The sequence below is a fragment of the Schistocerca cancellata genome, chromosome 2, assembly GCF_023864275.1.
Source record: "Schistocerca cancellata isolate TAMUIC-IGC-003103 chromosome 2, iqSchCanc2.1, whole genome shotgun sequence".
NCBI lineage: Eukaryota > Metazoa > Arthropoda > Insecta > Orthoptera > Acrididae > Schistocerca > Schistocerca cancellata.
In genome coordinates, this window is record NC_064627.1 from 1,140,423,106 (window position 1) to 1,140,567,284 (window position 144,179).

At 44.2% G+C, this 144,179-nt stretch overlaps 1 protein-coding gene across 1 annotated transcript; it reads left to right on the forward strand.

Annotated features, from left to right (window-relative positions):
* The first annotated feature begins 8,087 nt into the window (after positions 1-8,087).
* Positions 8,088-110,889, forward strand: LOC126161279 (UDP-glucosyltransferase 2-like). The gene is made up of 7 exons (XM_049917018.1): positions 8,088-8,210; positions 9,364-9,542; positions 19,417-19,595; positions 67,924-68,383; positions 97,049-97,271; positions 98,458-98,677; positions 110,610-110,889. Exons 1-7 carry the CDS (start codon positions 8,204-8,206, stop codon positions 110,887-110,889), a joined length of 1,548 nt encoding a protein of 515 aa, XP_049772975.1. The 5' UTR covers positions 8,088-8,203.
* Positions 110,890-144,179: the final 33,290 nt, after the last annotated feature.

Here is a 144,179-nt window from a genome sequence, read left to right on the forward strand (position 1 = left end):
GGCGCACTCCACGCCCTGATATACTCAGACATATTCTAAGCCTTATAATCTATGTATCCCAACATACGTTGAATTCTATAAGGGTCTCAAAATGGACGAAGTAACAGAAATGACCAATGGCAGTAATGAAGAAGATGAGTAATACAGAACCAATATGGGTTGTAGAGAAGTACAGGCATCACCTTAAGTATATTGCAATGTTATTTCCTAATTCCAAAAATTGTTTAACAACATTGTATTACATAGATACTTAAATTATTTCTGTGTGTTTCAGTTGCCAAATATATGTATGCACGAATATGATACTAAAACCAAAAAATTACTTTACATTTTGTATCTGAAGTGCATTAATGTGGTGTGGAAACAAAATAACGTGACCTATAGGGATGTTTTTATGTTGCAGCATTAAGTTTCATACTGTAATTTAATAATGTGCTGCAAGGCTCAAAATGTTTGTAAAGTTTTTCACACCCATTATGCACCATACCACATCTATAGCCATAAATATCTTTGAATAAATAAGTTTCTGCAAACTCATAACTTCAGTCCATTGTTTCTCAAAACTAATTAAATGTAACTTAGTTCATTCTGGCAAAAGACCACTCATTTTTTAGCATAGCGTTGTATGTTAGTCAATCAAGGACTGTGTCAAAACTGTATCAAAAGAAATTGGAAGCATTTGAGATTTATTGCTATTGAAGCATGTTGAAAATCACGTGGAATATTAAGACAAAGAATGAGGATATTCTCCACAGAATCAGCGAAAAAAGGGACATTTAGAAATTTCTAGAGGCTGAGGTTGCGGCCTGTAACACGAGTTGGGACATCAGTGAATAACTTCTATGGTACTAGAGGGAGCTGTAGATGGTAAAAGCTGTAGAGAAATCAAAGATGGGAACGGATACAACAAATAATTGAAGACATAGGTTGCAAGTGCTGCTCTAAGATGAGGAGGCTGGTCCAAGAGAGGAATTCGACAGAAGAATTAAAAAAAATAAAATAAAGGGCGAGTCTGAGGAGTTGAACTGACTTGGTGCAGTGTAGGTGTACACACGCCTTTGATTCAACGAACTGCAGTTCAGCGCTTCCTTAGTAAATGTACCACGAACAAAACCAATTCTTATGTGGGGTCAAGGCGTGTGATTCACTACACAATAATCAAGAACATTCTTTATGAACCCTCACGAAAAGAACAAAACTTGAGATGCAGATCAATGTTAATGATACCAAAAAACAGCCGAATAAATTTACATTTGCAGCATTTGCCACACAACCCATAACTGCGCCCTAGTTTGCAATGCTCAAAAGCCTCACAGGGACAAAATAAATGAATGAAATGGTAACTTAAACCAATAACACAGCCATTACTACCTTAGTTGTCAGTGAAACGAAGTTATCTTGCAGATGCAAGTACTTATTACACACATACGGAGAATTTGGTACGATGACTGCACGTAATAATACTAACCAGAAGAATCATAACCAACTGCATGTACCATCAAAGGCAGTGTAAGAATATGGACAACTCTGTACACAACCTGTAATGCCTGGCACAGTACTCGTTAAAGCCTGTGCTATGGTAAGTGAGCGGGATTCACCTTATGAGAAAGGATTTTCGCATAGATATCGACCGCGTGTACCTGAATGGTGGCAAATCAGACTTACATCCACTCTGGAATAACAATGATACGTCAAGCATGTTTGAAATGCAATCGCACGTCAGGATCGATCAAAAGCAAACCAGACGATGCTACCAATGTAACAATAATACGGTCGCCACCCTAATTAGGCATTAACTTAGTTTCTTCCCTGGACAAGTTGGTATACATTCTTGCAAAACAACAAGTTGTAACACTGCATAATATAGCAGAATTTTAGAACCAGAAAATCTATTGAACAGGAAGTTTCACGTTCTGTACTGATATGGCAAATCATGAATACATAACACTACACTATAATGTTTACTACAAAACTTTATACTGTCTATTAATCTGATTAAAATCAGGCATAGGTTACCCTAGAAATTGTACTTTCATGCCACACAAAAAAAATGTTTTGGTAAAGATAAAACACTGATAAATTTTGACTTTTATATTGACTTTAACTTTTGCTGGTCAAACCAATTTAGAACACTTCAGAATTCAAATGAATGAAGGGGGGACCCTGAAACTGTTACGATCGCTGTATTAAAAAAAAAAGATTACTGAATTTATTATTCATTCAAGATTTGCTGTATATAAGTTACTACTCTTTTCATCTTATTTACAGCTCATTTAAATGCCTTTAAATCTGTCTCGAAATAATAAACTTCAATACTATATCAATACTAAAGTTATCTTCCAACTTTGTTAGACCTTCGCTATTCATTTACTGGTTCATTAACAAAACATTTCTTTAAACACCATTCTAATATAACTAGTTCTGCAAATAATTATTATTAACACAATTTTTTATTTTCATTTCGGGACACTCGGATTGCACAACGTTTGGAAAGGACCCTGTCTATGTTAGTCGTGAGGATAATTAAATGATGGGAAAGTTCTGGTAAAATTTAGGTTATTATTGCACCAAATAAGCACAGTTCACTCTCTGATCCATACGAATACAGTACTACAACCAGAATTCTGGAAACATCCCCCAGGCTGTGGCTAAGCCATGTCTCCGCAATATCCTTTCTTTCAGGAGTGCTAATTCTGCAAGGTTCGCAGGAGAGCTTCTGTCAAGTTTGGAAGGTAGGAGTCGACATACTGGCAGAAGTAAAGCTGTGAGACCGGGCGTGAGTCGTGCTTCGGTAGCTCAGATGGTAGAGCACTTGCCCACGAAAGGCAAAGGTCCCGAGTTCGAGTCTCGGTCGGGCACACTGTTTTAATCTGCCAGGAAGTTCCAGTACTACAAGTTTCAGCCTGCTAGTATCGATGCGGCGGTTGGCGAGCGGCGAGATGGCGAGGCACAGAGCACACATAAAACCACAGCTATGGCTCTTGACGTATCGGCACTTTAATTCTTTTTAGCGTCGCAATACTTTTCCATTTAGTGCCTATGGAATTTTGCCATGCTGTGTGGGCGTTGGAACGGCATACCCGAGGCTCAGTGAAGCTATGTCTTCCAGGAGAGCGTCCTCGCTCCAGAAGGTGTTGCTGAAGCCAGTGCCAAACTCCAACTACTACTGTGCCCGTTGTGTCGTGCAGCGCTCGCCTGCCATCCACCTTTTACCGCTCCCTGACAGACCGGGTATTCACCCGAGGTTTTGCATTCTACACATCCTAACACATTGCCTACGTATGGACCAGACGCACAGTTACAATTTTAAACATCTTACAACAGTTTCAACATTTGTTACATTTCAGTTCTATTACAATATTACTTGACATTTGACATAAACATTAATATTATCATTGAAACTCATTTACAGTTTTCTTAACATAATGGCATGGCACAAAAAGAAATGAAATCAGAACATCAGTTATACAAGTTTACCGTAAAATCAGATGAAAAGAATTACTTATATGTACAGTAGTACAGAGTCGTTGTTGTTAGAAAACCCTGCTCATGTATACTGCGAAGCCCTAGCGCCTGTTCTGTTTGCTTTAAGGACACAATCTGTCATATACACTCCTGGAAATTGAAATAAGAACACCGTGAATTCATTGTCCCAGGAAGGGGAAACTTTATTGACACATTCCTGGGGTCAGATACATCACATGATCACACTGACAGAACCACAGGCACATAGACACAGGCAACAGAGCATGCACAATGTCGGCACTAGTACAGTGTATATCCACCTTTCGCAGCAATGCAGGCTGCTATTCTCCCATGGAGACGATCGTAGAGATGCTGGATGTAGTCCTGTGGAACGGCTTGCCATGCCATTTCCACCTGGCGCCTCAGTTGGACCAGCGTTCGTGCTGGACGTGCAGGCCGCGTGAGACGACGCTTCATCCAGTCCCAAACATGCTCAATGGGGGACAGATCCGGAGATCTTGCTGGCCAGGGTAGTTGACTTACACCTTCTAGAGCACGTTGGGTGGCACGGGATACATGCGGACGTGCATTGTCCTGTTGGAACAGCAAGTTCCCTTGCCGGTCTAGGAATGGTAGAACGATGGGTTCGATGACGGTTTGGATGTACCGTGCACTATTCAGTGTCCCCTCGACGATCACCAGTGGTGTACGGCCAGTGTAGGAGATCGCTCCCCACACCATGATGCCGGGTGTTGGCCCTGTGTGCCTCGGTCGTATGCAGTCCTGATTGTGGCGCTCACCTGCACGGCGCCAAACACGCATACGACCATCAGTTGCTCAGGCAGAAGCGACTCTCATCGCTGAAGACGACACGTCTCCATTCGTCCCTCCATTCACGCCTGTCGCGACACCACTGGAGGCGGGCTGCACGATGTTGGGGCGTGAGCGGAAGACGGCCTAACGGTGTGCGGGACCGTAGCCCAGCTTCATGGAGACGGTTGCGAATGGTGCTCGCCGATACCCCAGGAGCAACAGTGTCCCTAATTTGCTGGGAAGTGGCGGTGCGGTCCCCTACGGCACTGCGTAGGATCCTACGGTCTTGGCGTGCATCCGTGCGTCGCTGCGGTCCGGTCCCAGGTCGACGGGCACGTGCACCTTCCGCCGACCACTGGCGACAACATCGATGTACTGTGGAGACCTCACGCCCCACGTGTTGAGCAATTCGGCGGTACGTCCACCCGGCCTCCCGCATGCCCACCATACGCCCTCGCTCAAAGTCCGTCAACTGCACATACGGTTCACGTCCACGCTGTCGCGGCATGCTACCAGTGTTAAAGACTGCGATGGAGCTCCGTATGCCACGGCAAACTGGCTGACACTGACGGCGGCGGTGCACAAATGCTGCGCAGCTAGCGCCATTCGACGGCCAACACCGCGGTTCCTGGTGTGTCCGCTGTGCCGTGCGTGTGATCATTGCTTGTACAGCCCTCTCGCAGTGTCCGGAGCAAGTATGGTGGGTCTGACACACCGGTGTCAATGTGTTCTTTTTTCCATTTCCAGGAGTGTAGAATGCAGACGCTGCCCTAGATGAGGCTCCCTTGTACGACACACAGCACAAGACGCCGTTAATGTCTTCTCTCTCTAGGAAAAAGAGACTTCTCGAACACCAAGTCGATAGCAGGTAGCCGTTCTCCTGTTGTTCGTGGCTGCCACCATAAGTAGTCAGCCGACAACCGCCACTCGACAGGCTGTTCCGCTGCCCTCCGACAGAGTGACTCTGGTAACCGCTGCCACTTGCTTGTTGCTCACTTGGCTCCACCCTCGAGAGCAGGCAGCCCCTCCCTCCCTAGCAAGGTGACGAACTTGCTGCAGTCGTGGTACTACTCGGTGTGACGGAGCCTGCTCTGTGCCGAGGAATCGCGGCACAATATTCTCATATTCTCCTTGTGGCGTCGGCATGTATTCCTGATTTATTGTTGTTTGCTGTTGCTTCTGATGGGAACAACCCTATCACTGAACTATTCACAGTAACTCCCTATACATGACGACCCTTCTCCTGTTACATCATTTTAGTCCCCTGTTCTCCCACCCTACGTTCAAGTGACCAGAAATCTCCATCTTGTTTCCTTTGCATTCACCGCACCCCCACCACCTTCTCCTCTACGCTATCTAGACTGCGTCTTTGCATTTACCTAGCTCGGTCACACTTCTGATTCACACTTCTGACAGTACACGCTGAAGATTCGTAGAATAGTGCCCTCTCGTTGGCTGTTCAGTCTTCTTCTCGTGGCAGACCTCTCTGGGATTTCCCAGTGGGCGAATAAAAAGGAATCTTTTGCCAGTATAGAGGTCGTCACGAAATTATCTTCAATTACATGCCGCATGCGTGGATACACGCATCCCCAAGCCATTGGTCACTGCAGATTCTTTCGCCTTTTAGGTGCAGTTTGCTACCCGAGCGGCAAGAAGCTGCTCCGAAACTATGTATGTTCCTCCGCCCACTTTGAAAAGGCCGTTGGCAGAATGAGGGTGACTTTTTACACCTGAAGTCTTCATTACTTAAGCACTTGCTGTATTCGAACGCAGGACCCAGGACATTTTGATCTTTAGTCAAAGACGCTGTCCGTAGACCACAGATGCAAATAATCATGGACTAAAACCTTTTAAATAACTCATCATTTACTGTTTGGCGCCGGCCGGTGTGGCCGTACGGTTCTAGGCACTACAGACTGGAACCGCGAGACCGCTACGGTCGCAGGTTCGAATCCTGCCTCGGGCATGGATGTGTGTGATGTCCATAGGTTAGTTAGGTTTAAGTAGTTCTAAATTCTAGAGGACTGATGACCACAGATGTTAAGTCCCATAGTGCTCAGGGCTATTTGAACCAACTTTTTGGCCATCTTTTACTAAGATACACACTAAGACATATAGATACTCGTTTTTATGATACAAACGGCATCTAACGTTCAGAAATATAAACGTGCGTACGAGAGGAAATTCATGTAACCCCATGTTGGAGAAGAGCAGAGTGTAAATGCGGAACTCCAAAATGGGGAAGAAAACGAATGCGACGATTAGAAACCTTGAAAAGTAATGTTACAAGAAGGTGTTGAAAAACATGTGAATCGATCGGGTATGGAATGATGGCGTCCTGTAACGAGTTAACGGGAAGAAATGCTTAATAAAGAAAATAGAGAATCGGACGGATAGAATATTTGGGCACATTAAAGAGGTTTTCCCGCCTTGAAATTTCAAAAAATTGTTTTCTTACATATTTTGACTCCTGGTGGTCTTGAGCGTATGTGATCAAAAGGATCATGTCGGGAAAGTAATCTTTATACCTGAAAATCAATCCTTCAGACCAAAGCAGCATCGATGCTAGAACTGCGGCTAGAGAGACTCGCTTTTTAGAAAATAAGATCTTAAAATAGTAGCAACGTAGTTAACGTGTAAGCAAAAAAATTTTAAAATTATATGCACAGAAGTCGAATTCAAAACTTTAAGTGCTTACTTCTCGACACATAGGTTTTAAAATTGTTCACATAAAAAAACTGATAGGTAAAATTTGATTCCATTTTCTATTTAATACAACGTAATTCTGATGTGAACCTCAAAACGAAAATACTTTTTCACAGTGCTCGTTATTTATTAACATTTAAAAGCAACAAAATACGTAGGTTGCGTTTCAGTACCTAAGTTTCAAGCGCCCATCATTTTCAAATGCACTTCAGGAATTTTGATTTTCGAGGGTCACGCCATCGAGAGTTTAATTATGATAATGTAAATATGTTTATTTTTTATTGTAGACGTATTTTTCACCCTCAATTGTGCGAACTGTTTGACTGATCAATTCCCCATTTTGTGATGCATAGGCTCATAAATTTATCGTCCAAATATTAACAAACAGTTTCTAGGATATCTACTTTTGCTTGTTAATAAAGATTTGTATGGAAAAACAATTTTTTCATAAAAATTAGGCTAAAAGACCGGAAAGTCCCTTAACGGCATGACTTGTTGTTCGGAAATGTAGCTCAGGGACGGTGAAAGGAATGGGTGGCAGCGGCAAGACTAGATACGAATACGTAGAGTAAATATTTGGCGATGTCGCATTGCTGCAGTTATGCTATTACGAGGAAGACAGCTGACAAGCAACAGGAATGGAGAAACAACCACAGACATCGAAACAACAACGTCCAACGCGCCACATTACAACACTTACACTGTCACTTTAGGCGCAAATACAGTGCGACATCTATCTCTCTCAAAGAGATCTCGTCTATGCACAACTTTACAAGTTACGGTCGAAATATGTATCCTAAAATTTGCTTCTCATCTCTGTCCCGTATCTTAATGACAATACTGCTAGATCATGTGACATTTGATGACATCTAAAAGGAAGTACTGCCACTGAGCGTGAGCAGATGAACGTACACTTTATCAATTGCGTTATCTATGGCTGGCAATACTGCTACATCATGTGACATTTGACGATATCTGAAAGAGAGTATTACTACTCACCATGAGCAGCAGAATACACACTTTATCAGTTGCGTTATCCATGGTACACTTACTCTACAAGATAAGAACACCTGCACACAAAAGCAGATACCTCAGTTGCAAGACAGGATCCCGCTCTATGCTACACAGGCAGTTCTGAGATTACGACACGGGGCTGTAAAGCAAAACCAGGGCAGCTCTGCGAAATCTGAGCGCTTCTTACAGGCGCCGTCCAGCCAAAATGAACAGTAAGAATCTCATATAAAATTTAAATTCACTTTTATCAGTGAATGGCGAAAGATCTCAGTAATAGCAGAATTTTAATATTTTTTAAAATTTTGTATTTTTTAAATATTGTAGTACTTACTGGTTTTCTGAAAGTATTGAAATGAGTGAGACGTAATGGCTAAGCCGATTTTTTTGACATTAGTAGCTTGTTTGCGGTTGAGCGACAACTGCAACTGACAGTACAGATATTCATTTGATGCCTAGTTATTTGAACAATTTCAAGTGTAGTCCTTGGTATGAAAGAAATCCAACATATATATAGTTGTAAGTAGGCTGTTTAGGTTTTTTTATTGGTAACGCCACGTAGCTCTCTGTATGAAAATCACTGGCTGTGCTGTGTGCAGTCTGTGGCTAGTTTGCATTGTTGTCTGCTATTGTAGTGTTGGGCAGCTGGATGCGAACAGCGCGTAGCGTTGCGCAGTTGAAGGTGAGCCGCTAGCAGTGGATGTGGGGAGAGAAATGGCGGAGTTTTGAAATTTGTAAGACTGGATGTCATGAACTGCTATGTATATTGTGACTTTTCGACACTATTGAGGTAAATACATTGTTTGTTCTCTATTAAAATCTTTCATTTGCTAACTATGCCTATCAGTAGTCAGTGTCTTCAGTAGTTAGAATCTTTTATTTAGCTGGCAGTAGTGGCGCTCGCTGTATTGCAGTAGTTCGAGTAACGAAGACTTTTGGTGAGGTAAGTGATTTGTGAAACGTATAGGTTAATGTTAGTCAGGGCCATTCTTTTGTAGCGATTTTTGGAAGTCAGATTGCGTTGCGCTAAAAATATTGTGTGTCAGTTTAAGCACAGTCATGTATAATTGTTCTAAGGGGACGTTTCATAGTCATTGTGCACATGTCTGACTGCACTTCCCATTTGTGAGTAACTATGCCTATAAATTCAAATGTTTGTCAAGAGGATAGAAAGATGAGACCACCAGGCAAAGCAGATAGTTAATACAAATTTAAGCATAGTCAGAGACGTCGGTACTTGTAATGATCATGAGCTGCCCTGGAATCGCATCTGTAGTCTCAAATTAGCCATTTTTATTTTTGTACGTTGCTTTCTATCCAGAAGTTTGGACTGCAATCTAAAGCCGTATTTTTAAATCGTTGTTCCAGGGTGGTTGCTCAACGTAGTTCTACTGATGGTGGTGCTGGTACGCGATGCGTCCGCCTCCAAGATATTGATCGTAGCACCAACGGCATCCATCAGCCACCAAAAGCCATTTCAAATTTTAACGAAGGCTTTGCTTCAACGCGGCCACGAGGTTACGTTTTTCACAACCGATCCCCTCACGGTGAGTTGTCTTTCAAAATTCTTCTGCATAATCGTTATCTGTAAATGTATACATTTTAGGATAGGTTTCATCGTGACCGTTATGAATATCAATTGAAATAACAAATTACTCTATTCGGCCATATCCATTGTTTTTCCACTAAACTTTTCGGAGGCTTATACTTCCATCTCTAAATATATAAAGCGAAATAATGTCATGAACGGTTTCTGTCTACGACTCTTGAGGAACCTGTGGCGCTGTCTTTCAGTGGTCACTCGCAGTTTTTAAAGGAGTGTTTTCATTATCCACTTTCCGTAAACTCCACTAAACACATATGGCGTATTCTTCTAGAAAATAATCTTGTTACACTGATCACTTTGGTTTGCAAAAACATAATGCAGTTCCCCACTGGTCAGCGAGCCAGTGTATCTAAACACTATCTTCGCAGTACCCCAGGGGGTCTTGCACGAAATAAGAAAGAAAATTGGGCTTTAATTAATAAAACTCCAATGAAAACGGGAAATTAATGGTGTTGTTCGGTTTATCCTGTCTTTTATCATGCTGTTACTCATCGGAAAGCATTACTGAACACGTTGCCGAAATTTTTAGAGCCACTGAAGACACATTCTTCCTCTATGAAGCTAGATCCTTATTTGTCGATAATTTAGCCCTCGTAGTCTACATCTACATCTACATCTATACTCCGCGAGCCACCTTACGGTGTGTGGCGGAGGGTACTTATTGTACCACTATCTGATCCCCCCTTCCCTGTTCCATTCACGAATTGTGCGTGGGAAGAACGACTGCTTGTAAGTCTCCGTATTTGCTCTAATTTCTCGGATCTTTTCGTTGTGATCATTACGCGAGATATATGTGGGCGGTAGTAATATGTTGCCCATCTCTTCCCGGAATGTGCTCTCTCGTAATTTCGATAATAAACCTCTCCGTATTGCGTAACGCCTTTCTTGAAGTGTCCGCCACTGGAGCTTGTTCAGCATCTCCGTAACGCTCTCGCGCTGACTAAATGTCCCCATGACGAATCGCGCTGCTTTTCGCTGGATCATGCCTATCTCTTCTATTAATCCAACCTGGTAAGGGTCCCATACTGATGAGTAATACTCAAGAATCGGACGAACAAGAGTTTTGTAAGCTACTTCTTTCGTCGATGAGTCACATTTTCTTAGAATTCTTCCTATGAATCTCAACCTGGCGCCTGCTTTTCCCACTATTTGTTTTATGTGATCATTCCACTTCAGATCGCTCCGGATAGTAACTCCTAAGTATTTTACGGTCGTTACCGCTTCCAATGATTTACCACCTATGGCATAATCGTACTGGAATGGATTTCTGCCCCTATGTATGCGCATTATATTACATTTATCTACGTTTAGGGAAAGCTGCCAGCTGTCGCACCATGCATTAATCCTCTGCAGGTCTTCCTAGAGTACGTACGAGTCTTCTGATGTTGCTACTTTCTTGTAGACAACCGTGTCATCTGCAAATAGCCTCACGGAGCTACCGATGTTGTCAACTAAGTCATTTATGTATATTGTAAACAATAAAGGTCCTATCACGCTTCCTTGCGGTACTCCCGAAATTACCTCTACATCTGCAGATTTTGAACCGTTAAGAATGACATGTTGTGTTCTTTCTTCTAGGAAATCCTGAATCCAATCACAAACCTGGTCCGATATTCCGTAAGCTCGTATTTTTTTCACTAAACGTAAGTGCGGAACCGTATCAAATGCCTTCCTGAAGTCCAGGAATACGGCATCAATCTGCTCGCCAGTGTCTACGGCACTGTGAATTTCTTGGGCAAATAGGGCGAGCTGAGTTTCACATGATCTCTGTTTGCGGAATCCATGTTGGTTATGATGAAGGAGATTTGTATTATCTAAGAACGTCATAATACGAGAACACAAAACATGTTCCATTATTCTACAACAGATTGACGTAAGCGAAATAGGCCTATAATTATTCGCATCTGATTTATGACCCTTCTTGAAAATGGGAACGACCTGCGCTTTCTTCCAGTCGCTAGGTACTTTACGTTCTTCCAGCGATCTACGATAAATTGCTGATAGAAAGGGGGCAAGTTCTTTAGCATAATCACTGTAGAATCTTAAGGGTATCTCGTCTGGTCCGGATGCTTTTCCGCTACTAAGTGATAGCAGTTGTTTTTCAATTCCGATATCGTTTATTTCAATATTTTCCATTTTGGCGTCCGTGCGACGGCTGAAGTCAGGGACCGTGTTACGATTTTCCGCAGTGAAACAGTTTCGGAACACTGAATTCAGTATTTCTGCCTTTCTTCGGTCGTCCTCTGTTTCGGTGCCATCGTGGTCAACGAGTGACTGAATAGGGGATTTAGATCCGCTTACCGATTTTACATATGACCAAAACTTTTTAGGGTTCTTGTTTAGATTGTTTGCCAATGTTTTATGTTCGAATTCGTTGAATGCTTCTCTCATTGCTCTCTTTACGCTCTTTTTCGCTTCATTCAGCTTTTCCTTATCAGCTATGATTCGACTACTCTTAAACCTATGATGAAGCTTTCTTTGTTTCCGTAGTACCTTTCGTACATGATTGTTATACCACGGTGGATCTTTCCCCTCGCTTTGGACCTTAGTCGGTACGAACTTATCTAAGGCGTACTGGACGATGTTTCTGAATTTTTTCCATTTTTGTTCCACATCCTCTTCCTCAGAAATGAACGTTTGATGGTGGTCACTCAGATATTCTACGATTTGTGCCCTATCACTCTTGTTAAGCAAATATATTTTCCTTCTTTTCTTGGCATTTCTTATTACACTTGTAGTCATTGATGCAACCACTGACTTATGATCACTGATACCCTCTTCTACATTCACGGAGTCGAAAAGTTCCGGTCTATTTGTTGCTATGAGGTCTAAAACGTTAGCTTCACGAGTTGGTTCTCTCTGAGCCAGAACGCGGGACGAAACTCTTCTAAGATCGGCTGGAACAGCCCACGGCCAATGAGATTTGTTGCTGGCCAATGTAAGTAAGTACCTCACCAATTTGAGCAACCACAGGCTTCCATTAACTGGCGTATTGTCTCAAAAGTCCAGACAAACTTTAACATTCAATATCTTTACGTTAAGAGAATATAATGAAAAAAAAATTTCCGTATAAATACTGCCTGTTTCATATAATCTCTGCCATAGAGCGGACATGATGCACTAATAGATTACACAACATTAGGTACAAGCTGATACAAAATTACACAAACAGCAGTTGACCGGCGTTGCCTGGTGAAACGTTGTTGTGATGCATCGTGTAAGGAGGAGAAATGCCTACCATCACGTTTCCGACTTTGATAAAGGTCGGATTGTAGCCTATCGCGATTGCGGTTTATCGTAGCGCGACATTGCTGCTCGCGTTGGTCGAGATCCAATGACTGCTGGCAGAATATGGAATCGGTGGGTTCAGGAGGGTAATACGGAACGCCGAGCTGGATCCAAAAGGCCTCGTATCACTAGCAGTCGAGATGACAGGCATCTTATCCCCATGGCTGTAACGGATCGTGCAGCCAAGTCTCGATCCCTGAGTCAACACATGGGGACGTTTGCAAGACAACAACCATCTATGCAAACAGATCGACGACGTTTGCAGCTGCAAGGACTATCAGCTCGGAGACCATGGCTGCGGTTACCCTTGACGCTGCATCACAGACAGGTGCGCCTGCGATGGTGTACTCAACGACGAACCTAGGTGCACGAATGGCAAAACGTCATTTTTTCGGATGAATCCAGGTTCTGTTTACAGCATCATGATGGTCGCATCCGTGTTTGGCGATATCGCGGTGGACGCACATTGGAAGCGTGTATTCGTCATCGCCATACTGGCGTATCACCCGGCGTCATGGTATAGGGTGCCATTGTAACCAATGGCACCATTGGTTACACGTCTTGGTCACCTCTTGTTCGCATTGACAGCACTTTGAACAGTGGACGTTACATTTCAGATCTGTTACGACCCGTGGCTCTGCCCTTCATTCGATCCCTGCGAAACCCTACATTTCAGCAGGATAATGCACGACCGCATATTGCAGGTCCTGTACGAGCCTTTCTGGACTCAGAAAATGTTCGACTGCTGCTCTGGCCAGGAGATTCTCCAGATCTTTCACCAATTAAAAACGTCTGGTCAATGGTGGCCGAGCAACTGGCTCGTCACAATACGCCAGTCACTACTCTTGATGAACTGTGGTATCGTGTTGAAGCTGCATGGACAGCTGTACCTGTACACGCCATGCAAGCTCTGTTTGACTCAATGCCCAGGCGTATCAAGACCTTTATTACGGCCAGATGTGGTTGTTGTGGGTACTGATTTCTCAGGATCTGTGCATCCAAATTGCGTGAAAATGTAATCACAGTCAGTTCTAGTATAATATATTTTTCCAATGAATACCCGTTTATCATCTGCATTTCTCATTGGTGTATGTCGCCGTTTATTCCCTAGGGTGGTGCAGAATTGTCCTACTAAATTTACTCGCTAATAACAGTATTTTGTTATTTCGATAAACATCCCGAATGATTGTCACATAACCGGTAACATAAAGGTAGAAAATTCTTGTTTTTTAGTCCAGAAAGCTCTATGCAACAGAAACTGCAGATCACTTTGCCATTTTCATTGCGGCATATTCATGTCTGCGGCAATAACAGAGGGCTGCTGGCCTGGGTTGTCTGCTAGCGTAGTGAAAGGCGTTTGCTACTGCAAAGGAGGTCTGGTTTGTTTTCGGTTCTAATCTCGATGGAAGCAGATAGAATATCACTGAAGCAATTTTAAGAAATTCTCGCGCCTCCAATACGTTTTATTGCACCTTTATTCTGTACCGGCGCCCGTGGTTGTCAATATAAAACTCTTGTAGAATTTCATACTGATTACTGCCTACTTTTTCGGCTTCTGTCAATAAGTGAATTGACGTAAATGTAGCACTGAATGATTTTTAACTGAATTTCGTTACGAATCTTCACGAATTGCTAAATTTGCAAACTTTCATGGTAGGTCAGCAACAGTAATCCAGTATGACTGGTCTGAACGTTGACACCGACCGTTTCGCGGCCGAATGCGCATAATATGTTGCTAATTCGTAACGATCTGGGGTACTTTGTCTTACTAAAACAATTATCTTATCTCGATAAGCTAAAATACATTTTTATTAGTACAGTTCATACTAATTAGCGTTTCTTCTTTCATTTATATCCTATATTTACGTGTTGTGTTTAACACATTAATCTGCATTAATAAAGCGTTACACATATGTGGTGTGCGTACTGTAAGACCTTCGGTACACACACCATCAGATTGTTTGACTTGTCGCACTAACGAAGTAGGCGAGTGTCAGCAATATGTCTCGTGGTCTTATCGTGGCGTGTTTATCTTCTGCCGTTAGGTCAGACGACAGAAATGCCACTTGCACGCTTAGAGTAGCAGATTGACGGTGACCAACTTTAAACAGAACTTGATTAATTTTCACACACATTTATTAAAATAATAACAACCATAAACCTTACTTAACTTGATTCTGGATGCTGTTTACAGTTGACAATCTGAAGTTCCCTTGGTCTTGGTACGTTGATCTTATTCTCACATATCTCTGATACTTGACAAAGTGTCTATTCATTTCTCCTCATGGCTATGTACAGGGATATGATAATCTCATTAGGTGCAGACTGAAACTTGACTACAGACTAATGCAGACTGACTAATCAGAGGTCTGTACACTCGTTGTAATACCTCGCGGGTTCAGGTATCGCTGCGCGAGGTTGATCTGCGAGGGGAAAAGTTTCTACGTTAGCAGCAATCCCATTGGCTGCGTTACATATTAATACGCGGATCGGCGGAAGCAGAATTTGGTCCGTCTCTAAGACAGTGCCATCTCGTAGTGCGGAGACGGACGAGCGCTGCGCGTGCGCTGTTGTGCTTAGCGGGGCGCGCTCTAGTTGGAAAGTTGTGTACGTGCTGACTACGCGGAACTATGTACACAACAACATGATTGAAAACAGTGTGACAAAGTTCGGATAGATTTTCAATTTCAGGCCTGTATGTTGGCAGCACTTCGTCGCCTTGCCTGTTTTGCTGTGTAGCAGACTTTAAAGCTGTGTGGGTCAGCATAACGAAAAGGCGAGGGGTCTCGCTTGTTTTGTCCACGACTGTACATGACTGCTGGCAGTTGTGGTCACTGGAATGTACGGTCGCAAGAAGACCGTACTCTGGACTGCCACGTGGCGCTCCTGAGAGGGAAGACCATCATAGTGTTCAGCGTATGGCTGTGACGCACCGTACTGCATCTGAAGAAGCAGTTTGTGTTGTGACTTGGCAAGACAGCCAAGTCACTATGCGAGGATCTACATCTACATCTACATCCATACTCCGCAAGCCACCTGACGGTGTGTGGCGGAGGGTACCTTGTGTACCGCTATCGGTTCTCCCTTCTATTCCAGTCTCGTATTGTTCGTGGAAAGAAGGATTGTCGGTATGCCCCTGTGTGGGCTCTAATATCTCTGATTTTATCCTCATGGTCTCTTCGCGAGATATACGTAGGAGGGAGCAATATACTGCTTGACTCTTCGGTGCAGATATGTTCTCGAAACTCTGACAAAAGCCCGTACCGATCTACTGAGCGTCTCTCCTGCAGAGTCTTCCACTGGAGTTTATCTATCATCTCCGTAACGCTTTCGCGATTACTAAATGATCCTGTAACGAAGCGCGCTGCTCTCCGTTGGATCTTCTCTATATCTTCTATCAACCCAATCTGGTACGGATCCCACACTGCTGAGCAGTATTCAAGCAGTGGGCGAACAAGCGTACTGTAACCTACTTCCTTTGTTTTCGGATTGCGTTTCCTTAAGATTCTTCCAATGAATCTCAGTCTGGCATCTGCTTTACCGACGATCAACATTATATGATCATTCCATTTTAAATCACTCCTAATTCGTATTCCCAGATAATTTATGGTATTAACTGCTTCCAGTTGCTCACCTGCTATTTTGTAGCTAGATGATAAAGGATCTATCTTTCTGTGTATTCTCAGCACATTACACTTGTCTACATTGAGATTCAATTGCCATTCCCTGCACCATGCGTCAATTTGCTGCAGATCCTCCTGCATTTTAGTACACTTTTCCATTGTTACAACCTCTCGATACACCACAGCATCATCTGCAAAAAGCCTCAGTGAACTTCCGATGCAATCGACCAGGTCAGGATGCCGAAAGGCACGCGTTTAAGCTCACGCAGGCTGGCGTGAGGTCTGGAAAATGACAAGGAATTATAGTAGCCAAAAATAGTACATAGCTTCTGGAATACTCAACTTTAATCCATAATTGGAGAACATCGCTCTTGATGATACATAATTACAATCTCAATATAAACTGGTAATGGCGCCTTGCTAGGTCGTAGCAAATGACGTAGCTGAAGGCTATGCTAACTATCGTCTCCGCAAATGAGAGCGTATTTGTGAGTTATCCATCTCTGGCTAAGTCTGCAGTACAACTGGGGCGAGTGCTAGGACGTCTCTCTAGACCTGCCGTGTGGTGGCGCTCGGTCTGCAATCACTGACAGTGGCGACACGCGGGTCCGACTTATACTACCGGACCGCGGCCGATTTAAAGACTACCACCTAGCAAGTGTGGTGTCTGGCGGTGACACCACAATTTGAGCATCGCTTGGCACCGCTGTTACGAATCGGTTACTCCGAGGACGTCTCCGAACCAGACGCCCTGTTGCCTGCGTTCCGCTGGCCGCAAACCACTGACGTTTACGTCTTTAGTGGTGTCACGCGAGAGCTCATTGGATGGCAGTGTGGCAGGCTGTTGTGTTTTGGTGAAAGCTGGTCGTGCCTCTCGAACTGGTCAAAGATAAGGAGGGGAACTGAGCACTTCGTCTTGAAACAAACCACATTCGTATTTGTCTTAAGCGGGGGAACTCAATGTCGATGGGCAGACGAGGAGCTGAAGGGCCATTCTCTTGATTACCAGTCTACAACTACATCTACATCTACATGATTACTCTGCAATTCACATTTAAGTGCTTGGCAGAGGGTTCATAAAACCACAATCATTCTATCTCTCTACCATTCCACTCCCGAATACCGCGCGGGAAAAACGAAAACCTAAACCTTTCTGTTCGACCTCTGATTTCTCTTATTTTATTTTGATGATCATTCCTACCTATGTAAGTTGGGCTCAACAAAATATTTTCGCATTCGGAAGAGAAACTGGTGACTGATATTTCGTAAATAGATTTCGCCGCGACGAAAAACGTCTTTGCTTTAGTGACTTCCATCCCAACTTGCGTATCATATCTGCCACACTCTCTCCCCTATTACGTGATAATACAAAACGAGCTGCCCTTTTTTGCACCATTTCGATGTCCTCCGTCAATCCCACCTGGTAAGGATCCCACACCGCGCAGCAATATTCTAACAGAGGACGAACGAGTGTAGTGTAAGCTGTCGCTTTAGTGCACTTGTTGCATCTTCTAAGTGTCCTGCCAATGAAACGCAACTTTTGCCTCGCCTTCCCCACAATATTATCTATGTAGTCTTTACAGCTGAAGTTGTTGGTAATTTTTACACCCAGGTACTTAGTTGAATTGACAGCCTTGAGAATTGTACTATTTATCAAGTAATCGAATTCCAACGGATTTCTTTTCGAACTCATGTGGATAACCTCACACTTTTCGTTATTTAGCGTCAACTGCAACCTGCCACACCATACAGCAATATTTTCTAAATCGCTTTGCAACTGATACTGGTCTTCGGATGACCTTACTAGACGGTAAATTACAGCATCATCTGCGAACAGCCTAAGAGAACTGCTCAGATTGTCGAACAGGTCATTTATATAGATCAGGAACAGCAGAGGTCCCAGGACGCTTCCTTGGGGAACACCTGATATCACTTCAGTTTTACTCGATGAATTGCTGTCTATTACTACGAACTGCGACCTTCCTGAGAGGAAATCACAAATCCAGTCGCACAACTGAGACGATACCCCATAGGCATGCAGCTTGATTAGAAGTCGTTTGTGAGGGACGGTGTCAACAACTTTCCGGAAATCTAGAAATACGGAATCAGCTTGAGATCCCCTGTCGATAGCGGCCATTACTTCGTGCGAATAAAGAGCTAGCTGCGTTGCACAAGAACGATGTTTTCTGAAACCATACTCATTACGTATCAATAGATCGTACCCTTCGAGGTGATTCATAATGTTTGAATACAGTATATGCTCCAAACCCTACTGCAAACCGACGTCAATGATATAGGTCTGTATTTCGATGCATTACTCCTACTACCCTTCTTAAACACTGGTGCGACCTGCGCAATTTTCCAATCTGTAGGTACAGATCTATCGGTGAGCGAGCGGTTGTACATGATTGCTAAGTAAGGAGCTATTGTATCAGCGTAATCTGAAAGGAACATAATCGGTATACAATCTGGACCTGAAGACTTGTCCGTATCAAGCGATTGGAGTTTTCGCAACCCGTAAGGTATCTACTTCTAAGAAACTCATGCTAGCAGCTGTTCGTGTTTCAAATTCTGGAATATTCCATTCGTCTTCCCTGGTGAAGGAGTTCCGGAAAACTGCGTTCAATAACTCCGCTTTAGCGGCACAGTCGTCGGTAACAGTACCATCGGCACTGCGCAGCGAAGGTATTGACTGCGTCTTGCCGCTTGTGTACTTTACATACGACCAGAATTTTTTCGGATTTCCCAATGTCTTAATCACTCCGCCATTTCGTCCGTGCTTCTGCACCTTTGGCAGGACCGTCTATTGAACCTTAGCATTAGAGGGCAAAGATACACTGATTTACTATGTAATATGCACATAGTTATGATCTACTCTAATATTTATGCTTTCTTTTTCCTCAGATATCCCACGAGAATCTTACACAGATCGATATATCTGTGACATACAAACTGATAAGGCAAATGGATTTTGTAGCTATGACTGATATGTCACCTGTACTGTCTGTTGCGATTTTCTCAGACATGAGTGTTAACGTGGTTAGGGCTCAGCTGAGTGAGCCGGCGGTACAGGATTTCATTAGGTGAGTACGTTTCTCATATTACTCATGTCATTTATTTCGTGGAATGATGTACCAGGCAGGCCGGAGTGGCCGAGCGGTTAAAGGCGCTGCAGTCTGGAACCGCACGACCGCTGCGGTCGCAGGTTCGAATCCTGCCTCGGGCAAGGATGTGTGTGATGTCCTTAGGTTAGTTAGGTTTAAGTAGTTCTAAGTCCTAGGGGACTTATGACCACAGCAGTTGAGTCTCATACTGCTCAGAGCCATTTTTTTGGTGTACCAGATATTGGCTTTGCCAGGGATTTTCGGCCGACGTTTGTTTAACGATTTTCCTGACGATTCGCCAGCGCGTATGGCTGTCATTCTGATAGGTCCCTCCGCAAATACCGGTGGTGGACAATGCCAGTCATTCGTGCAAATGGTGAACTCCAGGAAAATCGTTTAGTAGACATCGGCCGAAGATCCCGTCACAGATGCTTATGGGCAGTTCGTCAGAAAGTGGCTACAGAAGTCTCAACGGTTTTGTATCTCACGGAACGGCCAGTTAGCGAGCATATGCTTTCGTAATACTATAAAGATATTCCCTGTAGTTGATCCTATCGTCACGCTGTAATAATGAACAGCGTTTAGTCCGTTGTTGCAAGTGACTTTCATTAAGTAAGTGAATTTACTAGACACCGCCATAACTTACAACAGCGTCAGGTAATAATTCTTCAGATCATGCACTATAGAACAGCTATCAATGTTTCGTTAGTTGTTACAAGTTGCCCCTTTCACACCATCTGTACTAAGATAGTCAAAGATTTCTCGGCTGCCCTACAAAAATCCGTGTTTCCACTGATCTTGTCATAGTTCAGACGAAGCTCTTCAACTTCACTTACGAGAAATTGGCAAATATTGGCGTTGAGCTCTTCTGATTCTTTTTTTTTTTAACACTGTGTTTCTGTACATGCTGTCTTCTTTTTTTTTGCCTCTTATTTCTCGCAGTGGCACGTACACAAGTTATAAATGTTAACTGCCATTTTTAACAACTGTAATAAAAACCTTATCAACACTAGACGCGTTTCGCTTTATTTTAATGCATCTTCTTGTTGTTTATTTTATTCTTCTTCATATTCAACGTGTGCGTGTCGAGGATTTGCGTTTACACACAGCAGTTTCATTGCACTTAACACATTTACACTTCTGTGCACTGTCCTTTCATTTTGCTTGTTTTGTTTTGCTATTGTACGATGATTACACCCGTTCGTTTCTCTCTTTCGTGAGGCTCGAATAATTTCTAGTCATCAAGCTACATTAAAATTGTAGGATAGTAAAATAAACAATGAGCATCGCCCCCTCTGCTGCCCCTCATAGGCATCACTAATGTGGTATCAAATATTTGTTTGAATCGGTGGCTCCATTGAAGGCAGTCGCAGCACATACCACACTTCCTCTTACTTCGTATGACAACCCGTAACTTTATCATGTCCAATTTTCTCTTTTCCCTTCATACCTCCCGTGAACTCTTTCACCGTGTCGTAGTGAAGAGTTGTCGGTCCGTGCACGCTATAAATTTTTATTTACGTCGCTGTTAGTATTCGTAAACCGGCCGTCGAAACTTCGAACTGCCGCAGCCTCGATTCGGGTCACGCTGACTTAAGTTTTGTGGACACTAGTGCCCCTTCTCCTCGAAACTGGCTGTACGCAATTCCCGTTGGCTCGAGTGATTTCGGATTACCAAGCTACATTAAAATTCAGATACCTCACGATTCTTCACTCAAATGACGATGAGGTTTTCAAAAAGCCGACTCAAATAAAACTGATCGCTATCTGACCTCAAGGACAGTTCATGTGCGTAATATCCATCAGATACGAATTTACAGATAATATTGCTTCGATCTAGAGGCACTCTTGTTCTTTCTAAAGTAATTCCTTGTTCCAGACCTCTCGCTTGCAGTTGGGAAATTATTTTACCTCTAGATTCTACACTACTGGCCATGAAAATTGCTACACCACGAAGATGACGTGCTACAGTCGCGAAATTTAACCGATAGGAAGAAGATGCTGTGATATGCAAATGATTAGCTTTTCAGAGCAATCACACAAGGTTGGCGCCGGTGGCGACACCTACAACGTCCTGACATGAAGAAAGTTTCCAACCAATTTCTCATACACAAAGAGCAGTTCACCGGCGTTGTCTGGTGAAACGTTGTTGTCATGCCTCGTGTAAGGAGGAGAAACGCGTACCATCACGTTTCCGACTTCGATACAGGTCGGATTGTAGCCTTGCGCGATTGCGGTTTATCGTATCGCGACATTGCTGCTCGCGTTGGTCGAGATCCAATGACTGTTAGCAGAATATGGTATCGGTGGGTTCAGGTGAGTAATATGGAACGCCGTGCTGGATCCCAACGGCCTCGTATCACTAGCAGTCGAGATGACAGGCATCGTATCCGCATCGCTGTAACGGATCGTGCAGCCACGTCTCGATCGCTGACTCAACAGATGGGGACGTTTGCAAGACCACAACCATCTGCGCGAACAGTTCGACGACGTTTGCAGCAGCATGGACTATCAGCTCGGAGACCATGGCTGCGGTTACCCTCGACGCTGCATCAGAGACAAGAGCGCCTGCGATGGCGTACTCAACGACGAACCTGGGTGCACGAATGGCAAAACGTCCTTTTTCGGATGAATCCAGGTTCTGTTTACAACATCACGATGGTCGCATCCGTGTTTGGCGACATCGCGGTGAATGCATATTGGAAGCGTGTATTCGTCATCGCCATACTGGCGTATCACCCGGCGTGATGGTATGGGGTGCCATTGGTTACACGTCTTGGTCACTTCTTGTTCGCATTGACGGCAGTTTGAACAGTGGACGTCACATTTCAGATGTGTTGCGACCCGTGGCTCTACCCTTCATTCGATCCCTGCGAAACCCTACATTTCAAGAGGATAATGCACGAATGCATGTTGCAGGTCCTGTACGGGCCTTTCTGGATACAGAAAATATTCGACTGCTATCCTGGCCAGCACATTCTCCAGACCTCTCACCAACTGAAAACGTCTGGTCAGTAGTGGCCGAGCAACTGGCTCGTCACAATACGCCAGTCACTACTCTTGATGAACTGTGGTATAGTGTTGAAGCTGCTTGGGCAGCTGTACCTGTACAGTCCATCCAAGCTGTGTTTCACTCAATGCCCAGGCGTATCAAGGCCGTTATCAAGGCCAGAAGTGGTTGTTCTGGGTACTGATTTTTCAGGATCTATGCACCGAAATTGCATGAAAATGTAATCACCCGTCAGTTCTAGTATAATATATATGTCCAATGAATACCCGTTTAACATCTGCATTTCTTCTTGGTGTAGCAAATTTTGTGGACAGTGGTGTATATTGTGTTGGAGCCCAAGTTCCCACACCTGCCAGCTCACTGAAAAGTTACTTCCATGCTTCAGTTCCAATCGATTCCTGTTCGGCAAACAGTCATGGAATCCTGAATGTTCGGTGGTGTAATGAATTTCGTCAGATGTATCACGATGCTTTTAACTATTGCTGTAAAGATCATGCCACTCTGTAAGTATTCTTGGCACTGTTTGGATGCCTCTCTCACATTCCTCATGTCTACTAATATCCCCACACCTACCAAAGTCCACAGAGTACCCAATCCACTGTTTTTCTAAGCTGGTCTGCAGACCTGCTTCAGTCACTGAATGCCCATCCCTCCCCTCCCCTAAGGTTCCCCCCCTCACCATCACCCCCCCCCCCCAATGCCGCCAAAACCAACTTTGACTAGCTGGCTGGGCATTGTTTATAGTCATTGTCTGAATACTGTCTGCCAGTTTTCTACACAACATTGAGACCTAAGATCTAATCATCTATGGACGTTTACGCATTGACACAAAGTTTATTTTAATGGGTTATGTGGGATATGCTCACTGTCGTCACAGTGGCAGCTTCTCTGTTGCCTGTGGCATGCGGTATTCACTTGGTTCTGACCATTCAAAAGACGCATGGCATCTGCGCCATATCCCCACTCCTACCAAAGTCCCTAGGGTACCCAATCCACTGCCTTTCTAAGCTGGTCTGCAGACCTGCTTCAGTCACTGAATGCCCATCCCTCCCCTCCCCGTAAGCTTCCCCCCCTCACCATCTTCCCCCCCAATGCCGCCAAAACCAACTTTGACTAGCTGGCTGGGCATTGTTTATAGTCATTGTCTGAATAATGTCTGCCAGTTTTCTACACAACATTGAGACCTATGATCTATTCATCTATGGACGTTTACGCATTGAGACAAAGTTTATTTTAATGGGTTATGTGGGATATGCTCACTGTCGTCACAGTGGCAGCTTCTCTGTTGCCTGTGGCATGCGGTCTTCACGTGGTTCTTACCATTTAAAAGACGCATGGCATCTGCGCCATATCCCCACTCCTACCAAAGTCCCTAGAGTACCCAATCCACTGTTCTTCTAAGCTGGTCTGCAGACCTGCTTCAGTCACTGAATGCCCATCCCTCCCCTCCCCTAAGCTTCCCCCCCCCCCACCATACCCCCCCACAATGCCGCCAAAACCAACTTCGACTAGCTGGCTGGGCATTGTTTATAGTCTTTGTCTGAATACTGTCTGCCAGTTTTCTACACAACATTGAGACCTAAGATCTAATCATCTATGGACGTTTACGCATTGAGACAAAGTTTATTTTAATGGGTTATGTGGGATATGCTCACTGTCGCCACAGTGGCAGCTTCTCTGTTGCCTGTGGCATGCGGTCTTCACGTGGTTCTGACCATTCAAAAGACGCATGGCATCTGCGCCATATCCCCACTCCTACCAAAGTCCCTAGAGTACCCAATCCACTGCCTTTCTAAGCTGGTCTGCAGACCTGCTTCAGTCACTGAATGCCCATCCCTCCCCTCCCCTAAGCATCCCCCCTCACCATCCTCCCCCCCCCCAATGCCGCCATAACCAACTTTGACTAGCTGGCTGGGCATTGTTTATAGTCATTGTCTGAATACTGTCTGCCATTTTTCTACACAACATTGAGACCTAAGATCTAATCATCTATGGACGTTTACGCATTGAGACAAAGTTTATTTTAATGGGTTATGTGGGATATGCTCACTGTCGTCACAGTGGCAGCTTCTCTGTTGCCTGTGGCATTTGGTCTTCACGTGGTTCTGACCATTCAAATGACGCATGGCATCTGTGCCATATCCCAACTCCCACCAAAGTCCCTACAGTACCCAATCCACTGCTCTTCTAAGCTGGTCTGCAAACCTGCTTCACTCATTAAATGCCCATCCCTCCCATCCCCTAAGCATCCCCCCCACCCCCCCCAATTCCACCAAAACCAACTTTGACTAGCTGGCTGGGCATTGTTTATAGTCATTGTCTGAATACTGTCTGCCAGTTTTCTACACAACATTGAGACCTATGATCTATTCATCTATGGACGTTTACGCATTGAGACAAAGTTTATTTTAATGGGTTATGTGGGATATGCTCACTGTCGTCACAGTGGCAGCTTCTCTGTTGCCTGTGGCATGCGGTCTTCACGTGGTTCTTACCATTTAAAAGACGCATGGCATCTGCGCCATATCCCCACTCCTACCAAAGTCCCTAGAGTACCCAATCCACTGTTCTTCTAAGCTGGTCTGCAGACCTGCTTCCCTCACTATATGCCCATCCCTCCCCTCCCCTAAGCATCCCCCCTCGCTCTCCCCACCACCCCAATGCAGCCAAAACCAACTTTGACTAGCTGGCTGGGCATTGTTTATAGTCATTGTCTGAATACTGTCTGCCATTTTTCTACACAACATTGAGACCTAAGATCTAATCATCTATGGACGTATACGCATTGAGGCAACGTTTATTTTAATGGGTTATGTGGGATATGCTCACTGTCGTCACAGTGGCAGCTTCTCTGTTTCCTGTGGCATGCGGTCTTCACGTGGTTCTTACCATTTAAAAGACGCATGGCATCTGCGCCATATCCCCACTCCTACCAAACTCCCTAGAGTACCCAATCCACTGTTCTTGTAAGCTGGTCTGCAAACCTGCTTCCCTCACTAAATGCCCATCACTCCCCTCCCCTAAGCATCCCCCCTCCCCCTCCCCCCGCCAATGCCACCAAAACCAACTTTGACTACCTGGCTGGGCATTGTTTATAGTCATTGTCTGAATACTGTCTGCCAGTTTTCTACACAACATGGAGACCTAAGATCTAATCATCTATGGACGTTTATGCATTGAGACAAAGCTTACTTTAATGGGTTATGTGGGATATGCTCACTGTCGTCACAGTGGCAGCTTCTCTGTTGCCTGTGGCATACGGTCTTCACGTGGTTCTGACCATTCAAAAGACGCATGGCATCTGCGCCATATCACCACTCCTACCAAAGTCCCTAGAATACCCAATCCACTGTTCTTCTAATCTGGTCTGCAGAAATGCTTCCCTCACTGAATGCCCATCCCTCCCCTCCCCTAAGCATCCCCCCTCCCCCTCCCCCTCCCCACCCAATGCCTCCAAAACCAACTTTGACTAGCTGCTGGGCATTGTTTATAGTCATTGTCTGAATACTGTCTGCCAGTTTTCTACACAACATTGAGACCTAAGATCTAATCATCTATGGACGTTTACGCATTGAGACAAAGTTTATTTTAATGGGTTATGTGGGATATGCTCACTGTCGTCACAGTGGCAGCTTCTCTGTTGCCTGTGGCATGCGGTCTTCACGTGGTTCTGACCATTCAATTGACGCATGGCATCTGCGACATATCCCCATCCTTCCAAAGTCCCTATAGCACCCAATCCACTGCCTTTCTAAGCTGGTCTGCAGACCTGCTTCCCTCGCTGAATGCACATCCCTCCCCTCTCCTAAGCTTCCCCCCCTCCCCATCACCCCCCAATGCCGCCAAAACCAACTTTGACTAGCTGGCTGGGCATTGTTTATAGTCATTGTCTGAATACTGTCTGCCATTTTTCTACACAACATTGAGACCTAAGATCTAATCATCTATGGACGTTTACGCATTGAGACAAAGTTTATTTTAATGGGTTATGTGGGATATGCTCACTGTCGTCACAGTGGCAGCTTCTCTGTTGCCTGTGGCATTTGGTCTTCACGTGGTTCTGACCATTCCAATGACGCATGGCATCTGTGCCATATCCCAACTCCCACCAAAGTCCCTACAGTACCCAATCCACTGCTCTTCTAAGCTGGTCTGCAAACCTGCTTCACTCATTAAATGCCCATCCTTCCCCTCCCCTAAGCATCCCCCCCTCCCCCTCCCCCCCCAATTCAACCAAAACCAACTTTGACTAGCTGGCTGGGCATTGTTTATAGTCATTGTCTGAATACTGTCTGCCAGTTTTCTACACAACATTGAGACCTATGATCTATTCATCTATGGATGTTTACGCATTGAGACAAAGTTTATTTTAATGGGTTATGTGGGATATGCTCACTGTCGTCACAGTGGCAGCTTCTCTGTTGCCTGTGGCATGCGGTCTTCACGTGGTTCTGGCCATTCAAAAGACGCATGGCATCGGCGCCATATCCCCACTCCTACCAAAGTCCCTAGAGTACCCAATCCACTGTTCTTCTAAGCTGGTCTGCAGACCGGCTTCCCTCACTAAATGCCCATCCCTCCCATCCCGTAAGCATCCCCCCTCCCCCTCCCTCCCCACCCAATGCAGCCAAAACCGACTTTGACTAACTGCCTGGGCATTGTTTGTAGTCATTGTCTGAATACTGTCTGCCAGTTTTCTACACAACATTGAGACCAAAGATCTAATCATCTATGGACGTTTACGCATTGAGACAAAGTTTATTTTAATGGGTTATGTGGGATATGCTCACTGTCGTCACAATGGCAGCTTCTCTGTTGCCTGTGGCATGCGGTCTTCACGTGGTTCTGACCATTCAAAAGATGCATGGCATCTGCGCCATATGCCCACTCCTACCAAAGTCCCTAGAGTACCCAATTCACGGTTTTTCTAAGCTGGTCTGCAGACCTGCTTCCCTCACTGAATGCCCATCCCTCCCCTCCCCTAAGCATTCCACCCTCCCCCCCAATGCCGCCAAAACCAACTTTGACTAGCTGGCTGGGCATTGTTTATAGTCATTGTCTGAATACTGTCTGCCAGTTTTCTACACAACATTGGGACCTAAGATCTAATCATCTATGGACGTTTACTCATTGAGACAAAATTTATTTTAATGGGTTATGTGGGATATGCTCACTGTCGTCACACTGGCAGCTTCTCTGTTGCCTGTGGCATGCGGTCTTCATGTGGTTCTGACCATCCAAAAGACGCATGGCATCTGCGCCATATCCCCACTCCTACCAAAGTCCCTAGAGTACCCAATCCACTGTTTTTCTAAGCTGGGTTGCAGACCTGCTTCCCTCACTGAATGCCCATCCCTCCCCTCCACTAAGCATCCCCCCCTCCCCGTCATCCCCCAATGCCGCCAAAACCAACTTTGACTAGCTGGCTGGACATTGTTTATAGTCATTGTCTAAATACTGTCTGCCAGTTTCCTACACAACATTGAGACCTTAGATCTAATCACCTATGAACGTTTACACATTGAGACAAAGTTTATTTTAATGGGTTATGTGGGATATGCTCACTGTCGTCACAGTGGCAGCTTCTCTGTTGCCTGTGGCATGAGGTCTTCACGTGGTTCTCACCATTCAAAAGACGCATGGCATCTGCGCCATATCCCCACTCCTACGAAAGTCCCTAGAGTACCCAATCCACTGTTTTTCTAAGCTGGTCTGCAGACCTGCTTTCCTCACTGAATGCCCATTCCTCCCTTATCCTAAGCATGCCCCCCTCCCCCTCCCCCCCAATGCCGCCAAAACCAACTTTGACTAGCTGGCTGGGCATTGTTTATAGTCATTGTCTGAATACTGTCTGCCAGTTTTCTACACAACAGTGAGACCTAAGATCTAATCATCTTTGGACGTTTACGCATTGAGACAAAGTTTATTTTAATGGGTTATGTGGGATATGCTCACTGTCGTCACTGTGGCAGCTTCTCTGTTGCCTGTGGCACACGGTCTTCACGTGTTTCTGACCATTCAAAAGACGCATGGCATCTGCGCCATATCCCCACTCCTACCAAAGTCCCTAGAGTACCCAATCCAGTGTTTTTCTAAGCTGGTCTGCAGATCTGCTTCCCTCACTGAATGCCCATCCCTCCCCTCCCCTGAGCTTCATCCCATCCACTTCCCACCACCAATGCCGCCAAAACCAACTTTGACTAGCTGGCTGGGCATTGTTTATAGTTATTGTCTGAATACTGTCTGCCAGTTTCTACACAACATTGAGACCTAAGATCTAATCATCTATGGACGTTTACGCATTGAGACAAAGTTTATTTTAATGGGTTATGTGGGATATGCTCACTTTCGTCACAGTGGCAGCTTCTCTGTTGCCTGTGGCATGCGGTCTTCACGTGGTTCTGACCATTCATAAGACGCATGGCATCTGCGCCATATCCCAACTCCTACTAAAGTCCACAGAGTACACAATCCACTGCCTTTCTAAGCTGGTCTGCAGACCTGCTTCCCTCAATGAATGCCCATCCCTCCCCTCCCCTAAGCAGCCCCCCCGCCCCCTCCCCGTCAATGCCGCCAAAACCAACTTTGACTAGCTGGCTGGGCATTGTTTATAGTCATTGTCTGAATACTGTCTGCCAGTTTGCTACACAACATTGAGACCTAAGATCTAATCATCTATGGACGTTCACGCATTGAGACAAAGTTTATTTTAATAGGTTATGTGGGATTTGCTCACTGTCTTCACAGTGGCAGCTTCTCTGTTGCCTGTGGCATGCGGTCTTCACGTGGTTCTGACCATTCAAAAGACGCATGGCATCTGCGCCATATCCCCACTCCTACCAAAGTCCCTAGAGTACCCAATCCAGTGTTTTCCTAGGCTGGTCTGCAGATCTGCTTCCCTCACTGAATGCCCATCCCTCCCCTCCCCTGAGCTTCATCCCATCCACTTCCCACCACCAATGCCGCCAAAACCAACTTTGACTAGCTGGCTGGGCATTGTTTATAGTTATTGTCTGAATACTGTCTGCCAGTTTCTACACAACATTGAGACCTAAGATCTAATCCTCTATGGACGTTTACGCATTGAGACAAAGTTTATTTTAATGGGTTATGTGGGATATGCTCACTTTCGTCACAGTGGCAGCTTCTCTGTTGCCTGTGGCATGCGGTCTTCACGTGGTTCTGACCATTCAAGAGACGCATGGCATCTGCGCCATATCCCCACTCCTACCAAAGACCCAGGAGTACCCAATTCACTGTTTTTCTAAGCTGGTCTGCAGACCTGCTTCCCTCACTGAATGCCCATCCCACCCCTTTCCTAAGCATCCCCCACTCCCCCTCCCCCCCCCAATGCCACCAATACCAACTATGACTAGCTGGCTGGGCATTGTTTATTGTCATTGTCTGAATACTGTCTGCCAGTTTTCTACACAACATTGAGACCTAAGATCTAATCATCTATGGACGTTTACGCATTGAGACAAAGTTTATTTTAATGGGTTATGTGGGATATTCTCACTGTCGTCACAGTGGCAGCTTCTCTGTTGCCTGTGGCATGCGGTCTTCACGTGGTTCTGACCATTCAAAAGACGCATGGCATCTGCGCCATATCCCCACTCCTACCAAAGTCCCTAGAGTACCCAATCCACTGTTTTTCTAAGCTGGTCTGCAGACCCGCTTCAGTCACTGAATGCCCATCCCTCCCCTCCCCTAAGCTTCAACCCGTCGCCATCCCCCCCCCCGCCACCCAATGCAGCCAAAACCAACTTTGACTAGCTGGCTGGGCATTGTTTATAGTCATTGTCTGAATACTGTCTGCCAGTTTTCTACACAACATTGAGACCTAAGATCTAGTCATCTATGGCCGTTTACCCATTGAGACAAAGTTATTTTAAAGGGTTAGGTGAGATATGCTCACTGTCGTCACAGTGGCAGCTTCTCTGTTGCCTGTGGCATACGGTCTTCACGTGGTTCTGACCATTCAAAAGACGCATGGCATCTGCGCCATATCCCCACTCCTACCAAAGTCCCTAGAGTACCCAATCCACTGTTTTTCTAAGCTGGTCTGCAGACCTGCTTCAGTCACTGAATGCCCATCCCTCCCCTCCCCTAAGGTTCCCCCCCTCACCATCATCCCCCCCCCAAATGCCGCCAAAACCAACTTTGACTAGCTGGCTGGGCATTGTTTATAGTCATTGTCTGAATACTGTCTGCCAGTTTTCTACACAACATTGAGACCTAAGATCTAATCATCTATGGACGTTTACGCATTGAGACAAAGTTTATTTTAATGGGTTATGTGGGATATGCTCACTGTCGCCACAGTGGCAGCTTCTCTGTTGCCTGTGCCATGCGGTCTTCACGTGGTTCTGACCATTCAAAAGACGCATGGCATCTGCGCCATATCCCCACTCCTACCAAAGTCCCTAGAGTACCCAATCCACTGCCTTTCTAAGCTGGTCTGCAGACCTGCTTCAGTCACTGAATGCCCATCCCTCCCCTCCCCTAAGCATCCCCCCTCACCATCCTCCCCCCCCCCAATGCCGCCAAAACCAACTTTGACTAGCTGGCTGGGCATTGTTTATAGTCATTGTCTGAATACTGTCTGCCATTTTTCTACACAACATTGAGACCTAAGATCTAATCATCTATGGACGTTTACGCATTGAGACAAAGTTTATTTTAATGGGTTATGTGGGATATGCTCACTGTCGTCACCGTGGCAGCTTCTCTGTTGCCTGTGGCATGCGTTCTTCACGTGATTCCTACCATTTAAAAGACGCATGGCATCAGCGCCATATCCCCACTCCTACCAAAGTCCCTAGAGTACCCAATCCACTGTTCTTCTAAGCTGGTATGCAGACCTGCTTCCCTCACTAAATGCCCATCCTCCCCTCCCATAAGCATCCCCCCCTCCCCATCCCCACCCCCCATGTAGCCAAAACCAACTTTGAGTAGCTGGCTGGGCATTGTTTATAGTCATTGTCCTGAATGCTGTCTGCCTTTCTCTACACAACATTGAGACCTAAGATCTAATCATCTATGGACGTTTACGCATTGAGACAAAGTTTATTTTAATGGGTTATGTGGGATATGCTCACCGTCGTCACAGTGGCAGCTTCTCTGTTGCCTGTGGAATGCGGTCCTTCACGTGGTTCTGACCATTTAAAAGACACATGGCATCTGTGCCATATCCCCACTCCTACCAACGTCCCTAGATTACCCAATCCACTGTTCTTCTAATCTGGTCTGCAGAAATGCTTCCCTCACTAAATGCACATCCCTCCCCTCCCCTAAGCATCCCCCCTCCCCCTCCCCCGCCAATGCCTCCAAAACCAACTTTCACTAGCTGGCTGGGCATTGTTTATAGTCATTGTCTGAATACTGTCTGCCATTTTTCTACACAACATTGAGACCTAAGATCTAATCATCTATGGACGTTTACGCATTGAGGCAACGTTTATTTTAATGGGTTATGTGGGATATGCTCACTGTCGTCACAGTGGCAGCTTCTCTGTTGCCTGTGGCATGCGGTCTTCACGTGGTTCTTACCATTTAAAAGACGCATGGCATTTGCGCCATATCCCCACTCCTACCAAAGTCCCTAGAGTACCCAATCCACTGTTCTTCTAAGCTGGTCTGCAGACCTGCTTCCCTCTGTAAATGCCCATCACTCCCCTCCCCTAAGCATCCCCCCTCTCCCTCTCCCCCCGCCAATGCCACCAAAACCAACTTTGACTAGCTGGCTGGGCATTGTTTATAGTCATTGTCTGAATACTGTCTGCCAGTTTTCTACACAACATGGAGACCTAAGATCTAATCATCTATGGACGTTTACGCATTGAGACAAAGTTTACTTTAATGGGTTATGTGGGATATGCTCACTGTCGTCACAGTGGCAGCTTCTCTGTTGCCTGTGCCATGCGGTCTTCACGTGGTTCTGACCATTCAAAAGACGCATGGCATCTGCGCCATATCCCCACTCCTACCAAAGTCCCTAGAATACCCAATCCACTGTTCTTCTAATCTGGTCTGCAGAAATGCTTCCCTCACTGAATGCCCATCCCTCCCCTCCCCTAAGCATCCCCCCTCCCCTCCCCCTCCCCACCCAATGCCTCCAAAACCAACTTTGACTAGCTGGCTGGGCATTGTTTATAGTCATTGTCTGAATACTGTCTGCCAGTTTTCTACACAACATTGAGACCTAAGATCTAATCATCTATGGACGTTTACGCATTGAGACAAAGTTTATTTTAATGGGTTATGTGGGATATGCTCACTGTCGTCACAGTGGCAGCTTCTCTGTTGCCTGTGGCATGCGTTCTTCACGTGATTCCTACCATTTAAAAGACGCATGGCATCTGCGCCATATCCCCACTCCTACCAAAGTCCCTAGAGTACCCAATCCACTGTTCTTCTAAGCTGGTATGCAGACCAGCTTCCCTCACTAAATGCCCATCCCTCCCCTCCCATAAGCATCCCCCCTCGCCATCCCCCCCCCCCCCAATGTAGCCAAAACCAACTTTGAGTAGCTGGCTGGGCATTGTTTATAGTCATTGTCTGAATACTGTCTGCCTTTATCTACACAACATTGAGACCTAAGATCTAATCATCTATGGACGTTTACGCATTGAGACAAAGTTTATTTTAATGGGTTATGTGGGATATGCTCACCGTCGTCACAGTGGCAGCTTCTCTGTTGCCTGTGGAATGCGGTCTTCACGTGGTTCTGACCATTTAAAAGACACATGGCATCTGTGCCATATCCCCACTCCTACCAACGTCCCTAGAGTACCCAATCCACTGTTCTCCTAATCTGGTCTGCAGAAATGCTTCCCTCACTAAATGCACATCCCTCCCCTCCCCTAAGCATCCCCCCTCCCCACCCAATGCCTCCAAAACCAACTTTCACTAGCTGGCTGGGCATTGTTTATAGTCATTGTCTGAATACTGTCTGCCAGTTTTCTACACAACATTGAGACCTAAGATCTAATCATCTATGGACGTTTACGCATTGAGACAAAGTTTATTTTAATGGGTTATGTGGGATATGCTCACTGTCGTCACAGTGGCAGCTTCTCTGTTGCCTGTGGCATGCGTTCTTCACGTGGTTCTTACCATTTAAAAGACGCATGGCATCTGCGCCATATCCCCACTCCTACCAAAGTCCCTAGAGTACCCAATCCACTGTTCTTCTAAGCTGGTATGCAGACCAGCTTCCCTCACTAAATGCCCATCCCTCCCATCCCATAAGCATCCCCCCCTCGCCATCCCCCCCCCCCCCCAATGTAGCCAAAACCAACTTTGAGTAGCTGGCTGGGCATTGTTTATAGTCATTGTCTGAATACTGTCTGCCTTTATCTACACAACATTGAGACCTAAGATCTAATCATCTATGGACGTTTACGCATTGAGACAAAGTTTATTTTAATGGGTTATGTGGGATATGCTCACCGTCGTCACAGTGGCAGCTTCTCTGTTGCCTGTGGAATGCGGTCTTCACGTGGTTCTGACCATTTAAAAGACACATGGCATCTGTGCCATATCCCCACTCCTACCAACGTCCCTAGAGTACCCAATCCACTGTTCTCCTAATCTGGTCTGCAGATATGCTTCCCTCACTAAATGCACATCCCTCCCCTCCCCTAAGCATCCCCCCTCCCCACCCAATGCCTCCAAAACCAACTTTCACTAGCTGGCTGGGCATTGTTTATAGTCATTGTCTGAATACTGTCTGCCAGTTTTCTACACAACATTGAGACCTAAGATCTAATCTTCTATGGACGTTTACGCATTGAGACAAAGTTTATTTTAATTGGTTATGTGGGATATGCTCACTGTCGTCACAGTGGCAGCTTCTATGTTGCCTGTGGCATGCAGTCTTCACGTGGTTCTGACCATTCAAAAGACGCATGGCATCTGCGCCATATCCCCACTCCTACCAAAGTCCCTAGAGTACCCAATCCACTGTTTTTATAAGCTGGTCTGCAGAGATGCTTCAGTCACTGAATGCCTATCCCTCCCGTCCCCTAAGCTTCCCCCCTCACCATCCCCCTCCCCCCAATGCCGCCAAAACCAACTTTGACTAGCTGGCTGGGCATTGTTTATAGTCATTGTCTGAATACTGTCTGCCAGTTTTCTACACAACATTGAGACCTAAGATCTAATCTTCTATGGACGTTTACGCATTGAGACAAAGTTTATTTTAATTGGTTATGTGGGATATGCTCACTGTCGTCACAGTGGCAGCTTCTATGTTGCCTGTGGCATGCAGTCTTCACGTGGTTCTGACCATTCAAAAGACGCATGGCATCTGCGCCATATCCCCACTCCTACCAAAGTCCCTAGGGTACCCAATCCACTGTTTTTCTAAGCTGGTCTGCAGACCTGCTTCCCTCACTGAATGCCCATCCCTCCCCTTCGCTAAGCACCCCCCTCCCCCCCCCCCCCCCAATGCCACCAAAACCAACTTTGAGTAGCTGGCTGGGCATTGTTTATAGTCATTGTCTGATAACTGTCTGCCAGTTTTCTACACAACATTGAGACCTAAGATCTAATCATCTATGGACGTTTACGCATTGAGACAAAGTTTATTTTAATGGGTTATGTGAGATATGCTCACTGTCGTCACAGTGGCAGCTTCTCTGTTGCCTGTGGCATGCGGTCTTCACGTGGTTCTGACCATTCAAAAGACGCATGGCTTCTGCGCCATATCCCCACTCCTACCAAAGTCCACAGAGTACCCAATCCACTGCCTTTCTAAGCTGGTCTGCAGACCTGCTTCCCTCAATGAATGCCCATCCCTCCCCTCCCCTAAGCAGCCCCCCCGCCCCCTCCCCGTCAATGCCGCCAAAACCAACTTTGACTAGCTGGCTGGGCATTGTTTATAGTCATTGTCTGAATACTGTCTGCCAGTTTTCTACACAACATTGAGACCTAAGATCTAATCATCTATGGACGTTCACGCATTGAGACAACGTTTATTTTAATAGGTTATGTGGGATTTGCTCACTGTCGTCACAGTGGCAGCTTCTCTGTTGCCTGTGGCATGCGGTCTTCACGTGGTTCTGACCATTCAAAAGACGCATGGCATCTGCGCCATATCCCCACTCCTACCAAAGTCCCTAGAGTACCCAATCCAGTGTTTTTCTAAGCTGGTCTGCAGATCTGCTTCCCTCACTGAATGCCCATCCCTCCCCTCCCCTGAGCTTCATCCCATCCACTTCCCACCACCAATGCCGCCAAAACCAACTTTGACTAGCTGGCTGGGCATTGTTTATAGTCATTGTCTGAATACTGTCTGCCAGTTTCTACACAACATTGAGACCTAAGATCTAATCATCTATGGACGTTTACGCATTGAGACAAACTTTATTTTAATGGGTTATGTGGGATATGCTCACTGTCGTCACAGTGGCAGCTTCTCTGTTGCCTGTGGCATGCGGTCTTCACGTGGTTCTGACCATTCAAGAGACGCATGGCATCTGCGCCATATCCCCACTCCTACCAAAGACCCAAGAGTACCCAATTCACTGTTTTTCTAAGCTGGTCTGCAGACCTGCTTCCCTCACCGAATGCCCATCCCTCCCCTTTCCTAAGCATCCCCCACTCCCCCTCCCCACCCCCCAATGCCACCAATACCAACTATGACTAGCTGGCTGGGCATTGTTTATAGTCATTGTCTGAATACTGTCTGCCAGTTTTCTACACAACATTGAGACCTAAGATCTAGTCATCTATGGACGTTTACCCATTGAGAGAAAGTTTATTTTAAAGGGTTAGGTGAGATATGCTCACTGTCGTCACAGTGGCAGCTTCTCTGTTGCCTGTGGCATACGGTCTTCACGTGGTTCTGACCATTCAAAAGACGCATGGCATCTGCGCCATATCCCCACTCCTACCAAAGTCCCTAGAGTACCCAATCCACTGTTTTTCAAAGCTGGTCTGCAGACCTGCTTCAGTCACTGAATGCCCATCCCTCCCCTCCCCTAAGGTTCCCCTCCTCACCATCATCCCCGCCCCAATGCCGCCAAAACCAACTTTGACTAGCTGGCTGGGCATTGTTTATAGTCATTGTCTGAATACTGTCTGCCAGTTTTCTACACAACATTGAGACCTAAGATCTAATCATCTATGGACGTTTATGCATTGAGACAAAGTTTATTTTAATGGGTTATGTGGGATATGCTCACTGTCGCCACAGTGGCAGCTTCTCTGTTGCCTGTGGCATGCGGTCTTCACGTGGTTCTGACCATTCAAAAGACGCATGGCATCTGCGCCATATCCCCACTCCTACCAAAGTCCCTAAGTGTCCAGTCCACTGTTTTTCTAAGCTGGTCTGCAGACCTGTTTCCCTCACTAAATGCCCATCCCTCCCCTCCCCTAAGCAGCCCCTCCTCCCCCTCCCCCCCAATGCTGCCAAAACCAACTTTGACTACATGGCTGGGCATTGTTTATAGTCATTGTCTGAATACTGCCTGCCAGTTTTCTACACAACATTGAGACCTAAGATCTAATCATCTATGGACGTTTACGCATTGAGACAAAGTTTATTTTAATGGGTTATGTGGGATATGCTCACTGTCGTCACAGTGGCAGCTTCTCTGTTGCCTGTGGCATGCGTTCTTCACGTGATTCCTACCATTTAAAAGACGCATGGCATCAGCGCCATATCCCCACTCCTACGAAAGTCCCTAGAGTACCCAATCCACTGTTCTTCTAAGCTGGTATGCAGACCTGCTTCCCTCACTAAATGCCCATCCCTCCCCTCCCATAAGTATCCCCCCCTCCCCATCCCCCCCCCAATGTAGCCAAAACCAACTTTGAGTAGCTGGCTGGGCATTGTTTATAGTCATTGTCTGAATACTGTCTGCCTTTTTCTACACAACATTGAGACCTAAGATCTAATCATCTATGGACGTTTACGCATTTAGACAAAGTTTATTTTAATGGGTTATGTGGGATATGCTCACCGTCGTCACAGTGGCAGCTTCTCTGTTGCCTTTGGAATGCGGTCTTCACGTGGTTCTGACCATTTAATAGACACATGGCATCTGTGCCATATCCCCACTCCTACCAACGTCCCTAAATTACCCAATCCACTGTTCTTCTAATCTGGTCTGCAGAAATGCTTCCCTCACTAAATGCACATCCCTCCCCTCCCCTAAGAATCCCCCCTCCCCCTCCTCCGCCAATGCCTCCAAAACCAACTTTCACTAGCTGGCTGGGCATTGTTTATAGTCATTGAATACTGACTGCCATTTTTCTACACAACATTGAGACCTAAGATCTAATCATCTATGGACGTTTACGCATTGAGGCAACGTTTATTTTAATGGGTTATGTGGGATATGCTCACTGTCGTCACAGTGGCAGATTCTCTGTTGCCTGTGGCATGCGGTCTTCACGTGGTTCTGACCATTCAAAAGACGCATGGCATCTGCGCCATATCCCCACTCCTACCAAAGTCCCTAGAATACCCAATCCACTGTTCTTCTAATCTGGTCTGCAGAAATGCTTCCCTCACTGAATGCCCATCGCTCCCCTCCCCTAAGCATCCCCCCTCCCCCTCCCCCTCCCCACCCAATGCCTCCAAAACCAACTTACCCTAGCTGGCTGGGCATTGTTTATAGTCATTGTCTGAATACTGTCTGCCAGTTTTCTACACAACATTGAGACCTAAGATCTAATCATCTATGGACGTTTACGCATTGAGACAAAGTTTATTTTAATGGGTTATGTGGGATATGCTCACTGTCGTCACAGTGGCAGCTTCTCTGTTGCCTGTGGCATGCGTTCTTCACGTGATTCCTACCATTTAAAAGACGCATGGCATCTGCGCCATATCCCCACTCCTACCAAAGTCCCTAGAGTACCCAATCCACTGTTCTTCTAAGCTGGTATGCAGACCTGCTTCCCTCACTAAATGCCCATCCCTCCCCTCCCATAAGCATCCCCCCCTCGCCATCCCCCCCCCAATGTAGCCAAAACCAACTTTGAGTAGCTGGCTGGGCATTGTTTATAGTCATTGTCTGAATACTGTCTGCCTTTTTCTACACAACATTGAGACCTAAGATCTAATCATCTATGGACGTTTACGCATTGAGACAAAGTTTATTTTAATAGGTTATGTGGGATATGCTCACCGTCGCCACAGTGGCAGCTTCTCTGTTGCCTGTGGAATGCGGTCTTCACGTGGTTCTGACCATTTAAAAGGCACATGGCATCTGTGCCATATCCCCACTCCTACCAACGTCCCTAGAGTACCCAATCCAATGTTCTTCTAATCTGGTCTGCAGAAATGCTTCCCTCACTAAATGCACATCCCTCCCCTCCCCTAAGCATCCCCCCTCCCCCTCCCCACCCAATGCCTCCAAAACCAACTTTCACTAGCTGGCTGGGCATTGTTTATAGTCATTGTCTGAATACTGTCTGCCAGTTTTCTACACAACATTGAGACCTAAGATCTAATCTTCTATGAACGTTTACGCATTGAGACAAAGTTTATTTTAATTGGTTATGTGGGATATGCTCACTGTCGTCACAGTGGCAGCTTCTATGTTGCCTGTGGCATGCAGTCTTCACGTGGTTCTGACCATTCAAAAGACGCATGGCATCTGCGCCATATCCCCACTCCTACCAAAGTCCCTAGAGTACCGAATCCACTGTTTTTCTAAGCTGGCCTGCAGACCTGCTTCAGTCACTGAATGCCTATCCCTCCCGTCCCCTAAGCTTCCCCCCTCACCATCCCCCCCCCCCAATGCCGCCAAAACCAACTTTGACTAGCTGGCTGGGCATTGTTTATAGTCATTGTCTGAATACTGTCTGCCAGTTTTCTACACAACATTGAGACCTAAGATCTAAATATCTATGGACGTTTACGCATTGAGACAAAGTTTATTTTAATGGGTTATGTGGGATATGCTCACTGTCGTCACAGTGGCAGCTTCTCTGTTGCCTGTGGCATGCGGTCTTCACGTGGTTCTGGCCATTCAAAAGACGCATGGCATCTGCGCCATATCCCCACTCCTACCAAAGTCCCTAGAGTACCCAATCCACTGTTCTTCTAAGCTGGTCTGCAGACCTGCTTCCCTCACTAACTGCCCATCCCTCCCATCCCGTAAGCATCCCCCCTCCCCCTCCCTCCCCCCCCCCCAACAATGCAGCCAAAACCGACTTTGACTAACTGGCTGGGCATTGTTTGTAGTCATTGTCTGAATACTGTCTGCCAGTTTTCTACACAACATTGAGACCTAAGATCTAATCATCTATGGACGTTTACGCATTGAGACAAAGTTTATTTTAATGGGTTATGTGAGTAATGCTCACTGTCGTCACAATGGCAGCTTCTCTGTTGCCTGTGGCATGCGGTCTTCACGTGGTTCTGACCATTCAAAAGACGCATGGCATCTGCGCCATATCCCCACTCCTACCAAAGTCCCTAGAGTACCCAATCCACTGTTTTTCTAAGCTGGGTTGCAGACCTGCTTCCCTCACTGAATGCCCATCCCTCCCCTCCCCTAAGCATCCCAACCTCCCCCCCAATGCCGCCAAAACCAACTTTGACTAGCTGGCTGGACATTGTATATAGTCATTGTCTGAATACTGTCTGCCAGTTTTCTACACAACATTGGGACCTAAGATCTAATCATCTATGGACGTTTACTCATTGAGACAAAGTTTATTTTAATGGGTTATGTGGGATATGCTCACTGTCGTCACACTGGCAGCTTCTCTGTTGCCCGGGGGGTGCGGTCTTCATGTGGTTCTGACCATCCAAAAGACGCATGGCATCTGCGCCATATCCCCACTCCTACCAAAGTCCCTAGAGTACCCAATCCACTGTTTTTCTAAGCTGGGTTGCAGACCTGCGTCCCTCACTGAATGCCCATCCCTCCCCTCCACTTAGCATCCCCCCCTCCCCGTCATGCCCCAATGCCGCCAAAACCAACTTTGACTAGCTGGCTGGACATTGTTTATAGTCATTGTCTGAATACTGTCTGCCAGTTTCCTACACAACATTGAGACCTTAGATCTAATCATCTATGAACGTTTAAACATTGAGACAAAGTTTATTTTAATGGGTTATGTGGGATATGCTCACTGTCGTCACAGTGGCACCTTCTCTGTTGCCTGTGGCATGAGGTCTTCACGTGGTTCTCACCATTCAAAACACGCATGGCATCTGCGCCATATCCCCACTCCTACCAAAGTCCCTAGAGTACCCAATCCACTGTTTTTCTAAGCTGGTCTGCAGACCTGCTTCCCTCACTGAATGCCCATTCCTCCCTTATCCTAAGCATGACCCCCTCCCCCTCCCCCACAATGCCGCCAAAACCAACTTTGACTAGCTGGCTGGGCATTGTTTATAGTCATTGTCTGAATACTGTCTGCCAGTTTTCTACACAACATTGAGACCTAAGATCTAATCATCTTTGGACGTTTACGCATTGAGACAAAGTTTATTTTAATGGGTTATGTGGGATATGCTCACTGTCGTCACAGTGGCAGCTTCTCTGTTGCCTCTGGCACACGGTCTTCGCGTGTTTCTGACCGTTCAAAAGACGCATGGTATCTGCGCCATATCCCCACTCCAACCAAAGTCCCTAGGGTACCCAATCCACTGTTTTTCTAAGCTGGTCTGCAGACCTGCTTCCCTCACTGATTGCCCATCCCTCCTCTCCCCTAAGCAGCCCCCCCTCCCCCTCCCCCTCAATGCCGCCAAAACCAACTTTGACTAGCTGGCTGGGCATTGTTTATAGTTATTGTCTGAATACTGTCTGCCAGTTTTCTACACAACATTGAGACCTAAGATCTAATCATCTATGGACGTTCACACATTGAGACAAAGTTTATTTTAATAGGTTATGTGGGATTTGCTCACTGTCGTCACAGTGGCAGCTTCTCTGTTGCCTGTGGCATGCGGTCTTCACGTGGTTCTGACCATTCAGAAGACGCATGGCATCTGCGCCATAACCCCACTCCTACCAAAGTCCCTAAAGTACCCAATCCACTGTTTTTCTAAGCTGGTCTGCAGATCTGCTTCCCTCACTGAATGCCCATCCCTCCCCTCCGCTAAGCTTCATCCCATCCACTTCCCACCACCAATGCCGCCAAAACCAACTTTGACTAGCTGGCTGGGCATTGTTTATAGTCATTGTCTGAATACTGTCTGCCAGTTTCTACACAACATTGAGACCTAAGATCTAATCATCTATGGACGTTTACGCATTGAGACAAAGTTTATTTTAATGGGTTATGTGGTATATGCTCACTTTCGTCACAGTGGCAGCTTCTCTGTTGCCTGTGGCATGCGGTCTTCACGTGGTTCTGACCATTCAAAAGACGCATGGCATCTGCGCCATATCCCCACTCCTACCAAAGACCCTAGAGTACCCAATCCACTGTTTTTCTAAGCTGGTCTGCAGACCTGCTTCCCTCACTGAATGCCCATCCCTCCCCTTTCCTAAGCATCCCCCACTCCCCCTCACCCCCCCCCAATGCCGCCAATACCAACTTTGACTAGCTGGCTGGGCATTGTTTATAGTCATTGTCTGAATACTGTCTGCCAGTTTTCTACACAACATTGAGACCTAAGATCTAATGATCTATGGATGTTTACGCATTGAGACAAAGTTTATTTTAATGGGTTATGTGGGATATGCTCACTGTCGTCACAATGGCAGCTTCTCTGTTGCCTGTGGCATGCGTTCTTCACGTGGTTCTGACCATTCAAAAGACGCATGGCATTTGCGCCATATCCCCACTCCTACCAAAGTCCCTAGAGTACCCAATCCACTGTTTTTCTAAGCTGGTCTGCAGACCTGCTTCCCTCACTGAATGCCCATCCCCCCCCCCTTCCCTAAGCATTACCCCCTCCCCCTCCAATGCCGCCAAAACCAACATTGACTAGCTGGCTGGGCATTGTTTATAGTCATTGTCTGAATACTTTCTGCCAGTTTTCTACACAACATTGAGAACTAAGATTTAATCATCTATGGACGTTACGCATTGAGACAAAGTTTATTTTAATGGGTTATGTGGGATATGCTCACTTTCGTCACAGTGGCAGCTTCTCTGTTGCCTGTGGCATGCGGTCTTCATGTGGTTCGGACCATTCAAAAGACACATGGCATCTGCGCCATATATCCACTCCTACCAAAGTCCCTAGAGTACCCAATCCACTGTTTTTCTAAGCTGGTCTGGAGACATGCTTCCCTCACTGAATGCCCATCCCTCCCCTCCCCTAAGCATCCCCCCCTCCCCCTCCCCCCCCCAATGCCGCCAAACCAACTTTGACTAGCTGGCTGGGCATTGTTTATAGTCATTGTCTGAATACTGTCTGCCAGTGTTCTACACAACATTGAGACCTAAGATCTAATCATCCATGGACGTTTACGCATTGAGACAAAGTTTATTTTAATGGGTTATGTGGGATATGCTCACTGTCGTCACAGTGGCAGCTTCTCTGTTGCCTGTGGCATGCGGTCTTCACGTGGTTCTGACCATTCAAAAGACGCATGGCATCTGCGCCATATATCACTCCTACCAAAGTCCCTAGAGTTTCCAATCCACTGTTTTTCTAAGCTGGGTTGCAGACCTGCTTCTATCACAGGATGCCCATCCCGCCCCCTTCCCTATAAATCACCCCCTCCCACTCCAATGCCGACAAAACCAACTTTGACTAGCTGGCTGGGCATTGTTTAAAGTCATTGACTGAATACTGTCTGCCAGTTTTCTACACAACATTGAGACCTAAGATCTAATCGTCTATGGACGTTTACGCATTGAGACAAAGTTTATTTTAATGGGTTATGTGGGATATGCTCACTGTCGTCACAGTGGCAGCTTCTCTGTTGCCTGTGGCATGCGGTCTTCACATGGTTCTGACCATTCAAAAGAGGCATGGCATCTGCGCCACATCCCCACTCCTACCAAAGTCCCTAGAGTACCCAATCCACTGTTTTTCTAAGCTGGTCTGCAGATCTGCTTCCCTCACTGAATGCCCATCCCTCCCCTCCCCTAAGCTTCCCCCCTCCACTTCCCACCACCAATGCCGCCAAAACCAACTTTGACTAGCTGGCTGGGCATTGTTTATAGTCGTTGTCTGAATACTGTCTGCCAGTTTCTACACAACATTGAGACCTAAGATCTAATCGTCTATGGTCGTTTACGCATTGAGAGAAAGTTTATTTCAATGGGTTATGTGGGATATGCTCACTGTCGTCACAGTGGCAGCTTCTATGTTGCCTGTGGCATGCAGTCTTCACATGGTTCTGACCATTCAAAAGACGCATGGCATCTGCGCCATATCCCCACTCCTACCAAAGTCCCTAGAGTACCGAATCCACTGTTTTTCTAAGCTTGCCTGCTGACCTGCTTCAGTCACTGAATGCCTATCCCTCCCGTCCCCTAAGCTTCCCCCCTCACCATCCCCCCCCCCCAATGCCGCCTAAACCAACTTTGACTAGCTGGCTGGGCATTGTTTATAGTCATTGTCTGAATACTGTCTGCCAGTTTTCTACACAACATTGAGACCTAAGATCTAAATATCTATGGACGTTTACGCATTGAGACAAAGTTTATTTTAATGGGTTATGTGGGATATGCTCACTGTCGTCACAGTGGCAGCTTCTCTGTTGCCTGTGGCATGCGGTCTTCACGTGGTTCTGGCCATTCAAAAGACGCATGGCATCGGCGCCATATCCCCACTCCTACCAAAGTCCCTAGAGTACCCAATCCACTGTTCTTCTAAGCTGGTCTGCAGACCTGCTTCCCTCACTAAATGCCCATCCCTCCCATCCCGTAAGCATCCCCCCTCCCCCTCCCTCCCCCCCCCAACAATGCAGCCAAAACCGACTTTGACTAACTGGCTGGGCATTTTTTTAGTCATTGTCTGAATACTGTCTGCCAGTTTTCTACACAACATTGAGACCTAAGATCTAATCATCTATGGACGTTTACGCATTGAGACAAAGTTTATTTTAATGGGTTATGTGAGTTATGCTCACTGTCGTCACAATGGCAGCTTCTCTGTTGCCTGTGGCATGCGGTCTTCACGTGGTTCTGACCATTCAAAAGACGCATTTCATCTGCGCCATATGCCCACTCCTACCAAAGTCCCTAGAGTACCCAATTCACGGTTTTTCTAAGCTGGTCTGCAGACCTGCTTCCCTCACTGAATGCCCATCCCTCCCCTCCCCTAAGCATCCCAACCTCCCCCCCAATGCCGCCAAAACCAACTTTGGCTAGCTGGCTGGGCATTGTATATAGTCATTGTCTGTATACTGTCTGCCAGTTTTCTACACAACATTGGGACCTAAGATCTAATCATCTATGGACGTTTACTCATTCAGACAAAGTTTATTTTAATGGGTTATGTGGGATATGCTCACTGTCGTCACACTGGCAGCTTCTCTGTTGCCTGTGGGATGCGGTCTTCATGTGGTTCTGACCATCCAAAAGACGCATGGCATCTGCGCCATATCCCCACTCCTACCAAAGTCCCTAGAGTACCCAATCCACTGTTTTTCTAAGCTGGGTTGCAGACCTGCTTCCCTCACTGAATGCCCATCCCTCCCCTCCACTTAGCATCCCCCCCTCCCAGTCATCCCCCAATGCCGCCAAAACCAACTTTGACTAGCTGGCTGGACATTGTTTATAGTCATTGTCTGAATACTGTCTGCCAGTTTCCTACACAACATTGAGACCTTAGATCTAATCATCTATGAACGTTTAAACATTGAGACAAAGTTTATTTTAATGGGTTATGTGGGATATGCTCACTGTCGTCACAGTGGCACCTTCTCTGTTGCCTGTGGCATGAGGTCTTCACGTGGTTCTCACCATTCAAAACACGCATGGCATCTGCGCCATATCCCCACTCCTACGAAAGTCCCTAGAGTACCCAATCCACTGTTTTTCTAAGCTGGTCTGCAGACCTGCTTCCCTCACTGAATGCCCATTCCTCCCTTATCCTAAGCATGCCCCCCTCCCCCTCCCCCCCAATGCCGCCAAAACCAACTTTGACTAGCTGGCTGGGCATTGTTTATAGTCATTGTCTGAATACTGTCTGCCAGTTTTCTACACAACATTGAGACCTAAGATCTAATCATCTTTGGACGTTTACGCATTGAGACAAAGTTTATTTTAATGGGTTATGTGGGATATGCTCACTGTCGTCACAGTGGCAGCTTCTCTGTTGCCTGTGGCACACGGTCTTCGCGTGTTTCTGACCGTTCAAAAGACGCATGGCATCTGCGCCATATCCCCACTCCAACCAAAGTCCCTAGGGTACCCAATCCACTGTTTTTATAAGCTGGTCTGCAGACCTGCTTCCCTCACTGAATGCCCATCCCCCCCCCTTCCCTAAGCATTACCCCCTCCCCCTCCAATGCCGCCAAAACCAACATTGACTAGCTGGCTGGGCATTGTTTATAGTCATTGTCTGAATACTTTCTGCCAGTTTTCTACACAACATTGAGAACTAAGATTTAATCATCTATGGACGTTACGCATTGAGACAAAGTTTATTTTAATGGGTTATGTGGGATATGCTCACTTTCGTCACAGTGGCAGCTTCTCTGTTGCCTGTGGCATGCGGTCTTCATGTGGTTCGGACCATTCAAAAGACACATGGCATCTGCGCCATATATCCACTCCTACCAAAGTCCCTAGAGTACCCAATCCACTGTTTTTCTAAGCTGGTCTGGAGACATGCTTCCCTCACTGAATGCCCATCCCTCCCCTCCCCTAAGCATCCCCCCTCCCCCTCCCCCCCCCCCAATGCCGCCAAACCAACTTTGACTAGCTGGCTGGGCATTGTTTATAGTCATTGTCTGAATACTGTCTGCCAGTGTTCTACACAACATTGAGACCTAAGATCTAATCATCCATGGACGTTTACGCATTGAGACAAAGTTTATTTTAATGGGTTATGTGGGATATGCTCACTGTCGTCACAGTGGCAGCTTCTCTGTTGCCTGTGGCATGCGGTCTTCACGTGGTTCTGACCATTCAAAAGATGCATGGCATCTGCGCCGTATCCCCACTCCTACCAAAGTCCCTACAGTACCCAATCCACTGTTCTTCTAAGCTGGTCTGCAGACCTGCTTCCCTCACTCAATGCCCAACCCTCCCCTTCCCTAAGCATCCCCCCCTCCCCCTCCCCCCCCCTCCCATCGCCGCCAAAACGAACTTTGACTAGCTGGCTGGGCATTTTTTATAGTCATTGTCTGAATACTGTCTGCCAGTTTTCTACACAACATTGAGACCTAATATCTAATCATCTATGGACGTTTACGCATTGAGACAAAGTTTATTTTAATGGGTTATGTGGGATATGCTCACTGTCGTCACAGTGGCAGCTTCTCTGTTGCCTGTGGCATGCGGTCTTCTCGTGGTTCTGACCATTCAAAAGACGCATGGCATCTGCGCCATATATCACTCCTACCAAAGTCCCTAGAGTTTCCAATCCACTGTTTTTCTAAGCTGGGTTGCAGACCTGCTTCTATCACAGGATGCCCATCCCGCCCCCTTCCCTATAAATCACCCCCTCCCACTCCAATGCCGACAAAACCAACTTTGTCTAGCTGGCTGGGCATTGTTTAAAGTCATTGACTGAATACTGTCTGCCAGTTTTCTACACAACATTGAGACCTAAGATCTAATCGTCTATGGACGTTTACGCATTGAGACAAAGTTTATTTTAATGGGTTATGTGGGATATGCTCACTGTCGTCACAGTGGCAGCTTCTCTGTTGCCTGTGGCACACGGTCTTCGCGTGTTTCTGACCGTTCAAAAGACGCATGGCATCTGCGCCATATCCCCACTCCAACCAAAGTCCCTAGAGTACCCAATCCACTGTTTTTCTAAGCTGGTCTGCAGACCTGCTTCCCTCACTGAATGCCCATCCCTCCCCTTCGCTAAGCACCCCCCTCCCCCCCCCCCAATGCCACCAAAACCAACTTTGACTAGCTGGCTGGGCATTGTTTATAGTCATTGTCTGAATACTGTCTGCCAGTTTTCTACACAACATTGAGACCTAAGATCTAATCATCTATGGACGTTTACGCATTGAGACGAAGTTTATTTTAATGGGTTATGTGGGATATGCTCACTGTCGTCACAGTGGCAGCTTCTCTGTTGCCTGTGGCACACGGTCTTCGCGTGTTTCTGACCGTTCAAAAGACGCATGGCATCTGCGCCATATCCCCACTTCAACCAAAGTCCCTAGGGTACCCAATCCACTGTTTTTCTAAGCTGGTCTGCAGACCTGCTTCCCTCACTGAATGCCCATCCCCCCCCTTCCCTAAGCATTACCCCCTCCCCCTCCAATGCCGCCAAAACCAACATTGACTAGCTGGCTGGGCATTGTTTATAGTCATTGTCTGAATACTTTCTGCCAGTTTTCTACACAACATTGAGAACTAAGATTTAATCATCTATGGACGTTACGCATTGAGACAAAGTTTATTTTAATGGGTTATGTGGGATATGCTCACTTTCGTCACAGTGGCAGCTTCTCTGTTGCCTGTGGCATGCGGTCTTCATGTGGTTCGGACCATTCAAAAGACACATGGCATCTGCGCCATATATCCACTCCTACCAAAGTCCCTAGAGTACCCAATCCACTGTTTTTCTAAGCTGGTCTGGAGACATGCTTCCCTCACTGAATGCCCATCCCTCCCCTCCCCTAAGCATCCCCCCTCCCCCTCCCCCCCCCAATGCCGCCAAACCAACTTTGACTAGCTGGCTGGGCATTGTTTATAGTCATTGTCTGAATACTGTCTGCCAGTGTTCTACACAACATTGAGACCTAAGATCTAATCATCCATGGACGTTTACGCATTGAGACAAAGTTTATTTTAATGGGTTATGTGGGATATGCTCACTGTCGTCACAGTGGCAGCTTCTCTGTTGCCTGTGGCATGCGGTCTTCACGTGGTTCTGACCATTCAAAAGATGCATGGCATCTGCGCCGTATCCCCACTCCTACCAAAGTCCCTACAGTACCCAATCCACTGTTCTTCTAAGCTGGTCTGCAGACCTGCTTCCCTCACTCAATGCCCAACCCTCCCCTTCCCTAAGCATCCCCCCCTCCCCCTCCCCCCCCTCCCATCGCCGCCAAAACGAACTTTGACTAGCTGGCTGGGCATTTTTTATAGTCATTGTCTGAATACTGTCTGCCAGTTTTCTACACAACATTGAGACCTAATATCTAATCATCTATGGACGTTTACGCATGGAGACAAAGTTTATTTTAATGGGTTATGTGGGATATGCTCACTGTCGTCACAGTGGCAGCTTCTCTGTTGCCTGTGGCATGCGGTCTTCACGTGGTTCTGACCATTCAAAAGAGGCATGGCATCTGCGCCACATCCCCACTCCTACCAAAGTCCCTAGAGTACCCAATCCACTGTTTTTCTAAGCTGGTCTGCAGATCTGCTTCCCTCACTGAATGCCCATCCCTCCCCTCCCCTAAGCTTCCCCCCTCCACTTCCCACCACCAATGCCGCCAAAACCAACTTTGACTAGCTGGCTGGGCATTGTTTATAGTCGTTGTCTGAATACTGTCTGCCAGTTTCTACACAACATTGAGACCTAAGATCTAATCGTCTATGGTCGTTTACGCATTGAGAGAAAGTTTATTTCAATGGGTTATGTGGGATATGCTCACTGTCGTCACAGTGGCAGCTTCTATGTTGCCTGTGGCATGCAGTCTTCACATGGTTCTGACCATTCAAAAGACGCATGGCATCTGCGCCATATCCCCACTCCTACCAAAGTCCCTAGAGTACCGAATCCACTGTTTTTCTAAGCTTGCCTGCTGACCTGCTTCAGTCACTGAATGCCTATCCCTCCCATCCCCTAAGCTTCCCCCCTCACCATCCCCCCCCCCAATGCCGCCTAAACCAACTTTGACTAGCTGGCTGGGCATTGTTTATAGTCATTGTCTGAATACTGTCTGCCAGTTTTCTACACAACATTGAGACCTAAGATCTAAATATCTATGGACGTTTACGCATTGAGACAAAGTTTATTTTAATGGGTTATGTGGGATATGCTCACTGTCGTCACAGTGGCAGCTTCTCTGTTGCCTGTGGCATGCGGTCTTCACGTGGTTCTGGCCATTCAAAAGACGCATGGCATCGGCGCCATATCCCCACTCCTACCAAAGTCCCTAGAGTACCCAATCCACTGTTCTTCTAAGCTGGTCTGCAGACCTGCTTCCCTCACTAAATGCCCATCCCTCCCATCCCGTAAGCATCCCCCCTCCCCCTCCCTCCCCCCCCCCAACAATGCAGCCAAAACCGACTTTGACTAACTGGCTGGGCATTGTTTGTAGTCAGTGTCTGAATACTGTCTGCCAGTTTTCTACACAACATTGAGACCTAAGATCTAATCATCTATGGACGTTTACGCATTGAGACAAAGTTTATTTTAATGGGTTATGTGAGTTATGCTCACTGTCGTCACAATGGCAGCTTCTCTGTTGCCTGTGGCATGCGGTCTTCACGTGGTTCTGACCATTCAAAAGACGCATTTCATCTGCGCCATATGCCCACTCCTACCAAAGTCCCTAGAGTACCCAATTCACGGTTTTTCTAAGCTGGTCTGCAGACCTGCTTCCCTCACTGAATGCCCATCCCTCCCCTCCCCTAAGCATCCCAACCTTCCCCCCAATGCCGCCAAAACCAACTTTGGCTAGCTGGCTGGGCATTGTATATAGTCATTGTCTGAATACTGTCTGCCAGTTTTCTACACAACATTGGGACCTAAGATCTAATCATCTATGGACGTTTACTCATTGAGACAAAGTTTATTTTAATGGGTTATGTGGGATATGCTCACTGTCGTCACACTGGCAGCTTCTCTGTTGCCTGTGGGATGCGGTCTTCATGTGGTTCTGACCATCCAAAAGACGCATGGCATCTGCGCCATATCCCCACTCCTACCAAAGTCCCTAGAGTACCCAATCCACTGTTTTTCTAAGCTGGGTTGCAGACCTGCTTCCCTCACTGAATGCCCATCCCTCCCCTCCACTTAGCATCCCCCCCTCCCCGTCATCCCCCAATGCCGCCAAAACCAACTTTGACTAGCTGGCTGGACATTGTTTATAGTCATTGTCTGAATACTGTCTGCCAGTTTCCTACACAACATTGAGACCTTAGATCTAATCATCTATGAACGTTTAAACATTGAGACAAAGTTTATTTTAATGGGTTATGTGGGATATGCTCACTGTCGTCACAGTGGCACCTTCTCTGTTGCCTGTGGCATGAGGTCTTCACGTGGTTCTCACCATTCAAAACACGCATGGCATCTGCGCCATATCCCCACTCCTACGAAAGTCCCTAGAGTACCCAATCCACTGTTTTTCTAAGCTGGTCTGCAGACCTGCTTCCCTCACTGAATGCCCATTCCTCCCTTATCCTAAGCATGCCCCCCTCCCCCTCCCCCCCAATGCCGCCAAAACCAACTTTGACTAGCTGGCTGGGCATTGTTTATAGTCATTGTCTGAATACTGTCTGCCAGTTTTCTACACAACATTGAGACCTAAGATCTAATCATCTTTGGACGTTTACGCATTGAGACAAAGTTTATTTTAATGGGTTATGTGGGATATGCTCACTGTCGTCACAGTGGCAGCTTCTCTGTTGCCTGTGGCACACGGTCTTCGCGTGTTTCTGACCGTTCAAAAGACGCATGGCATCTGCGCCATATCCCCACTCCAACCAAAGTCCCTAGGGTACCCAATCCACTGTTTTTCTAAGCTGGTCTGCAGACCTGCTTCCCTCACTGAATGCCCATCCCTCCCCTTCGCTAAGCACCCCCCTCCCCCCCCCCCAATGCCACCAAAACCAACTTTGACTAGCTGGCTGGGCATTGTTTATAGTCATTGTCTGAATACTGTCTGCCAGTTTTCTACACAACATTGAGACCTAAGATCTAATCATCTATGGACGTTTACGCATTGAGACGAAGTTTATTTTAATGGGTTATGTAGGATATGCTCACTGTCGTCACAGTGGCAGCTTCTCTGTTGCCTGTGGCATGCGGTCTTCACGTGGTTCTGACCATTCAAAAGACGCATGGCATCTGCGCCATATCCGCACTCCTACCAAAGTCCACAGAGTACCCAATCCACTGCCTTTCTAAGAAGTTCTGCAGACCTGCTTCCCTCACTGATTGCCCATCCCTCCCCTCCCCTAAGCAGCCCCCCCTCCCCCTCCCCCTCAATGCCGCCAAAACCAACTTTGACTATCTGGCTGGGCACTGTTTATAGTTATTGTCTGAATACTGTCTGCCAGTTTTCTACACAACATTGAGACCTAAGATCTAATCATCTATGGACGTTCACGCATTGAGACAAAGTTTATTTTAATAGGTTATGTGGGATTTGCTCACTGTCGTCACAGTGGCAGCTTCTCTGTTGCCTGTGGCATGCGGTCTTCACGTGGTTCTGACCATTCAGAAGACGCATGGCATCTGCGCCATATCCCCACTCCTACCAAAGTCCCTAAAGTACCCAATCCACTGTTTTTCTAAGCTGGTCTGCAGAACTGCTTCCCTCACTGAATGCCCATCCCTCCCCTCCGCTAAGCTTCATCCCATCCACTTCCCACCACCAATGCCGCCAAAACCAACTTTGACTAGCTGGCTGGGCATTGTTTATAGTCATTGTCTGAATACTGTCTGCCAGTTTCTACACAACATTGAGACCTAAGATCTAATCATCTATGGACGTTTACGCATTGAGACAAAGTTTATTTTAATGGGTTATGTGGTATATGCTCACTTTCGTCACAGTGGCAGCTTCTCTGTTGCCTGTGGCATGCGGTCTTCACGTGGTTCTGACCATTCAAAAGACGCATGGCATCTGCGCCATATCCCCACTCCTACCAAAGACCCTAGAGTACCCAATCCACTGTTTTTCTAAGCTGGTCTGCAGACCTGCTTCCCTCACTGAATGCCCATCCCTCCTCTTTCCTAAGCATCCCCCACTCCCCCTCACCCCCCCCCCAATGCCGCCAATACCAACTTTGACTAGCTGGCTGGGCATTGTTTATAGTCATTGTCTGAATACTGTCTGCCAGTTTTCTACACAACATTGAGACCTAAGATCTAATGATCTATGGATGTTTACGCATTGAGACAAAGTTTATTTTAATGGGTTATGTGGGATATGCTCACTGTCGTCACAATGGCAGCTTCTCTGTTGCCTGTGGCATGCGGTCTTCACGTGGTTCTGACCATTCAAAAGACGCATGGCATTTGCGCCATATCCCCACTCCTACCAAAGTCCCTAGAGTACACAATCCACTGTTTTTCTAAGCTGGTCTGCAGACCTGCTTCCCTCACTGAATGCCCATCCCCCCCCCTTCCCTAAGCATTACCCCCTCCCCCTCCAATGCCGCCAAAACCAACATTGACTAGCTGGCTGGGCATTGTTTATAGTCATTGTCTGAATACTTTCTGCCAGTTTTCTACACAACATTGAGAACTAAGATTTAATCATCTATGGACGTTACGCATTGAGACAAAGTTTATTTTAATGGGTTATGTGGGATATGCTCACTTTCGTCACAGTGGCAGCTTCTCTGTTGCCTGTGGCATGCGGTCTTCATGTGGTTCGGACCATTCAAAAGACACATGGCATCTGCGCCATATATCCACTCCTACCAAAGTCCCTAGAGTACCCAATCCACTGTTTTTCTAAGCTGGTCTGGAGACATGCTTCCCTCACTGAATGCCCATCCCTCCCCTCCCCTAAGCATCCCCCCCTCCCCCTCCCCCCCCCCCCAATGCCACCAAACCAACTTTGACTAGCTGGCTGGGCATTGTTTATAGTCATTGTCTGAATACTGTCTGCCAGTGTTCTACACAACATTGAGACCTAAGATCTAATCATCCATGGACATTTACGCATTGAGACAAAGTTTATTTTAATGGGTTATGTGGGATATGCTCACTTTCGTCACAGTGGCAGCTTCTCTGTTGCCTGTGGCATGCGGTCTTCACGTGGTTCTGACCATTCAAAAGATGCATGGCATCTGCGCCGTATCCCCACTCCTACCAAAGTCCCTACAGTACCCAATCCACTGTTCTTCTAAGCTGGTCTGCAGACCTGCTTCCCTCACTCAATGCCCACCCCTCCCCTTCCCTAAGCATCCCCCACTCCCCCTCCCCCCCCCCAACGCCGCCAAAACGAACTTTGACTAGCTGGCTGGGCATTTTTTATAGTCATTGTCTGAATACTGTCTGCCAGTTTTATACACGACATTGAGACCTAATATCTAATCATCTATGGACGTTTACGCATTGAGACGAAGTTTATTTTAATGGGTTATGTGGGATATGCTCACTGTCGTCACAGTGGCAGCTTCTCTGTTGCCTGTGGCATGCGGTCTTCACGTGGTTCTGACCATTCAAAAGACGCATGGCATCTGCGCCATATATCACTCCTACCAAAGTCCCTAGAGTTTCCAATCCACTGTTTTTCTAAGCTGGGTTGCAGACCTGCTTCTATCACAGGATGCCCATCCTCCCCCCCCCTTCCCTATAAATCACCCCCTCCCACTCCAATGCCGACAAAACCAACTTTGACTAGCTGGCTGGGCATTGTTTAAAGTCATTGACTGAATACTGTCTGCCAGTTTTCTACACAACATTGAGACCTAAGATCTAATCGTCTATGGACGTTTACGCATTGAGACAAAGTTTATTTTAATGGGTTATGTGGGATATGCTCACTGTCGTCACAGTGGCAGCTTCTCTGTTGCCTGTGGCATGCGGTCTTCACATGGTTCTGACCATTCAAAAGAGGCATGGCATCTGCGCCACATCCCCACTCCTACCAAAGTCCCTAGAGTACCCAATCCACTGTTTTTCTAAGCTGGTCTGCAGATCTGCTTCCCTCACTGAATGCCCATCCCTCCCCTCCCCTAAGCTTCCCCCCTCCACTTCCCACCACCAATGCCGCCAAAACCAACTTTGACTAGCTGGCTGGGCATTGTTTATAGTCGTTGTCTGAATACTGTCTGCCAGTTTCTACACAACATTGAGACCTAAGATCTAATCATCTATGGACGTTTACGCATTGAGACAAAGTTTATTTCAATGGGTTATGTGGGATATGCTCACTTTCGTCACAGTGGCAGCTTCTCTGTTGCCTGTGGCATGCGGTCTTCACGTTGTTCTGACCATTCAAAAGACGCATGGCATCTGCGCCATATACCCACTCCTACCAAAGTCCCTAAAGTACCCAATCCACTGTTTTTCTAAGCTGGTCTGCAGACCTGCTTCCCTCAATGAATGCCTATCCCCCGCCTTTCCTAAGCATCCCCCCCTCCCCCTCCCACTACCAATGCCGCAAAAACCAACTTTGACTAGCTGGCTGGGCATGTTTATAGTCATTGTCTGAATACTGTCTGCCAGTTTTCTACACAACATTGAGACCTAAGATCTAATCATCTATGGACGTATACGCATTGAGACAAAGTTTATTTTAATGGGTTATGTGGGATATGCTCACTGTCGTCACAGTGGCAGCTTCTCTGTTGCCTGTGGCATGCGGTCTTCACGTGGTTCTGACCATTCAAAAGACGCATGGCATCTGCGCCATATATCACTCCTACCAAAGTCCCTAGAGTTTCCAATCCACTGTTTTTCTAAGCTGGGTTGCAGACCTGCTTCTATCACAGGATGCCCATCCTCCCCCCCCTTCCCTATAAATCACCCCCTCCCACTCCAATGCCGACAAAACCAACTTTGACTAGCTGGCTGGGCATTGTTTAAAGTCATTGACTGAATACTGTCTGCCAGTTTTCTACACAACATTGAGACCTAAGATCTAATCGTCTATGGACGTTTACGCATTGAGACAAAGTTTATTTTAATGGGTTATGTGGGATATGCTCACTGTCGTCACAGTGGCAGCTTCTCTGTTGCCTGTGGCATGCGGTCTTCACATGGTTCTGACCATTCAAAAGAGGCATGGCATCTGCGCCACATCCCCACTCCTACCAAAGTCCCTAGAGTACCCAATCCACTGTTTTTCTAAGCTGGTCTGCAGATCTGCTTCCCTCACTGAATGCCCATCCCTCCCCTCCCCTAAGCTTCCCCCCTCCACTTCCCACCACCAATGCCGCCAAAACCAACTTTGACTAGCTGGCTGGGCATTGTTTATAGTCGTTGTCTGAATACTGTCTGCCAGTTTCTACACAACATTGAGACCTAAGATCTAATCATCTATGGACGTTTACGCATTGAGACAAAGTTTATTTCAATGGGTTATGTGGGATATGCTCACTTTCGTCACAGTGGCAGCTTCTCTGTTGCCTGTGGCATGCGGTCTTCACGTTGTTCTGACCATTCAAAAGACGCATGGCATCTGCGCCATATCCCCACTCCTACCAAAGTCCCTAAAGTACCCAATCCACTGTTTTTCTAAGCTGGTCTGCAGACCTGCTTCCCTCAATGAATGCCTATCCCCCGCCTTTCCTAAGCATCCCCCCCTCCCCCTCCCACTACCAATGCCGCAAAAACCAACTTTGACTAGCTGGCTGGGCATGTTTATAGTCATTGTCTGAATACTGTCTGCCAGTTTTCTACACAACATTGAGACCTAAGATCTAATCATCTATGGACGTATACGCATTGAGACAAAGTTTATTTTAATGGGTTATGTGGGATATGCTCACTGTCGTCACAGTTGCAGCTTCTCTGTTGCCTGTGGCATGCGGTCTTCACGTGGTTCTGACCATTCAAAAGATGCATGGCATCTGCGCCATATCCCCACTCCTACCAAAGTCCCTAAGTGTCCAGTCCACTGTTTTTCTAAGCTGGTCTGCAGACCTGTTTCCCTCACTAAATGCCCATCCCTCCCCTCCCCTAAGCAGCCCCTCCTCCCCCTCCCCCCCAATGCTGCCAAAACCAACTTTGACTACATGGCTGGGCATTGTTTATAGTCATTGTCTGAATACTGCCTGCCAGTTTTCTACACAACATTGAGACCTAAGATCTAATCATCTATGGACGTTTACGCATTGAGACTAAGATTATTTTAATGGGTTATGTGGGATATGCTCACTGTCGTCACAGTGGCAGCTTCTCTGTTGCCTGTGGCATGCGGTCTTCACGTGGTTCTGACCATTCAAAAGACGCATGGCATCTGCGCCATATCCACACTAATACCAAAGTCCCTAGAGTACCCAATCCACTGTTTATCTAAGCTGGTGTGCAGACCTGCTTCCCTCACTGAATCCCCATCCCTCCCCTCCCCTAAGCAGCCCCCCCTCCCCCTCCCCCTCCCAATGCCGCCAAAACCAACTTTGACTAGCTGGCTGGGCATTGTTTATAGTCATTGTCTGAATACTGTCTGCCAGTTTTCTACACAACATTGAGACCTAAGATCTAATCATCTATGGACGTTTACACATTGAGACAAAGTTTATTTTAATGGGTTATGTGGGATATGCTCACTGTCGTCACATTGGCAGCTTCTCTGTTGCCTGTGGCATGCGGTCTTCACGTGGTTCTGAACATTCAAAAGACGCATGGCATCTGCGCCATATCCCCACTAATACCAAAGTCCCTAGAGTGCCCAATCCACTGTTTTTCTAAGCTGGTGTGCAGACCTGCTTCCCTCACTGAATCCCCATCCCTCCCCTCCCCTAAGCAGCCCCCCCTCCCCCTCCCCCTCCCAATGCCGCCAAAACCAACTTTGACTAACTGGCTGGGCATTGTTTATAGTCATTGTCTGAATACTGTCTGCCAGTTTTCTACACAACATTGAGACCTAAGATCTAATCATCTATGGACGTTTACGCATTGAGACAAAGTTTATTTTAATGGGTTATGTGGGATATGCTCACTTTCATCACAGTGGCAGCTTCTCTGTTGCCTGTGGCATGCGGTCTTCACGTGGTTCTGAACATTCAAAAGACGCATGGCATCTGCGCCATATCCCCACTAATACCAAAGTCCCTAGAGTGCCCAATCCACTGTTTTTCTAAGCTGGTGTGCAGACCTGCTTCCGTCACTGAATCCCCATCCCTCCCCTCCCCTAAGCAGCCCCCCCTCCCCCTCCCCCTCCCAATGCCGCCAAAACCAACTTTGACTAGCTGGCTGGGCATTGTTTATAGTCATTGTCTGAATACTGTCTGGCAGTTTTCTACACAACATTGAGACCTAAGATCTAATCATCTATGGACGTTTACACATTGAGACAAAGTTTATTTTAATAGGTTATGTGGGATATGCTCACTGTCGTCACAGTGGCAGCTTCTCTGTTGCCTGTGGCATGCGGTCTTCACGTGGTTCTGACCATTCAATTGACGCATGGCATCTGCGACATATCCCCATCCTTCCAAATTCCCTATAGCACCCAATCCACTGCCTTTCTAAGCTGGTCTGCAGACCTGCTTCCCTCGCTGAATGCTCATCCCTCCCCTCTCCTAAGCTTCCCCCCCTCCCCATCACCCCCCAATGCCGCCAAAACCAACTTTGACTAGCTGGCTGGGCATTGTTTATAGTCATTGTCTGAATACTGTCTGCCAGGTTTCTACACAACATTGAGACCTAAGATCTAATCATCTATGGACGTTTACACATTGAGACAAAGTTTATTTTAATGGGTTATGTGGGATATGCTCACTGTCGTCACAGTGGCAGCTTCTCTGTTGCCTGTGGCATGCGGTCTTCACGTGGTTCTGACCATTCAAAAGACGCATGGCATTTGCGCCATATCCCCACTCCTACCAAAGTCCCTAGAGTACCCAATCCACTGTTTTTCTAAGCTGGTCTGCAGACCTGCTTCCCTCACTAAATGCCCATCCCTCCCCTCCCCTAAGCATCCCCCCCTCCCCCTCCCCCCCCCCAATGGCGCCAAAATCAACTTTGACTAGCTGGCTGGGTATTGTTTATAGTCATTGTTTGAATACTGTCTGCCAGTTTTCTACACAACATTGAGACCTAAGATCTAATCATCTATGGACGTTTACACATTGAGACAAAGTTTATTTCAATGGGTAATGTGGGATGTGCTCACTGTCGTCACAGTGGCAGCTTCTCTGTTGCCTGTGGCATGCGGTCTTCACGTGGTTCTGACCATTCAAAAGACACATGGCATCTGCGCCATATCCCCACTCCTACCAAAGTCCCTAGAGTGCCCAATCCACTGTTTTTCTAAGCTGGTCTGCAGACCTGCTTCCCTCACTGAATGCCCATCCCTCCCCTCCCCTAAGCATCCCATCCTCCCCCTCCCCCCCCCCCCCCCCAATGCCGCCAAAACCAACTTTGACTAGCTGGCTGGGCATTGTTTATAGTCATTGTCTGAATACTGTCTGCCAGTATTCTACACAACATTGAGACCTAAGATCTAATCATCTATGGACGTTTACGCATTGAGACAAATTTTATTTTAATGGGTTATGTGGGATATGCTCACTGTCGTCACAGTGGCAGCTTCTCTGTTGCCTGTGGCATGCGGCCTTCACGTGGTTCTGACCGTTCAAAAGACGCATGGCATCTGCGCCATACAGTCGCTGTTGTATATTCTGCTGTGCGTAGTAATGTCTATGTAGCCATTCTACTCTTTTAGGTAACTACACATAATTATCAAAATAACCTAATGGCGCTGCAACCAAATCTTCCCAGTACAAAAGCGTAATATGTGTTCTAAACTCGTGGCAACAATTCTATATACACTACTGGCCATTAAAATTGCTACACCAAGGAGAAATGCAGATGCTAAACGGGTATTCATTGGACAAATATGTTATATTAGAACTGACATGAGATTACATTTTTACGCAGTTTGGGTGCATAGATCCTGACAAATCAGTATCCAGAACAACCATGTCTGACCGTGATACGCTCGGGTATTGAGTCAAACAGAGCTTGGATAGCGAGTACAGGTTCAGCTGCCCATGCAGCTTCAACATGATACCACATTCATCAAGAGTAGTGACTGGCGTATTGTGACGAGCCAGTTACTCGGCCACCACTGACCAGACATTTTCAGTTGGTGAGAGATCTGGAGAATGTGCTGGCCAGGCGAGCAGTCGAACATTTTCTGTATCCTGCTCAAATGTAGGGTTTCGCAGAGATCGAATGAAGGGTAGAGCCACGGGTCGTAACACATCTGAAATGTAACGTCCACTGTTCAAAGTGCCGAATAACGTCTGAATAACTTCTTATGCAATGTCATACGTGACCGCTCGCTCCATCAACTTTTAATGCAACCGGAGTGAACCGCTATCTCAGTCACATAAAATCATTAACAGAGTAGCACATAAATTCACTGCAGTGAGAAACTGATCCACAATCACAGCCGTTAACAACCAACTTCAGTTTCATATGCCTTATCACATCCACAGAGCATACTAATATACTACTGGCCATTAAAATTGCTACACCACGAAGACGGCGTGCTACAGACGAGAAATTTAGCCGACAAGAAGAAGATGCTGTGATATGCAAACGATTAGCTTTTCAGAGCATTCGCACAAGGTTGGCACCGGTGGCGCACCTGCAACGTGGTGACATGACGAAAATTTCCAACCGATCTCTCATACTCAAAAAGCAGTTGACCGGCGTTGCTTGGTGAAACGTTGTTGTGATGCCTCGTGTAAATAGGAGAAATGCGTACCATCACGTTTACGACTTTGATAAAGGTCGGATTGGTAGCCTACCGCGATTGCGGTTTATCGTATCGCGACATTGCTGCTCGCGTTGGTCGAGATCCAATGACTGTTAGCAGAATATTGAATCGGTGGGTTCAGGAGGGTAATACAGAACGCCGTGCTGGATACCAACGTCCTCGTATCACTAGCAGTCGAGATGACAGGCATCTTATGCGCATGGCTGTAACGGATCGTTCAGCCACGTATCGATCCCTGAGTCACCAGATGGGGACGTTTGCAAGACAACAACCATCTGCACGAACAGTTCGACGACGTTTGCAGCAGCATGGACTATCAGCTCGGAGACGATGGCTGCGGTTACCCTTGACGCTGCATCACAGACAGGAGCACTTGCGATGGTGTACTCAACGACGAACCTGGCTGCACGAATGGTAAAACGTCATTTTTTCGGATGAATCCATGTTCTGTTTACAGCATCATGATGGTCGCATCCGTGTTTGGCGACATCGCGGTGAACGGACATTGGAATCATGTATTCGTCATCGCCATACTGGCGTATCACCCGGCGTGATGGAATGGGATGCTATTGGTTACACGTCTTGGTCACCTCTTGTTCGCATTGACGGCACTTTGAACAGTGGACGTTACATTTCGGATGTGTTACGACCGGTGGCTTTACCCTTCATTCGATCCCTGCGAAACCCTACATTTCAGAAGGATAATGCACGACCGCATGTTGCAGAGCCTGTACGGGCCTTTCTGGATACAGAAAATGTTCGACTGCTGCCCTGGCCAGCACAATATCCAGATCTCTCACCAACTGGAAACGTCTGGTCAATGGTTGTCGAGCAACTGGCTCGTCACAATAAGCCAGTCACTAGTCTTGATGAACTGTGGTATCGTGTTGAAGCTGCATGGGCAGGTCTACCTGTACACGCCATCCAAGCTCTGTCTGACTCAATGCCCAGGCGTATCAAGACCTTTATTACGGCCAGAGGTGGTTGTTGTGGGTACTGATTTCTCAGGATCTATGCACCCAAATTGCGTGAAAATGTAATCACATGTCAGTTCTAGTATAATATATTTGTCCAATGAATACCCGTTTATCATCTGCATTTCTTCTTGGTGTAGCAATTTTAATGGCCAGTAGTGTAGTACGATTGTGCCGCCCCTGTATCACAGTGCACGTCGTCGCATGCCCCGTGTGCGATAAATAATAGGCAACCAGCTACACAGTATTCTCAGATTTCTTGCAGAAAGTTGTTTACAAGTGGCTTCACTTAGTGCACTTTCGCAAATAAAAGGATGCAGCGCCACAACCCAATGGCTACCAGGCTGCCACCAACAGCTGCAGAACCGCTCAGACATGGCTCCTTATGATCAACAGAAACCACTCTTCACCTCATGACGAACTGCAGTGCGTCCGACTGGCCAGCAATCCACCAGGTTTTTGTCCATACGGTACTTTCTGCATGCTGGCCGTCGTCTCTTCATGCAACCGTCCCACACACACCTGCTTCTCACTGACCTCGCTGTTCATGCACCTAAGGCTCACTGCTTCTTGTCACTATAGTAATCCGTCACTCCACCCTCTATTCTCTATCGTATGCTGACAGTTCCTGACCTCCAGTTCAGAGCCCATTGCCAAGCACAGCTCCAGCCACCAATCTCAGCCACCGCTACAATCCTCCATACACCATACTGACTGCCGACGATGTGCCGCTGCTTCCGAGCGTATAGAGGCCACTGGCTTCCGGGATCTACTGCAAGTTCCGATCACTCCAGCTAGCTAACTACCACCCTCCAAGTCCGTCCCCTGCATTGCCATGGCGGCCAAGACGACAAGCAGTGCTGTGGGCTTCGCCTTCAGAAGGGTAATGCCTGTGTATTCTGCAAACGTGTACGCAACCTTGTTGCTCTCTCAAGGACACATGAACGAGGCTCGAACCATGTGAGAGAGGTAGGACAGACGTCAAATGACGTCAGCCGATCCGACGTAACTACCTCCACCGTGGTTACACTGTTCCATACCTACTTAGGAAACAGGTTTTCAAACGCCTGCAGCACGAAAACGGTGCGTTTACAGACGTGGGTTCCTGTTCAAAATATTTTGAACTCAGTCCCCCCATCATCATCATCATCATCATCAGTGTTCTGCTCAAAGGCAGGTTTTCACGTGGTAGTTCTCCAGGCTGTCCGGTCTTTGCCATCCTCTTCAGGTCTGCATAATTTCCTCTTCCCTTTATGTCGTCTATCATCTTGTATCTCCTTCGTCCTCCTAGTCTTCTCCCACAAACCAATCCTTCCAAAGCATCTACCAGCAAGCACTCACTTCTCAATGAAAGTGCCAACCAGTTCTTTTTCCTTTCTCTTACAAACTTCAGCAGACATCTTCTCTCGCCAACCCTTTCCAACACTCTTTCATTACTCACTCTTTCCATCCAGCTTATTCTCTCCATTCTCCTCCACATCCACATCTCAAATGGTTCTAACCTTTTTTCATCCTCTCATTTTAGTGTCCATGTTTCTGCCCCATATAGTGCCACACTCCAGACAAAACTTTTGCCAAGCCTTTTCCTTAGTCCTTTATCTAATTTGCCACATAACATTCTCCTCTTACTGTTGAATGCCTCCTTCGCTATGGCAATTCGAGTTTTCACCTCCTGGTGACATCTCAAGTCTTCAGTTATTGTGCTCCCGAGATATTTAAATGCACTTACTTGGCTAATGGTAGATTGTCCTATTTTAATATTGGACAGTCTGCGTCCTGTACTGATGACAATACTCTTCGTTTTTGCTGTATATACAGGGCTATTACAAATGATTGAAGCGATTTCGTAAATTCACTGTAGCTCCATTCATTGACATATGGTCACGACACACTACAGATACGTAGAAAAACTCATAAAGTTTTGTTCGGCTGAAGCCGCACTTCAGGTTTCTGCTGCCAGAGTGCTCGAGAGCGTAGTGAGACAATGGCGACAGGAGCCGAGAAAGCGTATGTCGTGCTTGAAATGCACTCACGTCAGTCAGTCATAACAGTGCAACGACACTTCAGGACGAAGTTTAACAAAGATCTACCAACTGCTAACTCCATTCGACGATGATATGCACAGTTTAAAGCGTCAACGATGCTTTCGAACTCATTGATGGGGACACGCTGCGTCGAGTGTGGGAGGAACTTGATTATTGGCTTGATGTCTGCCGAATCACTAAAGGGGTACATATCGAACATTTGTGAAAGCCTAAAAAAACTTTTTGAGTTTTTGTATGTGTGTGCAAAGCATTGTGACAATATCTCAAATAATAACGTTATTGTAGAGCTGTGAAATCTCTTCAATCATTTGTAATAACCCTGTATTTGCATCCCATATTCCACACAAGCTTTGTTCAGATCTTTGAGCATGTTATTCACTGTCCTCTACAAGTGCTAAAAGTTTCTAACGAGGACTTCTGAACGCGCTATATACACTGGACAGCCAAACCATTAAGACCACCGACCTAGTATCGATGTAAATCCGTCCAAGCGACAGTAACGTCACCTGCCGTAGAGTGACTGCTAGTCAGACAGACGTATGGTTCATCTAGTATCAGCAAGCGTGCTGACCATGTGTAGAATGGGGAAATCGCGCGATTGACCGAGGGCAGACTGTGACGGCCTGGGAGTTCAGCACGAGCATTTCGGGAACTGCACGACTTGTCTGTTGTTCGCGGAGTGCTGTGGCGAGTTGCTTCAACACGTGGCGAAACAAAGGCGAAACCCTGTGCAGACGTCTTGGGGATGGGCGGCCACCCCTCATTACAGATGTCGGGCGTCATAGGCTGGGCAGACAAGCAAAACAGGACATGCGGCGAACTGTGGCGGAACCAACACCAGACTTTAGTTCTGAGCGGAATATAAGTGTGTCTGAGCACACAGTGCACCGAACACTCCTAAGGGTGGCCTTTGCAGCCGCTGATCCATGCATAAGCCAATGTCACCGGCCAGGGTGGCCGAGCGGTTCTAGGCGCTACAGTCTGGAACCACGCGACCGCTACGGTCGCAGGTTCGAACCCTGCCTCGGGCATGGGTCTGTGTGACGTCCTTAGGTTCGTTAAGTTTAAGTAGCTCTAAGTTCAAGGGGACTGATGACCTCAGAAGTTAAGTCCCATAGTTCTCAGAGCCATTTGAACCATAAGCCAATGTCAACACCACGACATTGGCAAATAGGACTGAAATGGGCACATGACCATCGGCACTGGGCGTTGGCGCAGTGGCACAGATTTGCATGCTCTGATGAATCGCGATCGCCATGCCGACTGGAGGGCGCGAATCCGTCGTCTTCCAGGGAAAGAGCTCCTTGACACCTGTACTGTAGGACGAATCCAAGATGGTAGCAGCTCCATTATTCTCTGGTGAACATTCACTTGGCCCAACATGGATCCAGTGGAGCTCGTGCAAGACTCCATGATGGACGAGATGTATCGTACACTGGTTGTAGACCACCTTCATGACGATCATGTTACCCTGTAACCTCCCCCTCACTTATCGACCTCAATGACAGTGAAAAATTAAACCGCGTGTACCTAATGGAAATTTTGGAAAAGCAATCGTCACCGAAGTTAATCTGTCGGTAAAAAGGGAGGAAAGGGTTACATCTAAATGAAAGGAAAAATGCAAATGAAACTGGTGGAAATTAATTTTGAAAAGAGGTAAAGTTAATAAAGAAAGTAAATGTGCAGTCGTTACGTTAACAATTAACTAGCGGTAATTACAAATTTGAAATCTGGGGAAAATTACGGTCGCCAGTCCTATGGACAATTACTATAGTAACTGAAAAAGAAAGGTTATTGCACATATAATTAGCACTAGAAGCGTGGCAACTGAAGGTTGACACGTGTAGTGTGAAAACTGAATGTTTGTCAGAAGTAATAAATTTCGCTACACTCTGACTTAATTTAGCAAAAGAATTAATAAAACCGGAAAATTGAAAGTTAATTTAGTGACTGAAATTAATAGTGAGCTTTGTTTCTGAAGCACATCGAAATTCAGTAAAATACGGTTAGTCTTGGGCTACCTCAACAATCATTTCAAAAGCTACTTGAATCTACGCAATTTAGAAATAAGAGATTTAACTATGAACTTGAATTAACTGATTCTGAACAATTAACGATAGTAAAATTTAGTACGTACCAAGCCGAGCTGCAGTCACAGGTAACAAAACTCGCACTCTTAATTCGTGCTTGCCTAATCTAAATATTGTAGCCAGCTATGAATACATTAACTGAACTTTAAAATTAAAGCAGTGAAATGGAATGATATTACTTTAATGCTGACGTCTGAATTTCAACGACACTCGGGTTCATTTCGGAAAAGGAAGGGACCCTGCTTGGTAATGCAATTGGGACAATGAGCAACAAAGGTTGCTGTAATTTTGTGATGCAACAATTTTAAAAGCTGAGGTCTGCCATACAGTTCTAGAACTTTACGTGCTTCCAGTCTTCCTTGTTGGTTGATTGAAGGTTTGAAGCTGTCGATAGAGGAGGTGGTGACAGTCACTCATTGTCGGCCGTCGCTGTTGCAGAAGCTGGATGTTGGCGCGCCTTCTTCTCGACACGGTCACCAGGCGAAACGAGCTCTTGATGTGCACCAGCTAATGCTTCCTGTCCGCAACACAATGTCAGAAACTAACATAGCAATTCGAGTGCAATTACATGCTGCCAAACCCCGAAAGCGCGGCAACTCGCGGGAGCGTCACACAACACACCTGCTCCACTGCACTACTCCAGCCAGCCTCTCTCTGCTCTGCCCGCCCTCCACGCGGCAGAGTTAACACTACCAAAGATCCTAAACACTTTGGTTCTCCACACGACATATCGATGTATTCGTTCGACACCATAGTTTTCCCTAGGCCAGACCCAGCGTATAAATACAAATAATATTCACCAAACAAACCAATTATACATCGATATAAATGCATATATGTACAAATAGTAAAAGATTTACAATATACAAAGACACAGAAATGTTATATCTTCAGGTAACAAAATAAGGAAAACTATTTGCAGTGCAATAAACGGAAATAGGAGGATATGCATTTCTGGCGTTACAGCCCGACGGCAGCGACGTTTTTCAACAAGATAATGCACGATGTCACGAGGCCAGGAGTACGTTGCTCTGGTTCGAGGAACACAGCGAAGAGTTCCAGTTGATGTGTTGGCCCCCCGAACTTGACAGATCTGAATCTGATCGAACACATCTGGGTTGTGATTCTACGTGGCGGCAGAGCTCATCGCCCCATCCCCAGAATTTGTGCGGATTAGGTGACTTGCGTGTGCAGTTGTGGTGTCAACTCCCTCCAGCGACTTACCAAGGCATCATTGGTTCCGTTCAAAGACGCGTCGCCGCTATTACCGTGCCAAAGGTAGACATACCGGCTGTTAGGTAGGTGCTCATAACGTTCTGGCTGACTGGTGTATACAGGGCTATTACAAATGATTGAAGCAAAGCATTGTGAAAATATCTCAAATAATAAAGTTATTGGGGTTAAGTCGGGAGAGCGTGGAGGCCATGACATGACTTGCTGATCATGATCTCCACCACGACCGATCCATCCGTTTCCCAATCTCCTGTTTAAGAAATGCCGAACATCATGATGGAAGTGCGGTGGAGCACCATCCTGTTGAAAGATGAAGTCGGCGCTGTCGGTCTCCAGTTGTGGCATGAGCCAATTATCCAGCATGTCCAGATACACGTGTCCTGTAACGTTTTTTTTCGCAGAAGAAAAAGGGGCCGTAAACTTTAAACCGTGAGATTGCACAAAACACGTTAACTTTTGGTGAATTGCGAATTTGCTTCACGAATGCGTGAGGATTCTCTACCGCCCAGATTCGCACATTGTGTCTGTTCACTTCACCATTAAGAAAAAATGTTGCTTCATCACTGAAAACAAGTTTCGCACTCAACGCATCCTCTTCCATGAGCTGTTGCAACCGCGCCGAAAATTCAAAGCGTTTGACTTTGTCATCGGGTGTCAGGGCTTGTAGCGATTGTAAACGGTAAAGCTTCTGCTTTAGCCTTTTCCGTAAGATTTTCCAAACCATCGGCTGTGGTACGTTTAGCTCCCTGCTTGCTTTATTCGTCGACTTCCGCGGGCTACACGTGAAACTTGCCCGCACGCGTTCAACCGTTTCTTCGCTCACTGCAGGCCGACCCGTTGATTTCCCCTTACATAGGCATCCAGAAGCTTTAAACTGCGCATACCATCGCCGAATGGAGTTAGCAGTTGGTGGATCTTTGTTGAACTTCGTCCTGAAGTGTCGTTGCACTGTTATGACTGACTGATGGGAGTGCATTTCAAGCACGACATACGCTTTCTCGGCTCCTGTCGCCATTTTGTCTCACTGCGCTCTCGAGCGCTCTGAGGCAGAAACCTGAAGTGCGGCTTCAGCCGAACAAAACTTTATGAGTTTTTCTACGTATCTGTAGTGTGTCGTGACCATATGTCAATGAATGGAGCTACAGTGAATTTATGAAATCGCTTCAATCATTTGTAATAGCCCTGTAGTTATATTTGTGTGTCTTTCGATGTGTAGTGTAATCTCGACTAAGTTTAGGTTGGCAGTAGCATCATTTGAAATGAGACTAGTTGTACAATTTCTGCGCAGGAAAAACCACACGTTCGACCTGGTGATGTCCGAGAGGCTGCCTTACCAGGCCTACCACGGCCTCTTCCACAAGGTCGGGTCGCCTCCGGTAGTTGGCGTCGTGACGATGACGGCGATGTCGGCCATGTACTACAGCCACGGGAATGCAATGAACCCAGCCTACCTACCCGATGTCTGGTTGGGGTTCTCCGATCACATGACCTTCTGGCAACGCCTGTACAATACGTTCTTCTACCTCTGGGTCTACTATCTTTGGCATTGCGAAATTCTCGCACGGCAAGACAACATCATGAGAGAGTACTTCGGTACGGACCCGCCTTCAGTTTTCGAAACTGAGTACAACTACAGCTTATTTATCGTCAACAGCCACTTTTCGACGGAGTATCCACGACCACATCTACCGAGTGTCGTAGAGGTCACTGGCATACATGTATCGCCAAACACAGAACGATTACCAAAGGTAAGCTTCTTTCTATTCTAATTTAATTTTATTATTGCATGATAAATACCACGTACCGAGCGCCGTGTTTCAATGGAACTATTCTAATGACAACAGGAAATACGTGTTATTACGTACAGAAGAGTGGTGAACAATTTATGGGCAGTTCGAGACAACAGTGAAGAAATATCAGGAATTAATTTGCACTCTGCAGTGAATTGTGTTCTGGTTTGTAACTTCCTGGCAGATTCAAAATGTGTACTGGACCGGGATTCGAAACGGAATCCTTTCCGTTTCGTGGGCCAGTGTTCGACTTACTGAGCTATCCAGATGCAACTCACGTATGGATCTCACAACTTTACTTCCGTAAATGCTTTTCCCCTACCTTCCAAATTTCGCAGACATTTCCGATATAACTCATTCGGTAGATGAACTGCCTGTGAAAGAGAAAGACCCTGGGTGCGAGACCCGGTCCGGCACATATTTTTAACATGCCACCAATTTCGGTGAAGAGCTAGTGTATCGAATTAAGGATAAAATATTTCATGGCAGAACTTGATTAATTGACTTAAAGAAGTGACACTGTTCCCCTCGAGGATTGGTTAATTTACTAATGGTGGAAACAAAGTGGGAGGTGGACTATAGTCTGAACCAAGATTATAATACAGCAGTCAGGTATAGGTGGATATAGGTTGAAGTAAGTATTTAGAAAAGAAGAAAGTCACATGGAGTGCTTCATCACTCTTCGGACTGCAAACCACAACACCCACAACAACGTAATGTAGTGTAACGACGTAAGTTTTTTATAAACGATTTTCTTTTGACATATGACCACGTGTAGACTTCGTCACCTACGTCAGTTACAACCCACTTCAAAATTATTTATATTCTTTTTAAATTGTCTCAGAATGGTTCTTGAACAAAACTGTAAAACATCATTTGAGTCATATGCGCAGAATTACGTCACTCAGTCCAATTGGTTTGCGCAAAACTTTTCAATTTAGATGTCGTTTGTTTCTCCTCAGAAATTATATTAACGCACGTTATCTGATTTAATAAATATTAGAACCACATTGAATAAACTTTCGAGATTCAAACTCGCGATGAACGTTGTCAAAAATTAATAATCTTGTCAAATATATTATTAATTCATTCACATAATTCTTCATAAATAAATTCTCGGAACACGTATTTCAACTTTAGTAGCATCTACTAATTTATTATCTTACTACATATAGACGTGAACCTGAGCCTTGACAAGACAGAACTGAACATTTACAACATGATTAAACTTTCTATGACATTATTGTTGTACAAACATTACAAATTCTCAATTATTTAATTTTTAGAAGCACAACGCAACAACTCGGTTTCAGGACTTTCTGTTGCTCTTTGGCTGTCGACCCGCGACGTATAGTGGCCAGCAATTTTCTCTCTGGTCCCGGCGGCGAAGATGCTGTCTCCGTTCGTTGCGCCGCCCTCTTCGTACATGAAACATAAAAAATAAATACAAAACTTTAGATAATTCACAGCTATTACAAATATTACAAAAATACATAAACAAAACAATAAATTAAACTTATATTTACCTGCAAACTGGGCTGACACTGGTGGATGGGGGACGCTTCAATTTCACGTCCCACAACAGTAACTGCATACAGAGAATGCAGATGATAAAATATTATTTGATAGGTGGTGAGCACCTCCACGTAGTTTCATAAATATCGGATTGGTGTTTCGCGGTGTAACATCTTCCAGTTACGTCGGAGTGTTAAAAGTGATATCACTACGTATGAGAGGAAGATTTAAATTACCCCTGGAAGCTGGGATCGAGCACCATCCTTGCTGGCGGCACGAACCAGAATCTTTGTCCTAGGGCTCCACTTGTGAAGAGCCCTGTTTTTGATAGCATTTTGAAATTTAATAGCCCAGAACCTTAAATAAATACTGGAATGCAACATTAACCAAACAACTAGTATACTGTGACCTCTAGGTGAAAAGCTTTCAATAACTGTGTAGAGTGAATAATGATTTTTACCTTACGTACTGAATTACGTGTTATTTTTATTTTAGGCACACTGTACTTCCATACTATCCAAAATAAAAGGTCAAAACAAATTTCATTCTTTTAGTTGTTAAGTTGCTGACACAGTAGCCAATGAATATTTAACAATTTATTGTCTTGTGTATTTTTAAAAGAACTACTTTCAGAATTCAATTATTTCTCCTAATAATTGAAGAACACATGACATGCTCCAGCTTAAAATCTTTAATACATTTATGAATAGCGTAGTTTATTGAGTAGGGAAGCACTATATTACAATTCATGCAATATTTTGTTTGAATGAGATAATGATACCCAAGTATACAAAGACGTTCATTGCCGGAATTTGAAACTAAAGATTTGCATGTCATTTTCTTCTCAGTAATAAAATGTCAAAGCATTCCAACTCCATAATGTTGTTAACCTGAGTTTCGTTTTCATTTCTTTGTTATCTGGCCTGCTTAGCCAAGCCTTCAGCAGTTCAGTTCCAGCGACCCGCTGCCTGGCCCCTATTATCAGTCCACTTTTCGTGTTGTCCCCAGTTCTGATGTCTAGTCTACTCATGATTTTTAATCTGCTTATTCCTCCACCATTAAAACATATTATAATGACCGATCTGAAAAGCAGACATACCAATGAACATAGTTTTTCGCAAGCGTTGCCAAATGCAATTATTGAAGTTTTTATTCAGATTCATGCTATGTAAGCATTTCTCCAGGAGTTTAGAATATGAAAAATCTCTACATATTGGTTTTACTTCCACCGTGACAGTCTCTGGCATGGAATGGGCACGTGTGTATTTTTGTCCATTTGCTTCACACCTGTTATATTTGCATCACGAAGCGTTTCACTTTTGACAAAGGCCACGCAGTGGATGCTCATCAATGGATATTCTGTGAAACAGAGTTGCCCAAATTGCTTTTCTCAAAATGGTTCAAATGGCTCTGAGCACTATGGGACTTAACTTCTGAGGTCATCAGTCCCCTATAACTTAGAACTACTTAAACCTAACTAACCTAAGGACATCACACACATCCATGCCCGAGGCAGGATTCGAACCTGCGACCGTAGCGGTCGCGTAGCTCCAGACTGTAGCTCCTAGAACCGCTCGGCCACTCCGGCCGGCTGCTTTTCTCATCTCACAGACATTTTCGCTGTTTCTCCTGATGGCTAGCTCATAATATTCGGTAAGGTTTTCTGTATCTGATATGGCGAGTCCGCCTGCACATCAATTGCTTTGCCATAAGAGAATTTTTTTCCTGTCATGTTCTTGCACAGTTTCCTAAACCTTGCCCCAATTCTCTTCTGCACATATCCTATACATACCATTTCTTTAATTTCAGTTTCAGCACATAATTCAGCAGCCACAACATTGTTGAAATCTTTAGAGCCATCATCAACAAGGTAGTGAGTGTATCGTAAGACTCGTGTAGCAATTGACCTGCTAAAGATAGAGACGGCCCCTTGTTTTCGATACCACCATCGAGATCTTCAAAGTTTTTGTCACATTTGTGTTTATTTACCTTACAGGCACAATCTTGGCTATGTTTCGTGAGATATTCACAGTCCAGCACTTTGCCTGTATCTAGTGAGGTAACTGTGACAACTCCATTCGGTGACGTACGGCCTCTTCCCTGGCAGGAATCGTCCAATGCAGCAACAGTATCACAAGATTGACAAATATCTATAGCTTCGTTTGCTGCCCCCTGCACACAAGCTTCACTGACTTCCGTTAGGGCAATATACAAACGTTTATAACACCTCACAAACTTGACAGGTGGCGGTGGGAGATTCATCACAGTACAGAATATCTGGGCTGTTTTTCTGCCCTTCCCATTACACCTTATGGCATAACCAAGGAGAATATTCACTTCACTGTATTTTTGTATGTTACAGTAGATGTCATTATACGTTTCGTTACTTTACACACTTTACATTCCACTACAATTCTGATGGACAGGTCTCATTTCTTACTTACGTTCTATCTAAACGTTAGGGATTTTTCACTACTATAACATTAACATTTGGCAACAGACAAAATTAATTCTGAAAGCTTATATTTATTAATTAAAATGAACCCGTTATTTTTAACACTTAAAACACCAACATCTTGTTCATTTTCGGTAAGGTGTTTGAACTTGCGTTTTGAAACACTTCCTGGAAAACTTTTAGGCCTAACCTCAGTTCGCTGCGGCATAACAGCTTCTTCATTTTTTCAGTATCCAACAACACGCTTCTTCGTAAAATTTACGAGTGCAATTAAACTTCCGCCTTTTTCGCATTTTAAGATGTAAAATAGTTAAAACATGCAGTCATAACATCAACCTTACAGAACAAACGTACGAGAAAAGCATAATAAATTCAAATATTCTACTGGTATAGACAGAAAGATCGATTGAATAAATCCCTGCTCATAGCACAGTCTACATGTTCAAGGATATTACAGAAGCAGGTTGCTATGGAAACAGTGCCGCCAAAATTAAATAACGAAACGTTTTGTGTTAGACACTGATGCGACAGCTAGCCATTCGCGCGCCGCAACTGCTTTATGAAGGCACTTAAACACGAAAATACGTATACATTTTTGAACGCAGGAAGAACCACTGGATTTCATGAAACAAAGTTCCATTTTTTGGACCCTCATGACGTATAGGTCCCTTTACGAGGAACAGTTGGGAGGCTAGTTTTACTGTTACAGAAGTCAACAACTGAGGCTTTTCCATCTGAAGCAATACGTACACGGCGCTCCAGAATTGAAGGGTTGCTTTTCCGAAATCCTGTAATTTTTCCCATTGTAGAGCACAAGTTTTAAATTTGGTCCAAAGTGGCCTACAACCTTCCATTTCAGTGGCGCAAACGCGTTACGCCCTGCGAAGTCATTCTCGCTGTCGACAGCGCTTCATATTGTTTGTGTAAATCATGAAATTCTGCTAGACAAGCTCAAGTATTGTGGCATGAGTGGGACAGTGCACAAATGGTTTAATTCGTACCTAACTGGAAGAGTGCAGAAAGTTGAAATAAGTAGTTCTCATACTATGCAAAGATCAGCACATTCCTCAAACTGGGGAACTATCAAGAATGGGGTTCCACAAGGGTCAGTCTTGGGTCCTTTGTTGTTCTTAATATATATTAATGACTTGGCATTCTATATTCATGAAGAGGCAAAGTTAGTTCTCTTTGCTGATGATACAAGTATAGTAATCACACCTGACAAACAATAATTAACTGATGAAATTGTCAATACTGTCTTTCAGAAAATTACTAAGTGGTTCCTTGTAAACGGACTCTCACTGAATTTTGATAAGACACAGTATATACAGTTCCGTACAGTGAATGGTATGATGCCATTAATAAATATAGACCTTAATCAGAAGCATATAGCTAAGGTAGAATATTCCAAATTTTTAGGTGTGGCCATTGATGAGAGATTAAATTGGAAGAAACACATTGATGATCTGCTGAAACGTTTGAGTTCAGCTACTTATGCAATAAGGGTCATTGAAAATTTTGGTGATAAACATCTTAGTAAATTAGCTTACTACGCCTATTTTCACTCGTTGCTTTCATATGGCATCATATTTTGGGGTAATTCATCACTGAGGAATAAAGTGTTTATTGCACAAAAGCGTGTAATCAGAATAATAGCTGTAGTCCACCCAAGATCATCCTGCAGACATTTATTTAAGGATCTAGGGATATTCACAGTAGCTTCTCAGTATATATACTCTTTTATGAAATTTGTTATTAACAACCAAACCCAATTCAAAAGTAATAGCAGTGTGCATAACTACAATACTAGGAGAAAGGATGATCTTCACTATTCAAGATTAAATCTAACTTTGGCACAGAAAGGGGTGAATTATACTGGTACTAAAGTCTTTGGTCACTTACCAAATAGTATCAAAAGTCTGACAGATAACCAACAAGTATTTAACAAGAAATTAAAAGAATTTCTGAATGACAACTCCTTCTACTCCATAGAGGAATGTTTAGATTTAAATTAAAAACAAAAAACAAAAAAATAATTACAAAAATTAAAAATTTGTTATATTAACTTAAGTATGTTCTTAAATTAACTTAATTATGTCATGTATTGGAAAATTTGACACGTTCCACATCATTACGAAATATCGTATTCATGATCCATGGAACTTGTATTAATCTAATCTAATCTAATCTAATCTAATACAGCAAGGTGCCGACACAGGCGGAAAAAAACGCCATGTGACGCGTAATGTGGCTACCTGCGTCTCACTGTCACCAAATGTCACCACAATTCTGCTCAACGCCATTGTGGACGTGACAAAGGATGGGAAGGTCGCCACGGATGCTCTTACGCACATTTCATCCCTCGTGTCGATACCGCTGTGATGGAGTTCAGTACGCGTGGAAATCACGATTTTCTTATGAGTGGCCGAGGAAAGTATTTCGAACAGACAACCGCACAGAACTGACGAGGAAAGGCTTTAGAAGGTGGCTTCAAGAACATCAATGGCAGCGTCCCTTTCCTTGGGACGTTGATTCCCACACAATTTCCGTAGAGAGAGGAAGGCATTCTTGACAACATTTGACACTGCTGCCACTTCCTGGGCGATTCAACCCTTCTCAATGGACAGCAAGGGGCTGTAAACACACTAAATGTGATATCCCCCCTTTGGAGTGCAGGGTGACTGCAATTTTTCTCTTGTATACGGTGTGGAATACTCTCTTTCAAATTCTGAAGGTGGCAGGGGTAAAATATAGGGAGCGAAAGGCTATTTACAATTTGTACAGAAACCAGATGGCAGTTATAAGAGTCGAGGGGCATGAAAGGCAAGCAGTGGTTGGGAAGGGAGTGAGACAGGGTTGTAGTCTCTCCCCGATGTTATTCAATCTGTATATTGAGCAAGCAGTGAAGGAAACAAAAGAAAAATTCAGAGTAGGTATTAAAATACATGGAGAAGAAATAAAAACATTGAGGTTCGCCGATGACATTGTAATTCTGTCAGAGACAGCAAAGGACTCGGAAGAGCAGTTGAACGGAACGGATAGTGTCTTGAAAGGAGGATATAAGATGAACATCAACAAAATCAAAACGAGGATAATGGAATGTGGTCGAATTAAGTCGGGTCATGCTCAGGGAATTAGATTAGGAAATGAGACATTTAAAGTAGTAAAGGAGTTTTGCTATTTGGGGAGCAAAATAACTGATGATGGTCGAAGTAGAGAGGATATAAAATGTAGACTGGCAATAGCAAGGAAAGCGTTTCTGAAGAAGAGCAGTTTGTTAACATCGAGTATTGATTTAAGTGTCAGGAAGTCATTTCTGGAAGTATTTGTATGGAGTGTAGCCATGTATGGAAGTGAAACATGGACGATAAATAGTTTGGACAAGAAGAGAATAGAAGCTTTTGAAATGTGGTGCTACAGAAGAATGCTGAAGATTAGATGGGTGGATCACATAACTAATGAGGAAGTACTGAATAGGATTGGGGAGAAGAGAAGTTTGTGGCACAACTTGACTAGAAGAAGGGATCGGTTGGTAGGACATGTTCTGAGGCATCAAGGGATCACCAATTTAGTATTGGAGGGCAGCTTAGAGGGTTAAAATCGTAGGGGGAGACCAAGAGATGAATACACTAAGCAGATTCAGAAGGATGAAGGTTGCGGTAGGTACTGGGAGATGAAGAAGCTTGCACAGGCTAGAGTAGCATGGAGAGCTGCATCAGTCTCAGGACTGAAGACCACAACAACAACACGGTGTGAAACTACTGGGGGTAGTTCAAAGTCGCTAGTTGGTCTCTGAACGTGATCCTGAGTAGCAAAGGGTGCGATGAAAAACACGACTGGGGACAGTTCTAAATCATTAGTCGAAATTTGAACGTGATCCAAAGGGAGAAAAAGGTTAGCTTACGTTTTTTTAGGCCTCCTAGTTCACCTCTCATGTGGCGTCATCATGGAGGTGCGTGACATTGACACATGTGCGAATACGGATGATGCGAAAGGGTCCTCTAAGGCCCCCTCCCCCTCTCCTCCCCCACCCTCCCAGCTTTTCGGCAACAACCTTTGTGGGACAATCCCACATTTACAAAGAATTTTAAATACGTTCCATCACAGAGAAAACTGGCGAAGTAGTCCTGGAGGCCTGCAATCAGGCAAGTGACATCAGGAGTGTATCAAGGTGTTGCGGAAGCCGAGAGCTACTTCACAGGTCTTTTATTTAAAGGTACCGTTTTAAAATTTTCAACAAAGGTGGTCAGCTGCCACCGCCGGTACTGCCGAACGGGGTGAAGAAGGGGAGGGGCGGGGGGGCTTAGAGGGACCCTTTACCATTCTATTCATACATATGTCAATGTCGCATCCCTTCATGATCACGCCACAGAAGAGCACGCAAGAAGAGCTAAAAAAGAATAACCTCCCATTGCTGCTTTGGACGTATCTGTAGATTTCGTCTAATGGTTTTGAACGGTCCCTCGTGATTCCGCCCTGAACACGTGAGCAATAATTGGGCTAGCGCGGCACTCAAAAGGGTTGAGGTCTGGTTCAATGGGACTGCAGTGTTCTCGGCCACTCATAAGAAACCAGCTTCTGACACCCATCCCAGAGGCGTCAAAATGAGGGTTGAATGTGCGTAAAAGGGGCTGTGACGACCTTCCCACCGTGTAACACGTCCAGGGTGGCTTTGGGCAGTATTCTGGTGACGTGTGGTGCCAATGCGGCATAATTAGCCTACTTCCCAGGTCACGTGAACTTCTGGGCTCTGGGGTATTTTTCGCTTGTATATACACCTTTCAGGGCCACACGCTTTTCACCATTACAGAGAGCAGTTGCAGAGACCCCTTAGATGCAAATGTCATACCTACGCGCAGCAACGGAAACCATTTCGTGGTTTAGAAAAAGCGATCCTTTAATTATGTTGCACTGTGTAATTGTCCAGAAAAAAGGGGAAACAAATATTGTTGAGCAATGGACTTTATTGAGAGATCTAAAAAGAAAATACTAAACTTCGTGGCAGATTAAAACTGTCTCCCCGACCGAGACTCGAAGTCGGGACCTCTGCCTTTTGCGGGCAAGTGCTCTACCAACTGAGCTACCGAAGCACGACTCACGCCCGGTACTCACAGCTTTACTTCTGCCAGTACCTCGTCTCCTACCTTCCAAACTTTACAGAAGCTCTCCTGCGAACCTTGCAGAAGGTAGGAGACGAGGTACTGGCAGAAGTAAAGCTGTGAGTACCGGGCGTGAGTCGTGCTTCGGTAGCTCAGTTGGTAGAGCACTTGCCCGCGAAAGGCAAAGTTCTCGAGTTCGAGTCTCGGTCGGGCACACAGTTCTAATCTGCCACGAAGTTTCATATCAGCGCACACTCCGCTGCAGAGTGAAAATCTCATTCTGGAAGAAAATACTGGTTCTGTAAATCAAGTTGTAGCAAAATATATTTTCTTTAAGCTTGTTGGTCCTTTGCTAACCATCTCCTCCAGATCAAGGGTGAACATTCCACATCTGCTCAACTTCACTCCCAATGCGAAGCTAGGGGAGACGTTCCCGATTTTACTGATTTTTTCCTCATGTCACACAAGTGGGCCTCTCGCTGAGTAGCAGTCAAGAACCTGATAACGTAGCGAGCATTTGCCTTTGTAGTCACCTATGACGGAACTACATCAAACCCAAACACTTCTGCTTATTTTACTTTCCAGCGACTTTATAGCGACGTCTGTTTCCAGCGTCATGATGTTTGCACACCCACCGGAAAAAAATTATTGATCCTACAACGACACTGCTTTTCTCTACTCTGAATGCATTTCTGTTGCCCTTTTTTCATCTTCTATTACGAGTAGCTACTTGCACCTGCAGCTCTACATGACCTTGCCGCTAACTTGAATGGCACCTCGCCACGGACTCGCAAAGAGCAATAAATTTACACTTTCAGATATTTTCTGCTTTAAGTGAACTCTCCCACGAAAATTAACTGCGTGTAAACCATTTTGGGTAGAACTTTGGCTATCATAATTTTTCGTAGCGTTTAGTCAAAAAGTTATGGTGTCGTTCCATTGAAAAACCAAGTTAAACACTTCACTTACACTCCTTAGCTTTAAAATACCTTTTTCATGTTTAAAGTTTCGTACCAATTCACGAAACCATTAGCCATCGCTGGGACAGAATTCAATAGCAACTCGCCATCTGAAAACGAATAGTTCTACTCTCTAACGCCAGTCCCCATTCCTGAAGGGATGAATATTGAAAATAATTCTTTTCATCTAACTGTAAACTGTTAATGACTAGATCGTTGAATAAACGAATTTTAACTTTTAGTACCAGATTGCAACACGCAGTACCTTTAACGACTTGCTTTTGAACAACCACTTTACGAAACTTTTCAAATAAACATGAAGCTATTTTTGCAAAATTGAATATACTTGAGTCTTGACAAATTATGCAAAAGAATTTAACGAAATAGTGCCACAATACGGGCCATGAAGGTTGTGCGTCTCCACCTACTTACGTAAATGAACCAAACAAACATTATATTAAAGGCAATGACTATTCCATCTAATAATTAATAACTTTGAGGTAGAATTTAAATAAAGTAGCATAAGGTACTAGAAATGAAAAGTTTGAAAGTTATTGGTTACCGTATTAATGTAAAAGTACTATCGCCACTGTTGTTCTTAACACAACTCTTGCTTTACTTTGACTACGTAATAAAATCTCAGTAGTTTGTGTTGTTAGAAGCAGTGCAGTCGAGAATTTCGTACAGGCCTTATTCCACAATGTCTTTTTATATTATACGGTTAGTGCATAAGTTCGTAGCGTTTTCAGTAAGTTTGTTAAACACAACAGATGAACACAACATAGATTTTAGTCTTCAATACTATATTACGAGGGTGAGTCAAATGAAAACCTTAAATACACTCCTGGAAACTGAAATAAGAACACCGTGAATTCATTGTCCCAGGAAGGGGAAACTTTATTGACACATTCCTGGGGTCAGATACATCACATGATCACACTGACAGAACCACAGGCACATAGACACAGGCAACAGAGCATGCACAATGTCGGCACTAGTACAGTGTATATCCACCTCTCGCAGCAATGCAGGCTGCTATTCTCCCATGGAGACGATCGTAGAGATGCTGGATGTAGTCCTGTGGAACGGCTTGCCATGCCATTTCCACCTGGCGCCTCAGTTGGACCAGCGTTCGTGCTGGACGTGCAGACCACGTGAGACGACGCTTCATCCTGTCCCAAACATGCTCAATGGGGGACAGATCCGGAGATCTTGCTGGCCAGGGTAGTTGACTTACACCTTCTAGAGCACGTTGGGTGGCACGGGATACATGCGAACGTGCATTGTCCTGTTGGAACAGCAAGTTCCCTTGCCGGTCTAGGAATGGTAGAACGATGGGTTCGATGACGGTTTGGATGTACCGTGCACTATTCAGTGTCCCCTCGACGATCACCAGTGGTGTACGGCCAGTGTAGGAGATCGCTCCCCACACCATGATGCCGGGTGTTGGCCCTGTGTGCCTCGGTCGTATGCAGTCCTGATTGTGGCGCTCACCTGCACGGCGCCAAACACGCATACCACCATCATTGGCACCAAGGCAGAAGCGACTCTCATCGCTGAAGACGACACGTCTCCATTCGTCCCTCCATTCATGCCTGTCGCGACACCACTGGAGGCGGGCTGCACGATGATGGGGCGTGAGCGGAAGACGGCCTAACGGTGTGCGGGACCATAGCCCAGCTTCATGGAGACGGTTGCGAATGGTCCTCGCCGATACCCCAGGAGCAACAGTGTCCCTAATTTGCTGGGAAGTGACGGTGCGGTCCCCTACGGCACTGCGTAGGATCCTACGGTCTTGGCGTGCATCCGTGCGTCGCTGCGGTCCGGTCCCAGGTCGACGGGCACGTGCACCTTCCGCCGACCACTGGCGCAACATCGATGTACTGTGGAGACCTCACGCCCCACGTGTTGAGCAATTCGGCGGTACGTCCACCCGGCCTCCCGCATGCCCACTATACGCCCTCGCTCAAAGTCCGTCAACTGCACATACAGTTCACGTCCACGCTGTCGCGGCATGCTACCAGTGTTAAAGACTGCGATGGAGCTCCGTATGCCACGGCAAACTGGCTGACACTGACGGCGGCGGTGCACAAATGCTGCGCAGCTAGCGCCATTCGACGGCCAACACCGCGGTTCCTGGTATGTCCGCTGTGCCGTGCGTGTGATCATTGCTTGTACAGCCCTCTCGCAGTGTCCGGAGCAAGTATGGTGGGTCTGACACACCGGTGTCAATGTGTTCTTTTTTCCATTTCCAGGAGTGTATTTTTTAAAATATTATTTATTGTGCAGAAGTGGTACAAAGCTGTATCACTTGTCAACATAATCTCCCCCACGCTCAATGTAAGTCCTCCAACGCTCTCAAAGTGCATAAATTCCTTTAGAACAAAATTCTTTTCGTAGTCCGCGCAACTACTCATGCACCGCGTGGCGTACCTCTTCATTAGAACGGAACTTCTTTCCTCCCATTGCGTCTTTGATTGGTCCAAATATATGGAAATCACTTGGAGCAAGGTCTGGTGAGTATGGTGGATGAGGAAGACACTCTAAATGCAAGTCTGTGATTGTTGCAACTGTTGTACGGGAGTGTGGGGCCTTGCATTGTCGTGTTGCTAAGGGACACCTGCTGACAACAATCCACGTCGCTTTGATTTGATTGCAGGTCGCAGATGATATTTTAGGAAATCTGTGTATGATGCACTAGTGACAGATGTCGCTCTAGGCAAGCAATGTTCTGTGTCACAACTCGTTGTGCCTGACCTGGACGAAGAGCATCTTCCACTGAAGTCACATCATTTGCGAACTTCCTACTCCATTCGTAGACTTGCTGCTGTGACAAACATGTATCACCTTACTGAACCTTCATTCGTCGATAAATTTCAGTAGGTTTAACACCTTCACTACGCAAAAGCCGAATAACAGAACGCTGTTCTTCCCTGGTGCAAGTCGCACGTGGGGCGGCCGTATTTATACTGATACTGCGACGGTATGTGTGCATCTGCACTATGCTGCCACCTACACGCCATTCTGCACGCTGTTTGTTGCACGGTTAGCAACTTACATGGTAACGGCGCGAAATTTCGATTTGTTATTACAAATTTAAGGTTTTCATTTGACTCGTCCTCGTATCCTTCACTCTCTACAACAGTCTGCCAAAACCGGGGTAACTTTCCGATTCCGCGACAGTAGAAATCACGTGGTTCTGAGGCGAAAAACTCGTCGAGCCATGTTCCGAGCGTATTTTCATCCAAAAAGGAAGTTTCTTGGAGGTATGCCAGTCCTGCCTGGATATCTGCCCCCCCCCCCCCCAAATTCTATTAGTCCCTCCAGATCCTTGAGCGTCATGCACTCCACCTCGCCTTCCGTATCCGCCTCCCGTCCCCCACGCGGATCCTCTGTGATCTCATTCCTTTCCCCCATCTGCTCCTATTCCTCGAACATATCCGCATCCTCTACACCTCCCGCCGTCTTGAACCCCCTCACCCCCTTGTTGCTCCTCTCCTTTCCCATCCCCGCCCCCTGCCACGTCTTCACCATTTTGTCCCCCCTCCCCTCCATCTCTACACCCTACATCTCCTTTCCCAAGGTGGCTTCCATCAACTCCCCCTCCCGGACGATGCCCTCTCTCCCTCCATTTATCCCTCCTATCAACTCTGATCCTCACTCCCCCTCCTTTTCTCTGTCCTTTCCCTGGGCTCCCTCTCCGCCCCTTCCGTTCTGTTTTCTCCCCACTAAACCTCTCCCTACCTCCTTTCTCCCCCCCCCCCCGAGTCCTTTTGTATTCCCCTCCTCTGCCTACCCCACTCCCTGTCGCGTCTGCCCCCTCCCCCCTCTTATGGGTCCTCATCCTCCATCAGCTCCTTTCCCGGTTCCCCCCTTCGCTTTGACTCTCCTTTCCCCCCTTTTTTGTTTTCCCATCATCTGTCCAGTTTCCCCCCACCTGCTCTCGGCTGTGGTATGTCACATTTGCCAACTTTTTAGTGCAGTGTTCCAGTGACTATTCAGTGTTGTTCGTCTTCCTCGTGTTGCGAACAGAAACCATGCTGTCGCTAGGTGTGACTTTTATGTCTTTTGCGAACAGAATCCAGACTGTCGCCGTGTTTCTTTAATTGTCTGTCTATTGTTTTACCTGTCTGCTTCGTATGTATTTTATTAGCATCATCATCCCTCTGTTCTTTGTTTTCAGTTCCACGATTTCTTTTCGCCGTGTTACTCTTTAAGTCTCCGATTTTATCGCCTGTTTTTATTATTTATTCTCTTCATATTTCTCACAAAGTCTGTAGGCTGAAGAGCGGCATACTAAGCTGCTGCCAGCCCGCCCCCTTCGGGGGGAATTGAAATTCAATAAAGAAAAAAAAAAATCTTGGAGGTTGTTTGATAGAGAGCGGGAAAGGTGAACATTTGAGGGCAAACGAGTAAGGTGAGTGTGGAATGACTTCCGAACACAACCCCTGTATAGCGTTTTTTGTCCTTCTATCAGAATGCGACCGGGTGTTATTGTGGTGTAGTATAGCTTCACGCTGTCTTCCTGGTCATTGTTCTTGAACCGCGTCTGCAAGACGTCTGAGCTGTTGACAAGAAATGTCAGCAGTTATGGTCACACCTCGGGGAAACAATTCGTAGTACGCCACACCGTCGCCGTTCAACCAGATGCGTGACATTGTCTTTTGCGGCGCGCGCAGCTCTTTGTACGAGGAGTTCTGCTTTGTCTGGCATCAACTATTCTTTCTTTTCATTACATTGGTATTAAGTCGTCATTTCACCAGTAACGATGCAGTATAGGAACGGTCTACGTTGTTCACAAGCCAATCAATGACGAGCGAGGAGAGATGAACGTATGGCTTTCCGCTGATTTTTGTGATATTATCTTAGAGCATGCGGTACCCACAACTCCCGATTTTGAACCTTCCCCATTGCATGCAAATGTCGCACGATGGTGGAATGATCAAAGTTCATAATATTTGCTAGTTATCCTGTACGCTGACACGGGTTCACAGGTAGATGCCGTGTTTCTTGACTTCCGCAAGGCGTTCGGTACAGTTGCCCACAGTCGTTTAATGAACAAAGTAACAGCATGTGGACTATCAGACCAATTGTGTGATTGGATTAGAGAGTTCCTAGATAACAGGACACAACATGTCATTCTCAATGGAGAGAAGTCTTCCGAAGTAAGAGTGATTTCAGGCGTGCCGCAGGGGAGTGTCGTAGGACCGTTGCTATTCACAATATACATAAATGACCTTGTGGATGACATCGGAAGTTCACTGAGGCTTTTTGCAGATGATGCTGTGGTGTACCGAGAGGTTGTAACAATGGAAAATTGTACTGAAATGCAGGAGGATCTGCAGCGAATTGACGCATGGTGCAGGGAATGGCAATTCAATCTCAATGTAGACAAGTGTAATGTGCTGCGAATACACAGAAAGATAGATCCCTTATCATTTAGCTACAGAATAGCAGGTCAGCAACTGGAAGCAGTTAATTCCATAAATTATCTGGGAGTACGCATTAGGAGTGATTTAAAATGGAATGATCATATGAAGCAGATCGTCGGTAAAACAGATGCCAGACTGAGATTCATTGGAAGAATCCTAAGGAAATGCAATCCGAAAACAAAGGAAGTAGGTTACAGTACGCTTGTTCGCCCACTGCTTGAATACTGCTCAGCAGTGTGGGATCCGTACCAGATAGGGTTGACAGTAGAGATAGAGAAGATCCAACGGAGAACAGCGCGCTTCGTTACAGGATCATTTAGTAATCGCGAAAGCGTTACGGAGATGATAGATAAACTCCAGTGGAAGACTCTGCAGGAGAGACGCTCAGTAGCTCGGTACGGCCTTTTGTCAAAGTTTCGAGAACATACCTTCACCGAAGAGTCAAGCAGTATATTGCTCCCTCCTACGTATATCTCGCGAAGAGACCATGAGGATAAAATCAGAGATATTAGAGCCCACACAGAAGCATACCGACAATCCTTCTTTCCACGAACAATACGAGACTGGAATAGAAGGGAGAGCCGAAAGAGGTACTCAAGGTACCCTCCGCCAAACACCGTCAGGTGGCTTGCGCAGCAAGGATGTAGATGTAGATGTAGATGATCATTGTGGGTTAGTCCGTTTATAAAATCCCGAAAGTCGTCCTGAACGTGGAGAGTCGCTAATGTTAAACCGATCCATCTTAAACCGAGAAAACCATTTCCTTGCTGTGCTCTGTCCAACGGCGTTATCCCCATACCCGGCGAATTTCTGTGTCTGCCTCCACTGCTGCCACCCCACTACTAAACAGAAATAGAAGAAAATGTCGGAAATTTCCGATTTCTCCACTTGCCGTTTCATTTTATAGCTTTCACATCTCCATTCACTATCTCCCCATGACAAAATGACGAGATGCTAACTCAAATAAAACAGTGAACTACAAATAAAAACTGACAATGGAAAAATAAACCCGCAGCAACATCCAAGACAGAAAGGCTACGAATTTACACACCAACTTAATAAATGTGACATCGTTCCATTATACCTCCCTTTAATACAGCAGATTTGTCGCTTGAGAGAGTTGTAAATCGTATAGAGATGATGCCTGCTGACCAAGCTGCGGCGGCTCTGTGCATTGCAAAGTTCCACTCACCTGATGGTGAACTTTTTTTGTCACACGCACGACTCCCTGAAGTTACTGACAAGAAGTTCTCAGCCGGGAAAAGTTACAGAAAAAAAAACAGCTGCGCACATTGTAATCACAAGTCGCATTAAAATTCTTTTTTTTTTGTTAGAAGGGATAGCTTACTGAAAATATTTATGTGTGAACAATTTCACTCTATTACGGTAAGCTTGCATGCACCATTCAATACCAAGCCTTACTCTAATCTAACGAAATTAGAATTATACACTACTGCCCATTAAAATTGTTACACCAAGAAGAAATGCAGATGATAAACGAGTATTCATTGGACAAGTATATTATTTTAGAACTGACATGTGATTACATTTTCACGCAATTTGGGTGCATAGATCCTGAGAAATCAGTACCCAGAACAACAACCTCTGGTCGTAATAACGGCCTTGATACGCTTGGGTATTGAGTCAAACAGAGCTTGGATGGCGTGTACAGGTACAGCTGTCCATGCAGCTTCAACACGATACCACAGTTCATCAAGAGTAGTGACTGGCGTACTGTAAAGAGCCAGTTGCTCGGCCACCATTGACCAGACGTTTTCAGTTGGTGAGAGATCTAGAGAATGTGCTGGCCAGGGCAGCAGTCGAACATTTTCTGTATACAGAAAGGCCAGTACAGAACCTGCGACATGCGGTCGTGTGTTATCCTGCTGAAATGTAGGGTTTTGCAGGCATCGAATGAAGGGTAGAGCCACGGGTCGTAACACATCTGAAATGTAACGTCCACTGTTCAAAGTGCCGTCAGTGCGAACAAGAGGTGACCGAGACGTGTAACCAATGGCACCCCATACCATCACGCTGGGTCATACGCCAATATGGTGATGACGAATACACGCTTCCAATGTGCGTTCACCGCAATGTCGCCAGTCACGGATGCGACCATCATGATGCTGTAAACAGAACCTAGATTCATCCGAAAAAATGACGTTTTGCCATTCCTGCACCCACATTCGTCGTTGAGTACACCATCGCAGGCGCTCCTGTCTGTGATGCAGCGTCAAGGGTAACCGCAGCCACGGTCTCCGAGCTGATAGTCCTTGCAGCTGCAAACGTCGTCGATCTGTTCGTGCAGATGGTTGTTGTCTTGCAAACGTCTCCATCTGTTGACTCAGGGATCGATACGTGGCTGCACGATCCGTTACAGCCATGCGGGTAAGATGGCTGTCATCTCGACTGCTAGTGATACGAGGCGTTGGGATCCAGTATGGCGTTCCGTATAACCCTCCTGAACCCACCGATTCCATATTCTGCAAACAGTCATTGGATCTCGACCAACGCGAGCGGCAATGTCGCGATACGGTAAACCGTAATCGCCATAGGCTACAATCCGACCTTTATCAAAGTCGGAAACGTGATGGTACGCATTTCTCCTCCTTACACGAGGCATCACAACAACGTTTCACCAGGCAACGCCGGTCAACTGCTGTTTGTGTATGAGAAATCGGTGGGAAACTATCGTCATGTCAGCATGTTGTAGGTGTCGCCACCGGCGCCAACTTTGTGTGAATGCTCTGAAAAGCTCATCATTTGCATATCACAGCATCTTCTTCCTGTCGGTTAAAACTCGCGTATGTCGCACGTCTTCATGGTGTAGCAATTTTAATGGCCAGTAATGTATTAATACCTTCAGCTGCTGACGGGCGTTGATATATATCAACGGGGACAGGTGAAACTGTGTGCACCGACCGGGACTCGAACCGAGGATCTCCTGCTTACATGGCAGACGGTCTAGCCATCTGAGTCACCGAGGGCACCCACATTCTCACCTTGTATGTCCCCACACTATATTCGTAGTGTCCAACCCTAACACACTCATTACTCGTGGAAGACATTCTTACCAAGTCCCATAAGTGTTCGGCGAATATGTGTGCAGCGGCACAGAAGAAGAAGGTCATAGCCGGTATTGTGAGAAGTATATACTTATATGGATATGGTGTCTGTTCTTTCGGACATGTCTGAGAGAACAGACACCATATCCATATATTACTCTAATCTGTACAACGTCTGAAAAGGTCATACGCACGCATCATTCATAACCGTAGCCAGTTTATGGTAATTATGGTGAATCCTTCGCAGAAAGCTTACAGACGAATTGTTTCTTTTAGAACTACTCGCCCAAATGTTGCTAATATCAGTCTCACGGAACAAAATGTTCAAGTTCGTGAGTAAGCAACACGCCACGCGGAATTCAGTTATTTGAACGTCAGCAAATGTTCTGAATTTCACTCTTTGCTCTAAATCTAACTCCTTTCCACACTTTACGGCACTTCTCCAACATTTTTGGTACCGAAATATCACAATAATAATAATTTTCAGTGCAGCACATATCAGCTGATCTAATCACTATGAGATCCAAGGTGCAACTCTACTCTCTCTACACAAAATAAGTTTCTTGTTTCCCAAAAAATGTGTGAATATGATAATTTTTGATTGGCACAGAAACATCACAGCTAGTCGGAAAACGGTATGAAACCCGATCAATCCCGCGTATGTATACAGAAACAATGAAATTTTGTCACTGAATCAGAAGAGTAAATTGCCTTAAATAAATTTAGAAAACCCACAAATATAAAACTAATTAGTTTTCCAAAATCGTTATCCCATTTCCCCAGTACCATCAACAGATGAAATAGTTTACAACAGATTCTCCATGATGAATACGTAACACACACGTGACCACTGTATTATATAAAAACTTTGCATTAAATGGTATTTCAAATTCACATCTTCATTCATTCTCATAACTAAACACAGTTATAATAGTTATTAATAAACAACTAGAAAATTAAACAAACAAAACCAGAAATAAAACTGACAGTATTTTGGCTGCAGCTCAAACATTGTCCGTCAGCTAGTGACCTCTGTCATCTCGCATAGAAACTACGTGCGCTCGAGCCACCTGACGCCACCTACCTAGCGCGTGACTCATACTGCACGTCAGATCACTATATAATGTCCCTTCTGTATAGGCATGATGGGTAGTACTATGCTTCAATGTGACCGTTCACCACTCACGTAAGTCATAGCAGTGATGTGGCATGTATGAGCCACTAGGTTATATAGAATCTGCTGCGCAAGACGTATCGACGGGGAGACGTGACTGAGTTACACAAAGGAGCTATCGCATTAGTGTGTGCCCATGACCACTCCATGAATGAAGTTGTTTCAGCGAGCATGGAGCGGGAATTCTGTGGATTCATTGCTGCTAGTACGGAGAGCCAGTCTTGTTAAGTAGTTCTCAATACATTTTCTGGAAACTGTCTTGGGCACCTAGTTCGACGGAAACAAGCAAAAAAATCACCGTCCTAACAGGCCTTGAAGGCCCAACGTTACCGACCGGCCGCCATGTCATTCTCAGAAAAATTGGAAATTTGTGGTAAGGTCTTAAGGGGAGCCGGAGATGGTCAAATCCAAAAAATTACGATTTTTTTTTGCTACCAAAAATTAATTGGAACATTCCTCTTTAATGTAAACTTTGAATTATTGTTCTACTCGCCCTAGAAGTGGAGTTATTACCATTTTCCCCCACGCCTGCAGAGGAAATGGGCAGCCGCTGAATGCATCTAACACCCTCTTGTGACTTCCTGGCGAACTGCTTGGGATTTTCTCGGCCTGTTACGCATACAGCTCCTTATGTTACGCATACAGCGAGTGTGCAAGGGTTGGCTACACTGTTTTCTGTGACAAATGAAGCGCTAAGAGTGCGGAACATCGTCTCTTTGCTGTTTACCATTTTGAATTAGTTCAGTGTTGCGCCTGTTGTTGGTAGTATTATACTTCTTGTGTAAAGCGTTGTTCTGGTTACGATACTACGTTTTAGTAACCGTGTATATAAGAAGAGGAAGAACGTAGGGAAAAGAAAATTAACACTAATACCAAGTTGCGATACTACAATTACTGAAACAGTGCGTTCCTCTGCTAAGCAACACATGGCCGGCCATAGCCCTGTGACGTCTTCTAGCAAGAAGCTGACTGGTGGAAGTGACAGATTTCGTGAATATGTTAGTGACAGTCATGATATTAACGAAGTACTAAATATTGGATTATTATCATATGTGCTGAAAGAAAGTGTTCTGTGCAAAATGTGTTCAAGTGTAGGAGTGGCACTAGAGATAACAAAGCGCTTTGGTTTAGCTTGTGAGATGAAGATAATCTGTGCATGTTGCAAGTATCAAGTGACTTTCAACAATTCACATGCCAGTCTGTTTGGTGAAAATGGACTATCTAGAGTGTTTGATGTGAATGTTCGACTTGTGTATGGTCTTCGATCCATTGGAAAAGGGTCTGCTGCCGGTAAACTGTTTTGTGGTATTATGAACTTGCCATCGCCTCCAAGCAAATTTGGGTACTACTGTGAACTGGTAGGATCCTCTGTTGAAGATGTGGCTTTGAAAACCATGAAGGAAGCAGTGGAGGAGTCTGTAGAAATAAACGGTGGTTCTAGGGATTTGGTAGTGGCATTAGATGGTTCCTGGCAAAAGAGGGGTCATAAATCCCTGAATGGGGTTTAACTGCTACTTGTGGTGATACTGCAAAAGTGATAGATGTTGCAATATTATCAAAACATTGTAGGCGTAAAAATAAAATCAAAGGAGAGCACAGTGGAACCTGTGAGGCAAATTTTAGTGGATCAAGTGGAGCAATGGAAGTGGATGGAGCGAATCAAATTTTTGAACGTTCAGTTCCCAAATACAACGTTAGGTACAAATACTACCTTGGGGATGGTGACTCCAAAGGTTTCAAGACTATAGAGGAACTGAAACCATATGGAAATGAATTTGTAGTTGAAAAGTTGGAATGCATTGGGCACGTGCAAAAGCGTATGGGTGCACGGCTTCGAAGGCTCAAACAAACTTTGGGTTCAAGTAAGCTCAGTGATGGAAAGACAATAGGAGGGAGAGGCATGCTTACTGATGAGGTGATTGAACGTCTACAGAGATACTATGGGTATGCTATAAAGCAAAATACTAGTAACGTTAGTGACATGTGGAAAGCAGTGTGGGCATTGTTCCTTCACACTGCCTCTTCCAATGAATACCCTCAACACAGCCTGTGCCCAAAAGATTCCTGGCGCAAATATAATGCAAAAAAGGACTATGATCACAAACATGGTTTGCCAGCAGCTGTGATAAATGCAATGAAACCAATTTTTCATGACTTAGCACAGCCAGAATTGTTACACAAATGTCTACACGGAAAGACGCAGTATCCTAATGAGAGGGTAAACAATTTGATTTGGAAAGTGATTCCTAAAAGGGCGTTTGTAAGCATAAGAACACTGCACTTTGGCATTTATGATGCAATAGCAACGTACAACCAAGGGAACAGTGTGAAGTGTGAAGTTCTGAAGGCGCTAGGATTTACAGCTGGGGTGAACACTGCACGAGCACTAAGAAATATTGACAGAGAAAGGATAAGAGGAGTAGAAAGAAGAGAAAGGCATATGAAGTATGATATAACAAAAGGCCAGAAAAGAAGACAGAAGAGGAAGCTTTTGGAGGATGAAGAAGAAGACCCTGATAATCCATCCTATAGTGCAGGAATGTATTGAGAAACTTTGATAGCCATTTCCCATAAATTAGAATTTTTCGAATATAAGAAACATTTTCTCAAAATCCACTCAAGCTAGAGAGATGAAATTTTTATACAGCACTCCTAGTGGTCAAACTTACATTGTGACACAGCCATTTGGCAATATGTTCAGTAGTTTCATTTCAGTTTAATTATAAAGCAATTATTTGTAAAAAAAAATTTGGGTCATTAATAAAAAAAATAATTGGAGGGAAACTAGAAAAGATACTCCAAAATCCCTCTGTCATAACTGCAATACTAAACCACTCCATATGTAAAAAAAAAATTCAAATTTTCTATTTGGTAGTTTATTCATAAATGTTACTCAAACTTAGTGATTTTAACATGGGCAGCATAGGCACCTCCGGCTCCCCTTAAGGGACCAAACTGCTGAGTTCATCGGCCCCTAAGCTTACACATTACTTAATTAAAGTTAAACTAACTTACGCTAAGGAAGACACACACACACCCATGCTCGAGGGTAGGTCGAACCTCCGACGGGGGGAGCTGCACGGACCGTGATAAGTTGCCTAGGACCGCACGGCTCACGGCTACCCCGCGTGGCCATTCTTAGAGCTTAGGCGTCACCGGATGTGGATATGGAGGGGCACGTGGTCAGTACATCGCTCTCTTGCAGTTGTCGGTTTTCGTGACCTGTGCCGCTACTCCTCAGTCAAGTAGCTGCTCAATTGCAACAAAATGGCTGAGTGCACCCCACTTGCCAACAGCCCTTGGCAGACTCGGACGGTGAACCATCCAACTGTTAGCCAAGCCCGACAGAGCTTAACTCCGGCAATACGACGGGAACCGGTGTCACCACTGCAGCAAGGCCGCTAGCCTACCTGTTTCGAAAACCCACGCCCAACGACAATATTTCAGCCCCTGTAGTGACAGTCAGTCCTGACCTTATCAAGAGTATCGTTATAGAGACAGCGATTAGTGATCATAATGACTTCGCAGCGACTATCGTCACTAAAATTAACAGAACCGTCAAGAAGGCTACGGGAGCATTTAAGCCGGAAAGAGCATTAAGCACTTGCAGCATCCTACTTGTACAGTGAATGAACATCATTTATTTCCACTATGACGGGCGTAGATGAACTGTGGATAAAGTTTAAACTCATTGTAAATCGCACTTCAGAGAAGTGTGTGCCGAGTAAGTGGATTAAGAATGGTTCAGTAACTAAATTCGGGAAATGCTGCACTCTGGGGTAAAAAAAGAACGTGGAAATGTCAAGAGCCAAACGTTAGCAGAAATTCCTGCTTCTGTAAAGAGATACATGCGCGAAGAATACAATTTCGATCGCCATACCTTAGCGAAGGTTCTCGCCGAGAACATTAGAAAATTTCAAGTCCAAATAGTTCAAATGGCTCTGGGCACTATGGAACTTAACTTCTCAGGTCATCAGTCCCCTAGAACTTAGAACTACTTAAACCTAACTAACCTAAAGATATCACACACATCCATGCCCGAGGCAGGATTCGAACCTGCGACCGTAGCGGTCGCGCAGTTCCAGACTGTAGCGCCTAGAACCGCTCGGCCACTTCCGGCGGCAGAAAATTCTAGTCCTGAGTTAAAATACAGAACGTAGCTTCGTTTGAACATTTTATTTCGGTTTTTCCAATGTGATACATGTATCTTTGTGAACTTATCATTTCTGAGAACGCATGGTGTTACAGCATGATTACCTGTCAATACCACATTAATGCAATAAATGCTCAAAATGATGTCCGTCAACCGAAATGCATTTGGCAATACCGTCTAACGGCATTCCTCTCATCAGCGAGTAGTTCACCTTCCGTAATGTTCGCACATGCATTGACAATGTGCTTACGCATGTTGTCAGGCGTTGGCGGTGGATCACGATAGCAAATATCCTTCAACTTTCCCCACAGAAAGAAATGCGGGGACATCATATCCGATGAACGTGCGGGCCATGGTATGGTGCTTAGACGACCAATCCACCTGTCATGAAATATGCTATTCAATGCCGTTTCAACCGCACACGTGCTATGTGCCGGACATCCGTCATGTTGGAAGTACATCGCCATTCTGTCAAGCAGTGAAACATCTTGTAGTAACATCGGTAGAACATTACGCAGGAAATCAGCATACATTGCACCATTTAGATTGCCATCGATAAAATGGGCGCCAGTTATCCTTCCTCCCATAATGCCGCACCATACGTTAACCCGCCAAGGTCGCTGATGCTCCACTTGCCGCAGACATCGTGAATTTTCCGTTGCCCAATAGTGCATATTATGCCGCTTTACGTTACCGCTGTTGGTGAATGACACTTGCTCGCTAAATACGATGCATGCAAAAAATTTGTCATCGCCCCCTAATTTCTTTTGTGCCCAGTGGCAGAACTGTACACGACGTTCCCAGTCGTCGCCATGCATTTCCTGGTGTACAGAAATATGGTACGCGTGCAATCGATGTTGATGCAGCATTTTCAACACCGACGTTTTTGAGATTCCCGATTCTCGCGCAGTTTGTCTGCTACTGATGTGCATTGGCCGCGACAGCAGCTAAAACACCTACTTGGGCATCCTCATTTGTTGCAGGTCGTGGTTGACGTTTCACATGTGGCTGAACATTTCCTGTTTCCTTAAATAACGTAACTATCCGTCGAACGGTCCGGACACTTGGTTGATGCCGTCCAGGATACCGAGCAACATACATACCACACGCCCGTTGGGCATTTTGATCACAATAGCCGTACATCAACACGATATCGACCTTTTCTGCAATTGGTAAACGGTCCATTTTAACACGGACAATGTATCACGAAGCAAATACCGTCCGCACTGGCGGGATGTTACGTGATACCACGTACTTATAAGTTTGTGACTATTATAGCGCATCTATCACAAAGCGAAAAAAGTGGTCCAACTAAAACATTGATATTTATTTACGTACTACACGAATATGTAATAAAAACTGGGGGTTCCTATTTTAAAAAACGTAGTTGGTATCCGTTTGACCGATGGCAGCGCCATGTAGCGGGCTAACAATAGCGACATCTGGTTCCCCCCTTCTAGCTAGACGAGTTACGTTCTTTGTAGTGTTTTCGTTTGATGCTCATTTAGTGAGATATTTGGCCTGGCCATTATCGATGGACCACCCTGTATAAGAAGTTGAAGGAAAGGATCCGCAAAATTATAGAACCGTATCCTTAATAGCGGTATGCTGAAAAATTCTTGAACATATTCTAAGTTCGTATACAATAAATATCCTTGACGCAGAAAACTCCCATCCACAAATCAGCACGGTTTTGGAAAACTTCGCACGTGTGATTTCCAGGTTGTGTTTGAGACGATGGCCCACTGCAGACTACTAACGAAGGTCTGAGAATACGGAATGGGCTTCCAGATATGTGGGTCACTCGAAAACTTTTTAAGTAATGGAACACAGCGTGTTCTCCTCGACGTCGGGTTTTCTTATTTGAGGGCCTCGTCGTGGGTACCAAAGGAAACTGTGATTCAACCACTCTTCGTTCTCTATGTACATTAATAATCTGTAATGTAGGGCGAGCAGCAATCTACAACTGTATGCTGATGGCGACGTAGCCAAGGTAACAGGATGTAACAACAGGGACCGGAAAAGAAAACCTAACAGACAGGGACCGGAGATGAGTGTGATGTCTTTTTAGTGACATTCGCATTCATAAACAAACAACTGCTGCTGTCAATGGATGCAGGTTTATCTCAACAACTCTCCAAGTGAACATTGATAGGGGAGCTGTACGCTGTAGACGTTTAGACTTTGGTTGAACGAAAGCGGACGTTGCTCACAGAGGCATTTGCAGCTGCGCCTTCTGAATGGGCAAACCACACAGAAACTCGACAGTAGGTGACTGCAAGCGAGTAGTGTTTCCCGACAAGTCGCTAGTTTGCATCTTTTCAAATGATGCCAGGCGTCGAATGCCCCGACAGTCCAAAGAGACGTGCGGGAGGAATACTTTGGCCAGAGATAGTGCTGTGATGTTTTGAGGGTGCTTTTCGTACAGTGACTTGGGCCCATGCATTCAGTTTTCAATGAACCTTTACAATGGTTTTTATTACAACATTCTCAGGGAGAAAGTATTCGTAATGAGGTTGCTGTGGACGCACTTTTCACCCCAGATGACAATATTCATGTTCATAGGACTGAACGCTTACATTCCTGCTAGATAGGCACGCCTGAAGATACGTGTGGTCTATTTCTCCTACGCGAACTGGAGCCGTTCCCTAGGCTAGATGAGGCATTTCACGGTTTATGTGTAATGTCTCCTGAAGGTGAATAATTGTTTTGTTTGAAGTGCTTGTTTTCTTATACTAAATTTGGGGTTTTTAGTTCGGCAGACGAAACACTAACTATTGGTAAAATATATCTATCAGCTCTCAATTCGATCAAAGGGCCTCCAGTCCAAAGCAATAATACAGGGTGTTTATAAACGAATATCGGGGTTTTAACGCTTTATAATATTTATTACATTAAACTTACAGTTATAAATGATATGTCAAAGAAAAGAGCAACTCAAACAGTTTTGCCAAGAACCTTATAAATGATCAGTGTAAGCACCATTTGTTACACGCACACATAAAGTCTACAGCCGAGTTCTTCCCAAACGTTGATAAGTGTGTCTTCAGTGATTGTAGCAACAGCTGATTCAATCCGGTTTCTTAATTCGTGGAGGTCTGCTGGTAGCGGAGGCACGTACACACGATCCTTGATGAAGCCCCAAAGGAAAAAAATCGCATGGCGTTAGGTCGGGTGAACGTGGAGGCCATGCAAAGCAAGCCCTGTCATTGGGCCCCTTGCCGCCTATCCAGCGCTCGGCTACAGTGAAGTTCAACCAATCGCCTGGCTCGTCTTCTTCCAACTGAGGGAAGAGCCATTGCTCTAGTGTGTCAAAGTAAGAAGTGCCAGTTACAGTATGTTCACCAAAAAAGAAAGGTCCATAAGCTTTCCACCGGGATACGGCACAAAAAACAGTCACTTTAGGGGAATTTCGTTGCATTTATACCACCTCGTAAGGATTTTCTGAGCTCCAGATGCGCACATTGTGAGTGTTAACATGTCCACTAAGGTGAACGGTCGATTTATCACTGCAGCAGCATGTTCCAGAAAATCTTCATCATCACGAAACAACATTTCGTTTGCGAAGTTGGCACGTAATCCGTAGCCTGCGGGCTTTAGAGCCTGTAATAACTGTAAACGGTAAGGACGTAGTTGTACGTGTTTTATTATAACTTTCCAAACAGTCGACACCGGAACTTGCAATTCACGAATAGCCTTCCGGACTGATTTCTTTGGGCTACGAGTGAACGGCTCTCTTACTCGCTCACCGGCCTCTTCACTAACTCTTGGTCGTCCTGTGCTCTTCCCTTTACAAAGGCAGCCTGTATCTTCGAATTGATGATACCATCTACAAATGTTATTATCACTTGGAGGATCACAACCGAACTTCAGCCGGAACGCACATTGCACAGTAACTAACTATGCTGTAGACTTGATGTGTGTCGTGTGACAAAGGTGCTCCACTGAACATTTATAAGGTTCTTGGTAAAACTGTTCGAGTTGCTCTTTCATTTGATATATCATTTATAACTGTTGTTGTTGTTGTTGTCTTCAGTCCTGAGACTGGTTTGATGCAGCTCTCCATGCTACTCTATCCTGTGCAAGCTTCTTCATCTCCCAGTACCTACTGCAACCTACATCCTTCTGAATCTGCTTAGTGTATTCATCTCTTGGTCTCCCCCTGCGATTTTTACCCTCCACGCTGCCTTCCAATACTAAATTGGTGATCCCTTGATGCCTCAGAACATGTCCTACCAACCGATCCCTTCTTCTGGTCAAGTTGTGCCACAAACTTCTCTTCTCCCCAATCCTTTTCAATACTTCCTCATTAGTTATGTGATCTACCCATCTAATCTTCAGCATTCTTCTGTAGCACCACATTTCAAAAGCTTCTATTCTCTTCTTGTCCAAACTATTTACCGTCCATGTTTCACTTCCATACATGGCTACACTCCATACAAATACTTTCAGAAATGACTTCCTGACACTTAAATCTATACTCGATGTTAACAAATTTCTCTTCTTCAGAAACGCTTTCCTTGCCATTGCCAGTCTACATTTTATATCTTATAACTGTACGTTTAATATAATAAGAAAATTGTAAAGCTTTAAAACCCCGACATTCATTTATAAACACTCTGTACTATTCATGCCACCTGTTTCAATGCCGTTAACTCCAGTTTTCTGTTGGAGTGCCATCATATTGCCTTATTTACTCCTATCAATTCATTTTCGACACTCCTGTTATTCCCTTGTCAGACAGGTATTACAACAGTGTTGAACGTTGCAGAACCTGCAGGAATTCCTCGATGGAGCCGAACACGGTGTCATCTACTTCAGTCTCGGCTCGAATGTGCGAAGCAACGCTCTGCCAGTGGAGAAGATCCAGGCCTTCCTGGAGGCGTTCAGGCAGCTGCCGCAGCGCGTCCTCTGGAAATGGGAGAACGACTCCATGCCGTCTCAGCCAGAAAATCTGATGGTCAGCAAGTGGCTGCCGCAGGAAGCCGTCCTTGGTGAGCTTACCCTGCAGTCGATTTTTAAAAATGCCAGAATGTGAAGCCCCTTTTACTTTTGTATTAACTATTAATATCTAAATATAGATGTATTCAAGCAACCTCAGACAGAATAGGAACACTGTTTTTAGAAAATCGGAAAGATCTTCCGTGGAGACTACTCAGCTCCATGCACTAGCTCAGAACTCCATGCAGACATAAAGGAAACGATACCTGACAGCAAAGTGCAGAGATGAAAGTGAGTGATTTTAATACGAAAGTAGGATAAAACGTACAGTAGGATGGAGACATTCGATATTACACCACAAACAGAAAAGATCATAAATTTGTCAGAAGAACGACATATGTGTTCTTAGGACTTACTTCCGAAAGAAAACAAATAGAAAATGGACTTGACAGATACTAGATGGGTTAAAATTAAACTCACTGCACTTTACCAAATGGAAAAGAAATTTTGGAGAAATTCATTGCGATGATACGGAACAAATTTGGCAGTATTTCGTAAGATACAGATCAAAAATACAAAGAAAGAGAGAGATCCACCAGAATGAGAATTTATGTAGGAGTAGGGGAGTACGTCATCCTAATCTGAGCAACAAGTATTACAGCAAATGAGACTTTTACCTGCAGATTGTCCCACATACAGATATGGCTCCTCTCCCTCTCTCAGTCTATCTCCTCCTGACCCCTCTCCCTGTCCATCTCCTCATCCTACTCTATCTCTTCCTCCACCAAGTCTTTATCCATCTCCCCTAACCCTCTTCATTTTCCGCCTGCCTACTACCATCTCCATATTCCATCTACCTTCTACACCTTCCTCCCTATCTGTCCATTTCCTATTCCCACTCTCTCTGAACATATCCTGTTCCCCTTCTCCTCTTACCTGTCTGTCTCCTTGTCCTCCAGCCCACTCTCTGCCTATCTCCTTCATCCCCCCTCTTTATGACCGTCTCGTCCTACCCCCCTCTTTCTGAAAATATCCCCCCCCTCTCTCAGAGTGGGTCGGGAACCACGTTGTCCCGTTACTTACATTCTACTCCAGCTAAAACATTCTCTCCTACCTGACATTGTTAAAGTGTTTTACAACTCCCATATCAGTACATAGAGAAATAAGGATTTCATGCAAACCAAGTACTTTGTCTTGTACAACTCTCTACACGCATTACACGTTGAATTTTGCCCACAGCTCACCCGAAAGTTCGTCTCTTCATTACGCAAGGTGGTCTCCAGAGCATGAATGAAGCCATGTACCACGCGGTTCCGTTTCTGGTCATCCCATTCATGGCTGACCAGCCACATATTGCTGCCAAGATTGCCCAAGCAGAGATCGGCGTGAGAATGGAGTTGAGAGACGTTACGAAGGACACACTACTGTCTGCTATACGAACTGTTCTGGAGGATCCAAAGTAAGTAATCGACATTCCTATCAGATTATGTGTCTTGAACACTTGTGATATGATCTAATATTACCACACGTATTTCTATTTCAATTACGCCAACACTGTAACTAAGCACATCGAATCACAAATGACTCATTCCCTGAAGATATAACGGTGCCAGGTGTACCACCGCCTCTAGCCGCGTTAAAGGCCCGTCTTCGGGACGAAATTTCTTCAGGTACCTCAAGACGAAGACACTAATGATAAAACCCCACTCAGTTTATGTGGGATTAAGACCGGGTGATTCAGCGGGCCATCTGAGCTGGGATACGTCGCTTGAGTGTTCGTCAACAAGACAGCCTTGTGATGACGGCTGTTATCGTCTTGTACGGCGGGTGTGTTCACAGCACACTGATCTTGAACAGGGAGAAGAAGGAGAAAGTCTTGGTCACCGAGGAGGCTGAGACAAACAGCCTGGTTAACGTTCCCGATAACCTAATTAAGTGAACCAGAGTAGTGATACGAAATACACGCCCAAAACATCACAGAAGTACCCGACCTTAACTACACGTCGTATACACTCTCGGCTAAAGGCCTCAATTCACCATCGATGCTCTCGAAGCTCAGCATCTTTCCAAAGCGACTAAATCGCGACCCGTCGGAGACGCCTGCAAGCAACTTCTGTCCAATCCAGTAAATTATGTTTTGTGGGTGTTCACAGATGTGAAATTGTCTCATAACGCCGGCCGGTGTGGCCGAGCGGTTCTAGGGGTTTCAGTCTGGAACCGTGCGACCGCTACGGTCGCAGGTTCCAATCCTGCCTCGGGCTTGGATGTGTGTGATGTCCTTAGGTTAGTTAGGTTTAAGTAGTTCTAAGTTCTAGGGGACTGATGACCTCAGATGTTAAGTCCCACAGTGCTGAGACCCATTTTTTGTCTCATAACGAAGATGACCGCTTCATTATGTATCATAAATGTCTACTTACGATGCAACTAGTTCCGCAGCGTTAGAGCTACGTCTTCACCTTTACATCAGATCAAAACATATGAAGATCCCTTTTTGGTTAAAATGTGGCTTACAGTATACTGCCACTTTGGCAAATGTAGGCATCGTGACATTCCTCACATTCGAACAAGTGCAACACTGAAATTACGTAATTACCTCTGGTAGACTGCTCATTCCGTATGCACGAATAATGAATATTTTTACCTCTAGAGAAAACTGCGAAACTATGTAGGAAAATTTATGTACTCTCATTTTACTTCATGATTTAGTTCAAGCAATAATCAATAGATCACCCAATTTTCGTAGTTAAATTGTGATAAATATGTTCAACCGTCAAGAGGATGGTAGCCCAATCTAAAATTTGGCAAAATACAGGGAAAATCATCCGTGTATAGAACATCTAGGATAGGGATATAGCGGTAAAACAGATGCGTGTAAAAGAATGAAACAAATGACATCTGTAAGTGTTGAAAGCTACGTTCACAATTGATTGGTGTCTCCATAGAGTGCTGTGTCCACAACGACCATATACGTGAAATTAGAAGGAAGGTCAGTGTTGGCCGTAATTTTGATGGTTTATTGGCAGCAAAATCGATTTTCAATCACATAGTGATCATCTTCAGTGCTGTAGTGTACAAATTAAACTCATAGGCACTGGTGTCAAGTTATTATCAATAACCAAAGCTATGAAACAATCACAAGGAGTTTAATTTGTTCACAACAGCACTGAAGATGATCACTATGTGATTGAAAATCGAATTTGCTGTCAATAAACCATCAAAATTACGGCCAACGCTGACCCTCCTTCCAATTTACGTTCACAATGGTAAGGTACAATAAATTTCTTAAAGCAGTCATGGTATGATGATCTATTTTATAAGTAGTATTTTATCTACATTTTTACCTCCACAGCCTATCGCACAATCATACAAGATCTGCTTTATGAGCATTATTTTACCTTACCAGTACGAATGTAGCTTTCATCACCAACACATATCATTTTTTCTGTTCTTTCAATGCATCTGTTTTACACTTCTACCTAGTTTTTCTGTATCGGGATGATGTTTCGTGTATACTTCCATATTTTGTAATGTAGTACCAACGTTTTGACGATTGAACATTTTTATCGCATCTGGGCAGACGGTCCGATATTGCGGAGCCTGTGTTGCTAACAAGTACGACGCAAAGTTCTCTCGATCATGCATGCTTGCTGTAAGGAACACGCTGTGCGGGGATTACAGCCGTTATGAAGTAAGTGATACGTATTTGCAGCTGTAAATACCAACAACCATCAACTGTATAACGGAATGAATACAATGAAAATTTGTGCTGGACAGTGATTCAAACACAGATTTTCTGCAATAAGTGGTATTTTCACTGTCGTCTTTTCCTTATACAGCTGACGGCTGTCCACCATGTACATGGACAAAGAATGTTGGGTCATCTACTGCTTATTGCGTGAACTGAATTATGAAATAAAAGTGAGTAAATAATTTCCCTATATAGTTTCTTCCGTTTTTCAACTACATTTAAACGAAACAGTATTCTTACACAGTATGCTGTTGTTTGTACACGGATGTGTCCTAGAAGATATGGCTCTAGATCTGTGAAACTAAAACTTTTTCCATTTCTCTCCGGGACTGGTACAGCAACAAATATATGTGATATGAAAAAACAAGCAGTTTTGGTTGCAGTGTTAAAAAATTTTATTACTTGCCAATGACGCATTTTACCTTAATTTTGCATCTTCGGCTTGGCCTACGGAAGAAATAGATAATTTCATATTAGTGGCATGACCCCACCTAGTGACACTGGATTTCTAAGAAAACATAAAACAACTTATCGATATTCGGTAGCTGTGAATACATGGGATGTTGTCGTTGTTGTCTTCATTCCAGAGACTGGTTTGATGCAGCTCTCCTTGCAACTCTATCCTGTGCAAGCTTCTTCATCTCCCAGTACCTACTGCAACCTACATCCTTCTGAATCTGCTTAGTGTATTCATCTCTTGGTCTCCCCCTACGATTTTTACCCTCCACGCTGCCCTCCAATACTAAATTAGTGATGCCTTGATCTCTCAGAACATGTCCTACCAAACCGATCCCATCTTCTAGTCAAGTTGTGCCACAAATTTCTCCTCTCCCCAATTCTATTCGGTACCTCCTCATTAGTTATGTGATCTGCCCATCTAATCTTCAACAATCTTCTGTAGCACAACATTTCGAAAGCTTCCATTCTCTTCTTGTCTAAACTATTTATTGTCCACATTTCACATCCATCCAAGGCGACACTCTATACAAATACTTTGAGAAATGACTTTCTGACAGTTAAACCTATACTCGATGTTAACAAATTTCTCTTCTTCAGAAACGTCTTTCTTGCTATTGCCAGTCTACATTTTATATCCTCCCTACTTCGACTGTCATCAGTTATTTTGCTCCCGAAATAGCAAAACTCATCTCGTACTTTAAGTGTCTCATTTCCTATTCTAGTTCCCTAGGCATCACCTGATGCAGTTAGACTACATTCCATTATCCTTGCTTTCCCTTTCTTTATGTTTATCTTATAGCCTCCTTTCAAGACACTGTCCATTCCGTTCAACTGCTCTTCCAGGTCCTTTGCTGTCTCTGACAGAATTACAAGTTCATCGGCGAACCTCAAAGTTTTTATTTCTTCTCCATGGATTTTAATTCCTACTCAAAATTTTTTCTTTTGTTTCCTTTATTGCTTCCTCAATGTACAGATTGAATAACATCGGGGATAGGCTACAACCCTGTCTCACGCCCTTCCCAACCACTCCTTCCCTTTCATGCCCCTCAACTCTTATAACTACCATCTGGCTTCTGTACAAATTGTAAATAGCCTTTCGCTCCCTGTATTTTACCCCTGCCACCTTCAGAATTTGAAAGAGAGTATTCCAGTCAACATTGTCAAAAGCTTTCTCTAAGTCTACAAATGCTAGAAACGTAGGTTTGCCTTTCCGTAATCTATCTTCTAGGATAAGTCGTAGGGTCAGTATTGCCTTACGCGTTTCTACATTTCTACATGACACACCGCGCGTAAAAATGACCCAGTAGGTAAATATTCTCTGTCAAAACTGTACACGCCATCCAAGCTCTGTTTGACTCAATGCCCAGGCGTATAAGGGCCGTTATTACGGCCAGAGGTGGTAGTTCTGGGTACTGATTTCTCAGGATCTGTACACCCAAACTGCGTGAAAATGTAATCACATGTCAGTTCTAGTATAATATATTTGTCCAATGAATACCCGTTTATCATCTGCATTTCTTCTTGGTGTAGCAATTGTAATGGCCAGTTGTGTATATTTTAGCACTTTGCCACGTAATTATGTTTGTTCATCCCTAAAGGAGGTACTGGTTGACCAACCTGCTAGATAATGAAAACATGCCTTCACGAGAGTGCGAGGGCAGCCACGTCACACTGTTATCTTGCAGTTAATAATCTTTTATATAAACGATTCGAAGGACACGCTCTAGGTAGTAGCCTAACTGATTTTCTAATGGATATCTTTGTAAATCATCTCGACTGTAAATTTTTCGAGAAATCACCGACGTGTTATAATATCCTATTTTATCGCGCTATGTCCATGATGTTACGGCTGGATTTAATGGTGATGCTTCTGAGACTGTTACGCTAACCAATGAATTCTATGCGCTCCATCCCAAAGTGGTGTTCGCCCATGAGAACATGGACCAAGTATTACGTTATCTTGACATGCGGCTGCTTCAGGTAGTTACTAAACTCCACATTGACATTTTCAGAGAAATGACCACGAGCGACTCCACTGTCCATCCTTCATCATAACACCCCCGGAAATACAGGCTCAGTTTTTTAAAAGCAATGGCTTCGCGGGTTCTAGTATTAGGTCTTAGCGTCTCAGCTATCAGCGTAGAACTTGAGAACCTCAAACACATTTTGTTAAAAATGGCTACAGCGCTTCTGTAGTAAATAAACTCTATGAAGCAAATAGGTGTAAAAATCACGTTACTTCTCCTAACACTCTGTATGATGTACATATCAACTACATACACTTGCCTTTTCTGCGTAACTTTTGGTAGGATCTAGCTAAACTCTTCCGTGGAACAGACGTTCAAGTAGTTCTCCCTGAAGGTAAAACTATTCAGTTTACATATATACGGAGTGAGCAGTCGATCAGAGATAAATATCGATGTTGAAGCGTGTACTTGCCAAAATGTGACGAATGTCAAGCTGCGTACTGTAGGGAAGCAGCCTACTCACGCCGTATACAATTCACATCAGTCTTCCCATTGTGTGCCAGCCTAGTCCGCTGTAACTAGCTCTGACGTCATAAATGTGGCGCAATACTTTAAAAATCAAGTAAATAAACTAAAATGTTTCTAGCACGTCAGGAGTAATACCAAATTGATATGTGTTGAATATCAGTTCGGTAACTTTAACCATTTTCGAAATTTGGACGTTTTTCTGTAAAAATCATTGGCGCAACAGAAAAGAGCTAGAGACTTAAAAATTTATATTTAGATTCCTTTTTCATAATTATTTAATAGAAACAGTCTTCTGGATCTCACGAATTAGGATTTTAGATGAAATTCATGATTTTCTGATTTTTGTCTTAAAACTTAAGCAAGCAAGATAGATTAAGTAGGCTAATGAATAAGGCTAGGATGTTTATATTTAAATAGTATGGAGATCCGCTATAATAACAAAGAGGTGAGAAGTTTCATTTGAATACCTATAAAACTATAGCGATAGCGTATCTCCAAAGGGCCAGTTCAGAGCTCGACTACTGCGTGCAGTGTAATTAAATTAATTCTCTCGCCCAAAATATTTAACTTAGCCACGTCAGACTGGTATTATGATTACTTACCTGTGTGCTGAATGCACATTTAAATTGAGAGCTTCATCGGCCATCAGCAAAAGAAGCTATGATTTATTTAATAACTTAAAGTGGTGCATTACTAGCCCAGCGGCTAGTCGGGAGAGCCGATTTGATCAGGCGTTCCCTTAGCCGTCCGCAACGTGGGCTTTATATATAAGAACGCTGCGCGAGAGAGGAAGACCTCAGTTCTCTCCAGACGCAGATTAGCACAACATCTGTGCCGGGAGTCGCGTCGCGTCGCGTCGCGTCGGTATCATTGCTATAAACAGCCTCGGATGCCGTATTAGGTTACTCGGGATACGCGTAACCATGAAATCATTTTCGAGTGAAGTGTTAATTCTGGGATGACTTTAATGATCTATCTTCAGTTTGCGTGTGTCGTATTTTCACGTGCCGCCGCGGGACAGACATTCTACCATTATTTAGTGTGGCGTTTGATGGTCATATTCATCAAATTATGGCGAGCATTCATTTAAACCTTTAATTTGAACAGTTATAGTTGCATCAGCGCATTAGACTCTGAACTGCTCTGTTAATCAGGTTGTGTGGATTCTTTTCTTTTCATCTGTGACTTTCAGAATACAGAAAACATTTTTTTTTTTACGATCGTTTTTGATTATGAATCCCAGACAATATCCTAATTCCTCAGAGCTATAAGCTGTGCTATAAGTGTATTTCTCAGATGAAGTGGGCACTAGGAATTCTAATTACAGGCTTCACGTTTTGCTAATCACTTTCTGGTTGCCAATATTGTAGTTAGAGAGCCAGTGTTGAGAATGGCAAAAGACAGCATAATTAATAGGAACATTCGAATAACAATTAAGTTTCCTACCCGCCGCCCCACAGTACATTTCCCAAAGTGGCAGAATACTGTAAGTCAATTTCAAGAACACCTCTTAAATAAAACGGCCAAGTTAGACATCACTCGGGCCTTGTGTCATACCTAAAATCTAGTGCCCTTCGCCCTCCCACGTTGCAAAATTTGAAGATTCCCCACTATGCTCAAAAAGGAAAAGCATTTAACATTCTGAAAGAAATGGAAGTAGCGAACTAAGCACATAGGACGAACACACAGGCGACTCCTAAATGAGTAATTGGCTGGAAGGTAGCAAGTGTATTTCGACACAATGAGATCATTATTTAATATTAATGGCTAAGCGCTGGATGATGTATAATTGAATTATGCTACATACTGCGTTTTCTGAAAGGTTATCTTGTTACGTTTTTAACTTTTAGAGTATACAGTTTTTATTTTTAGTTTGTACTTTCAGTGTGTGTTCTATCTTACGGACACTGTGAGATACAGGTGTCGCTAGCGGTCATGCGCTGATATAACTTCACGTTTTTAACAAGGAGAACCATTATAGTTTGGAAAATGAACTTTTTAAGCTTGTTATTCTTACAGTGCACCTTATAACGCATAGCTGCCACTGGCTCTCTTGAGCTAATGTAACCATATGTCTGTAACAAGAAGTTTCATTACTGTCTGGAAGTGCGATTTTTGACTCTTTTTATCAGCTTTTGCACTGAGGGAGGGCTGTGTTTATATAAGGTGTGACATAGTCAACAAAAAAATGGTTCAAATGGCTCTGAGCACTATGGGACTTAACTTCTAAGGTCATCAGTACCCAAGAGCTTAGAACTACTTAACCTAACTAACCTAAGGACGTCACACACATCCATGCCCGAGGCAGGATTCGACCCTGCGACCGTAACGGTCGCGCGGTTCCAGACTGTAGCGCGTAGAACCGCTCGGCCACCCCGGCCGGCCATAGTCTACACTGGCAGTTTTTGATATTGATGTGACTACGTACTATATTTGATGTTTTGTTTGCATTTAACAGCATCGTGTAGTTCACGACTTAGATGCCGCACGTGCTTGGCATCTGGAAATCGCACTGGCACTATTAACCAGTAGCGACAAGTAGCTGACATCGCACGATCTCGTGCATCAGGGGGTGTGGGGAGAGGCTTAGTTCCGGTTTTATGGAGATTTGGGTATGCTCAATGTTGTTGGCTATAATACTACTTGAGACACTCAAAATTGTTATCCGGAGGTACTCTTGCGTAACTCTGTCAATAATAAAAAAAATATATAATAAAATATTTAGATGTGGTGACTGGATGGGCTTTTTTGTTTCAAAATAGTTGATAATTTGGTTTTGGTTTGAATATAAATTACTTTTTGAGAATTGGTTGGTTAATAAAGAGTAATCCCGAGCAAACTTGTTGCTCACGTTAATTGCTGTAATACGAACTAATCTCGAAACACGTTAGATTTAAATTAAGAACTGAAATAATCTGTTGGTATTTTTGCCTCGGCTAAACATTCTTATCGAGCATGAGATCTTTGATTATTATTTGCAACTGCCCACACACGCTCGAGAGAATTTTTTCTTGCCATTTTTAATAATTAAATTGTAGTCTTGAGTCGTGGCTCCGGATCTCGGCCAAGAACTGAAAATGAAAATCTTAAAATTACGTCTTCTTCTGCTGCGTCAGTCGGCTGTGGGAAAAATGTTGATTATATTTTAAGCCGACGAATTCTTCGCTTCCGCGAATTTCATGATTTAAGATTGCCACGTAATGGCTTCTGTGGCTGCAGCGGCGGCAGCAACTGTTGCGCTGAAAATTACTCAGAATAGTGGTATTCAAAGGAAACGGACACGAGATAGGTCTCACCTCTTACAAATAAAAGTGGATAATAACATTAAACTAATATATTATCAGATTAATATTAAACTGAGTTTACATTCAACTGCCGTGAACCAATATGTCCGACTTCTCACACAGCAGACAAGAGAGAAAGAGAGTGAACTGATAAAAGAAGGCAATTGAACACAGTTGTTCTTTACATTAATTGTCCATTGTTGCAGTAGTGCTCACACGACTACTTTTTACACTCGAAAGTCTACGTCCATATTTTATATAATAATAACAACACACAGGAGAGAAATTATCTACCGCCTGAGCGGCCAGTATCGCACACAACATAATACAGGGCTATTACAAATGATTGAAGCCATTTCATAAATTCACTGTAGCTCCATTCATTGACATGTGGTCACGACACACTACAGATACTTAGAAAAACTCATAAAGTTTTGCTCGGCTGAAGCCGCACTTCAGGTTTCTGCCGTCAGAGCGCTCGAGAGCGCAGTGAGACAAAATGGCGACAGGAGCCGAGAAAGCGTAAGTCGTGCTTGAAATGCACTCACATCAGTCAGTCATAACAGTGCAACGACACTTCAGGACGAAGTTAAACAAAGATCCACCAACTGCTAACTCCATTCGGCGATGGTATGCGCAGTTTAAAGCTTCTGGATGGCTCTGTAAGGGGAAATCAACGGTTGGGCCTGCAGTGAGCGAAGATACGGTTGAACGCGTGCGGGCAAGTTTCACGCGTAGCCCGCGGAAAATTGGCTCATGCCACAACTGGAGACCGACAACGCCGACTTCATCTTTCAACAGGATGGTGCTCCACCGCACTTCCATCATGATGTTCGGCATTTCTTAAACAGGAGATTGGAAACCCGATGGATCGGTCGTGGTGGAGATCATGATCAGCAATTCATGTCATGGCCTCCACGCTCTCCCGACTTAACCCCATGCGATTTCTTTCTGTGGGGTTATGTGAAAGATTCAGTGTTTAAACCTCCTCTACCAAGAAACGTACCAGAACTGCGAGCTCGCATCAACGATGCTTTCGAACTCATTGATGGGGACATGCTGCGCCGAGTGTGGGAGGAACTTGATTATCGGCTTGATGTCTGCCGAATCACTAAAGGGGCACATATCGAACATTTGTGAATGCCTAAAAGAACTTTTTGAGTTTTTGTATGTGTGTGCAAAGCATTGTGAAAATATCTCAAATAATAAAGTTATTGTAGAGCTGTGAAATCGCTTCAATCATTTGTAATAACCCTGTATTTAGTATAGAGATAAAAACTCTCGTTCACTTTATTTTTTTTTAAATATCACGTTCGAGTTATTTGCAGTATTTACACTGGGGACGGCACAGTGCTCTATGTACTTCTAAGCTTTCAGATCATAGCAATGTATTTTTATATACTTTGTATTGTACTGTATGGAAATGGGGACATAGAAACGACGGAGAGGCTTCGTCCCCGCCGTAGCCCTCAGTGGTTCACAACAGGCCACAGCAGTCCACCCACCCCACCGCCGCCCCACACCGAACCCAGGGTTATTGTGCAGTTCGGCCCCCAGTGGACAACCCCCCCCCACCCCCCCACCCCTCCCCCGAGAACGTCAACGTCTCACACCAGGCGAGTGTAACCCCTGTTTGCGTGGTGGGAGTAATTAGGCTGTACGCGTACGTGGAGACAGTGTTTCCGCAGCAATCGCCGACATAGTGTAGCCGAGGCGGAGTAAGGGGAACCAGACCGCTCTCGCAGACTGGCCGGCACACCGGACCGTAGGACGGATTCGTGCCGGGGACCGGCACGCTCGAATTGTCCAGTAGTCTGATAATTCGTGCCATGCGGCCATAATCATCACATCGGAAACCTTTTCACGTGAATCATCTGTGGACATATGAGAGCTCCGTCAATGCACTGCCCTTTTATACCTTGTGTACGCGACACTACCGCCATCTATTTATATGCACATCCCGTGAATGTTGTCACCTCAGTGAAAATCTTCAGAAGCATATTATGCAATTGATAATTACGAATCCGTTTCTCTTGGAACGGAAATGTTCAAAATGGCTCTGAGCACTATGGGACTTAACTGCTGTGGTCATCAGTCGCCTAGAACTTAGAACTACTTAAACCTAACTAACCTAAGGACATCACACACATCCATGCCCGAGGCAGGATTCGAACCTGCGACCGTAGCAGTCGCGCGGTTCCGGACTGCGCGCCTAGAACCGCGAGACCAACGCGGCCGGCGAACGGAAATGTGAGCAGACTGTTTGCAGTCATACAATTCTTATGACACTCGATGCGTTTATACGTCATTTTCCACTTCCCTTGATTACTTGCCAGACGAATAGGTTATTTCACACTGGGATCCGCACCAGGTCAGGTTGACAGAGGAGATAGAGAAGATCCAAAGAAGAGCGGCGCGTTTCGTCACAGGGTTGTTTCGTAAGCGTGATAGCGTTATGGAGATGTCTAGCAAAGTCGAGTGGCAGACTCTGCAAGAGAGGCACTCTGCATAACGGTGTAGCTTGCTCGCCAGGTTTCGAGAGGGTGCGTTTCTGGATGAGGTATCGAATATATTGCATCCCCCTACTTATACAAATGGTTCAAATGGCTCTGAGCACTACGGGACTCAACATCTTAGGTCATAAGTCCCCTAGAACTTAGAACTACTTAAACCTAACCAACCTAAGGACATCACACACACCCATGCCCGAGGCAGGATTCGAACCTGCGACCGTAGCAGTCCCGCGGTTCCGGACTGCAGCGCCAGAACCGCTAGACCACCGCGGCCGGCTTGATTGCTTCCCCCTACTTATACCTCCCGAGGAGATCACGAATGTAAATTAGAGAGATTCGAGCGCGCAAGGAGGCTTTCCGGCAGTCGTTCTTCCTGCGAACCATACGCGACTGGAACAGGTAAGGGAGGTAATGACAGTGGCACGTAAAGTGCCCTCCGCCACACACCGTTGGGTGGCTTGCGGAGTATAAATGTAGATGTAGATGGAGAAGATTTTGTAATCTCTGATCATGGATCGCTCAGCATCAACAATGCTTTGTTGCTAGCACTCTCCCAGATTATCTTCTTGCCCTGGTTTGGTGTGTAGAGACTAAGTCGGTTTCCTCTCTTCGGTTCTATATGGGCAAAATCACAATCACAAGCCAGGTATCAGTAGCAGTAGTTCATGCACATGTGCTGTTTTGACTATCCTTGCTTCCATACAACACACCATAGTTGAGAATTCTGTGCTGTTTTCACTGTCAGTGATTTTCCTGCCTGGCGTGATATGAATACACTGACAGCAATAACTCGCATAATGCCAAAAGATGTATTTTTGCTGTTCAGGAATTAATGACTTCATTCGCTGCTTTAGACGACAGCTGAACTTATCGTTTTGTTTCCACTGTACAGGTACAAGGATAACATGAAGAGACTGTCGGCCGTGTTCCGCGAGCACAGGGCGGACTCGCTGGAGCGGGCGGTGTGGTGGGTGGAGTACGTGATCCGCCACAGGGGGGCCCCTCACCTGCGCAGCGCCGCCCTCGACCTGCACTGGTGGCAGCTGCTGCTGCTCGACGTCGTCGCCTTCCTGCTGGCGGTCGTCGCCCTCACACTTTGCCTCGTCTACTTCGTCACGCGGCGGGTAGTCTCCTTCTTCAAAGGCAGCAAGCAGAAACAGAAGAAACAGTGATCAACCAAAAAATACACTGTGGGCAGTGTACTATTTCGTAATCTGAGCTTCGATAATCTTGCCATGCCCCCAGTTCCTAAGGAATAGGAAAATCCAAATTGTAACACATTACATGTGTTTTATTTTCTGCCAGACGAAGTGTACATCAAATTAACGTTGCGATAGTTTTCAGTCTGGTATTGTATAATTCTCAGGCACTCCTGGGTGGGCAATCCAAACTGTAGTCTTGCAAGAAAACCAAATGGCAATCGAAGTTTTGTGTTATCTATTTTTTTTTTTTACTTGAAAAACAGAACTGAAATATCACACAACCCAAACAAGATCGATGGAGCTTTCAAAAATTCACGAGAAAATCGACTATTTCAATGAAATAAACCACGGAAACGATTCCAGAGCGGTCAGTACTACCTTGCCATCTCCCTGCCCGTGTCACGATTCTGTTGCCCTATTCATTTTTATTATGGATTACCGCTTTTAGTGTGCTGTTTGATTCTAACTTGACGATAATGGTGGGGAGTGGCTCGAAAATAGTTACCTTTCCGCCATGACATGTTAAAAAGGATCTGCACCACCTGAGGGTGCATCTTCAGTTGACGCTAAAGCGCTCCTGACGCTAAATATAAAGTATTTTGCACCGAGTGCGGATCGTTTCGTTCACAATGTAGAAATATGGCTTCAGTTGCCCGAAATTTAAAATAACATGGTCAAAATCGACTTCATCCATAATTCTCCAATTCTTGGCCGATTTTGTTGCCAGAAATCATTCCTGCGTCATAGGTTGCTCGCTTGCAATGTGGCAGGTCTGAGTTCGATTCTCAACCGATCTTTTTTTTAGCAATGGTAGATGTTCTACGAGCATTTCCCTGAACCACATAAATCGTAAATACGAAACAAAGTTGGTAGTCACTGGTTTGAGTCTAGTTTTGGTCATTACGTTTTTTTCGTGTTCGTATTTTCCATTTCGATCTAATACCTGCGTCATTGAAATGTAAAATTCATGAAATATATATTAATCAATACATATATAAATGTACTGTAGTCTTCTTTCTTTTGAAAGTCAATGTAACTGCCATGATCACTGCGTTCTCGCATTTGTTGGATTACTAGTCTCGGCAATATGTATTGTCATCCTCAGATCTATAAAAAGGAAAATATTTCGAGGTTGCAAGCTTACAACAATATAAAAAGTGTAGTAAGACATACACAACAGCACAGTGGCACATTAGTCTAACGAGTAGTCTGTCCCAGCCTACATGGCATAATACTACGAAACGGCAAAATGTGGTATATGTGTGTCTTTTTCATGCCTTTTGTACTCAAAGTTTGTAAATATTATATTATAGTACACTTGGCATGTCACTGTAATTCCTGGACTTTTTGTAGAATGTTCTTATTTAAAATTTTACTTATTGCAGGTATTCGTTACTATTTGTTGACTCCAGACTGTATCTATCTAAATAAATAGAATTTTATGAAGTTATTATTTTATGCCATATTATATACACTCCTGGAAATAGAAATAAGAACACCGTGAATTCATTGTCCCAGGAAGAGGAAACTTTATTGACACATTCCTGGGGTCAGGTACATCACATGATCACACTGACAGAACCACAGGCACATAGACACAGGCAACAGAGCATGCACAATGTCGGCACTAGTACAGTGTATATCCACCTTTCGCAGCAATGCAGGCTGCTATTCTCCCATGGAGACGATCGTAGAGATGCTGGATGTAGTCCTGTGGAACGGCTTGCCATGCCATTTCCACCTGGCGCCTCAGTTGGACCAGCGTTCGTGCTGGACGTGCAGACCGCGTGAGACGACGCTTCATCCAGTCCCAAACATGCTCAATGGGGGACAGATCCGGAGATCTTGCTGGCCAGGGTAGTTGACTTACACCTTCTAGAGCACGTTGGGTGGCACGGGATACATGCGGACGTGCATTGTCCTGTTGGAACAGCAAGTTCCCTTGCTGGTCTAGGAATGGTAGAACGATGGGTTCGATGACGGTTTGGGTGTACCGTGCACTATTCAGTGTCCCCTCGACGATCACCAGTGGTGTACGGCCAGTGTAGGAGATCGCTCCCCACACCATGATGCCGGGTGTTGGCCCTGTGTGCCTCGGTCGTATGTAGTCCCGATTGTGGCGCTCACCTGCACGGCGCCAAACACGCATACGACCATCATTGGCACCAAGGCAGAAGCGACTCTCATCGCTGAAGACGACACGTCTCCATTCGTCCTTCCATTCACGCCTGTCGCGACACCACTGGAGGCGGGCTGCACGATGTTGGGGCGTGAGCGGAAGACGGCCTAACGGTGTGCGGGACCGTAGCCCAGCTTCATGGAGACGGTTGCGAATGGTCCTCGCCGATACCCCAGGAGCAACAGTGTCCCTAATTTGCTGGGAAGTGGCGGTGCGGTCCCCTACGGCACTGCGTAGGATCCTACGGTCTTGGCGTGCATCCGTGCGTCGCTGCGGTCCGGTCCCAGGTCGACGGGCACGTGCACCTTCCGCCGACCACTGGCGACAACATCGATGTACTGTAGAGACCTCACGCCCCACGTGTTGAGCAATTCGGCGGGACGTCCACCCGGCCTCCCGCATGCCCACTATACGCCCTAGCTCAAAGTCCGTCAACTGCACATACGGTTCACGTCCACGCTGTCGCGACATGCTACCAGTGTTAAAGACTGCGATGGAGCTCTGTATGCCACGGCAAACTGGCTGACACTGACGGCGGCGGTGCACAAATGCTGCGCAGCTAGCGCCATTCGGCGGCCAACACCGCGGTTCCTGGTGTGTCCGCTGTGCCGTGCGTGTGATCATTGTTTGTACAGCCCTCTCGCAGTGTCCGGAGCAAGTATGGTGGGTCTGACACACCGGTGTCAATGTGTTCTTTTTTCCATTTCCAGGAGTGTAGTTCTCATGTTACACAGGGTGTAAGCACTATGTGATGTAACTAACACTGCCCAGTTTTATGGGTATGTAACTTTAACATTGAGCTATCGTGTATACTCAACTGTATCTTTTGTATGTAACCTCGACATATTTCCTATTTATGGGTCTGAGGACGGCAATAGATAGTGCTGAAACCAGTAATACAGTAATGACCTTATAAAGTGATCTTGGCAAATTAATTGGTTTTCAATTGAAGACTAGGCTGAGACATTATAGACTGCCTCCTGCATTGAATCATCACGTCAGGTATCTATAACATATATAAATGTCATTTTTTATGAAAAATTTACAGCTTTTTATTTCTAATTACATATCGCACACAAAATGTAAATTCTGAATTACTAATCTTTTATAACAGAATGTTAGCAAGAATTGTTTAAATAAAATCAAATATTAAAATTTTTAAATTTCTGTTTTGTACATTTTAGGCTTCACAGAAATGCTTTTTGAACATGCACCCTCTCTCTCTCTCTCTCTCTCTCTCTCTCTCTCTCTCTCTCTCTCTTTCCTTGTGCCTCTGTCCCGCAATTTCGCAGGGTCGGCATGGTTATCGTCTGATCTGGCAAGGTTAATTTAAGGATTCGCCGGATGCCCTTCCGGTGGATGAGAGGATGATGAAGACAACACAACACGCTGACGAGGACAACACAACACTCCGTCCCTGAACGGAGAAAAATGACCGACCCAGCCGGCAATCAAACCCGGGTCCCTTGGCGCGGCATTTCGCCGCGCTGACTACTCAGCTATCGGGGCGGACTCGTTGAAGATGCACTATTGCTCAAAAATTAGCATCAACCAGGAATCTATCCTGGGCCACGTATAGTGCACGAAAGCATTCGATAGAGTCGGTCATAAACTATCGATTTAAAGACGCTCGGAAAATCTCAAAGTGGGTTTTCTGCAGAATTTTTAAGACTTCCGTCCGTTAGATAGCGTTTTGATTGTCGCCCATGGAGAGTGAAATGAGACGCCAGGACGGCAGTGGATTTGTTTATTTAACTTATTTATTCGCTACAGTCTGGAACCGCACGACCGCTGCGGTCGCAGGTTCGAATCCTGCCTCGGGCATGGATGTGTGTGATGTCCTTAGGTTAGTTAGGTTTAAGTAGTTCTAAGTTCTAGGGGACTTATGACCGCAGCAGTTGAGTCGCACAGTGCTCAGAGCCATTTTTGAACTTATTTATTCCGGCCCTCAGCAGTCGTAGATAAGGAACAGCTTGGTGGAGGTGTCCAGTTGCCTCTCATGGGAAACAATAGACGTCCGGCATTGCTGACAGCGAAAACAGCGGCGGCGACGGTGACGCCGCTCGACGGCCGCTGTCAGCGACGCCTCCGGCTGCGATGTGATGACGGCAGGGCAGCGCATCTGCTGATACCAAGGAGGTGGCGTGCATTTTAACTGTGTTTGAAACACTCATTTGTCACCTCAACGTGGCCTAAGTTGCCAAAAGCCGGTTCGTGATAGAATAAATATAGTTTCGCAGAATATTAGGAAGTTTTTCTGTTTTAATACTGTAAGGTTTATAATTTTAACAGCAAATATGTGCTAACTTTATAATGCAATAAACAAATGCAGCACGAATTCGTCACATATAATCACCCACCCTGTTTCATGTTCTATAAAATTAAAAAAAATTTTCATGAATGTTTCTGTGAAGGTCAAAATGGAAAAAAAATCATGTTAATTGACAAAATTGTAAGCTGAAGACATTTTTTTTAGCTTAGTGCACCACACCAATACCGAAAGGAAAACGAAACGCCAGAACGAAAGGAAAGGTGCAACAGCCATCTGAAGATGGGTTTGTGGGTAATAAGTCCGAAACCAGTAATGGTTTCAGTTAAATACTCTTTTTTAAGGCACACTTGTGACTGGTTGTTGGTTAAATTACAAATCTTAAAACTGAAGTATCTGTTTGGTAGCGTTCAGTGTAACACATTCGATTCCAGCATTGTATATAAAAAAAAAACTAAGCTCATTGAGATTGGGAGGAATATGCCTGTACACAAAACAAAATTCTGATCGAAATTCTCAATTCTCATGCGGGTTATAAAATTATAAATATAGAAAAATAACAATTTCGAAATGCGAAAGGTAGTCGGAAAATTAGAACTGCTTTGAAGTAATTCTATCCCGAAAAATCTATGACCATTCGATTAGCAATGACTACTACTGTAGCTAGTCAGTGTTCATATCGTTTCAAAACTGTGGCACTCGTGATGTCAAAGGTAAATCTAACACTTTTGAATATGACACCAGGAGTGAGATAAAAGACTGTTTGCTGAGAAAAGAACGTACAATTAGATATTGAAATACTGACAGAAATTTTGTTTTATAACAATCTGTATTTCATATCGTTTCAGGACTGTGTAACCGATTTATTAGTACCGAAAAACAAGGACAAATACAGCATTCCTCAGTTTGAAGGAAAGATTGCGTCAAAATAGCTTCTTCTCTTGACAATATATGCCAAGAAAACGATATACGATAGCGACGACTTACTTTACAGTTTAACTTGATATTGTTTTAATAATGCTAGTTGTGATAAATTTTTATGAAAGGTAAAGTTTATATTAAGATCTGTCATTGAATTGCGCTCAACTCAGCGTCGGATTTTAACAATTTACCATCTGCATCGTGTTACTCACACGAACTCTCGGATTTTGGACACTTTTACTCTTCGCTTCGCGCTACCCATTAAAAAGTTGGTAGTATTCATCAGTATTTCACGACCATTTCAGGATCCAAACTTAGGTCTTTATTTCCTCCTCTTTCAAATTCGCAGCTTCCTCCACAATTCAGATGCACGAACCAATTTCGCTCTCTCCTTTAATTATCGAGTATTAAGAAAAGTGAGAAGCTTGAATTGTGATACTGTGATGCAAAAAATTTATTTCCAGTTTTATCAGCAGATACGGATTTATTTTCTATCTGCAACCTAATGCTCAGCCTAATTTAATTTAAACTCCATACAGTAACAAACCCCCATGAACCACAGACCATGCCGTTGGTGGGGAGGCTTCCGTGCCTCAGCGATACCTACAGCCGTACCGTAGGTGCAACCACAACGGAGGGGTATCTGTTGAGAGGCCAGACAAACGTGTGGTACCTGAAGAGGGGCAGCAGCCTTTTAAGTAGTTGCAGGGGCAACAGTCTGGATGATTGGCTGATCTCGCCTTGTAACACTAACCAAAACGGCCTTGCTGAGCTGGTACTGCGAACGGCTGAAAGCAAGGGGAAACTACGGCAGTAATTTTTCCTGAGGGCATGCAGCTTTATTGTAAGGATAAATGATGAAGGCGTTCTCTTGGGTAAAACATTCCGGAGGTAAAACAGTCCCCCATTCGGATCCCCGGGCGGGGACTACTCAAGAGGAAGTCGTTTTCACGAGAAAGAAAACTGGCATTCTACGGATCGGAGCGTGGAATGTCAGATCCCTTAATCGGGCAGGTAGGTTAGAAAATTTAAAAAGGGAAATGGACGGGTTAAAGTTAGATATAGTGGGAATTAGCGAAGTTCGGTGGCAGGAGAAACAAGACTTTTGGTCAGAAGAATATAGGGTTATAAATACAAAATCAAATAGGGGTAATGCAGGAGTAGGTTTAAAAATGAATAAAAAATAGGAGTTCGCGTAAGCTACTACAAACAACATAGTGAACGCATTATTGCGGCCAAGATAGACACGAAGCCCACGCCTGCTACAGTAGAACAAGTTTATATGCCAACTTGCTCAGCAGATGATGAAGAAATTGATGAAATGTATGATGAAATAAAAGAAATTATTCAGATAGTGAAGGGAGACGAAAATTTAGTAGTCATGGGTGACTGGAATTCGATAGTAGGGAAAGGCAGGGAAGGAAACATAGTAGGTGAATATGGATTGGGGGTAAGAAATGAAAAAGGAACCCGCCTTGTAGAATTTTGCACAGAGCACAACTTAATCATAGCCAACACTTGGTTCAAGAATCATAAAAGAAGGTTGTATGCATGGAAGAAGCCTGGAGATACTGATATGTTTCAATTAGATTATATAATGGTAAAACAGAGATTCAGGAACCAGGGTTTAAATTGTAAGACATTTCCAGGGGCAGATGTGGATTCTGACCACAATCTATTGGTTATGAACTGTAGATTAAAACTGAAGAAACTGCAAAAAGGTGGGAATTTAAGGAGATGGGACCTGGACAATCTGACTAAACCAGAGTTTCTACAGAGTTTCAGGGAGAGCATAAGGGAACAATTGACAAGAATGGGGGAAAGAAATACAGTAGAAGAAGAGTGGGTAGCTTTTAGGGATGAAGTAGTGAAGGCAGCAGAGGATTAAGTAGGTAAAAAGACAAGGGCTAGTAGAAATCCTTGGGTAACAGAATAAATATTGAATTTAATTAATGAAAGGACAAAATATAAAAATGCGGTAAATGATGCAGGCAAAAAGGAATACAAACGTCTCAAAAATGTGATTGACAGGAAGTACAAAATGGCTAAGCAGGAATGGCTAGAGGACAAATGTATGGATGTAGAGGCTTATGTCACTAGGGGTAAGATAGATACTGCCTACAGGAAAATTAAAGAGACCTCTGGAGAAAAGAGAACCAGTTGTATGAATATCAAGAGCTCAGATGGAAACATATTTCTAGCTAATAAGGGAAAGCAGAAAGGTGGAAGGAGCATATAGAGGGACTATACAAGGGCTATGTACTTGAGGGCAACGTTATAGAAAGGGAAGAGGATGTAGATAAAGATGAAATGCGAGGTATGATACTGCGTGAAGAGTTTGATAGAACACTGAAAGACCTAAGTCGATACAAGGCCCCGGGAGTAGACAACATTCCATTAGAAATACTGACAGCCTTTTGAGAGCCAGTCCTGACAAAACTCTACTATCTGGTGAGAAAAATGTGTGAGACTACAAGAAGAATATAATAATTCCAATCCCAAAGAAAGCAGGTGGTGACAGTTGTGAAAATTACCTTTCTATCAGTTTAATAAGTCACAGCTGCAAAATACTAACACGAATTCTTTACAGACGAATGGAAAACCTGGTAGAAGCCGACCCCGGGGAAGATCAGTTTGGATTCCGTAGAAATACTGGAACATGTCAGGGAATACTGACCCGACAACTTATGTTAGAAGATAGATTAACGAAAGTAAAACCTACGTTTCTAGCATTTGTAGAGTTAGAGAAAGCTTTCCACAGTGTTGACGGGAATACACTCTTTCAAATTCTGAAGGTGGCAGGGGTAAAATACAGGGAGCCAAAGGCTATTTACAATTTGTACAGAAACCAGATATCAGTTATAAAAGTCGAGGGACATGAAAGGGAAGCAGTGGTCGGGAATGGAGTGAGACAGGGTTGTACCCTCTCCCCGATGTTATTCAATCTGTATATTGAGCAAGCAGTAAAGGAAACAAAAGAAAAATCCGGGTAGGTTTTAAAATCCATGGAGAAGAAATAAAAACTTTGAGGTTCGCTGATGACATTGTAATTCTGTCAGAGACAGCAAAGGACTTGGAAGAGCAGTTGAACGGAATCGACAGCGTCTTGAAGGGAGGATATAAGATGAATATCAACAAAATCAAAACGAAGATAATGAAATGTAGTCGAATTAAGTCGGGTGATGCTGAGAGAATTAGATTAGGAAGTGAAACACTTAAAGTAGTAAAGCAGATGTGCTATTTGGGGAGCAAAGTAACTGTTGATGGTCCAAGTAGAGAGGATATAAAATGTAGACTGGCAATGGCAAGGAAAGCGTTTCTGAAGAAGAGAAATTTGTTAACATCGAGTATAGATTTAAGTGACAGGAAGTCGTTTCTGAAAGTATTTGTATGGAGTGTAGCCATGTATGGAAGTGAAACATGGATGGACGATAAATAGTTTGGACAAGAAGAGAACAGAAGCTTTCGAATGTGGTGCTACAGAAGAATGCTGAAGATTAGATGGGTAGATCACATAACTAGTGAGGAGGTATTGAATAGGATTGGGGAGAATTTTGTGGCACAACTTGACTAGAAGAAGGGATCGGTTGGTAGGACATGTTCTGAGGCATCAAGGAATCACCATTTTAGCATTGGAGAGCAGCGCGGAGGGTAAAAATTGTGAAGGGAGACCAAGAGATGAATACAACAAGCAGATTCAGAAGGATGTAGGTTGCAGTAGGTACTGGGAGATGAAGAAGCTTGCACAGGATAGAGTAGCATGGAGAGCTGCATCAAACCCCGTCTCAGGACTGAAGACCACAACAACAACAGTAACAAATTAAGATTGTTACCCAGCAATGCGATGTAGTCATTTATTGAATGACCCCTAGAGGAATGTATAACTGACTTAAAAGAAAAATGTCTACAAAATCAGTAATTCTAAAAATAAAAATTCATAGTCATTGACTGTATAAATTTGCCGCATTGTAAGATACTTTCCTTAAGCTTCTGTAGAATGAATGTTTATGAATGTGTGGATTGAGTATGTCATCTACAGTGAGTGTAAACAAACTGGAAGCCCTCAGTTTCAACGGAGGGTGCCCGCTTTTCCGTGTGCGCTGCGTGCTGTGTTTAAGCATCACAAGTAAGAACTACACTGCTCAACCGTATAAGAGATCACTCTTTCTAAACCCCGTAATTGTGTCCCACTAAGATTCATAAGACTGAAATTTGGCTCAAAGGTACCTACAGCTTTCCTCTGTAATGATACAAAACAGTGGCACCCTGAGAGCTGACCTTCGCGCTCGGTAACGCTTCAAACTGCTGAGTGTTGACACATGCGAGAAAGAAGGGCAGAACTCAGAAGTTCATGTGGGTTGGAAGAAGGATCATAGACGTGATGGATATCACCACAGTTATGCCCAGTACCACCGCAGACGTGTCACACGATGAGAAGATCATCACAGCCTCTCTTACCCACATTTCATCCTTTCTTTTGGTCTCTGCGATGGAGGTTAGAACCGTGGCACCCGGCGTTGAAATCATGTGGTTTTATTACTTATGGCTGAGAGAAACATTTCTGGCACTACGCCGTTCAGGAACGACACGCGAAGGCTTCAGAGGGTGACATAAAGGGCCATCAATGAAACAACCACTACCCATTGTAATCTTACCCTCCCACAAGTCACCATAAAAATTCTCTGTCTCTGCACAAGTATTGAAAGCTTCGAGAGGCGAAAGGTACACAAAAGAAAAACTTTTTACTTATGTTCTGTTTCTGTTGTTGTTGGCTCCAATTCTTGAGGCTGAAATTTATGATTCAACGTTGTGGGTTGCAAATGACTAAACAACTGATGAAGATGAGTATTGATTTACCACCAGAAGGAGGTTCTTGCTCATTGGTCTGAAGATGACCACAGTTGTGGTCGAAACCGGTCACCGGAATAAATAATTTGTGATCAAGACTGTTTCTGATAGTAAATATTGATGAAGATTTGCCTGTATATTTCTTGAATTTTATTCTTTATCACGTTTTTCAATACCACGCCGACTTTGCAATTTCCACGTCTATCACACCACAAATTACATTATTAGTGACACAATCAAAAACACGTCTGATTCCATCAGAGACATGTCCACTACTACTTACATTCTGCGGTACTCACAAAATTCCAAAGAGTTTACAAAGCAAAAAAGTTTACAAACTTTATTGACACAAGAAGAATCTTCGCTAAAATATATCATTATTTTGTAAACGAACCCAGACATTAATTTTTTAATTATCGTCAGATTATGCAATCAATAATAGGAATTTTAAGTATGCCAAATATTTTGTAATTTCAAATATTAATAAAACACGAATAATTTTAACCATACATGCAGAGTGTAACAACTTAATTTCTTTTTATACAATTTAGCCTCAAATATAGAACATCGTATCAAAATCATATGAAACTCATTTACTTAAACAGCTGAGATAATGTTGACCTTTACAAGAATCGATAGTATACATCGTATCGGTTATTTCTAAGAGGATAGCAACTTAAATAGTGGCAACTATTTATTCACACCCGATACAGAAGAGTTACATGTTTGCACCTGTTACTGTCCTTCAGAGTAGTCACCAGCGCTGTGTAGAGCCCGTTGCCAGCGATGTGGAAGGCGTAGTATACCGTTAGCAGAGCCTGTCCTGTTGATGGTGCGAACGGAGAAGTCTACTGCCTGTCGAACCTCTGGAACAGCTCTGAAGCGAATGCCACGAAGTGGTTCCTTCATCTTCGGAATTAAATAAAATTCACGAGGACATAAGTCCGGGGACTAAGGTGGATGGTACAGTACTTCCCAGTCCCATCGACCGAATAGAGCAGCTACAGTTTGCGCTGTATACATGCACACATTGTTGCCCAAAATGATGGGTAGGTTCCGCAGAAATTGTCGCCGCTTCGTTCGCAAAGCTGGTTGCAGGTTACGCTCCAAAAACGAACAGTGATACTGTGCATTGACGGTCTGCCGTGGGGGAACGTGTAACCTCCCCCTCACTTATCGTCCTTAATGACAGTGAAAAATTAAACCGCGTGTACCTAATGGAAATTTGGGAAAAGCAATCGTCATCGAAGTTAATCTGCCGGTAAAGAGGGAGGAAAGGGTTACATCTAAATGAAAGGAAAAATGCAAATGAAACTGGTGGAAATTAATTTTGAAAAGGGATAAAGTTATTAAAGAAAGTAAATGTGCGGCCGTTACGTTAACAATTAACTAGCGATAATTAGATATTTGAGATTTGGGGGAAATTACGGCCGCCAGTCCTAAGGACAATTACTATAGTAACTGAAAAAGAAAGATTATTACACATATAATTAGCACTAGAAGCGTGGCAACTGAAGGTTGACAAGTGTAGTGTGAAAACTGAAAGTTTGTCAGAAGTAATAAATTTCGCTACACTCTGACTTAATTTAGCAAAAGAATTAATAAAACCGGAAAATCGAAAGTTAATTTAGTGACTGAAGTTAATAGTGAGCTTTCTTTCTGAAGCACATCGAAATTCAGTAAAATACGGTTAATCTTGGACTACCTCAACAATCATTTCAAAAGTTACTTGAATCTACGCAATTTAGAAATAAGAGATTTAACTTTGAACCTGAATTAAATGATTCTGAACAATTAACAATAGTAAAATTTAGTACGTAGCAAGCTGAGCTGCAGTCACAGGTAAGCTAAAATACGGTAACAAAACTCGCACTCTTAATTTGTGCTTGTGAAATCTAAATATTGTAGCCAGCTATGAATACTTTAACTGAACTTTGAAATTAAAGTAGTGAAATGGAATGATTGTACTTTAATGCTGGCGTCTGAATTTGAACGACACTCGGGTTCATTCCGGAAAAGGAAGGGACCCTGCTTGGTAATGCAATTGGGACAATGAGCAACAAAGGTTCATGCTAAGTTGCTGTAATTTTGTGATGCAACAATTTTAAAAGTTTGAAAAGCTGAGGTCTGCCATACAGTTCTAAAACTTTACCTGCTTCCAGTCTTCCTTGTTGGTTGATTGAAGGTTTGAAGCCGTCGATCGAGGAGGTGGCGACAGTCACTCATTGTCGGCCGTCGCTGTTGCAGAAGCTGGATGTTGGCGCGCCTTCTTCTCGACACGGTCACCAGACGAAACGGACTCTTGATGTGCGCCAGCTATTGCTTCCCGTCCGCGACACCATGTGAGAAACTATCATCGCGAGTCGAGCGCAATTACATGCTGCCAAACCCCGAAAGCGCGGCAACTCGCGGGAGCTTCACACAACACACCTGTTCCACTCGCTACTCCAGCCAGACTCCCTCTGCCCGCGCTCCACGCGGCAGAGTTAACACTACCAAAGATCCTACACACTTTGATTCTTCACACGACAAATCTATGTAATCGTTCGATAGCAGTTTTCCCTAGGCAAGACCCAGCGTAAAAATACAAATAATATTTACGAAACAAACCAATTATACATCGACATAAATGCATAAATATATATATACAAATAGTAAAACAATTACAATATGTAAAGACACAGAAATTTCATACATTCAGGTAACAAAAAGAAGGAAAACAAATTTATAGTACAATAGATGGAAATAGGAGGATATGCATTTCCGGCGTTACAAACGTAATGCGTTACGATAACGGTGATCAGCGTAGTACACGAGAATCGCCATAAATTTCACCATACTGTGGCTCTGACGCACTTTCGAATTTCGCGGCGGCCCATAATAACGCCATTAATTGGATTGGCGTTTCATTTTTGGCTCGTACGATGTGGCCCATGTCTCATCGAGTGTTATGATATGGCGTAAGAAAGCCTCTCCTTCGCAATCATAGCACTCCAAGAACGTCTGAGCAGCGTCGTAACGCATCCATTTCTTCATTTCCGTAAAGTCATTCGGAACGCATTATGATGCAATTTTTCGCATGCCCAGGCGTTCCTTCAGGATGCGAAGCAGTCGCCCGATATATGTCGGCCACAGTTTGGGGACCTTCGTTGAAGGCTTTTACCCAACGTGCCACTGTTGTGTACGGCAATGCCGATTCCCCGCACACCTCGTGAAGACCTTGATGACTCTGTCGTACTGTAAGACCTCTGGCACATTCAATCTTGAACTCCGTTGATCCTGTTTCGAAACCATAGTGACACCGTTGCGTTAGACCAATCGCTCAGAAGCGACTGTGTTACCCTCGATTGTGCGCACGCCGATGGCGTGGGACGAACGAGTCCATTTTCTGGGAGGTAAGGTAGGTATGTCAACAACGACAATCGTAGATTCCATTGCATAGTGTCTCCACTGCAGCGTTGCCACTATTTATGTTCCGACCTAAGTATAAAAAAAAAGGTAGTGCCAGAAGAGAGAATCCCATTCCAACCTGGAGCGTTGTCTCCCACACATTTCGAGATCGGAAAAGATAGTCACAGTCTGACGAGCAGTAGGAAGATGTTCTTGACAACCTTTGACACTGTTGACACCTTCGGACGTATCAGCTCTTCCCAAAAGACTTTAGTGGCTGTATCCCCAATAAACGTGATAGCGTCCGTTTAGAGTGCTGCGCAACCGCAGTTTTTGCTCTTGTGTACAGGTCGGAAACACTACGTAACTTTCAAAACCGCTCGACGAAATTTGAACGTGACCTGAAGCATCAAAGGGTAGTTACACTTCTCCAAACCTTCTATTTGCCTCCCTTCTGTGGCGTAATAACGCGGGAGTGCAACACTAACATAGTCCGCCCCCCGGTAGCTGAGTGGTCAGCGTGACAAAATGTCAATCCTAAGGGTCCCGGGTTCGATTCCCGGCTGAGTCGGAGATTTTCTCCGCTCGGGAACTGGGTGTTGTGTTGTCCTGGTCATCATCAATTCATCCCCATCGACGCGCAAGTCGCCGAAGTGGGGTCAAATCGAAATACTTGCACCCGGCTAACGGTCTACCCGACGGGAGGCCCTAGTCGCACGACATTTACATCTTAACACTAACATAGGCCTGGATAGAACAGCAAAGGTTCCCTCTAAAACAACCCAGTTCCGCAACGTCCTCGACGCCACCCGTGCACCTTTGTTGAGCGCATTGGTAACGTATCTTCAGAAAGACACCAAATCAGCCCGTCGGTTGCTCTAGCACCTGAGGGTTAGGCAGCCTCTTCGACATCATTTGTGTTCGGTTTGCCTACATTCAGGTATTAGAGCAAACTTCAGCGTCGGAATGGGAGACAATTACAGGCTTTTGATGAAGTGATCCTTTAACTTTGTTGACTTGTGGAAGTAGGTGTGATATATTTAGTTGAAAACTTTCTTCAAGTCTGTAAACAGTAGGCCTTCTGGTCCCCTATTTGCAGTTTATGTACACTATGTGATCAAAAGTATCCGGATGCTCTCAAAAACAAACGTCTTTCATATTAGGTGCATTTTGCTGCCCCCTACTGCCAGGTACTCCATATTAGCGACCTTAACAGTCATCAGACATCGTGAGAGAGAAGAATGGGGCGCACCGCGAAACTCAAGTACTTCGAAAGTGGTCAAATAATTGGATGTCACTTGTGTCGTACGTCTATACGCGAGATTTCTACACTCCTAAACAATCCCTATGTCCACTGTTTCCGTTGTGATAGTGAATTGGAAACGTGAAGGGACACGTACAGCACAAAAGCGTACAGGCCGACCTTGTCTGCTGTTGACGGACAGAGACCACAGACAGTTGATGAGATCGTAATGTGTAACAGGCAGACCATCTACCCAGACCGTCACACAGGATTCCTAAACTGCATCAACATCCAGGGCAAGTACTGTGACAGCTAGGCGGGAGGTGAGAAAACTTGGATTTTACGGTCGAGCCGCTGCTCATAAGCCACTCGTCACGCCGGTAGATGCCAAACAACGCATCACTTCGTGTAAGGAGCGTAAACATTGGACGAATGAGCGGTAGAAAAACGTTTTGTGGAGTGACGAATCACGGTACGCAATGCGGCGATCCGATGGCAGGATGTGGGTATGGCAAATACCTGGTGAACGTCATCTGCCAGCATGTGTAGTGACAACAGTAAAATTAAGAGGCGGTGGTGTTATGGTGTGGTCGTGTTTTTCATGGAGGGACCACCCCGTGTTGCTTTGCGTGGGACTATCACAGCACAGATCTACATTGATGTTTTAAGCACCTTCTTTCTTTCCACTGTTGAAGAGTAATTCGGGGATGCCGACTGCGTCTTTCAACACGATCCAGCACCAGTCAATGATGCACGGCCTGTGGCAGAGTGGTTACACGACAATAACATCCCTGTAATAGACTGGCCTGCGCAAAGTCCTGATCTGAATCCTGTACAACACTTCCGGGATGTTTTTGAACGCCGGCTTCGTGCCAGGCCTCACCAACCGAAATCGATACCTCTCCTCAATGCAACACTCCGTGAAGAATGGGCTGCCATTCCTCAAGAAACCTTTCAGCACCTGATTGAACGTATGTTGCGACAGTGGAAGTTGTCATCAAGGCGAAGGGTGGGCCAACACCATACTGAATTCCAGCATTACTTATGGAGAGCACCTCGAACTTGTTATAGTCATTTTCGGCCAGGTGTATGATAGTTTTGATCACACAGTGTACGTATACTTTTTCCGAATCCAGAGGAAGCGTTTATGACATTTCATCTATGCACTGCTTGGTATAGTTAACTTCCCAAAGTCACCTTTGAAAGTTTTTACATACAAATCATTATTGTTCTCCATACCATTTTAAAATTACTTTTCAGTGGTGGAACGGGGCGGGTTTCCTCCACCTTGTTGTTATCGCCCTTTTTGGTATGGTATGAGAGTGTGACATATTGTCATTGTTCCACATTACATTTGCCATTTCACCAGTACGGATCCTAGAATGTCCAGATAACAGTGACAGAACTCTGCAGTAACGCTGTGAGGTCGCAGAAGATTCCGTGTTCCCGCACACTTATCTGATGTTTCAGTCTCGTCGTAGGTGAACTTTGCCTCGTATTCTGATAAGCGTCGCAGTATGCTCGTTAGGACGGTATCGCAAAGAATTTCATTACATTCCTGATTTCTATAAATACCATCATAGTAAAGACAGGGTATAACTTCTCCACGATTCGTAATTTGTTTCCCTCTGTGTCCACGACATGAGTTGTCTTGGCTTGACGACAGTGTTCTATTTTACCATGTGGAACAATGTCGTGGTTATACTTACCGCAAGGTGCTCAGATTGCAATCTGTTCACTGTTGATGTGAACAGCCACGGACAGTCCAGTGGATGTTACCAGAAAGGTGATATAAATGTTAAACACATTTATAAGAAGTATTATTTTTTCTAGTTGATCACTTACATGACAGTGACATAATTATAATGTGCAATAGTGTAATGTCAATCAACAGCTCCGCCATTACACCAGTGATGCGAGTGAAGCAGCAAGATTATGAAATTGTAAGTGATCAACTGTCATATAAAAAGCTTTCACACTATTTTCGTAACACATAACTCATGCAAATCTATCTCCATCATATACAGGCTGTGATATACATAGTCAACCACAAAGGAGAAAACCAGCAGAAGACATCACTGATTTCGATTTCTAACCGTACACTGCCCCCCTCCTTCCCCCAAAATGCCACACCAGCAGCTACAGTAAAAAAGAATGGACAAAGTGTTCTAGATTAATCTAGTTTAAGACTGTTTATTTTTAAGTAACATTTCTCTATGTATGTACGTATGTATGTATGTATAAACGCCTGGAGATGAACAAAACATGTTCGAAACGCGTTGCATTATGTTAGATTAAGCACAATATAAAAAGTGACTGGTAGCAGAAACTTGAAATAAATAATAAGTCTTTGTGTATTTCTTTAACAGAGAATATGCTTTGACAGCTCGAAGCTGATGTAGCCTGACATTCAAAAGAATATCGTCGTTCGGAGACGCACTGTACGCATCACTTGTGTCTGAAGGTGGTAACTTAAAGCTCATATTAAACTCTGCGTTGAAACCTTAAGCACACGCTTATGAAACCGTACATTTTAGCCACGGATTTCACATTTATAATATAAAACTTATATGAATTGCTTCTCCGTGAATAATTGCTTCTGCATTTCGGTAACTTGTTAATATCGTCTCGAACAGTATCCAACGAGCATTCACTCATTCAGTGCTTAACATTGTCATGTTTTCCACGTCTATCCACATCGGTATTTTCATCACTAATTACATGTTTCTCTTACTATAGTAAAACAGGGTAACCAGTAGCGCAACAACTTACCTACACGGAAGAATGACATAACATGTTTATTACAATGTAGGGACAAAATGCAAATTATATTTAATATGTATAAACGAAGAGGGATATAGAAGCAAGAATTACACACTGGAACAATATGTTCTTCCCTTATAACTGATATACCATTCTGAAACACTTCTATGTTGGTACATCTGCAGGTCACGTAGCAGACAACGTCATTAAGTGGTATAGCTCCTGCTCTCACTCACAGTGGTCATAAGGGCGCATTCAGGAACTTGGAACAACTGTCACAGAAAGAGCGGGACCCATGCCACGTGGTTCTAGTTTACAGAATAGACGCTAGATAGCGATAGAAACTGGCCAAAGATTGATTTTTCATTTTTTGTGGCATAGCTCCCTCTATCACTACTTTTGGTTCCATCATGGAAAAATTCCAAGGCTGCACATGCGCAGAAATAGAAAAAAATGAGACTAAAGCTCAAAAAGAAAACAGCAAACTACAAACGGAAATGAGCGTACGGCATCGTGGGCCGGGAGTCCCAGTGTAACCTCCCCCCCTCTTATCGACCTTTATGACAGTGAAAAATTAAACCGCGTGTACCTAATGGAAATTTGGGAAAAGCAATCGTCACTGAAGTTAATCTGTCGGTAAAGAGGGAGGAAAGGGTTACATATAAATGAAAGGAAAAATGCTAATGAAACTGGTGGAAATTAATTTTGAAAAGCGATAAAGTTAATAAAGAAAGTAAATGTGCGGCTGTTACGTTAACAATCAACTAGACAATTAGATATTTGAGATTTGGGGGAAATTACGGTCGCCAGTCCTAAGGACAATTACTATAGTAACTGAAAAAGAAAGGTTATTACACATATAATTAGCACTAGAAGCGTGGCAACTGAAGGTTGACACGTGTAGTGTGAAAACTGAAAGTTTGTCAGAAGTAATAAATTTCGCTACACTCTGACTTAATTTAGCAAAAGAATTAATAAAACCGGAAAATCGAAAGTTAATTTAGTGACTGAAGTTAATAGTGAGCTTTCTTTCTGAAGCACATTGAAATTCAGTAAAATACGGTTAATCTTGGACTACCTCAACAATCATTTCAAAAGTTACTTGAATCTACGCAATTTAGAAATAAGAGATTTAACTTTGAACCTGAATTAAATGATTCTGAACAATTAACAATAGTAAAATTTAGTACGTAGCAAGCTGAGCTGCAGTCACAGGTAAGCTAAAATACGGTAACAAAACTCGCACTCTTAATTTGTGCTTGTGAAATCTAAATATTGTAGCCAGCTATGAATACTTTAACTGAACTTTGAAATTAAAGTAGTGAAATGGAATGATTGTACTTTAATGCTGGCGTCTGAATTTGAACGACACTCGGGTTCATTCCGGAAAAGGAAAGGACCCTGCTTGGTAATGCAATTGGGACAATGAGCAACAAATGTTCATGCTAAGTTGCTGTAATTTTGTGATGCAACAATTTTGAAAGTTTGAAAAGCTGAGGTCTGCCATACAGTTCTAAAACTTTACGTGCTTCCAGTCTTCCTTGTTGGTTGATTGAAGGTTTGAAGCCGTCGATCGAGGAGGTGGCGACAGTCACTCATTGTCAGCCGTCGCTGTTGCAGAAGCTGGATGTTGGCGCGCCTTTTTCTCGACACGGTCACCAGGCGAAACGGGCTCATGACGTGCGCCAGCTAATGCTTCCCGTCCGCGACACCGTGTCAGAAACTATCATAGCAAGTAGAGCGCAATTACATGCTGCCCAACCCCGAAAGCGCGGCAACTCGCGGGAGCTTCACACAACACACCTGCTCCACTGCACCTCCCCAGCCAGACTCCCTCTCTGCTCAGCTCGCGCTCCACGCGACAGAGTTAACACTACCAAAAATCCTACACACTTTGATTCTTCACACGACCTATTGATGTAATCGTTCGATAGCAGTTTTCCCTAGGCAAGACCCAGCGTAAAAATACAAATAATATTTACGAAACAAACCAATTATACATCGACATAAATGCATAAATATATATATACGAATAGTAAAACAATTACAATATGTAAAGACACAGAAACGTCTTATATTCAGGTAACAAAATTAAGGAAAACAAATTTATAGTACAATAAATGGAAATAGGAGGATATGCATTTCCGGCGTTACACCAGATTCGGGGACGTTCGGCCGCCGAGGGCAAGAACTTATTGCATTCGACGCCATATTGGGTGCCTTGCGCGTCGTAGAAGCAAACCACAAAATGCACAATACAAAACCTCTTCACAACACACACAAACACACACACACACACACACACACACACACACACAGTCATTTCTATACAAGAGTCGCCAGTCTGACAAACATGACACGAGGCGAAAAGTAAAACCAGGTCCTAGAAAAAGGGTTAATACACAATGATGACTCGTCAGCAAATGAACAGCGAATAGGAAATCTCATTATACAATCTGAGAATATTCTCAACACAGAATGTGTGTGTGAAATCTTATGGGACTTAACTGCTAAGGTCATCAGTCCTTAAGCTTACACACTACTTCACGTAAATTATTTTAAGGACAAACACACACAAAGTAATTATTGATGAATCACAACTTATAAATCTAAAAAAAAAACACGTAAAGAAAATATTATTCTAACAGAAATTACAAAGTCAATACCGCAGTGTTCATGGAAGCAAAAGAATACACAAAAAAAGACAGAGGAAGTCGTCACAAAAACAACAAAAATGTTGAAATAAAAACCAACACCACATTTCAAACCCATGTTTAAAACATATTCAAAAACACACGTCATACACTTTCAAACAATAAGAAACAGAGAAACAGCGCCGCGCGTTGCGATTGCTGCTGTGTATAAAGTTACACTCACCTTGTGGTGAGTTTCTTCTCACACGCGCGCCTCCTTGAAGTTACTGAAATGCAGTTTTCAGCTGGAAAGAGCTATAGGAAAAAAAAAGCTGTGCACCCCATCACCGCAAGTCGCACTTAAAACTGTTTTGTCGGTGAAAGGTTAATAATAGATAAATGGAAGTATTTATGTGCGTGGCATTTCACTGCCTTACTCCAAGTTGTACAAAGTCTGAAAAACCCACATGCACACATCGTTTATAATCATAGCTACTTTATGGTAATTATTAATTATCCTCCACCGAAAGCTTTCAAACTGATTGTTGCTTTAAAAATAGCTCGCTGAAATGTTGCCGTAATCACTCTCACATGACAAAATGTTCACGTTCGTCCGTAAGCAACACGCCACGAGGAATTTAGTTATTTAAAATGTCACCAAAACTGCTGGATTTCACACTCTGCGTTAAATCGAACTCTCTTCCACACTTTACGGAGATACTGAAATATCATAATATTAATAATTTTCATCGGGGCACCTATTAATTGGTCTGATCATTATGATATCCAAGGCCCCACTCTACTCAACTCTCTACGCAAAATAAGTTTCTAAATCCCAAAATACCCGCAAATATGCTAATTTATGACTGGCAGAGAAACATCACAGCCAGTAGGAAAGCAGCATCAAACCAGCTCAGTCCAACGCATATATACGGGACCAATCAAAATTTGTCACTGATTCAGAACTGTAATTTCACATAAATAAATTTTGAAAACCCAAAAATATAAGAACAATTACAATAGTAATTAATAAACAACTAGAAAATTAAGCAAATAAAAAGGACAGTATTTTGACTGCAGCTCAGACAGCGTGCGTCAGCTAGTGATCCCCACCATGTCGCCAAGACATTATATACACTCGGGTATGTTACGCCACCTGTCTTGCACATGACTGATACTATACGCCTGTTCACTGCTGTTACGATCACAGTAGGCAAGATGTACGGTACTTTACCTCACACCCACTTTAATTACGAAAAAATTTTCCTTGCAAATGAAAATTCTGAACAACTAACGCAAACATCGGGCCAAATCCAAAACCAAAGTGTAGTAAATAACTTCTCTTTACTTCGTACATGGTAGTTCTAAAACTAACTTAGCCTACGATTTGACAAAATCATATTGTTTTTTCATATAAAACTATTTTTTTCACAAACCAAGGAAACTTGTATTTCCTGTGCATTTTACAGTATTTATAATTGTTTTTCTTTTTTGATATGGACGGCATTTCTTTATTTTACACCAATTATATTCTCTCCTACCTTAAAGTTGGCACATCATTAGCGCCACCGTTTTTTTCCATTACTTTCTCATAATGTAGAGCACCCAAGTATGTGGGGTCCATAACATTTGACCTTCATCTACAACTCAGGCTTCAGTTAGAAATCCATTGTTCCTAAAAACAGAGTTTCTTCTCAGCCTACAAATAACAGATACATCTTCCAAAAATGAATCATTATTACATATGTTTCATACACTCCATTTCCCAGTTAACTAAATTAACAGAAACTTTAACTAGTGTGATAAAGTGACATACAATTAAATTTACTTGAAACCATAAGTAAGAAAACCGAAATAATTTCAAAAATTCAGCAAACTACTCTAGCTAGAGAAAGCATTTTGTTTATTTACTTAGCTAACTGAAATATTTATCTTAAGTAGATTCAATTTCTTTCATAACTGATTAACATATAGTACAATATTTAAAACATGACATAGTTACCACTGCTTATACCAGTTCATTAATTAAAACACAGGTATAGTCACTCATTTGGTATAAATAACGTAGTGAAGCCACGATGCCTCTCACTATCTTCAAGATAATGTTTGACTTAATATAGACATAGATTATATACAAATTCAGAGAACTTATATAGAACTTTTCCATTTCACCTGCTTACTTTCCAACTTTCACACATAAGAGTTTACCTAATGCCAAGATTAGTATTCTTCTTTCCAAACTTCATTAGCTTCTTTACATCACAGTGCTAATCAGTTAAGCTCAACAGACATATAAGTTATTTTTCCATGTTACATAACTCTGTTAATCATTTTCTATGATAACAACACTCCATCTCCTTGCAAGAAGTCATCTTACTCCACCCTTATCTGCTTTTCTTCGTGACAACTGACCTCTGGTTTCAACAGAACACTTTATTCCTCGTTAGTCTCCATTTGCTAAAATGTTCCTTCACATGTCACCTTCATTAAACTTCACATAATTTCAAAATCCACTACCCATACTTCATCAGCACATCATCTCTCACAATCTCAGGTTACCTCCAGTCATCATTAATCACTTCATTTTCACCTGTAATCACTTCAAACTGCATTAACCCTACCTTCCACAATCAGACATTTATCTTTGTTTATAACCTTCAACTTGATAATACCCCTTGCTGCTTCTGCTTTATTACATAAGTGAAAAAGTTAAAAATTATAGATCAAACTTCAGTATGACAGAGGAGGAAGAATGACAACCAGAAATAAAATTGAAGTATTAGTGTCAATAACTCGAGTATCTGGTAATCGCCAATTAGCCTAGTGCTGCGAAGAGTGCTGTGCCCTCTGGGGTATTTACCCCAAACATTATTTTAGCTGCCTGTTACCTTCAGCATTACTACCCTCATGACTTTCAAGGGCCCATTTCTGAATCTATTTTTCCCTGCCTATCAAATTACTGGAATCCAATTCTCTCACCATCTTACTTTCACAAGATTTATCAAAATAAATGTGCCATCTTAACACTAACATTCGTACCACATGCAACAAAGGAACTCAACCTCATTAAGTTACATTTCTTGGCTTCCAGCTTCAGATATCGCAACCACATCAATTCCTTTTCCCACCACATAAACATCTGTACTTCCTTAAAATAAGCACCCTTTTGAACATTACTATTTCAACCACAACATGTGATACAAGAACCATTGCCGGTTCAATCCAAACTTCCAATTCATCATTGGAGTAAGCAGCCCTTATTTTTCATTACTACCTATAAAAACACCAACTTCAGCCCCTACTGCCTGTGCTCAATAGCCACTGTTTTTCACTCATACAGATTCCACTTTACTTCCTACAATACTGTTTCTCTTACCCATCATTAAACCCCTATCGTCACAGGATATATTCATTTTACCAAACTCCACAGTTGACTCTAATATACCATACAGAATGGATACCAGAACCTTATTATTTCCAAATTTAAATTCCATACAGAACACTTAACCCTCGTTGTTGTTGTGGTCCTCAGTCCTGAGACTGGTTTGATGCAGCTCTCCATGCCACTCTATCCTGTGCAACCTTCTTCATCACCCAGTACTTACTGCAACCTACATCCTTCTGAATCTGCTTAGTGTATTCATCTCTTGGTCTCCCTCTACGATTTTTACCCTCCAAGCTGCCCTCCAATGCTAAATTTGTGATCCCTTGATGCCTTCTTCTTGTTAAGTTGTGCCACAAAATCTTCCACAATTTTATTTAATACCTCCTCATTAGTTATGTGATCTATCCATCTAATCTTCAGCATTATTCTGTAGCACCACATTTCAAAAGCTTCTATTCTCTTCTTGTCCAAACTATTTGTCGTCCATGTTTCACTTCCATACATGGCTACACTCCATACAAATACTTTCAGAAACAGCTTCCTGACACTTAAATCTATACTCGATGTTAACAAATTTCTCTTCTTCAGAAACGCTTTCCTTGCCATTGCCAGTCTACATTTCATATCCTCTCTACTTCGCCCATCATCAGCTATTTTGCTCCCCAAATAGCAAAACTCCTTTACTACTTTAAGTGCCTCATTTCCTAATCTAATTCCCTCAGCATCACCCGACTTAATTCGACTATATTCCATTATCTTCGTTTTGCTTTTGTTGATGTTCATCCTTTATCGTCCTTTCAAGACACTGTCCACTCCGTTCAATTGCTCATCCAAGTTCTCTGCTGTCTCTGACAGAATTAGAATGTCATCGGCGAACCTCAAGGTTTTTACTTCTTCTCCATGGATTTTAATGCCTACTCCGAATTTTTCTTTTGTTTCCTTTACTGCTTGCTCAATATACCGATTGAATAACATCGGGGATAGGCTACATCCTTCTCTCAGTCCCTTCCGAACCGCTGCTTCCCTTTCTAGCCCCTCGACTCTTATAACTTCCACCTGGTTTCTGTACAAATTGTAAATAGCCTTTCGCTCCCTGTATTTTACCCCTGCCACATTAAGAATTTGAAAGAGTGTATTCCAGTCAACACTGTGAAAAGCTTTCTCTAAGTCTACAAATGCTAGAAAGGTAGGTTTCCCTTTCCTTAATCTCTTAATCTATTTTCTAGTATAAGTCGTAGGGCCAGTATTGCCTCACGTGTTCCAATATTTCTACGGAACCCAAACTGATCTTCCCCGAGGTCGGCTTCTACCAGATTTTCCATTCGTCTGTAAAGAATTCGCGTTAGTATTTTGCAGCTGTGACTTACTACACTGGTGAGATAAGCCTCTACATCCTTACATTTGTCCTCTATCCATTACTGCTTAGCCATTTTGCACTTCTTGTCGATCACATTTTTGAGACATTTGTATTCCTTTTTGCCTGCTTCATTTACTGCGTTTTTATATTTTCTCCTTTCATCAATTACATTCAATCTTTCTTCTGTTGGCCAAGGATTTCTACTAGCTCTCGTCTTTTAACCTACTTGATCCTCTGCTGCCTTCATTACTTCATCCGTCAGAGCTACCCATTCTTCTTCTACTGTATTTCTTTCCCCCATTCCTGTCAATTGTTCCCTTATTCTCTCCCTGAAACTCTTTATAACCTCTGGTTTAGTCAGTTTATCCAGGTCTCATCTCCTTAAATTCCCACCTTTTTGTTGTTTCTTCAGTTTTAATCTACAGTTCATAACCAATAGATTGTGGTCAGAGTCCACATCTGCCCCTGGAAATGTCTTACAATTTAAAACGTGGTTCCTAAATCTCTGTCTTACCATTATATAATCGATCTGATACCTCCAAGTGTCTCCAGGCCTCTTCCACTTATAGAACCTTCTTTTATGATTCTTGAACCAAGTGTTAGCTGTGATTAAGTTATGCTCTGTGCAAAATTCTACCAGACGGCTTCCTCTTTCATTTCTTACCCCAAATCCATATTCACCTACTATGTTTCCTTCTCTCCCTTTTCCTACTCTCGAATTCCAGTTACCCATGACTATTAAATTTTCGTCTCCCTTCAGTACCTGAATAATTTATTGTATCTCATCATACATTTCATCAATTTCTTCGTCATCTGCATAGCTAGTTGGCATATAAACTTGTACTACTGTAGTAGGCGTGGGCTTCGTGTCTATCTTGGCCACAATAATGCGTTCACTATGCTGTTTGTAGTAGCTTACCCACACTCCTATTTTTTTATTCATTTTTAAACCTACTCCTGCAGTACCCCTATTTGATTTTGTATTTATAACCCTTTATTCACCTGACCAAACGTCTTGTTCCTCCTGCCACCGAACTTCACTAATTCCCACTGTATCTAAATTTAACCTGTCCATTTCCCTTTTTTAAATTTTCTAGCTTACCTGCCCGATTAAGGAATCTGACATTCCACGCTCCGATCCGTAGAACGCCAGTTTTCTTTCTCCTGATAACGACGTCCTCTTGAATAGTCCCCGCCCAGAGATCCGAATGGGGGCAAGTTTACCTCGGGAATATTTTACCCAAGAGAACGCCATCACCATTTAACCATACAGTAAACCTGCATGCCTTCGGGAAGAATTACTGCCGTAGTTTCCCCTTGCTTTCAGTCGTTCGCAGTACCAGCACAGCAAGGCCGTTTTGGTTATTGTTACAAGGCCAGATCAGTCAATCATCCAGACTGTTGCCCCTGCAACTACTAAAATGGCTGCTGCCCCTCTTCAGGAACCACACGTTTGTCTGGCCTCGCAACAGATACCCCTCCGTTGTGGTTGCACCTACGGTGCGGCTATCTGTATCGCTGAGGCACGCAAGCCTCGCCACCAACGGCATGTTAAATTATGCTACAACAAAAATTATTTCATGCCCTACTTTGCAAGAATTTTAATACAAGAGATGGCAGGTGTCACAAGCGTATAACTGTACCAAAGATTCCTATTCCAAATCACCTAATTGATATAAGTTGGGTCACATGGAATTGGATAACCCCAAATAGAAAAATGAAACAAAAATTGAAGATCACAGGATGAATGGAGCCCAGATAGGAAAGATCTCGTATAGAGTGCACCAGAAAATGAGAATGGACATACCCAGGTAGGGAAGGCGCTACTCGCCAGCTGGTATGCCCTAGAGAATCAACAGATCCCCCACCACATTGCTGCTTCCTCACCCTTTTCCGCAATTGGTATACGTTTTTTGAAAAAACTTACATTCCTTTCACGGTCAAATAACATTTATAGTTCCTTACTAATGATGGATGATCTGAGAAAACATTTTTATGTTAAGCAAATTCTCTTTGAACTCTTCCGTCTGGCTTTCATTTCATTCAGGTACTTCTTCTGCTACACCTTCTATCTTGTCCTGTACAACCAGCAACTCTTCTGGATCAACCCCCATTTCCTCATTCCCATATTCATTATAATGTTTCAGAAATTCCTTTTTTCTGCAATACCTGATGCACAAACTGTCACTCTCCTCAGTAGTTAAATTCTTTTTCCTAGAAAATGGTATAATTATATTTCTTCCCTGTATTTCCAACACCATAAAATCCTCACTGAAATCTAGCTTTCCTTTGTATTAATTGAAGAAGCCCACCCCTACCTAGAGGTCCCAAATAATCCTTGAATTATAAGAAAGTTATGATACAACTGTACACCATTTATTTTAAGAGGCAGGAATACTTCGTATTTAACAGGTTTCTTAACCTTTCCTCTGGCTTCAATTATTTGAATCCCCACAACAGGCTTTATTCACTAATTACTCTTTGTTTGGCAAAGCCTCTAACCACTTTAGATTAACAGCACAAAGATCACTGCCACTTGTACCACTAACTTAAACAGAGCTTGGCCTGCCTTCTCCTCACTGTTACTGGTTTCAGATACACCTAGCAAATCGCGTCAATTCCCTTCTCTCAAACCCTTCACCATGCCTAGAGATTACACAGATCTTTGTAGGATATCTTCATTATTTATCCTCATAGTAGCAGTCAGTCAGTCCACAAATGACAATCAGAACATCTTGACACATCACCTTTTTCTTCTCTAATCCACTACTTAACTGACTCCAACTATAATCATCCTCAGCATGCACCTCTACACGTACTTCAAGCAAATTCTCATCAATCACTTCCACAATATTTCCCTCGTCTAAATCCTGTCATTCTTTACTATCTACGCTCTCCCTTTCTTCGTGAAAAGATTCCTCGTCTGTTACATTGCACATGTTTCTCTGTTCATTTGAGGCTGTGTCATCATCTGTACACACATACATATCAAATCCTCATTACTGATGTGTTCCCTTAGCCTGTTCCTACTCAAAACGTCACCTAAGGAATCATTAAATACACATGTTTCGACGTTATTTGTCTCATTTGTACTGCCCACATCATTACTTCCTAATGCAGTCACTTCTTCGTTACACATCACGAAAGGAGTTTGCGACCGAACCGCTGAATCTTTCCATCAGTAAATGGGGTATGTTCTCAACTGACTCGGTTGTTTTAACCCCCTCCACTGACGGAATGACCCACTTCCCAATTCCGTATGTATAAAACCAATACGGACTAGTAGCTGTCACGCCTTTGCGCTTACTGCTACGTATTTTAACTGTAAATAGCTCAGTCCCAATGGTAAGAGGCAGTAGTGAATTCACGTAGTTAATATTTGAATCCAGCACAGCTGCCACAAGCTCAGCTCACTTTTACTCCACTCCTACCCTCGCCATTGCACCACATTAACTAGGTGCTACGTGGACCTTGCTAAATTCACTTACGTATACATTTTTGACCGTTACTCGCCAGAATTTACCAAATGATTAGTACACTCCTAACCGGACTATTTCCCTAAGAGCTGTGATGATTGAACGAGTTCGATCCACGGCCTACAGTGCCCTACAGTTCACACGGTAACACTGCCTACCCGACCCACTTAACTTGGTAGTGAGCTTATGTATCCAATCACCACTGCTAGCAGCAGTGGATAATCCTATCAGCACGACGAGAGCAGCAGACTTACCGTCGAATCCTCCTGAAAACACTTATAACTACGGTCGCCAGCTCTGAAGGAGCAAAAGAATAAATCAATTTTTGGGCTCGTTTCAAAGTGAAATGGCTTGAGTTGAATTTAAACTTAATTCTGAATATTACTATTTCTGATCATTCTAGATGATTCTACAAAGCAAATACTCTCTCAATTTCTGTGAGTTGGCTTGGTAATTACTACCAAGACAGGTTATGCAACTTCGGTTAACAAAATTCTATCCTTCAACTTATTTAATGATTTTGGATCTTACTCTTTGGACCATTGATACAGAATTAGTTAAGTGACTTTACTTGAAAGGTTGCTCAGAAAAATTTAAGTAACTATAAATAGGCGACTCATTCTGGTGTGACCATTGCTCTTTTCAACATTCTTATACGCTAAAGTATTCTACAACCAAAAGAATTGTAAATGAAACAGGCGATGGTGGCCTCAGTCTGATTTCACTATACTATGTTTGAGGTTACTACACTTTACAATGAACAACATGCGTCGTAATTTTACTCATTACTATATTCTGTCCTCTGCACTTGCATAAAAGAAAACTGGTATTCTCCTTTTACATGTATACAAAGTTCAACTTAACAATTGCAAGCAGTCTTGCCTTGGGTAGACGTGTCGTTGCTGGTGGTGAGATGCATGTGGCTAACGCAGCTCTTCACGCCTCATGCCCTTAATGGCGGCTGGAACTACGAGCTGTAGCACTCGTATAAGCTACTGCACGTCCGCCATAAAATCTGGGCACAGGAACTCTTACAACCAGCCCCAGTGGCATAAAGGCGGCTTCAACAACCATTCGTCGCGTTTTACTCCAAAAACGGCGACGATATTCGCCTCTTCGCTGTTGCACAATCACTTTTGCGTGAGCACAGTTACGCACGTCCGATCACGTCAACACTCCCCAGGCCATTCCATTGTTCAGTCCCTGTGTCTCCAGCTACCCCTAGCTACGCTCGTATCACCAAGAGTGGGGGCGTTCCCCTACCACCTTTTTACCGAAATCATTTAGTATTTAAGAATATTTATATTTACTACCTTGGAGTCCATACCAGTCATAATAATTTACTACTAGCGCTTTACAACATTAAATTATACAGTAATAACTTATAATTACCAAGAAAAAGAATACATTTGACTCCGAGAGCTTAGTGCATTGTCTCACAGGCAGCACTAATTCCCAGTTTCGCCAATAGATGGCATCAGGGTGCACTCCCTGGCAGTCTCACACAAGCGCGCCTGTTTCCGACGCGCGGGCTCCAAATTACTGTCAGCCCACCATCATTTCAGTTCCGTTACAAGTTGCTAGCGATTTAAAACTACCATTTCCCGTCTTGTAAACGCCAGCATCTTCACAGAGAGGATATAATTTCCCATACTCGGTGATTCTATGCTCTCTTCCGCTCGCATTCCCCTCTGTAGGCGTAGTCTGTTTTGGACATCACTATTGTCCTATACTGGAGATATCGATGGATATCAGTACTGTCGTATACTGGAAATATCGATATATTAGTACGTCCTTGATAGGAATTAATTTACCCACCTGCCGTAGCATGGCGGCAGCCTCTTGCGCCTTTTCCCTTATTATTACCTCTAGTCACACCCACTCTGCTTACATTTGCATTCTCTGTGGGTTCTGCATTATTCGGGGTTCTAAGGTTTCTATTAAGCCGCTCCTTCTCCTGAATTAGTTTCTCTATTCTTCCAGATAATTAATAAATTTATTAATATCATCCCTACGAGAAGCAATTATTTTCTTACTCCAGTTCACAGACAGCTTCCCATCTCAACACTTTATAATCTGCTCTGATTCTAACTTGTTAGTGAAATATCATAAATTAGCAACCCACTTTAAAGCAAATCCTTTCGCACTCTCCTTTGTGGGATTAAACTTTTCCCCATCCCAGAAATTGTTTTGCAGTTCCATCTGCTTTTCTATATCCGAGTATCGTGTGAAAAATGCGTCTTAAAACTTTTCCAGAGTATCGTATCATTCAGTAGCATTCACACTCCATGTCCTAGCTACCACGTAAATTTTGACGAAATAGGACTGATCTTCTGCTTATCGGTCCACAATCTTGGTAACACATTCAAAAAATCATTTCAAAATTCCTTTGGATGCATATGTCCAGCAGGATCAAAACGTAAGAACTGTCTGCTTAGTTTCTTGTTGTTATGGTCTTCGGTCCTGAGACTGGTTTGATGCAGCTCTCCATGCTACTCTATCCTGTGCAAGCTTCTTCATCTCCCAGTACCTACTGCAGCCTACATCCTTCTGAATCTGCTTAGTGTATTCATCTCTTGGTCTCCCCCTACGATTTTTACCCTCCACGCTGCCCTCCAGTACTAAATTGGTGATCCCTTGATGCCTCAGAACGTGTCCTACCAACCGATCCCTTCTTCTAGTCAAGTTGTGCCACAAACTCCTCTTCTCCCCAATTCTGTTCAATACCTCCTCATTAGTTATGTGATCTACCCATCTAATCTTCAGCATTCTTCTGTAGCATCATATTTCGAAAGCTTATATTCTATTCTTGTCTAAACTATTTATAGTCCACGTTTCACTTCCATACACGGCTACACTCCATACAAATACTTTCAGAAATGACTTCTGACACTTAAATCAATACTCGATGTTAACAAATATCTCTTCTTCAGAAACGCTTTCCTTGCCATTGCCATCCTACATTTTATATTCTCTCTACTTCGACCATCATCAGTTATTTTGCTCTCAAAATAGCAAAACTCCTTTACTACTTTGAGTGTCTCATTTTCTAATCTAATTCCCTCAGCACCACCCGACTTAATTCGACTACATTCCGTTATGTTAATCTTATACCCTCCTTTCAAGACACTGTCCATCCCGTTCAACTGCTCTTCCAAGTCCTTCGCTTCTTGTTATGATCATGCAATTCATTTTCCACCACTAGCACCTCATTAGTCAAATGATATATGCTAGTTTCTACTCCCTATAAGCGGTCAAGCACAACCTTTACAGCTTTTAAATAATTTTCGTTACTTCCTTCATTGCTTTTACTACTCAAAATTGTGTGCTCACTTTCACATACACCTAGAACTGTAGCAATGTTATGCTCTACTTTCTGAGCATTTTCTTGGCTCTGACCCATTCTTCGCTTGTTTTCATTAGCTACTCTTTGTATATTCCCTGTTAATTCCTTTCTTACGCTTCCTGAGGATTTCTTACAACTTTCGTCAACTTGTGAAACTTTAACTTAAACCTTCTCATCAACATCCTTCAGTTATTTTTCCCACATTTCCATTAGATGAGAAGCCTGGGTTTTTAACTTAGTATCAGTTTCAACTTAGAACTGCTTAAGTCACCAACTAAATCATTAATGATACCACACTGTTGTTTAAGCTCACCTGATAAACCACTAATAGTAGCAGGGTGTTGATTAAGCTCATTAACTAAACCATCTATAGTTAACAATTAGAGTCCGTCAGCTAGAGCATCAGGATGGGTAAGATAATGAAACAAAAAATACGCTTATTTTTCTTGTACAATGGGACACAGATAACATTAATTGCGATTCTAAGAGCGCAGACAGCACTTCTCCATTGCTGAGTATCGACGACTGATTTATACTCTTTTTTTACCGGAGGCTATGCTACAAGGTTCTTGATAATGAGCCCATCATTTCGTTAATCGCCTTACTTCACGAGGAAGTAACACACTGCGCAAAATTCTTAAAAGTTTTCAATGAAAAACAGGGTTCTACGAGTTTGCGTTTGGTGCACATTACACATATATGTTTGTCCGTATGAAATATAAGTAACATACTGAATTTTTCTTTGGATGTGCGTGGAGGTCTCTGTATGTCACCAATCTCGAGAAAACTGAACTGACGTAGCACACACATTTGCGATCTAGCCGAGCCAGCGATAAAGCCAGAGCGAAATATTCACTACAATCCTCTCGTATTTCATAAATGGTTTGATATGTCGAAATGAGGTTTTGGCAAATTATAGCACGGTAAGAGGTGAGTACTTCGCCGTATGGTTATTATGCGAAACTTCATTATCTACCGTGTTATTCCACTAACTACAGATCTTTTCGACGAAAAAAATGTGATTTTTAAGGGCTATCGAAACCTGGTGAAACCAGAAATGCTATGTGTTTTAGAACAATATTAGTGAAGACATTACACGTCTATTTTGAACCGAGGACGTGCTTTTTCATAAGATACTGACCTTTCCCTTAGTGGCTCACTTAATAAACGTAATAAATCGCTGTTTCAGAATTCTCTCGCAACTGCGTCTGTCTTAGTGAGGTGAGACTGTGTAATCTCGGCTGTGTTTCGGCAAAAGAAGCAAATTTTAACAAGGTAACAAGAGAACTGTGTAAGTTTTTACTCAAAATTCGCCACTCATGAGCCTTCTCTGAAAGTTACAAATGATGAACAAGCCAGGTGAAAATAAATCGCAGCTTCTTTTCTTTTAACCCCCACAACTGCCACCCTCACCACGCATACCCTGCCGTCTGCTCATCTACTGACCACG

Excerpts from the sequence above, each read along its gene's own strand:
- LOC126161279 (XM_049917018.1), top strand. Across the intron at positions 19,596-67,923 it reads GCGGTACAGGATTTCATTAG|GAAAAACCACACGTTCGACC; the intron begins GTGAGTACGTTT and ends ATTTCTGCGCAG. Across the intron at positions 97,272-98,457 it reads GCCGCAGGAAGCCGTCCTTG|CTCACCCGAAAGTTCGTCTC; the intron begins GTGAGCTTACCC and ends TTTTGCCCACAG.